This window comes from Gorilla gorilla, chromosome 3, assembly GCF_029281585.2.
Source record: "Gorilla gorilla gorilla isolate KB3781 chromosome 3, NHGRI_mGorGor1-v2.1_pri, whole genome shotgun sequence".
NCBI lineage: Eukaryota > Metazoa > Chordata > Mammalia > Primates > Hominidae > Gorilla > Gorilla gorilla.
In genome coordinates this window covers 211323684-211467862 of record NC_073227.2, presented here as the reverse complement: position 1 = coordinate 211467862, position 144179 = coordinate 211323684, and the positions used below count along the sequence as shown (strand labels likewise).

General features: G+C 41.2%; 3 protein-coding genes, 2 long non-coding RNA genes and 1 pseudogene across 7 annotated transcripts; 2 read left to right on the top strand and 4 right to left on the bottom strand.

Annotated features, from left to right (window-relative positions):
* The first annotated feature begins 6750 nt into the window (after window positions 1-6750).
* LOC129532847 (uncharacterized) lies at window positions 6751-9752 on the top strand. The gene is made up of 3 exons (XR_008678769.2): window positions 6751-6830; window positions 6943-7028; window positions 9542-9752. It is a non-coding gene; the product is annotated as an uncharacterized lncRNA (long non-coding RNA).
* Window positions 9753-17801: 8049 nt separating this feature from the next.
* Window positions 17802-19399, bottom strand: LOC129532820 (double homeobox protein 4-like protein 4). 2 transcript variants are annotated; one of them, XM_063705688.1, is made up of 2 exons: window positions 18923-19399; window positions 17802-17981 (listed from the first exon to the last, which is right to left on the bottom strand). In XM_063705688.1, exons 1-2 carry the CDS (start codon window positions 19397-19399, stop codon window positions 17976-17978), a joined length of 483 nt encoding a protein of 160 aa, XP_063561758.1. In that variant the 3' UTR covers window positions 17802-17975. The 2 variants fall into 2 exon arrangements, with proteins under 2 accessions (XP_063561758.1, XP_055240025.2); XM_055384050.2 differs by lacking the exon at window positions 17802-17981 and having other exon boundaries at window positions 18102-19399.
* A 2527-nt stretch (window positions 19400-21926) lies between these two features.
* Window positions 21927-23991, bottom strand: LOC129532824 (protein FRG2-like-1). 2 transcript variants are annotated; one of them, XM_055384055.2, is made up of 4 exons: window positions 23790-23991; window positions 23452-23529; window positions 23145-23222; window positions 21927-22827 (listed from the first exon to the last, which is right to left on the bottom strand). In XM_055384055.2, the coding sequence occupies exons 1-4, from the start codon at window positions 23965-23967 to the stop codon at window positions 22322-22324; spliced, it is 840 nt and encodes a 279-aa protein (XP_055240030.2). In that variant the 5' UTR covers window positions 23968-23991; the 3' UTR covers window positions 21927-22321. The 2 variants fall into 2 exon arrangements, with proteins under 2 accessions (XP_055240030.2, XP_063561769.1); XM_063705699.1 differs by having other exon boundaries at window positions 23452-23526.
* A 13227-nt stretch (window positions 23992-37218) lies between these two features.
* Window positions 37219-40633, top strand: LOC129523564 (angiogenic factor with G patch and FHA domains 1-like; annotated as a pseudogene).
* Window positions 40634-70678: 30045 nt separating this feature from the next.
* Window positions 70679-131812, bottom strand: LOC134758394 (uncharacterized). The gene is made up of 4 exons (XR_010133582.1): window positions 131678-131812; window positions 73681-73868; window positions 73483-73568; window positions 70679-70970 (listed from the first exon to the last, which is right to left on the bottom strand). It is a non-coding gene; the product is annotated as an uncharacterized lncRNA (long non-coding RNA).
* Window positions 106317-107255, bottom strand: LOC129532822 (olfactory receptor 4F4). The gene has a single exon (XM_055384053.1). The coding sequence runs from the start codon at window positions 107175-107177 to the stop codon at window positions 106317-106319; it is 861 nt and encodes a 286-aa protein (XP_055240028.1). The 5' UTR covers window positions 107178-107255.
* Window positions 131813-144179: the final 12367 nt, after the last annotated feature.

Sequence of the window (144179 nt, the reverse complement as noted above, 5' to 3'; positions counted from 1 at the left end):
ACCCATTAACTTGTCATTTAGCATTAGGTATATCTCCCAATGCTAACCCTCCCCCCTCCCCCCACCCCACAACAGTCCCCAGAGTGTGACGTTCCCCTTCCTGTGTCCATGTGTTCTCATTGTTCAATTCCCACCTATGAGTGAGAACATGCGGTGTTTGGATTTTTGTCCTTGCGATAGTTTACTGAGAATGATGATTTCCAATTTCATTCATGTCCCTACAAAGGACATGAACTCATCCTTTTTTATGGCTGCATAGTATTCCATGCTGTATATGTGCCACATTTTCTTAATCCAGTCTAGCATTGTTGGACATTTGGCTTGGTTCCAAGTCTTTGCTATTGTGAATAGTGCCGCAATAAACATACATGTGCATGTGTCTTTATAGCAGCATGATTTATAGTCCTTTGGGTATATACCCAGTAATGGGATGGCTGGGTCAAATGGTATTTCTAGTTCTAGATCACTGAGGAATCGCCACGCTGACCTCCACAATGGTTGAACTAGTTTACAATCCCACCAACAGTGTAAAAGTGTTCCTATTTCTCCACATCCTCTCCAGCACCTGTTGTTTCCTGACTTTTTAATGATTGCCATTCTAACTGGTGTGAGATGGTATCTCATTGTGGTTTTGATTTGCATTTCTCTGATGGCCAGTGATGGTGAGCATTTTTTCACGTGTTTTTTGGCTGCATAAATGTCTTCTTTTGAGAAGTGTCTGTTCATGTCCTTTGCCCACTTTTTGATGGGGTTGTTTTTTTCTTGTAAATTTGTTTGAATTCATTGTAGATTCTGGATATTAGCCCTTTGTTAGATGAGTAGGTTGTGAAAATTTTCTCCCATTTTGTAGGTTGCCTGTTCACTGTGATGGTAGTTTCTTTTGCTGTGCAGAAGCTCTTAGGTTAATTAGATCCCATTTGTCAATTTTGGCTTTTGTTGCCATTGCTTTTGGTGTTTTAGACATGAAGTCCTTGCCCATGCCTATGTCCTGAATGGTAATGCCTTGGTTTTCTTCTAGGGTTTTTATGCTTTTAGGTCTAATGTTTAAGTCTTTAATCCATCTTGAATTAATTTTTGTATAAGGTGTAAGGAAGGGATCCAGTTTCATCTTTCTACATATGGCTAGCCAGTTTTCCCAGCACCATTTATTAAATAGGGAATCCTTTCCCCATTGCTTGTTTTTCTCAGGTTTGTCAAAGATCAGATAGTTGTAGATATGTGGCATTATTTCTGAGGGCTGTGTTCTGTTCCATTGATCTATATCTCTGTTTTGGTACCAGTACCATGCTGTTTTGATCACTGTAGCCTTGTAGTATAGTTTGAAGTCAGGTAGCGTGATGCCTCCAGCTCTGTTCTTTTGGCTTAGGATTGACTTGGCAATGAGGGCTCTTTTTGGTTCCATATGAACTTTAAAGTAGTTTTTTCCAATTCTGTGAAGAAAGGCATTGGTAGCTTGATGGGGATGGCATTGAATCTATAAATTACCTTGGGCAGTATGGCCATTTTCACGATATTGATTCTTCCTACCCATGAGCATGGAATGTTCTTCCATTTCTTTGTATCCTCTTTTATTTCATTGAGCAGTGGTTTGTAGTTCTCCTTGAAGAGGTCCTTCATGTCCCTTGTAAGTTGGATTCCTAGGTATTTGATTCTCTTTGAAGCAATTGTGAATGGGAGTTCACTCATGATTTGGCTCTCTGTTTGTCTGTTATTGGTGTATAAGAATGCTTGTGATTTTTGTACATTGATTTTGTATCCTGAGACTTTGCTGAAGTTGCTTATCAGCTTAAGGAGATTTTGGGCTGAGACAATGGGGTTTTCTAGATATACAATCATGTCATCTGCAAACAGGAACAATTTGACTTCCTCTCTTCCTAATTGAATACCCTTTATTTCCTTCTCCTGCCTGATTGCCCTGGCCAGAACTTCCAACACTATGTTGAACAGGAGTGGTGAGAGAGGGCATCCCTGTCTTGTGCCAGTTTTCAAAAGGAATGCTTCCAGTTTTTGCCCATTCAGTATGATATTGGCTGTGGGTTTGTCATAGATAGCTCTTATTATTTTGAGATATGTCCCATCAATACCTAATTTATTGAGAGTTTTTAGCATGAAGGTTGTTGAATTTTGTCAAAGGCCTTTTCTGCATCTATTGAGATAATCATGTGGTTTTTGTCTTTGGTTCTGTTTATATGCTGGATTACATTTATTGATTTGCGTATATTGAACCAGCCTTGCATCCCAGGGATGAAGCCCACTTGATCATGGTGGATAAGCTTTTTGATGTGCTGCTGGATTCAGTTTGCCAGTATTTTATTGAGGATTTTTGCATCAATGTTCATCAAGGATATTTGTCTAAAATTCTCTTTTTTGGTTGTGTCTCTGCCCGGCTTTGGTATCAGGATGATGCTGACCTCATAAAATGAGTTAGGGAGGATTCCCTCTTTTTCTATTGATTGGAATAGTTTCAGAAGGAATGGTACCAGTTCCTCCTTGTACCTCTGGTAGAATTCAGTTGTGAATCCATCTGGTGCTGGACTCTTTTTGGTTGGTAAGCTATTGATTATTGCCACAATTTCAGAGCCTGTTATTGGTCTATTCAGAGATTCAACTTCTTCCTGGTTTAGTCTTGGGAGGGTGTATGTGTCGAGGAATTTATCCATTTCTTCTAGATTTTCTAGTTTATTTGTGTAGAGGTGTTTGTAGTATTCTCTGATGGTAGTTTGTATTTCTGTGGGAACGGGGGTGATATCCCCTTTATCATTTTTTATTGCGTCTATTTGATTCTTCTCTCTTTTCTTCTTTGTTAGTCTTGCTAGCGGTCTATCAATTTTGTTGATCCTTTCAAAAAACCAGCTCCTGGATTCATTAATTTTTTGAAGGGATTTTTGTGTCTCTATTTCCTTCAGGTCTGCTCTGATGTTAGTTATTTCTTGCCTTCTGCTAGCTTTTGAATGTGTTTGCTCTTGCTTTTCTAGTTCTTTTAATTGTGATGTTAGGGTGTCCATTTTGGATCTTTCCTGCTGTCTCTTGTGGGCATTTAGTGCCATAAATTTCCCTCTACACACTGCTTTGAATGTGTCCCAGAGATTCTGGTATGTTGAAATTATATATGTTTTGAAATATATATTCATTGTAAATTAGCCATGTTAAGCTAACATATGCATTACCTTACATGCTTATCTTTTTTTATGAGAACACTTAAAAATCTACTCTTAGCAATTTTGAAGAATACAAGTACAACCCCTATGGAGAACAGTTTGAAGTCTCCTCAAAAAACTAAAAATAGAGCTACCATGTGGTCCAGCAATCCCATTGATGCATATATACCCTCCAAAAAAGAAATCAGTATATTGAAGAGATATATGCACTCCCATATTTGTTGCAGCACTGTTTACAATAGCGAAGTTATGGAGTCAACCTAAGTGTCCATCAACAGATGAATGAATAAAGAAAATGTGGTACTTATATACAATGGAGTACTATTCAGCCATAAAAAAGAATGAGACCCTGTCATTTGCAACAACATGGATGAAACTGGAGGTCCTTATGTTAAGTGAAATAAGCCAGGCACAAAAAGACAAATACTATGTGTTATCACTTATTTGTCGAATCTAAAAAGCAAACAATTGAACTCATGGAGATAGAGAGTAGAAGGAAGTATACCAGAGGCTGTGAAGGGTAGTGGGGGTTGGGAGAGGTGGGGGATGATTAATGGGTACAAAAAATAGAAAGATTTAATAAGACCTAGTATTTGATAGCACAACAGGGGGATTGCAGTCTAAAATTCAATTATACATTTAAAAATAACTGAAAGAGTATAATTGGATTGTTTATAACACAAGGAATAAATGCTTGAGGGGATGAATATCCAATTTTCCATTATGTACTTATTGTACATTGCATGCCTATACCAAAATATTTCATGTACCCCATAAATGTATATACCTGCTATGTACCCAAAAAAATTAAATTTAAAAACAATACATTGTTATCCACTGTAGTCACCATATTGCACACTAGATCTGTTGAATTCATTCCTCCTGTACAATGCAATTTTGTACCCTTTGACCAACATCTACCCAATCCTCCTGGTAACCCTCATTCTACTCTGTACTTGTATGTGTTCAGCCTTCTTAGACCTCCACATACAAGTGAGATTATGCAGTATTTGGCTTTCTGTGCCTGGATTATTTTACTCAGTATAATGTCCTCCCAGTTCATTCATGTTGTCAACAAATGATACTTTTTTTATTTTTTAAGGTTGTATACTATTCTACTGTGTATGTGTACCACATTTTCTTCATCCACTCATGTGTCGATGGATACTTAAGTTAATTCCACATCTTGGCTGTTGTGAATAATGCTACAATAAATATGGGAGTACAGATAACTCATTGACACACTGATTTGATATCTTTTTAATATATGCCCAGAAATAGCCTTGCTGGATCATATGGTAGTTCTATTTTTAGAGAATCATTTATACTGTCTTTTACAATGGCCGAAATAATTTACATTCTCAACAATTACAAGGTTTTCCTTTTCTCCACATCCTCTCCAACACTTGGTATCTTCTGCCTTTTCTGTAACAGCCATTCTAACGGATGTGAAATAGCATTTTATTGTAGTTTTAATATGCATTTCTCTGATAATCAGTGATAATTAGCATTTTTATATATCTGTTGGCCATTTGTATGTCTTCTTTTGAGAAATGTCTATTTAGATCCTTTGTTAATTTTTCATTAGGGTTACTTGTTTTCTTATTATTGAATTGTTTGAGTTCCTAAGATATTTTGGACATTAGCCTCTTATCAAATGTATAGTTTGCAGATAATTTCTCCCATTTTGTAGGTTATCACTTCACTCTGTTGACTTTCTTTTGCTGTGCAGAAGCTTTTTAGGTTGATGCTATTCCATTTGTGTTTTGTTGCTTTTCTTGCCTGTGCTTTAGAGTCATATCATAAAATATTATTGCCCAGACCAATGTCTTGGAGTTATTCCCCTGTTTTCTTCTAGGAGTTCTATAGCGCTAGGTCTTACATTTAAGTCTAACTTATTTTGAGTTTATATTTTTATATGGTATGAAATAAGGGCCTAATGTCAATCTTGTGGACATTCAGTTTTCTCAACACCATTTTTTGAAGAGACTGTTCTTTCCCCATGTGTGTTCCTGGCACCTTTGTTGAAAGTCAATTGACTATAATATGTAGATTTATTTATGGGCTCTTTATTCTGTGTAATTGGTCTATGTGTCTGCGTTTTTGCCAGTACCATGGTGTTTCAATTGCTATAGCTATGTAGTATAATTTGAAGTCAGGTAATGTGATATCTCCTGCCTTGCTTTTTTTGATCAAGATTATTTTGGCTTTTCAGAGTTTTTTGTGGTTCCATACAGATTTGAGAGTTGTTTTTCTATTTCTGTGGGAAAATGTCACAGGAATTTTGATAGAGATTGCATTCAATATGTACATCACTTTGGATAGTATGGACATTTCAAATATATTACTTTTTCCAATCCATGAACATGAGATATCTTTCCATTTATTTGTGGCTTCTTCAATTGCTTTCATCAATATTTTGTAGTTTTCAGTGTAAAGATCATTCACCTCTCTGTTTAAATTTACATCTAAGTATTTTATTTTTTGTTGCTGTTATAAATAGGATTGTTTTCTTGATTTCTTTTTTTGTATAGTTTGTTGTTGATGTGTAGAAATGCTACTGAATTTTGTATGTTCACATTGTATCCTGCAACTTTACTAAATTCATTTATGAATTCTAAATTTTTTGGCAGAGTTATTGGTGTTTTCTATATATATAAGATCATGTCAACTGCAAACAGAAACAATTTAACTTCTTCCTTTCCAATTTTCATGCCTTTTATTTCTTTCTTTTGCCTAATTGCTCTGGCTAGGACATCCAGTACTATATTGAATAGAAGTTCTGAGAGTGGGCACCCTTGCATGAAGTTTTCCACAACATCTCTTATCTTTTTATTAGCTATATATTAATACGGATGTTTCTTTTTCATCAGGAGTTTGAAAAATATGTCTTTTCTCTATATTGTTCTTAATCAGTCTTCCTAGAAGTATTTCAATTTCAAAAAGTAGCAACAACTGTGGGAGTTCAGTCAGGCTGGTGGGAAAAATTTTAAAGATAGTTATAAGAAATCGACACAAACCTTCATGGAAGGCTGGGGGTGTTGCATAGCTTCAGTAATAGATCTGAATGAAGGCAGCCTAATCCTTCCTTGAGTAAATAGCTTAAAGTAGGTGCAAAGGAACGTAAGGGAGTTTATCTAAATAACTTGTTTACTCATGTGGTCCTGAAGCCAACCTTTGATCATTCACAGGCAGGATGGCTCTCTCTCGGGGGAGGGTGACCAGGTTAATTACCCTCTATTTGTGTTGACTAAAAGCCCCTGTCATTTAATGTTTTTTCAATAAATGCTGGCAGGGCTAGCTAGTCAGGGCTCGTGGCTGCCAGAACTCTTTCTGTGCACGGCCCAGCCCCCTAGCGGCTCTTTCACTGAATAATTGGTGTCTGAGCACATTATTCATCCCTCGTGCAGCTGGGGTCTGCAGGACAGACCCCCACAAACAACAATTTGCAAAAGCAAACTTCCCTGTTTTTTTTTTTCCCAAGATGATAAATTAGAGGCTTTTAGTGTGCCTCGGCCACTTCGAAATAGCAAGAGAGTGCACAAAGGTCAACTCTGTGAGCTCTAAGTCAAGAAGGAAAATGGGAATCCACCAGAATCATGAGGGACATCCTAGATCCCAAGAAGGAGAATGTGGGCAAACAGTCAACATGACAGCAACCAGCTTAAAAAAGTGAGTGAAGTCCTAGCATGTGAGAGAGGCAGAGAGCCTCCCTCTGTAACTGACATTTTCACTGTGAATCTGAGCAACCCCAGCCAAGTTGTTGCATTTTGTTTCTCCCAAGGCCTGGAGTCAACATGGGGAGAGGCTTGGAGATGCTGTGAAGCAAAGACACTGGGAACAGCTGCAGACATTTTCCCAGACCAGGAAGTAAGAGCAAGATGCCATTTTCAATCTGGATGCATGCAAAGTCAGCTTTTTTTTTTTTCTTTTTGTGACCCAGCAGAATGCCTGCACAGGCATTTTAGTCTCAGGCCAAAGATTGGAACAACTGCTTTGGGGCTTGGTAGGGACCTTCACAGCCATATTGTGGAAAACACCTCAGCAGTATGTGCTGGAATTGTGCTTTCCCCCATCGCAGCCTCGGGGCAACAGAAAAGCTGCTACAGCTGTAATTTCTCCTGGGTGATGAAACTTGCAGCCAGGGCCAGCTTGGAGACCTACAACCAGTCTGCAGGTGTCATTGCTGGGTGCCCCAGCCTGTTCCCCTGAGAATGTGATACAGCAGGGCTTTCTCTCCTTCACCCCCAGGCAGAAATTCAGGCATTGGAGCACCTGTCTACCTGGACCAGCATACTGAGCTACCCCACCACTTATAAACATAGGTTGTGGTGCAGTGGGGCCCTCTCCAGTCTATGGCCAGGCAGATTTCCAGGTATGTGGAGTACCCACTTGACTGGACCAGCAGCCTGAGCTTCCCCAACCTTCCTGTGCTGAGATTATAGTGCAGTGGGGCCCTCTCATCTCCACACATAGGCAGACCTCCAAGCAATTAGAGCATCTGCTCCTATGGAGAACTTAAATTTACAAGAAAAAAAAACCCATCAAAAATCGGCCAAAGGACATGAACAGACACTTCTCAAAAGAAGACATGTATGTGGCCAACAAACATATGAAAAAAAGCTCAAATCACTGATCATTAGAGAAATGCAACTCAAAACCACAATGAGATACTATCTCACGCCAGTCTTAATGGTGATTATTAAAAACTCCAGAAACAACAGTTGCTGGTAAGGCTGTGGAGAAATAGGAATGCTTTTACACTGTTTGTGGGAATGTAAATTAGTTCATTCACTGTGGAAGACAGTGTGAAAATTCCTCAAAGATCTAGAACCAGAAATGCCATTTGACCCAGCAATCCCTTTACTGGGTATATGCCCAAAGGAATATAAATCATTCTATTATAAAGATACATGTACAGGGCTGGGTGCAGTGGCTCACACCTGTAATCCCAGCACTTTGGGAGGCCAAGGCGGGTGGATCACCTGAGGACAGGAGTTTGAGACCAGCCTAGCCAACATGGGGAAACTCCATCTCTACTAAAAATACAAAAACTAGCCAGGTATAGTGGTGCACACCTGTAATACCAGCTACTTTGGAGGCTGAGGCAGGAGAATCGCTGGAACCCAGGAGGCAGAGGTTAAAGTGAGCCAAGATCATACCATTGCACTCCATCCTGGGCAACAAGAGCAAAACTCCATCTCAAAAAATATATATACATACATATATATACACAGATATATACATATATACATATATTATATATGTAAATGTATATATATGTGTATATATATACACAGATATATACACATATATATACATATATATAACTACATATATATACACACACACATACATATACATGCACACATGTTTATTGCAGCACTATTTACGATAGAAAATACATGGAATCAACTCAAATGCCCATCAATGATATATTGGATAAAGAAAATGTGATATATATTCACCATGGAATACTATGCAGCCGTTAAAATAAATGAGATCATGTTCTTTGCAGGGACATGGATGAAGCTGGAAGCCACCATCCTCAGCAAACTAACACAGGAACAGAAAACCAAACACCACATGTTCTCAGTCGTAAGAGGGAGTTGAACAATGAGAGCAAACACATGGATACATGGAGGGGAACAACACACACCAGGGCCTCTCAGGGGGACAGGGGGTAGGAGACCATCAGGACAAACACGTGGATACATGGAGGGGAACAACACACACCAGGGCCTCTCAGGGGGACAGGGGTAGGAGACCATCAGGACAAATAGCTAATGCATGCAGGGCCTCATACCTAGGTGATGGGTTGATGGGTGCAGCAAACCACCATGGCACACGTTTACCTAGTATCAAACCTACACTTTCTGCACGTGTATCCCAGAACATAAAATAAAATTTAAAAAATATATACACTGATTCATGATCTCCTTCCTCTCCTTCTGAAACACTCCTTGAAATTTTTTAGCGTTTCCCCCTCTGTCTTCCATGTCTCCTAACTACATGTTTCTTATTTTCCATGTCTTTATTCCTGTGTTCATTTTGGATAGCCCCTTCTGACCTATATTACAGTTTACTAGTTCACTCTTCAACTGCTTCTAACATACTAATATTCTGTTAAAACCACTCATTTGGGTTTAAATTTCAATTATGTTATTTTCTATGGACATTCTATTTGTTTTCTTGTAATCTTCTTGGCCATTCTCCAGAGTTTCCTGTTCCATGATGATATTTTTAATTTTTTTTTCACTTTAAACATACTAAGTATAGTTATTTTATTTTCTGTATCTGATACTTTCAATAACTGCAGTCTTTGCTAGTCTTTTTTCTGTGCTCTTGCTCATAGTTTTTTTTTGTTTGTTTTTCATGATTAGAAAAACAGAGAGAGAAGAAGGAGAGCAAAGGGAGGAGGAGGAGGAGAAAAGAAGAAAGCAGAGAAGAAGGGACAGAGAAAAAAAGGAAGTTGGTTCTAACGTTTCTCTAACAACTGGCTTCAGTGAAACACTCCCACCTTGTGGATTTTTAGGTTATTGAAATTAACCAGTCTTCTGGGTGCAGCACACCAACATGGCACATGTATACCTATGTAACAAACCTGCACTTTGTGCACATGTACCCTAAAACTTAAAGTATAATAAAAAATAAAATAAAAAGCTACACAAATTTAAAAAAAAAGAAATCAACCTAATTCCTAGATTACCACCTCTTGATTCAAATGCTTTAAATCTAGGCTTTTCATCTGAGTCTTTCTTTTTAGTTATTCTGTTTATCTTCAAAACACTCCTGCTTTGAATTATTCAAAATCTACCTCCCTCCCTCTGTTTGACTACCATCAATTTTTTTGCTCATTCCTAATGCATTAATCTATTAGCTGTGAATATCCAAAAACCCTCATTTCACTGAATCTTTGACAGACCCCTTTGCATCCTCTTGTTCTTCTAATTATTTCCTCAGAAACTTTATGTTCTCTTTTCTTTACAAGCATGTCATAGTTTATATATAATGTGTGTATTGTTTTTATATATACCTATATATAGCCTCTTTTTAAAAGCACTGTACACCATGCTTTGAAATATATTCTAAAATCAGGTAGCATGAAAATGGAAACATAACATACTAAAACCTATGGGATGCAACAAAAGCAGTTATAAGAGGGACATTTATAGCCCTACATCAAATAAATAAATGCCTACATCAAAAAAGAAAAAAAAGATCTCAAATAAGCAACCTAATATGCCTAAAGGAGCGAGAAAATTAGAGAACAATACAAGCCCAAAGACAGCAGAAGGGAACAAATAACAAAGATCAGAGCAGAAATAATATAATAGAAACTGAAAATTTCAATAAAAATAAGAATTGTTTTTTGAAAAGATAGACAAAATTAACAAATTCTTACGTAGACTAAGAAAAAAGAAAACAAACTCAGAAGTGAAAGAAGAGACATTACAACTGATACCACAGAAGTTAAAAAATCATAACATACTACTATAAACAATTATTCACCAGCAAATTAGATAACCTAGAAGAAATTGATAAACTCGTACCAAAACTGAATCATGAAGAATTCAAAATTTAGAACAAATCGTGAATAAGGAAATTAAATCACCAATGAAAGGTCTCTCATAAAAGAGAGACCCAGGGTTGAATGGCTTGCTGGCTGAATTCTCACAAACACTTAGATAAACTAACACCAAACTAACACCAATCCTTCTCAAACTCTTCCAAAAGAACGAAGAAGAGGAATACTTCCAAATCCATTTTTCAAAACCAGCATTACCCTGATACCAAACCCAGAGAAGGACACTATAATAAAAATAAATTTCAGACCAATACTCCTGATGAACTTAGATGGAAAAACCCTCAGCCAAATATTAGCAGATATTATTTTTAAAAAAACACAGCAAAAAAATTCACCATGCTTAAGTGGGATTCATCCCTGGGAAGCTTATTAGTCTTATTTGATTCGTGTAATCAGAAAATTTCTGTGTCTAGTGAAGAGAAATGAGAGCAACAGAGACTCATAGCACCTCAACAAATTTCCAGGCTTGAGCCAGTTAACAAATACGAGTCCTTCAAATACAAAAAAGACTGTGAAAGAAAATAGAACAGATCAATGAAACTAAGAATTCGTTCTTTGAAAAGATAAACAAAACTGACAAACCATTAGCTAGACTAGAAAAATGAGAGAATACTCAAAGCAATAAAATCAGAAATGAAGGAGGAAATATCACAACTAATACCACAGAAATACAGAGGATCGTGAGGCCACTATAAACAATCACAAGCCAACAAATTGGATAACCTAGAAAAAGCAGATAAATTTCTAGAAAAATGCAACTTACCTAAAGAAAGTCAAGAAGAAAGATAAAATCTGAACAGAACAATACTGAGTATGGAGAGTATATCAATAATAAAACATCTCCTATCAAAGAACATCCCAGGACCAGAAAACTTCATTGCTGAATTCTAACATTTTAAAAAATAATAATACAATCCTTCTGAAATTCTTCCAAAAACTTGAAGGAGAAAGGGTATTTCCAAACTCATTTTAAAAGATCAGCATTATTGTTTTTTTTTTTAAAGTGATGTTCCCCTTCCTGTGTCCATGTGTTCTCATTGTTCAATTCCCACCTATGAGTGAGAACATGCGGTGTTTGGTTTTTTTGTCCTTGTGATAGTTTGCTGAGAATGATGGTTTCCAGCTTCATCCATGTCCCTACAAAGGACATGAACTCATCATTTTTATGGCTGCATAGTATTCCATGGTGTATATGTGCCACATTTTCTTAATGCAGTCTATCATTGTTGGACATTTGGGTTGGTTCCAAGTCTTTGCTATTGTGAGTAGTGCCACAGTAAACATACGTGTGCATGTGTCTTTATAGCAGCATGATTTATAGTCCTTTGGGTATATACCCAGTAATGGGATGGCTGGGTCAAATGGTATTTCTAGTTCTAGATCCCTGAGGAATCGCCACACTGTCTTCCACAATGGTTGAACTAGTTTACAGTCCCACCAACAGTGTAAAAGTGTTCCTATTTCTCCACATCCTCTCCAGCACCTGTTGTTTCCTGACTTTTTAATGATTGCCATTCTAACTGGTGTGAGATGGTATCTCATTGTGGTTTTGATTTGCATTTCTCTGATGGCCAGTGATGATGAGCATTTTTTCATGTGTCTGTTGGCTGCATAAATGTCTTCTTTTGAGAAGTGTCTGTTCATATCCTTTGGCCACTTTTTGATGGGGTTGTTTGTTTTTTTCTTGTAAACTTGTTTGGGTTTATTGTAGATTCCGGATATTAGCACTGGGGCCTGTTGTGGGGTGGGGGGAGGGGGGAGGGATAGCATTAGGAGATATACCTAATGTTAAATGATGAGTTAATGGGTGCAGCACACCAGCATGGCACATGTATACACATGTAACTAACCTGCACGTTGTGCACATGTACCCTAAAACTTAAAGTTTAATTAAAAAAAACAAAAACAAAAAAATAAAAATAAAAATAAAAAGGCAAACAAGGACACTATAAGAAATGTATGGGCCAACCAATATCCCTGATGAACACAGATACAAAAGTCCTCAAAAAAAAGTGCTAGCAAACAGAATTTAACCACACATTAGGAGAACATTTACCATGATAAAGTGGATTTATCCTCCAGATGGTTCAGCAAACACAAATCAACCACATTAACAGAATGAAGGATAAAAAAATAGCTATCTCTATATATGCAGAAAAAGCATTTGACTAAATTCAAAATCCTCTCATGACAAAACCTCTCAACAAATTCGGCGTAGAAGGCATGTACCTTAACACAAAACAGGACATATACAACAAGCTCACAGCTCACATCATACCCAACAACGAAAAAGTGAAATCTTTTCTGCTAAGATCAAGAATAAGACAAGGATATTTATTCTCACTACTTCTTTTCAACCTATTTCTGGAAGTCCTAGCCAGAGCAATTAAATCAAATAAAGAAATAAAAGATATTCAAATTGAAAAGGAAGAAGTAAAATTGTCTCTGTTTGATGACATATTATATATAGGAAACCCTAAAAACTCCACCAAAAAGCTATTAGACATGATCAATGAATTCAATAAAATTGCAGAATTCAAAATCAATGTACAAAACTCAGTAGTTTCTTTACACTGACAACAAACTATATGACAAAAAGAAAGAAATCAATCTCATTCATGGTAGCATCAAAAAAACCGTATTTTTTTTGTTTAGGAGCACATTTATGATTGTACTTAGGAGTACATTTAACCAAGGAGGTGAAAGATCTGTATTCTGAACACTATAAAACATTGATGAAAAAATTGTAGATGACACAAACACATGGAAAGATATTTTATGTTCATGGGTAGGAAGAATTAATATTCTTAAAATGTCCTTACTGCCCAAAGTGATTTATAGGTTTAATGCAATATTTATCAAAATTTCAATGTCATTCTTCACAGAAATAGAAAAAACAATTTGAAAATGTACGTGGAACCACAAAGGACCCTGAATAACTAAAGGACTCTTGAGCAATAAGAACAAAGCTGAAGGCCTCACAATCTGACTTCAAAACGTATTATAGGAAAAGAACAAAAGAAGGAAGAAGAGGGTAGAGGAGAAGTGCAGCAAGGGTGGAGGGAGGTGCCCGCGCTGGATCGGAGGAGCAGGAGGAGTATGGAGGGAAGACTCCTGGGTGGCATGGAGCTCTTCCACCTCTAGGCACTGCCTAGCCGCGTGTCAGCCAGGGCTGAACCCCCACAGGATAAGGAAGCCTGTGTGTGTACCAACAATCAAAGCTGCATCTGTGACACAACAGGACACTGCTATGGGCAGTCTCAGTGTTGTAACTACTACTATGAACATTGGTGGTTCTGGCTGGCGTGGACCATCACCATCATCCTGAGCTGCTGCTGTGTCTGCCACCACAGCCCAGCCAGCCCTCAAGTCCAGCAGTAGCAACATGAAATCAACCTGACTGCCTATCCAGAAGCCCACAATTACTCAGTGCTACCATTTTGTTTCATCAAACTATTTATTACCTTCTTATGAGGAAGTGGTGAACTAACCTCCACCTGTTTCCCTCCCTGTCTGTCCATTGTGGATGAGCTCTGAGCCCTGTTTTCCTGTGAAGATTCTTTGAATTGTGGCCATTCTATTCACATGAACTCTCACATCTGGAGCACAGATGGCCCTCTCAAGGTAATTTATTGTATGCATTGACTGTTTACCAAACAAATGTCTCAATATGTACTCAGGTATATTCAGCAGCATTGTCGACTGCAGTCCCCTGTGCTTGCCAGAAGATACTGTATTCAAGGTAGAGGTTTCACAGTGATGAGTAATCACTGCAATTTTCCCATTGCTCCATGGACTCTCGGAGGCCGGTGTTCTGTTCCCTGTAAATAGAGATGTACTCTGAACCTTTCTGCTTCCCTCAGCTGTTCCTAGTCCTTGGTATCAGCCCCTGGAGATGTCCACAACCACTTAGGACAAAAGGCAAAAGTGGAATTTCAGACAAAACTTTGATAGGATCTTCAGTGATAAACTTGGACTAGCTGTGGCCCAGGTATCAGCACTCCCAAGAATTGCCAGGAGGAAGCTTTGGCAGACACCGCAGGTATGGCAAGGCCTATCTCCCTCTGCTGAATCCAACAGGGGCAAGCAAGCTGGCATGTGGCTTGAGGTGACCCGAATATGTCAGCACCCCTCAGATGTCTTTCTTTGCACTTTTTTAAAAAATCTCAGAATTTGCTGGCAACATGGCCAAATAGGAACAGCTCCAGTCTGCAGCTCCCAGTGAGATCAATGCAGAATGCAGGTGATTTCTGCATTTCCAACTGAGGTACCTGGTTCATCTCACTGGGACTGGTTGGAGAGTGGGTGCAGCCCACGGAGGGTGAGCCAAAGCAGAATGGGGCGTCGCCTCACCCGGGAAGTGCAAGGGGTTGGGGGAATTCCCTCCCCTAGCCAAGGGAAGCCCCGAGGGACTGTACCATGAGGAACCGTGCACTCAACCCAGAAACTATGCTTTTCTCACGGTCTTCACAATCCACAGACCAGGAGATTCCCTCCAGTGCCTCTGCCACCAAGGCCCTAGGTTTCAAGCACAAAACTAGGCAGTTGTTTGGGCAGACACCGAGCTAGCTGCAGGAGTTTTTTTTTTTTTCATGCCGCAGTGGCAACTGGAATGCCAACAAGACAGAACCATTCTCTCTCCTGGAAAGGGGGCTGAAGCCAGGGAGCCAAGTGGTCTGGCTTGGCGGGTCCCACCCCTACAGAGCCCAGAAGCTAAGATCCACTGGCTTGACATTCTTGCACAGCAGTCTAAGGTTGACCTAGGACACTCGAGCTTGGTGGGGGGAGGGGCTTCCACATTGCCAAGGCTTGAGTAGGCAGTTTTACCCCCACAGTGTAAACAAAGCCACCAGAAAGTTTGAACTGGGTGGAGCCCACCACAACTCAACAAGGCCACAGCAGCCAGACTGCCTCTCTAGATTTCTCCTCTCTGGGCAAGGCATCTCTGAAAAAAGGGCAGCAGCCCCAGTCAGAGACCTATAGATAAAACCCCCATCTCCCTGGAACAGAGCACCTAGGGGAAAGGGTGGCTGTGGGCACAGCTTCAGCAGACTTTGAGCATCCTTGAAAAGCCTGATGGCTCTGAAGAGAGCAGCATATCTCCCAGCACAGCATTCGAGCTCTGATAAGGGTCAGACTGCCTCCTCAAGTGGGTCCCTGACCCCCGTGTATCCTGACTGGGAGACACCTCCCAGTAGGTGCCAATGGGCACCTCATACAGGAGAGCTCTGGCTGGCATCTGGTGGGTGCTCCTCTGGAACAAAACTTCCAGAGGAAGAAACAGGCAGCAATCTTTGCTGTTCTCCAGCCTCCGCTGGTGATACCCAGGCAAACAGGGTCTAGAGTAGACCTAGGGCAAACCCCAACAGACCTGCAGCAGAGGGGCCTGACTGTTAGAAGGAAAACTAACAAACAAAAAGGAACAGCATCAACATCAACAAAAAGGACATCCACTCAGTGACCCCATCAGAAGGTCACCAACATCAGAAACCACAGGTAGATAAATCCACAAAGATGGAGAGAAACCAGAGCAAAAAGGTTGAAAATTCCAAAAACCAGAATGCCTCTTCTTCTCCAAAGGATCACAACTCCTCACCAGCAAGGGAACAAAAGAAAACTGGATGGAGAATGAGTTTGACAAATTGAGAGAAGTAGGTTTCAGAAGGTAGGTAATAACAAACTCCTCCAAGCTAAAGGAGCATGTCCTAACCCAATGTAAGGAAGCTAAGGACCTGGAAAAAAGGCTAGACCAATTGCTAACTGGAATAACCAGTTTAGAGAAGAACATAAATGACCTGATGGAGCTGAAAAACACGCCATGAGAACTTCATGCAGCATGCACAAGGATCGAGCACTGATTCAATCAAGCAGAAGAAAAGATATCAGAGATTGAACATCAACTTAATGAAATAAATAAAGAAGACAAGATTAGAGAAAAAGGAATGAAAAGAAATGAACAAAGCCTCCAAGAAATATGGGACTATGTGAAACGACCAAATCTACGTTTGATTGCTGTACCTGAAAGTGATGGGGAGAATGGAACCAAGTTAGAAAACACTCTTCAGGATATTATCCAGGAGAACTTCCCTAACCTAGCAAGGCAGGCCAATATTCAAATTCGGAAATACGGAGAATATCACAAAGACACTCCTCAAGAAAAGCAACCCCAAGACACACAGTCGTCAGATTGAGCAAGGTTGAAATGAAGGAAAAAATCTTAAGGGCAGCCAGAGAGAAAGGTCAGGTTACCCACAAAGGGAAGCCCATCAGACTAACAGCAGATCTACCAGCAGAAACTCTACAAGGCAGAAGAGAATGGGGGCCAATATTCAACATTCTTAAAGAAAAGAATTTTCCACCCAGGATTTCATATCCAGCCAAACTAAGCTTCATAAGTAAAGGAGAAATAAAATCCTTTACAGAAAAGCAAATGCTGACAGATTTTGTCACCACCAGGCCTGCCTTAAAGGAGCTCCTGAAGGAAGCACTAAACATGGAAAGGAACAACTGGTATCAGCCACTGCAAAAACATACCAAATTGTAAAGACCATTGACACTATGAAGAAACTGCATTAACTAACAGCAAAATAACCAGCTAACATCGTAATGACAGGATCAAATTCACACATAACAATATCAGCCTTAAATGTAAATGGGCTAAAAGCTCCAATTAAAAAACACAGACTGGCAAATTGGCTAAAGAGTCAAGACCCATCAGTGTTCCGTATTCAGGAGACCCATCTCACGTGCAAAGACACAAATAGACTCAAAATAAAGGGATGGAGGAATACTTACCAAGCAAATGGAAGGCAAAAAAAAGCAGGGGTTGCAACCCCAGCTGGCAGCTGGGAGGCTGCAGGGGCCCGGGCGGGCGGGCGACGGTGGCGCGGAGGCGCAGAGGAGGCGAGCCGCCGGAGCGGTGTCAGGCCTGGACGCTGCGCGGGCCCGGTGTTTCGCGGGACGGGGGTCTCCACCCAGCCCAGGGGACGACGCATTTTCCGGGGGTGGGGGGTGGGGGTGGGGAGGGGGCGGTCAGGCGGCGGGGTGGGGTGGTGGAAAGGCATGAGAGCTCTGCCCGGGCTGCCCGCTCCCACAGCCCAGGCGGCTGCCCGCAAACCCGCGCGTGCGCAGTAGGCGGCCCACCTGCTGGTACCTGGGCCGGCTCTGGGATCCCCGGGATGCCCAGGAAAGAATGGCAGTTCTCCGCTGTGTGGAGTCTCTCACCGGGCCTAGACCTAGAAGGCAGGAATCCCAGGCCGGTCAGCCCGGTGGAGGCGGCGGGGCGAAGACACGCCCCTCCGTAGCCAGCCAGGTGTTCCCCGCGAAAGAGAGAGAGGCCACCGCCCTCGCCCCGAACCACCCGACCCCGTCCCAACCCCGCGTCCTAAAGCTCCTCCAGCAGAAGCCGGTATTCTTCCTCGCTGAGGGGTGCTTCCAGCGAGGCGGCCTCTTCCGAGGCCTCCAGCTCCCCCGGGGCCTCCGTTTCTAGGAAAGGTTGCGCCTGCTGCAGAAACTCCGGGCTCGCCAGGAGCTCATCCAGCAGCAGGCCGCAGGGGAGTGCAGACGAGCGCCCCGGCTCCTGGAGCGCCTGGGAGGGCGCCGGGATGCCTTGCATCTGCCCCTGCCGCGCGGAGGCCTCCGGGGGCGCGGGCTGGGGAGGTGGAGCTGCCCCGGCTTGGGGTTCCCACGCCGCCCCGGCGACCTGGGGACCCCGGCCCCAGCCCCACCACGGGCTCCCCTGGGACGTGGGTGGCGCAAGCACACCTTGGCCCTGCGGCCCCGCTTGAGCGGGCCCAGGCTGTCCCACCGCGCAAGGGCCCGGCAGGCCGTCGCGCTGCGGGTCCCGGTCCTCCCGGCTTTTGCCCGGGTGCGGAGGCCACCGAGGAGCCTGAGGGTGGGAGAGCGCCCCTTCCGGAGGAGCCGGGGCGGCGTAGGCAAAATCCCCGCGCGCCGGGGCAGGTTGGGAGATCCCCTCCGCCGGCGCGGCCCGGCTGGGCTGCAGCACGGGGGCGGCCCTCGCCGCCTGGCTCACGGAAGCCCCCTGTGGGAGAGCCCCAGGCGCGCAGGGCACGTGGGGTGCGGGAAGCCCCGTTCCCCACGCGCCGGTGTGGGCGAAGGCGACCCACGAGGGAGCAGGGTGACACCCGCCGGGGGCCGCGTTGCACAGGCCGCCTGCCTGCGCGGGCGCCCTGCCACCCTGTCCCGGGTGCCTGGCCCTTCGATTCTGAAACCAGATCTGAATCCTGGACTCCGGGAGGCCCGTCTCTCTGGCCAGCTCTTCCCGGGCGGCGATGCCTGGAAAGCGATCCTTCTCAAAGGCTCGGAGGAGCAGGGCGGTCTGGGATCCGGTGACGGCGGTCCGCTTTCGCCGGCCTTCTGGCGGGCCGCGTCTCCCGGGCCAGGGCCGAGATTCCCGCCGGTGCTGCCTCAGCTGGCGCGACCTCTCATTCTGAAACCAAATCTGGACCCTGGGCTCCGGAATGCCGATGGCCTGGGCCAGCCGTTCTCTGGTGGCGATGCCCGGGTACGGGTTCCGCTCAAAGCAGGCTCGCAGGGCCTCGCTTTGGCTCGGGGTCCAAACGAGTCTCCGTCGCCGTCCTCGTCCCCGGGCTTCCGCGGGGAGGGTGCTGTCCGAAGGTGTCGGGAGGGCCATCGCGGTGAGCCCCGGCCGGAATGTCACGGACGGACGCGGGCAGAGAGAGGCCGGCGGGCTCCCGTGCACCTCAGCTGGTCTGTGCACTGCGGCAGGTGCAGCCAGGAGGCCCTTAGAAAGACCTACCACCTCCACCGCGTTATGAACATGCATGAGCTCGAGACCGAAGGTCCCAGGGTAGCCCGTCCTCCGAAGCCAAAAACCACAGTGACCAGGGCCTTGTGGGGTGGGTGGGTTTAGGTCCGGATTGGAGGGGAAAGAGGGCCTTCGGGGACTGGCTCTCTGAGGTTCTCCAGTAATTCTATGGAAACTGGAAGCCGCTGTCTTGACTCAGTTTTCAGGCAGAAACCACCGTGAAGCGTGGAGTGTGGAACTGAACTTCCATGAGAGTCTTGAGTTTTCCAGGCCCTCTCCGGGAAGGCGGCAATGCCTGTGGGTGTCGCCGTTGCCGTGATAGTCTCACGCACGCAGGTGTGTGGATCTCGTTCATTTTCATGTAGAAAACGAGAGCGAAACTACAGAGAAAAGAAACGTCGGGTGCATCACGGCCTGACGACGGATTGCTGTTTCCTGCAACAAGGGGATTCTCCACTGTGGCCGGTTTGGAAACTGGAAAGGAGAGCGAAGTTACGATGCTGCTTTTCCACGCTTCGCTGGAGGTTTCTGTGTCCCTGCAGAGCTCGGGAAACAGTCAACATGGTCACGCTTTCGGGGGCGGGAGACACGTGAGCAACAGGCCCCCTTGCAGAGGGCGAAGGAACGTGGGACCCGGAATCATGGTTCACTCGGCCTGAGTGTGACTCCCGTGTGAATGGGAGTATCTGCCTCGCGCTCTGTTGCAGGCTCAACGTGGGGCTATGTCATCTGTGAACCATGTGGATGAAAAACGGACAATCACCCGAGTCTCGGCTCATTGCTCTCTGGGCAATTCTCTCATTCCTTGGGAGGCGGAATTCGTCTGAATTGTTCCGGGATGAAGTGACCCGGGCTGGCGATCCGGAGGGCTGGTGAGCTGGTGAGCGCGCCTCCGGCCGACGTGGCTGTCGGCCGAGCACTCAGCCTGCACTGGGCACCCAACATTTTCCCGGAGTGCGAGGTCCTGCTGGTCCTGGAGACAGAAGACCGCTTTTCTCTCTGCTTTCCTCTCTCTGTCTCTTGCTCCCTTTCTCCCTCTGTCCTTCCCTTCCTCCCTCCTTCCTCCCTACCTCCCTTCCTCCCCTTCCCCACATTCTCCTTTCCAGTGTCCCTCTGTCCATCTGTCCTTTTCTCTCTCCATTCCTCCCTTTCTCTCTCTGTTCCTCTCCCCATCTCTATTTTTCAACATTACATGATCCCATTGTGTGTATCTGTGTGTTAACATTTTTTAGCAATAAAATTCATTTTCATTAAGATATGTACATTGTTACTTAGACACATTATTTATGTATGTGCATTTGTTTAATAGACATAATTTATTTCAGCGTTATTCTACAGCATAGTGTAAGCATAACTCATAAGCAGTGTCAACCCAAAAATTGTGTGACTCGCGTTACTGTGATTCTTTTATACTGCAGTGGTCGAGAATAAAATCTCTGTATCTCCAATTTATATCTGTGTATTACCATTGAATTGGCCCCATTTCCTGTAGTGATAGAACACTATTCCCGGACTATGACAAGAGCTGTGGGCTGTGGGGAGGTCAGGGATAGGATGACACGGAAGTGACAATAAGACATTCTCTTTTTCACATCTTTATTAAATTCAAATTCCATATGAAAGAAATTTAAAATTCCAAACAACATTGTTTATTTCATTACATAAAATGAAAATTATAAAGCAACCAAACAAGTAATTAATACACTTAGATAATGAAATAGTGTATGATCTCAGTACAAAATACAAGTAGAATATATGTCAAATATAACAAAATACACTGTATTGTAGTACGTGATGAAATCTCCATATCCTGCAATATAGTACAATCAATTGAAATGTATGAAATATAATAAAATATAAATTTAGGATGTTTAAAATGAAATGAAACATGAGGCAGGTCAATAAATAAGTACAATCATTTACCATTTAATATATCTTGACTTAAATTTTATGTAGAAATATTAAAAGTAAACAGCTTGCATAGTAATTTTACTATAATTATATCAAACTAAAAATATATAGACATTTTCCCACAGGGAGTGCTATTAATGGTTTGTGGATATTAGTACTCCATGGGTTCAGGCTGGAAGAGTGAGACCTACAACCTTTTCTGGATTAAAAGAGAAGCAATTTCTTGGTAAGGCGGTTCATGCCTGTAATCCCAGCACGTTGGGAGGCCGAGGCTGGCGGATCACCTGAGTTTGAGGCCAACCTGGCCAAAGTGACAAAACTCTGTCTCTACTAACAATACAAGAAAAAAAAAATTAGCCAGGCATAGCAGTACATGCCTGTAGTCCCAGCTACTTGGGAGGCTGAGGCATGAGAATTGTTTGAACCCAGGAAGCAGAGATTGCAGTGAGCTAAGATTGTGCCACTGCACTCCAGCCTGGGTAACATAGCAAGACTACCTCAAAAAACAAAAACAAAAAAGGAGCACATAATTTTATATTTACTTTTCTACAATCTAAAATATGCAAATTCACGATTACATTCTAATGCTTTTCTGATTATATAGAAACGCACGACTGTCATCAGACATCCAAAAGGCATCAAATGTCTAACACGAAATATAAAATTTGACTATAGTCTTAGTGGTCTGCAAAATTCAGGGCTCGCCATTCTGAGTATACCACTCAAGTTTCTTTCCTATGACTTCTTCAGGTTCTGTCATTTATTAACACAATGTGTCTAAAATTGTCACTGCTGGTCATCTGGAAGAATCTGAGAAGACGCAGATCCTTGTTCTCATTCCCAGAGCTGCATCTCTGCTGAATAGGGTCGGGGTGCTCACAGCTTAGCCTCATCTGATCCACTGACAGTCTCAGTTATCTCCTGCCCAGGGAAAGGATGGGCTTCTCTATCCAGGGCTGAATCCCTAGGACCAGGCAATGTGGCTGGGACAAGCCAGCTCTCAGCAGGGAAGACATAAGCTGCCTGGGTGGCCATGGAATACAAGGTCTGCACCTGGGCACACAGAGGCCCCCGGAGCCAAGTGAGCAGTGTCAGCTGCTCACAGGTCAGTGGAGAATGGATCTGCTGTGCCCACACCTGGGTTAGGTCTTGATAAACAGCCTCTGACATAGCTCGCACAGAGGTCACCAAGCTTTTTCGAATTGACGGTGTTTGGACTCCCAGGGCCCGAGACCTATGTTGCTTGCTGCGCCCAGTGCAAGCTCTGGAACGTCCCCTATGGTGGGCATCACAGGTCTCCTGGATTTCACTGTTGTGCACAGCAGTGGAGGATCTTGATTTTTTATTCAACGACAAGCTGCACTCCTTTTCTGGACAGTTCCCTGCAAAGAAAGCATGTGAGAGACTCACCAGAGCAGTCCCCACAGACCCTGATTTCCAGAACCCCCTGTACACCCAGGTGAACCCCACTTGTCTCTCCCACTCCTTCCTGACCATCTCAGCACTGGAATGAAGTGAGGCTGAACCCCTTGTGAGTCCCCAAATATTCTCAGAGTGCTAAGATCTCAAAAATTTACTTGTCAATAAGTAACTCCCTTTCCGCTCAAGCCTCGTATAAAAGTTTCCGGATTATTTGCCTTTTGGGGCAAACCAAAAACAAAAAAACCACCACCAACAACAACAAACACCAAGATTCTACCTGCTGTGTCTTGGCAGCTGTCCTTGGAACTGATTTTTCTTTTCCTGCAGTTTTCCCGATATGAGCTGGACTCTGGTTCTGTGAACACAATGAGAGTTTGAGAAAGTGCCTCCAACTGAACACCCTGAAATTCCTAGTCCATCCTGGACACACAGGAGCTGAGGTTACCACCAAACCCCAGCTCTCTTCTGTTCTCCAGTGTCCAGGATCTGTATGGCCCTGGCTGCCAAGGAGCTCCCAGTTTCCTTGCCAGGGGAGCCTGTGTTGCTTCCCTGTCCCTTCTCACCTTGAAAGAGTCAAATCTTACCTGATCCAGCAGTGCTGTTCCCGGCCTTGAGCTTGGTTTCCTTAGAATTCTCCTTGTTTGGATTGGGCTCCGATCCTGCTGCAAAAGAAAGTATAGATGACTCACCTCTCCCTAGGCAGAGTCCCATAGTCTATCTCTGATGCACTTTTGCGAATCAGTCTTTCATGTGAAGCTCTTCTGCCAGTGTCACGAGTGAACACGTTTCTCAAGTCCCCTGAGGGCACTAAGCCATTTCCCATCCCCAAATCTCAAAATAAAACCCTGCTAAAGACACATAGCTCAGTATCCCTGATTCCAACCCTCCTTCCAGCCTCCGTAGGAGCAGCCCAAGGCCTTACCTTGCCTTTGTGTGTGCTTCTCACTGGAATGGGAGAAGGCGGTCTTGCCTTTTTCTTTGAATGGTTTCTTCTCATCTGAGCCCTTTTCTGAAAAGGAGATCTGTTGGAAAGGGGGCTGGTCAGTGGAGCACTGGATGGAGGAGCAGTGGAGATCGGGGTCTTCATTTCCCTTTCCCATGTTGAAGCTCAAGTGAAAGGTGCGCTCTCTCTCACGTCCAAAGGCAGAGTGTGGGTTAGTCTGTGAGACCTGCCTTTTATACGTCCCTCGGCTGGGCGTGGCTTACTCTTATTGGCTGAAGAGTTTTCTCATTCCTGCTGCTTCTTAGAGCCTCAATCAGAAGTTTCTTGCTGTAGTTCTACTGGGGACCTAGACACAGTTAAAGGGAGACATTTTCAGGATCCTGTCATGGTGTCCAGAAAACAAAGAATCGGGAGCACAGGGACCGGAAAATCGGGGAACCACTTCTTCCTATTTCTGTCCCAGTTCCTACCTGGAAGGATTTATGATCCTGTTCACCTTTCAAGATGCACAATTAAACATGCCTATATTGTCATATGTTATATATTTTGCACAGAAAGAGAATTTATTATACATAGTGTTAACATTGTATGCATAGATATTATAATTTCTTAAATGTTTGGAAACAACACATGTCAAATTATGGTTGATTGTATTAGATTCACACATATATGATGAAATAAACATGCAGAGAAAAAAATAAATACCAAATGAAATGGCCCTTCCTACCTTAAAAATGGGGAAGATAATTAGATCAAATGCAATAAAATTGAATTGATTAGGTTGAGCCAGTGCTAACCTAATTAAGCCCCCGATTCCTGAGGTAGCAAAAAGTCTCGGTGGAAAAACTTTCCCCCATTCTCACCCTTCCTCAGTCATCCTGGGAGCGCCATTGTGTTCTGTGGACTTTATTCAGCCTCCCTAGTAAAAATGGACTTGGCCTCAAACAGGTAACCCAACTGATCACAAGAAAAACAGCCTAGATTCTGAACATCAGCTCCTGTCTTCACACCGTGGACACCACCTGAATCCCGTCAAAGCCCAGATTGTTTCTCAACATCCACCAGCAAGACGTATTCCAGGGCAGCCTCTCAAAACTGCCTCAGTGAGACGGGACAAGGTGTGGTGGAGCTCCAGGTTCAGAATAGCTGCCTCATCCCTTCCTACTGCGGCGGAGTCTGTCTCTGCTGCTCAGAGCCCTCCAACTAGCCTGGTCTATGTCCAAGCAAGTGTCCCCTAAAAGGACCTTCTTGTCTCCCCCTCTGCTGAGGAAAGCATGCAGGAATGAGACCTTCTATGTTAAGGAGTACTCAGCCTCCAGTCCCAAATGACTTGATTGACTGAACTGATTCCTTGAGGAGGAGAAAGACACAGGGAGGAGACTGTGTTGGGTGAGTCTGTGTTTTCCCAGCTGTGCTGCCTGTGCAGATAGTGGAACGAAAAAAGAATTAGTGGTAGACAGACATTGCCTAGTGAAATTGTCTGAATGTAAATGGAACTTATCATAATATGATAACATTATATATTATGATATAAAATTTATTTGACATCTAAATAAATTTTGATATATTATGAAATAATATATAAAATTTGGTCCGGTAATTTTATAAATTTTGTAACAACATTAACATATAAACTCAATAGAAAGCTAGGAAAATTGTCTGCTCTTGTGTAAATGACTGCTTTTTGGATAACTCTGTAAAAGCTGTGAAGAGGGGTCTGCTACTTACGTGATAGTAAGTACTTGATAAGACATCGACTTCCACATCTTTGCTGTTTTTAACCAGTGCCCTCTCAAGATATGAGAATATTTTACTCTAAGAAAGTGTTTTCATAGATATCGTAATAGGAATTTTGTTAATTTTAGTTAATAAATTATTATAACATTTAGTGATTATTAATAATTTATGTCATTGTTAAAATATATTCCTACAGACAACATATTACCCATGTGTTTTGATTTGTCCTTTAATCTCAGGTAAATTTTTTAAATTTTTATTTATTAAATTCTATTTATTTTAGACAAAAGAGACCTTGTAACTGCCATATGATGTATTTTCTTAGAAAGAGAAATTCTCAGGCAAAACTCAGGCCTGGCCGGTCATGGTGGCTTATGCCTGTAATCCCAGCACTTTACGAGGCCAAGGTGGGTGGATCACCTTAGGTCAGGAGTTCAAGGCTAGCCTAGCCAACATAAGGAAACCCCATATGCACTAAAAATACAAAAAAAAAATTAGCTGAATGTGGTGGCTCACGCCTGTAATCCCAGCTAGTTGGGAGGCAGAAGGATTGCTTGAACCCGGGAGGCAGAAGTTTTGGTGAGCCGAGATCACACCACTGCACTCCAGCTGGGAGACAGAGCAAAACTCCGTCTCAAAAAAAGAAAAAACTCAGGCTTATTTTTATCAAAATCTAGATTTTAAATAACATTTCTAGGTGTCCTCTTTCAATAAAAATCCAAACCAAAACAAACAAAAAATTTCTAGGTAATTCATATGAATATTAATAACTGTTAAATTGGGTACTTTTATTTTTAAGAGAGGGATTGTTTATATGGATGTTTGATGTGTCAAACATGTACAGTTAAAATTGTAACCTTTTTTTGACAGAGCCTCACTCTGTCCCTCTGGAAGGAGTGCAGTGGTGCAATCACAGCTCACTGCAGCCTTGACCTCCCAGACTCCAGTGATCCTCCCAAGTCAGCCTCCCAAATAGCTGTGACTACAAGTGTGCACCACTATGCCCAACTAACTTTTAAAAAATTGTTGTAGAGATGAGGTCTCACTCTCTCGCCCCAGTGAGGCCTTGTTACGTTGCCTAGGCTGGTCTCAAACTCCTGAGCTCTGGCTTCCAAAGTGATGAGGTTACGAATGTGAGCCACCATGCCCAGCCAAAATTAGACCTTTCAATGAGTGCACATCTTACCTCAAAAAAAAAAAAGAAAAGAAACTTATTAAAAGATAAATTCTGAGTTAAAAATGGGTTCACATTAATGATTTTTAATTTGGTATTCTATTGTTAAAAGAGGGATTGCTTATATGGGTGTGTTTATGTGTAAAAAGCTAGTTAAGGTCGAACCTTTATTTTTTTTTTGAGACAGAGTCTCACTCTGTCACCCAAGCTGATGTGCAGTGGCACAATCACAACTCACTGTAGCCTCAAACTCGTAGAATCAAGGGATCCTGCTATGTCAACATCCCAAGTAGCTGGAACTACAGGCGTGCACCACCGCACCTGATTAATTAAAAAAAAAATTAATAAAGATGTGGTCTCACTATGCTGCCCAGGCTGCTCTCAAACTCCTGACCTCAAATGATCCTCCTGCCTTGTCATTCCAAAGTGATGGGATTACACAGGCTTAAGCCATTGTGCTCAGCCAAGATTTTACCTTCAATGGGCACACATTTTATGCCACAAAAAATAATAATAAATAACAAAGTCTGTGTGAGAAATGAGTTGAAGTATAGATAACATGAAATTGGCATGTTATTAGTTGCTGTTGAGCCTGGGTAACAGGCCTATTGTACTGTTTCTTTTATTTTGTGTATGTTTTAAATTTTCTGTAATAAAACATGCATAATAATACAAAGTTGATCTACATTGTTAGCTCTTAAGATCTTAGTGACTTTGGGGGAGCAAAAGAGAGAAAGTGGTTGCCAGGACATTAGTGAAGCTGGTTCTATTTCTAGGTTACACACGTGTGTTCACTTTGTAATAATTCATTAAACTTTACATGATTTCTTTGTATACGTCTTTCTGCATGAATGTTATACATACATAAAAATTTAAATATTACCTATTTGCACAAAATTTTAACTTCATATCTCAGAATAATAGCACTGTTTTGTACTGTTTTAAAGTGGGACATGTTTGCTCAGGGCATCATCAGATGGATATTAATATTCCAAAGTATTTACTTATGTTGTAACACTTCGGTGACCTTCTAGGTCTTCCCATGTTTACATCAATTTAGTAAGTAAGATAGTTTTAATTTTTTAGGGTATAGGCCAAGCACGGTGGCTCATGCCTACAGTCTCAGCTCTTTGGGAGGCCAAGGCAGGAGGATCATTTGAGTCCAGTATTTTGAGTTTTTTTTAGGATGCAAATATTATTCAGCAAAGTCCTCTCCCCACGGTGAGGTTCAGCAATGCAAGGGCACCTAGTGCATACTATGCATTTGGTATGAGTAGAACTGGATTGAATCAGGAATAAAATACGTAGCAGAGGTCAGTTCGGCAAGGAAAAGTAGGTAATGCAGGTAAGATCAGAAGAGCACAACCCAGCAGCAAATCTTTCCATTTGTTTCAGGAACCCATTTGCCACTAGTTCACCGGAAGAGGCTGATTTAAACCATTCATTTCAGGAAACCATTTGCCACTAGTTCATCTGAAGAAGCTGATTTAAAGCAGCAGTTTGGGGGCTTGGTTGTACCCCACAGTCACCCAGAGAGATTTAAACAGCACTATGGCTCAGGTCCCACTGCAGGGATTCTGAGTTCATTTATCTATTGCCTTTTGAGTTTAGGTAATTTTAAAAGCCTCCCTGGTGAGTCCCGTGTGCACCCAGGGGGAAAAACCCCTGGTTCGGGATGAGAAATGCATGTGCTGTGCATGCATTCCATGTGTGCAGCGGTGATTTGCCCCATGGCCACTCCTGAGTTTGGGGTCTTAGAAAATACACTTGTCCTGTTAAAAATCAAAAAACAACTTCAAGACACACTCAGCTGTTTGACTAAAATGCAGCAGGAGAAAATACCTTCTAAAAAGATGTGTCTGGATGGCACTTGCTTTCAGAGTAAAAGGTGGTTTCAAGCACAATGTAGCACTTTTTTCCTACAGGCTTTCAAGGCCTTTTACTATCATATCCTTATGAATCACAGGAATAAAAAAATCATAGTTATATAACTGTCAAATATTGTATTAGGAAAAAAATTAAGGGCATGTCTTCCATGCTCAGGTATCCTGATTAAAATCAGTTAAGACCCATCTGCCTGGTGTGGTGGCTCACACCTATAATTCCAGCACTTTGAAAGGCAGAGGCTGGAGGATCACTTGAGCTCAGGAGTTCAAGACCAGCATGCTCAACATAGAAAAACCTCATCTCTGCCAAAAATACAAATATTATCTGGTTGTGGTAGTGTGCACGTGTGGTCCCAGCTACTTGGGAGGCTGAGGTGGGAGAATCGCTGGAGCACAGAATGTCAAAGCTGCAGTGAACCACTGCACCCCAGCCAGAATGACAGGGAAAGAGATCCTGTCTCAGAAATAAAAATAAATAAAGAGACCCATTCTTTCAGACACCCTCATTCTTCTACATAAAACACGGTGCTTTTGACTGAAATGTTTTAAGATGAACTGAAGATTCTCCCATAATTAGGAGCAGTAGATGGAGGTTGCTCCCTTCCTGTTTTTTGAGTTGAAGCAAGGCAGAGGTCTGGAGACTCAAACTGGTAAGTATTCAAACTGGTAAATATATCAATTGCTTTCTTTTCATATGAGGTATTAAGCTATTCTTGCATTGCTATTTTAAAAGCCTGAGACTGGGTAATTTATAAGAAAAGAGTTTGATTGGCTCATGGTTCTGCAGGCTATACAGGAAGCATAGCACCAGCGTCTGCTTCTGGGAAGGCCTGGGGAAGCCTACAATCATGGTGAAAGAGAAGCAGGCATCTCACATGGTAGAAGCAGAAACAAGAAAGATGGGGGAGGGATGGGCCACACTTCTAAACAACCAGATCTCACGAGTACTCACTATCACAAGGACGGCACAGAGCCATGAGGGACTCACCCGGTGATTCAACCATCTCCTCCCCAGGCCCCACCTGCCACATTGGGGATTAAAATTCAATATGAGATTTGGAGGGGACATCTAAACTATATCACATGACCATCAGAAAAACAGATGAAGAATTCATGGTTTCTATTGTCCAGGAACTTTTCATCTAGAGCAAACGGATTAATAGCTGAATTCAGCATCCTGTGGTCGGAAGGGAAATGGATTAATGGCCGAATTCAGCATCCTGTGGTCGGAAGGGAGAAGGGAGCTGCACAGGGGGCCTTGGCTGCGTTTGCTCCATTTCCCTTATGCTGTTCCTTGAGTTCCGATGTCACCACCTGAAGGGCTATTCATGGACAGAAGAATTATTGTTATTGTTGTGATTATTTCTATTTCTTTTATCTTGGTAAAAATAAGTTTTTAGCTTCTCATATAATTGTCCTAAAAAACCCTACGAGTTTTGCTTAAGTTTCTTGTTATCATGTGTTATAAAAATTGACAGGGAAGTGGCTAAAACAGATTAAAATTACACAAGCTCTAAGAGTCAAGTCTCTGTTGGGAAGGCTTAGGAAAGACAGAACTGGAAATACTCCACCAGCATGAACATCAGAAACATGGGGTCCACTTTCTGTTCCAGCCCTGCCCAGATCCACCCTCTTCTAAGGCCTCATCCAGGTCTGGCCTCACCTTAGAATCTTCTCTCACAGAACTCATTAAAGGAGACCAGAGATTCGGGCGGGGGCTCCTGCTGCCTCTCCTGAGCTGGTGCCCACAATTTCCTAAAATGGAAAAGCAGATAAGTGGAAGCAAATAATTCTATATTTGGGGGCTATAATTTCTTTTTCATTGAAGCCAGCGCTTCTAGAGACACCTCACCTAGCAACTTGTTTTCCATTCCTGCAAATTCAGTAGCTGCTCCACAAGGCACAAGAAGGTAAATATAAATATAAAACATCTCTCTGAATAGTTCATCCTTTTTTCTCTATCCCTTCATCTGTCGATATAGCTTTTATTCTGCACATTTTATTTTCCAGGTAAATAATGTTTTAAATGGAAGAAAAAATAGAAATGCTAGGCCCTTCATTTAAGTCCTGAAAATTACAGAAAACTTAGCACCCAACTCCCCAGGGTGCTATGAGGATTAACTCACATCATGTAATGTTTCCTGAACAGTGCTCTGTAACAGACTTCTGAACACATAGTATGTGCTCAGTAAACATTGTATTAACTCATGTGTACATGTTTTCCAAATGCAGACTTACCCAAACATTGATGCCTTCTCTAGGCTTTCTAAACTGCAAAGAGCCAGCAGAAAATGACATGTTTGAAAATGGCGATTGGTGGCTTCCACTTTGAGCCAAAAGTATTTGTGTTGTGGTAACAGTGTTGGGTGTCAGGAGCTCTGTGCTGTGCCTACTTTCTCTAGCTGAGTGCTACTATATTGGATGTAGTGGAAGAAACATCAGCATTAAGAGGAGACTTTTTAAAGAAGCCAATTCATGGACCCCTTCCAAACCTGCAGAATCACATTACTAAGAGAGAGCCTGGAATCGGAAATAATTCATATGCACATTGAAACTTGAGAGGCAGCCGGGTGTGGTGACTTATGCCTGTAATCCCAACACTATGGGAGGCGGAAGTGGGCAGATAACCTGAGGTCAGGAGTTCAAGACCAGCCTGGGCAACATGGCCAAACCATGTCTCTACTAAAACATACAAAAATTAGCCAGGTGTGGTGGCTGGTGCCTGTAATCCTAGCTACTCGGGTGGCTGAGACTGCAGAATCCCTTGAACCTGGGAGGTGGAGGTTGCAGTGGGCCAAGATGGTGCCACTGCACTCCTGCCTGTACAATGAGTGAAAACTCTGTCGAAAGAAAAGAAAGAAAGAAAGACAGACAGACAGACAGACAGACAGACAGAAAGAAAGAAAGAAAGAAAGAAGGAAAGAAAGAAAGACAGACAGACTTGAGAGGCAAGGCTTAGCTAAGTGGCTCTCGGCCCATGCTTCCAGCCATAATCACATGGCCAGCTTAAAGAAATACCATCACTTGTGCCCTCCCCAGAGACTCTGTCTATTGATCTTCGTGGGAGCATCTATGTGGTTGTAATTAGAAAGTCAAATTTTCCCTCTTTGATGATAATATAATATCATATATACAAAAATTCTAAAGACCACCAAAAAACTCAGATTTGATAAATTTAATAATGTTTCAGGATGCAAAAATCAAAGTACAAAAATTGATAGCATTTTTATACATTAATGATGATCAAGCTGAGAACTGAATTAAAAAGTCACTTCCTTTTACAATAGCTACAAAAAAAAGGTAAAATGCTTAGAAATACAGTTGGTCAAAGAGATGAACGATCCCTTCAAGGAAAACTACAAAACACTGATGAAAGAAATTGTACATGACACAAATGAGAAAAACATCCCCATGCTTATGGACTGGAAGAATTATGATCAATAAAATGACTCTACTGCCCAAAACAATCTACATATTAAATGCAATTCCTACCAAAATGCCAATGTTATTTTTTATAAAATTAGAAAAAAAACCCCACTAAAATTCTTATGGAACCACAAAAAGAGCCTGAATAGTCAAAGCAAATCTAAGCAAAGAGAATAAAGCTGGAGATATTACATTATCTGACTTAAAATTATGCTAGAAGGCTGTAGTAACCAAAACAGCATGGTACTGATATAAATCGACACATAGATCAATGGTACAGAATAGAGAACCTAGAAATAAAGCCACATACCTACAAATGACTGATCTTTTACAAAGTCAACAAAAACACACACTGGAGAAATGACATCCTATTCAACAAATTGTGCTGGAAAAATTATATTTCCATATGCAGAAGAATGGAATGGGACCCCTATGTCCCACCATATACAAAAATCAACTCAATATGGATTAAAAGACTAAAATGTAAGACCTGAAACTATAAAAATGCTAGAAGAAACTCTAGGATAAACTCTTCTAGACATTGACTTGGACAAAGAATTTATGACTAAGATCTCAAAAGCAGATGTAACAATAACAAAAATAGACAACAGCAACTCAATTAAACTAAAAAGCTCCTGAAAATGAGCTTTCTAATTAACACAGTGAACAGAAAACCTATGGAATGAGATAAATGTTTACGAGTTTTGCATGTGACAAAGATCTAATATCCAGAATATGCAAGGAACTCAAACAGCTCAACAAAAATAAAACAAGTAACCTCATTAAAAAGCAAGCAAAGAACATGAACATTAAAAAAAAAAGACACTGATGGTCAATGGTCAACAAGCACGTAAAAGATGCTCAGCCTTGTCAATGATCAGAGAAATGCCAATTAAAAACCACAATGAGATACCAACTTACACCATGCAGAATGGCTATTACTAAAAAGCAGAAAAATGCGCTATCGGCAAGGATACAGAGAAAAGAGAACACTTATACATTGTTTGTGGGAAAGTAACTTTCTACAACCTCTGGAAAACAGTATGGAGATTTCAAAATAGACTAAAAATAGAACTTCCATTTGATTCAGCACTCCCACTACTTGGTATCTACCCAAAGGAAAACAATTTGTTACATAAAGAAAATACACATGCTGACATGTTTATCACAGCACTATTCATAATAGCTGATATATGAAATCAATTTAAATTTATCAATCAATAATCGAATAAAGAAAATGTGCTATACAAGTATACCATGGAATGCTACTCAGCCATGAAGAAGAATAAAATCATGTCTTTTGCAACAACATGAATAAAACCGGAGGCCATTACTGTAAGTGAAAAAACTCAGAAACAGAAAATCAAATTCAGTATTTTCTCACTTGTAAGTGGGAACTCAATTAAGCATACACTTGGATATAGAGACTGGAAAAATAGACACTGGAGACTCAGAAAGATGGGAGGTTGGAGAGGGTTTAGGAATGAGAAAATAACTAATTGGGACAATAAACAACATTCAGATGATTGTCACACCAAAAGCCCATACTTCATCACTATGCAACATGCTTCTGTAAGGGAGCTGCATTTGTACTCTCTCACGTATTAATAAAGAGATAAAAAAAAGGCCTGGTGCGGTGGCTCAAGCCATAATCCCAGCACTTTGGGAGGCTGAGGAGGGCGGATCACGTGGTCAGGAGTTCAAGACCAGCCTGGCCAATATAGTAAAACCCCATCTCTACTAAAAATACAAAAATTAGCCAGGCGTGGTGGCACATGCCTGTAGTCCTAGCTACTTGGGAGGCTGAGGCAGGAGAATCACTTGAACCCGGGAAGCGGAGGTTATGGTGAGCCGAGATTGTGTCACTGCACTCCAGCCTGGGGAACAGAGGGAGACTCCGTCTCAAAAAAAAAAAAAGAGAGAGAAAAAAAAAAACTTTGGCTTTTATCAAGAGGACAAACTGAATAGACCTCATAATTTTCATAAATAATTAGATTAGGCAAAAAATTTTAATAAAACTAAATAAAAATAATATTGTATTTTAAGAATGGTATAGAAAGATAATTTGATGAATTAGAGTAGTTAGTACTTAGCACATACAATATGTTAGGCAAGATTCTAAGCCACTTAGACCTTTATGGACAGAATACATAACAGAGTAAAATAAATAACACAAAGATTCATTGGCAATGACAAATTGACATATTTTCAATCATATTAGATGATATTAAAACCATTAACAAATTTACTGTTTTGTTTCATAATAAAAAAGAATGTTTAATAACTTCATTAAAAAGTTGGCTAATTAGGCATATAGATAAATGGGCAGCATTTTGACCAGTACACAGGGGATACACATTTTCAAAGACCAGACAAAATTATTTATTTATTTTTTGGGGGAGAGAACAGTTTTATTATCTGGGGATACAGTGGGGTCCTCTCCCTGGGAGGTGGGGTCTTCCACTGGTTATCCCCGCCAGGGCTCCAGGGGGCGCCATGCGATTCAGCGCTGGGCTCCGCTGGGGGCCGGGCCTTGGAGAAGGCGAACTGTGCAGGGAAGCAGCGGCTGTGGGGCCTCACCGCCCGCTCCGCCGGGCTGCACCCGGCCTCCTGGTGCTCCTCAGGCTCCCGCCGAGTCTGCGTCTCTGGAGGGCAGCGAACCATCCTGCCCAGAACCTTATCCTGACATTCCAGTTTGACGCAGGTCAGCCATTTCTGCTTCCTCCTCTCGGGCTGGACTTTGCACTTGGGTTTCTTCCAGTCCTTCCTCCAGCCAATTCCCTGTCTGCTGGAGCTTAAATTCCAGCCTCACAGATGTTCCAGCTGGGAAGGGCGTGTCCAGGGCGCTGTCCACACTGGTCTCCCGGAAGGCCCGCTGCACGGGCGTGTGCTTGCAGATTCCTCCAGGGCCACCTGCAGGCCCCGGCGCTGGCCCCGTGAGCTCGGCCCCTCCCGCGTCCCCCGCGCCCACCCACGGGGCCAGCGAGATCCGCAGCCGTCTCAGGCTTCCCCTGTCACCCCGGCCCTGCGAAGTGGGTGTGCGCCCCTTAGTTCTCCGAGCCCGCCGGGAGCCACCTCCTCCCCTGCCCCTGGGGGGGGCCACGCCCGCAGAACCCTGGGCAGAGGCGAAGGAACCGGGAAATGTCCCTTTCTCCACACTGACCTTCGGGTCTGCTGGGTCCTCTCCACTCCCTCCCACCCTGCCCGCGCTGTTCCCTGGGGCCCGCAGTTTCAGCAAAGTTCCCTGCTGCGCTGGGAAGCCGTCCTGTTGCCCACTCTCACCCTTCCTCCTTTTCTGGCCCATTGTCTCTCCCCACTGGGTCTCCGACACGACCCTCTCTCCTCCCGGCTGTCCCCGGAGCCCCTCTCCGCTTCCCCAGCTCAGCCCCCTCTCTGACGGCTTCTCCCTCCCACCCCCAAGCGAATCTCCGGGCTCCCACGGGGTGCCCCCGATCCCCGGGGTCTAGGTCAACCGACAAAATTATTTTAAATGGGAAGATTTGAATTCCATTGAATTCATGAAAGCAGGAATCCATCTGGTCATATTTTAAATAATTTTGAAATGATAATAGCAATTATCAATTTAAAGTTTAACCAGAATTCAGAATACCCACCATTTTACCAGAAAAAAAAAAAACCTGTTATAACTAACCAACTAAGTCAGTAAATTCTCAGGATACAATATTAACATATGAACATCAGTGGCATTTTTTTACAGTAACAACAAAATATCTGAAACAGGAATAAAGATAGTTCCATTTACAATATTATCAAATAGAATGAAGTACTTAGGAATGAGTTAACAAAGAATATGAAAGATCTGCATGCTGAAAACTATAAAATGTTGAGGAAAGAAAATGAAGAATACAAAATGGGAAATATGTGTTCATGGATTTTAAAAATTAATATTGTTAAAATATCCATATTACACAAAGTGATCTACAGAGTTAAATTTCTATCAAAATTTTAATGCCATTTTATTAAAATGTAGAACAACAATTTTAAAATTAGTATGGAACCACAAAAGACCTCAAATAGCCAAATACTGAGAAGAACAAAAAGGCTGAAAGCCTCACACTTCCTGATTTCAAACTATATTACAAAGCTGTAGTCATTAATATAGTATAGTACCTACATAAAAACCAATAGAACAGAATAGAGGACCCAGAAATAAACTCACAGATATACAGTCAACCAATCCCACAGAATGGAGAAAGGATAAACACATCAAGGAGTGGTGTAGGAAAAACTAGATATGCACAGACAAAAAGTAAACCTTTCTCTCATGTCATCACAAAATGAATTTGAAATGAAATAAAGACTTAAACATAAGAACTGAAATCATGAATCCTCTAAAAAAAAAAATGGGGAAAAACCTCCTTGACACTGGTCATGGCAATGATGTTTTGGATTTGACACCAAGAACACAGTCAACAAAAGCAAAAATAAACAAGTGGAACTATGTCAAAGTAAAAATTTTCTGCACAATAAAGGAAACAATCAGCAAAATATAAAGGCATTATATGGAATGGGAGAAAATATTTGTAAACCATATGTAGGATAATATGTTACTATCCAAAATATATGTCATACTAATCAATACAAAAAACCCACAGCAGAATTAAAAGCAATTTCTTGATTAATAATTGGGCAAAATATATAAATAGCAATTTTTCCAAAGATATACAAATGGCAAGCAGGTATATAAAAAATGCTCAACATCACTAATTATCACAGTAATTAAAATCAAAATCACAATGAGGTATCACCTTATCGTGGTGTTTGGATACCTATTATCAAAAAGTCAAAAGATAAAAAGTGTTAGGGTGTGGAAAAAGAGAACACTTGTGCACTGTTGCTGAGGATGTCAATTGGTGCAGCTATTATGAAAAACAGTGTGGAGGTTCCTTAAAATTTTTAAACTAGAACTACCATTAATCCCAATTAGGAGTATATAGCCAAAGGACATAAAATCAGGATCATCAAGGGTATCTGCACTCCTCTGATACAGATAAACTGAGAGACATAATTTCAGCTTTAATAAAAATGAAACTCATCCACAACAATATTGATAAATCTTGAAGACATTATGCTAAGCGAAATAAGCTGAATACAGAAAGACAACTACTGCATGATCTCGTTTGTATGTAAAATCTAAAAAAGTAAATAAAAATTTAGAAAAGCCATGGAAACAGTAGAACGCTGGTTCCCATGGGCTAGGAAGTGGGGAAAGTGGGGAGATTTCCATGGAAGGGGCGCACCTTCAGTTACAAGGTGAGTAACTGCTGGGGACCTAATGTACAGAATAGTGACTATAGTTAACAATACTGTGTACTTGAAATTTGCTGCAAGAGTAGATCTCAGGTGCTCTCACCACACACACAGAAACCTATTCACTGTGTGAGGGGATAGATAGGCTAACTAGCTTAACTGAGGTAATTTAAAGACCACTGACATCTCAAAACACTCTATTGTACACCCTAAAAATACACACTTTTCAATTTGTCAATCATAGCTCAACGAATGGAGAAAAAAATAAGAGTAACCAGCAGGTCATATCTAGCCACACGGAAACTCGATTTAAAACACGCTTGGCCACTGTTTGCAGCTCAACTCGGGAACGGCCGGCCGGACCGGAGCGCTTCTGGCCCCTGGACTTCGACGCTCCTCCCGCGCCCCCGTGGCTGGGGAAGGTGCAGTCGTTCCCAGGATTCCAGGCACGCAGATCCGGCAGGGCCATCGCCGTCCCCTTGCTCTTGCCGCAGCCCCGTTAGGCTCCGCGTTTTGGGGCCTCCTGGCCGGGGAGGCTGCCTGTGGCTGCCCGCGCGCCCCCGGGGCTGTGGCTCCACCAGCCCCCGCTTCGGCCCCACGCAGCCCCTCCGAGGCCGCAGCCGTCTGGCGCCCGAACTCGCGGCCTCTGCCCGTACCCGCCGCCAGCGCCTTCGCTGTGGCCGCTCCTCCCCCTCCCCGAGCCCGAGCTGGCCCAGCGGGGAAGGAGGGCGGAGAAGCTGGAACCCGAACGCGGAGCTGCAGGCGGCAGGTGCGGGAACGGGAGAAGCTATGGCCTCGCACAGGACGGCTGCTCAGAGCGACACGAGCAACCGCCAGGAGCTCCGCACGCAGCTGGAAGAACTCAGTAACGTACTCCGCTGTGGGAGAAATGGAGATAATAAAAGTCTGATGTACAAGTACTCGCAGAGAACCATGCTCCTTGGTCAATCTCAGATTATTATCAGATCTACTGTAATGATGTTAGTCTTCCAAATAAAGTGAGTGACTGAACTGTCAGATCAGCCAGATCAGGATATTGAAAGTCCTGCTTTGAATTCTAACGACAAGTTATAAATAGAAAATGACGCTCACCCTGGTACTGATAGGACAGCAAATGTTAAGTGTAGACAAGAGGGTCATCTGCCTCCAATTCACAGGAGCCAGCCTCTGCATTAGCAGCACAAGATACGTGCTTAGAAGGTTCGTCATTAGCTGGAAGTTTGAGAGCTGCAGCAGAAGCGGCTTTATCACAGACTGGATTTAGTGATGATGAAAATACTGGACTGTATTTTCAGCACAGCACTGGTTTCTATTAAGATTCTGAGAATCAAATATATTATGATTTAATTTATTACTACTGTGATGTGGAAAGTGGTCGCTATCGGTTTCATTCTCGAGTAGATTTGCAACCTTATCAGACTTATAGCACAAAACAAAAATGAAAAATTGAGAAAAGAAAGGATTCTTCTACAAAAAAACGATGAGGAAAAGGATTTGAATTCAGAGGATCAAGAATCCTTCAGTTTTGAACATTCAAGCTGCAATGAGAAAGACAATTTCACAAATGTGAAAAAAAAGCCAAAATAGGCATTCATCACAAAAATAATCCCCCAAAATTCACTGTTCCAGTTAGTGGAAATACTATGGAATCTCCTTTTAATGAAAACATCTCAATTCATCGTTAAGGATGAGAAAATCACAGAGACTGATAGTGAACCAGAAGAAGGTGAAATTACAGACTCTCAGACCGAGGGTAGTTATGATGAAGGCATTACCAGTAAACGCAATGCCTCTGAGGAGGAAGATGAGGAAAAATTGTGGACCTCATATATGAGAGTAATTGTCATTAGATCACCTGTGCTACAGACAGGATCATTCTTCATCATTACTGCTGTAAAACCTGCTACAATTGGAAGAGAAAATGACATGGAGCATGCACTTCTAATCCCTGAAGTTGGTGTAAGTTTCATGCAGAAATCTATTTTGATCATGACTTACAAAGTTATGTCCTTTTGGATCAGGAAGTCAAAATGGAACAATTGTTAATGGAAAATGGATTGTTCAGCTGAAAACTAAATGTGACCCTTATGAACCTGAGCATGGAGATAAAGTGAAAGTTGGAGACACTGTGTTATCCTATTACATTCACCCTGGCAGTAATAGCTGTGTTGGATGTGAACCAGGGCAGGTTAGAGCTCACCTTTTCCTTGATAAAAAAGATGAATCATTTGTTGGTCCATCATTAAATAAGAAGGAAACTAGTTGGAAAGAAGAAAAGGATTTTAAAAATACATGAGTAAAATATGGTTTACAGAATACAGACTACAAAGATGATAAGATACTGGAGAATCAAAAATATAAAGATAGAGCTGGAAAACATAGGGAGCAGATTGGAAGTGAAGGAAATTTCCAAAGAGATGATGCTGCTGCATCTGTTCATTCTGAAATTACTGATGGCGACAAAGGTCAGAAGATGTTGAAAAAGATGTGTTGAAAACAGGAGAAGGCCCGGGGAAGGATGGTGGGAGAATAAAAACTCCAATACAGCTTCAGCTTTGGCAAACACATGCAGGATTGGAGACAGACAAACCATCCTCAATTAAAGAGACTCACCTTCTCCAAAACAAGAACAACAACAACAACTGGGACAAAGCACAGGAGAGGTTTGCCAAAAACTTTCCAGAAACTAAACTTCCAAAAGATGACCTAGGAACCATTCCTTGGGTAAAAGGGACTGAGGAGTGAAGGTTAATCACAGAAGAAAACTCAAGCTTTTTTATAAATAGAGTTTGGAAACCCTTATTTTATTGCAGAATGTTTCTCCCCAAAAAAGTCAGTGGCATAAGAAAGCTGTGTCACAGTTTACCCCTTCCTGATTCAGAAATGTGTAATAAAATGTGGTTTGCAGCTTTTAAAAAACACTTTTTAAATTAATTATTAGTGACTGAATTAAGTTATACAGTAAGTGAACTAAAGTTCACAGGGCACAGATAAGTTTATCAAACTTTACTATTTTATCTTGTCATTTACAACATCCATATAAGCAATTAGCCATATAAGCAAAATTCATATAACCACTTAAATGCTCATTTGTCCTTGTCTCCATATATTCATAGTAGCATGCACAGAAAATACAGCAAAAGAAACATCTAAAATCTATAAAAATAAATCTGACAATATACATTCTTTTTTATGTCCTTCAGGACCTAGATAAAAAATGTTGAGACATGAATAGTGATGCATACATTTTCTTATATTTGGAATAGCCTAAATCATATTAAAGAACTAATGAACAGGTGACATGTCACAGAAAATTAGTCTTTTATTGTTTTCTTCGGTGAAGAATCTGCATTTGTTGATATATACTGTACATTCAGCATTTGTATTTGGTTTGTTTCATAGCTAATGAAATGTTTATACATGAAAAAATGAGTACAGTATTGAAATAGTCCATGTGCTGGCATTCATACTTTTTATAAATACCATTGCAGGCAATGAAGTTGTGCCAGAAAAATCTGATTTTGAGTACAAAAGGAATACTTAGCCAGGGCCTCAAGCTCAATATATTTATTGAAAATGTCCTAAATTGCCATAAAACATTATAACATTAAATTACTCATTTCAATAAATTGTGAATTAAACAAAAAATAACGAATGATGTCTTTTATGGATCAGGGAAGTGCTAATGAGACAGAATGGCCATTGAAGCCAAAAGGTCTGAATTCAGGTAGATAATTTTACTCATATTAGTTTTAGGTTAGAGAAAACAATACTTCTGACCATATACTACTTATTGCAGTGGAGTATTTCAAAAATATGTACATAATATATAATTAATTTTCTAATGGTATAAAAGTAATCACACTCTACAAATTATTACAATATGGTCTATTGATGAGAGGGGTGTTTCAAATGAAAAAAACTTGGAATTTCTCATGGTGATAGATGCCATAGAAAACCTATGTAAAATATTTCAGTCATATGCAATTATTGATATTTCTGCTTTTCAGAAAAATAATATACTTTAAACACTTAATGCAGACAATTAAAATCACCAAGAAGTTACAAGAATTCACAGAATGCCTAATATAGTTGAAAGGAAATTAAGAAAAACTCCCAGCACTGGAAGTAAATAAAGGTAATGATCCAGAGAAGTAATCAACCTAAGAGGCCAGGGCTCCACTCAGATGCATCTGATTACAAGAACATCAGGTCCGTGTGGGTTGTTCCCTTCTGACAAGGCAAATGGAATAAACAAAGAGAAACTGCCTGCAGGCATTGGAATGCGGTGTCTCCCATATGTGAGGATTAAATTATAAATTATGTCGCACACAAGGAGATGAGCTACTGGGGTGAAGCATCAGAAGAAATTATATGGCACATAAATCTCAGATATTGAATTTATATTTAAATGTTTAAGTCAATATAATGGAAAAACAAGAAACCAAAATAATGTGGAAAGAAACTACGAGCTTGTCAAGCTATCTTTGGAAAAGAGGCAAATGAAAAGTAAAGTATTGAAAGTGTTGTAAAACAATTTAATGTACAACATACAAATTACGTATTAAAATAGGCTGAGCCAAAAAGAGGACTAGTAAAGTGAAATGCTGATCACAATTAATGTAGTCATATATGCTATAGAAGGCAAATTAATAGAAAATATAAATATATTTATATATGAAGATCAGATTGAGAAGAAATAAAAAGCATTTAATTGTTTTACCAGACTCTAAATAGGAAGGCAACAAAGAATCAGTGACTTGTAAGTTTCAGAAACTGGAAACCAGACATGAAACCTTTAAAAGTTTAGGGTGTAATATATGAAAAAAAGGTAAATTAAGAAATACTTAGAAGAAATAGTGGTTTGGGTTATTTTGAATACTGCTTAATAAACATGAGAGTGCAGTTGTCTTTTTTGACATGCTTATTTTGTTTCCTTTTGATATAAACCCAGCAATGAGATTGTTGCATCATATGGTGGTTCTATTTATAATTTCCCCACATTTCTGTATCCCGAGATCATGGTCATTTTCTTGACTATCTATTCTGGTCTATTCTGCCTCAGTTTCCCCCTAAGTGATCTTAGGGTCATAATCATATTGGAGGTTGAGGGGCTAGGTCACTTTTTCTGGAGCTGTTTCCTGCTGAGTGGGTGTTATTTCTGCCTAGTCTGGGCCCTAAAGTTTCTTCCTGTGTGATCTAACTGGGTGTAAACCATGTAATTCGTGGAACCAGTGGGCAAGATGTTGGCAGCCAAATGTTGAAAGCCTTGCAAAACCATCATGCAAACATGGAGTTGCCGTAAGCAAGAGAGCAAGAAATCAGTTAACATTTTAAACAAAATTGGAACAAAAGTAAAAGCTGAAAGTATAGTAATGGCTGTTACTATTAAAGAGAGTAAGGCAGGTAATAGACATTGCTTTCATGGTCCCATGGAAGTTCATAGAGATTCAATTTTGTCTGCCTGGGTGATGATATTTTTAATATTTTCTTGGACTAAACCGGGCTGATTGATCTCAAAAACAGCATTCCTCTTTTAGATATAAACATGTTCCTCTTTGCCCGGCTGGGAGAAGATCCCAGGCTCTTTGCTTTTGTCGGACTACAGTGGCCATGGAGTCAAGACGTTGTTGAAGTCTACTGAGGCCCTCTGCTGCTTGTTGCGGACCCATTGAGGTTTTCTGAGATAGTTTATACTGGATTCCCAAGGCTCCGCCTTATGGTGACATTTATGCTGCAAAAGTATTTTGCATTAAAATGGTGAAAGCAACAAACGTTTTAAGTATTTTCTATTTTTTGCTAATAAGCAAAATTTTGTGCAGCTAAGTTGGCAGCAGTCATTCGGTCCATTTATGAACGGTACAGTTGAATGGTGGTCAAAGTTAGAGCCTGGAAGCCTTCAGTAAATGCGCTGAAGTTGTCTGAGGGCCATCAGAGTTGTTGCTTATATTGGATTAGATCATTTATTGAGAGTAGAACAAGCACTCTGATGGTCCTCTCTCCATTTGGGACTTTCTGTAAGGGGAGCAATTTCTCTGGCCCTGGATGGTGTGAAGTCCCACTGTAACTGCAGCTGGGCTGGTCTCTATTGTACCTGGCAAAGGCCGATAGAAAGGAGCATAAGGAGGAGGTGAAACAAGCTTAGATTCTACAGAAGACTCTGATAGTGTGGGGATGCTGGGGATTCTAAAGGAGGTGTGGGCCTCTGAGGGCCCCTGTCTGGAGCTGGTGTTGGGCTGTGGGGTCTGGGGTCCCTTCTCCTTAATAAGAGATGATCTTCCAATTGTTCTGAGGGGCTTTCTGGCTTACTAGGCTTTAGCCCACAGGTGCTGCATAGAGCTGGATTTTGTTGTCAGGACAGAACGGCTTGCACATAGGGTACTTCAGACCATTTTCCCTGATTGCTACAGAAAAGATCTAGCTGTAGGATGGAGTTAAAGTTCACAGTCGCATTCTCCAGCCATGTTTTGTCAGCTAATCTGTAGGCAGGCTAAATAGTATTACAAAAGAAGATAAGGTTTTCTTTTTTCTAAGTTCATTTAGCCAAAAGCTGTTCTAATTTTTAGATATACATCCCAGGGGTGTTTCAGTGACAGTAGAGGAAGCGGCTCCCATGGTGCCGAGAGAATCCTGCAATGACAGAACATTTACTGAAGTCCAGGAGGCTGTGGGCGTCCTCATGAGCCAAGTGAAACACCAAGGGGTCCAGCGCATCCCCTCGAAACCCCATTAACTGAAGCTCTAGGAGGTCATAGGCATTTGCCATACACCGTCCTAGCTCCCCCAGCGGTGGACATCTCCAGCCCTACGGAGATGACCCCCACTGCGGGCTCGGGGGCAGATGTCTGGCTGACAAGCCTTGCTCTAATTCACTGGTTTGCCATTTGTGATGCCCAGTTACAACACCTGGAATGCTCAGATGCAAACCCTACGACTGGGCATCTGCTTGACTGTGCATCTTTTGTTCAGCAAAGAAAGCCAGTTGAAGAACAATTTCAAGGAGCTGGGAAATGCATAAAGCCTGAAGGGACAGGGTTCTCTTAATGTGCTGCTCAAAACAAAACAAAAATTTTGTAAACAGAAAACCTGACCAGAAAATAAATTACAATAGCCACTAGGTGGCGATCGAGTATTGCTGAACGGACAGCAAACGATAAGCCGAGTCTAAACTGTGGCCAGAAAGGTGTGAAACTAAGCGGCAAATAGCCCAAATATGAAATATTGAGGGCAACCCATGTGGTTAGCGTATTTATCGATACTACAGAAGCCGCAGAGAAAAGGAGAGCGGACATATATTCTCTCTCTAAAGAATGCAGGTGACTTAAAAACGTTTCCCCCAGAACTTTACTGAAACAGCGCTGGAACAAGCAGCGATAGTTAACCAGGTAGTCTGAAACTGCCATAGTATTCACTGCAAGTAAAGGGAAACTGAAATTAATGAAGCAGACAAACGTCTCCGCAGGTCATGGCACCAGAAATGTTGATGGCTGATGTAATACCTTGGTTCTTATCTTCTTAGTTTAAAAGAATTTAAACAAGAGACACACAGCAAAAGAAGTACAGCATAATTTATTGCAAAAAAAAGAATATTTTGAAAATTAAGTGCAGAATAGACGGTACAGTCTGAGAAAGAGATTCCAGGGCAGCCTGCTCATAAAAGTGAGACAGCATTAATTATTGCTGGAGAAACCCTCTTTATGGGAGTTTTGCATGATTATTTCATAAGGTGGAAAGAAGTGTTACGGTAAGCATGTTCTGACTGGTCTTCTCGGTACACATGTGCAGTAGCTGTACATATTTGTGCATACATTGCATGCCTCACTAACATCTTAAATCTCCACCCAGGAATGTGTATTTTACTATTAAAATGAACAAAGGGTCAGCTTGAGGACAGATAAAATCAAAATGCACATGCTCTGTAGAATTAAAAGTCCCTACTGAAGATAGCGGGTTTCAAATGACCCCAAGTGCTCCACGTCTTAAAAGTTCCTCCCGTAAAGCTGGAACACTATCTGTTCCTGAGGTATCAGGTCCCATTTGTGGCTCTGAGCCACTGGCAAGCCAGGCCTGACTTGAGATGAGACCAGTGATTTCAAGTGTAAAATGCCTAAATAGTCAGTAGCTTCAGGTTGCATTTTGGAGCTTGTCCACTTAAGTGGGTTGATGAAAATGGCTCACAAGACTCACGCCTCAGAAATGGGGTTTTTTCCTTTGCTCTTAGCAGATTTTATGCAACCCAATAATTAACCTTTCTGATGCCTAGACTTTCACATTTGTGAAAAAGGCGCCATTGAAAGTGACCTTTCCAGGAAGCCACAGCCCTTGTCACCCCTGCAGAGCTCTGAAGCTGCTCACAAGCAGGCCAGGTGGAAGATTTCTCTCAAAAACGGTTGAGTGAGTGCTCTGGCTAGAGAAAAAAGAGGGCTGCGGCACAATGGACAGTGTCTTGGACATCAGGAGAGTTCTCACGCAGTTTAGGAAAGAAGGCAGCACCCTGGGCTGCAGAAGACTTACTCCTCTGGAAAGAACCCTGGGTGCAACTGAAAGAGGAACCTGAGAAGGATAGGGCCAAGCGGGTGAGGACAACCCGCCCGATTTGGGAAAAGGTAAGGTATCTTTGTAGGGTAATACCCTCCTCAATGCTCAGCCCAGACCTGCCCTCCAGGTGCACCTCTTTACTCACTCTCCTTGCAAAGAGTTGGCATAGCGTCAGAACTCAGCAGTGCTTTGGACACCGGGAAGTCCACACCGCTCTGCCCCTCCCTCCAGGGCTATGGACCCCGGATCCCGGTACATGCTGGGATTATAGCTCTGAAGCTTACCGACAAACAGGCTGAGAGTAGTTAACGGACTACAGCTCCCAGCATATTAGGTGGGGCGGGTACCACTCTGCCCCTTCTTCCAGGGCTGCGCCTCGCCCTGGAGCCTGGTGCATGCTGGGATTGTAGTCCTGTAGCTCTTTGACCAAAGGGCTGGGAGTGTTTATGAGACTGCATCTCCCAGCAAGACCAGCGAGAGGCGCGGAGCCTCGTCCCTTCCTCCAGTGATTAGCGCACTCTCCCTGAGCCTGGTGCATGCTGGGATTGCAGTGCTGCAGCCCTGTGACCAAAGAGCTTTGTTATAGTTATCTGTGAAGTGTTCAACAAACCACTTTACTTCATTATTACTGGAAGCCAGAAGCTCAGTTGTGTTCACTTTTTGGATTTTATATCAGTGAGATTGTGTAATATGTATACTTTTACATCTACTTTCTTCTATGCAACATCATATTTATGATATTAATTCATGATATTGCAGATAGCTATAGTTTATTTAAAAATTATTTTTTACATTGTGGTAAAGTATACATAAAATTAACCATTTTAGCTATTTTAAGTGTGCAGCTCAGAAAAATTAACTACTTTCACATTGTTTTGCAACTGTCATTACCACTCATAGGGACCTTCTTTCAACTTGCAGAAACAAAACTCTATACCCATTAAATAAGCTCCTTGTTACTCCCCCTCTAGCGTCTAAGAACCACTCTTCTATTTGGGTTTCTAGAATTTAACTACTCTAAGTATCTCATAAGTGGAATGATTCAGTATTTGTCCTTTTATGACTGGCTCATGTCACTTTGCACAATGTCCTTAAGGTTCATGCGTGATGTACCATGTGTCAGAATTTCCTTATTTTACATAGCTGAATAACATTCCACTCTATGTATAAATCACATTTTATCTATTAATCATTGATGGTAATTCAAACAACACTTGAGTAATTCAAACACCTTTTTGGTGATGTGAGTAATGCTGCTATGAACCTAGGTGTATGTGTATTATTTTGTGTCTTTGCTTTCATATCTTTTGCTGCATACCCAGATGTGAAATTGCTGGATCGTATGGTGATTTTATGTGTAAATTTTTTAGTTACTGTGTTGTTATTTTATAGCAGCTGCAGCATTTTACATTTCCACCAACAGTGTACAAGGATTCTAATTGCTCCACGTCCTCACCAACACTTCGGATTTTCTGTTTTTTTTTTTCTTTTGGTAGTAGCTATGCTGATGGGTATTAAGTGATATGTCATTTGGGGTTAGATTTGCATTTCACTAATGATGAGTTTTGTTGAGCGTCTTTTCATGTGCTTATTAGCTACTTTACATATTTTTTAGAGAAATGTCTGCTTAAGTTTTTGCCAATATTTTAAACAAGTAGTTTGTTTTATTGTTGCTGAATTGTTCTTTGCATATTCTGGATAGATTCCTATTCGTCTATTTTTCTTTTGTTTCTTGTGTTGTGGGTGTCCTGTTTAAAAAAAAAAAAAACTGCCAAATCCAGTGTTATGACGTGTTTCCCCTATATTTTATTCTAAGAATTTTGTAGTTTTAGCTCTTACATTTAGGTATTTGATCCAGTTAGTTAATTTTTTCTTACAGTATAAGTGAAGGGCCCAGGTTCATTCTTTTACATGTGGGTACCTAATTTCCCCAGCACCAATTGTTGTGAAGACAGTTCTTGGCTGGGCACGATGGCTCACACCTGTAATCCCAGCACTTTGGGAGGCCGAGGCGGGCGGATCACAAGGTCAGGAGATCAAGACCATCCTGGCTAGCAAGGTGTCCACTGTGCTCCTGATCCAGCGAGGCATCCATTGCCACTCCCGATTGGGCTAAAGGCTTGCCATTGTTCCTGCACAGCTAAGCGCCTGGGTTCATCCTAATCAAGCTGAACACTAGTCACTGGGTTCCACGGTTCTCTTCCATGACCCACAGCTTCTAATAGAGCTATAACACTCACCGCATGGCTCAAGATTCCATTCCTTGGAATCCGTGAGGCCAAGAGCCCCAGGTCAGAGAACAGGAGGCTTGCCACCATCTTGGAAGTGGTCTGCCAAAATTATGGAAGTGGCCCGCCACCATCTTGGGAGCTCTGGGAGCAAAGACCGCCCCATGGTAACAGCACCTTAACTATGTGTCCCCAAGGACCTACAGATCACCGGGCAACAGGGGCTGTGAGGGAGTTGTCTGGATTTCCCAAGGTGGAGGAGGCGAAAGAGGAGATGGATCCCAAGCTCCTGCACCAGCACCAGCGAGAGACAAAGGCCCCACCAAACGCCAGAAGCCACACCCTCCTCTCTTCTCAAACTGTGCGCCTGATTGGGTGGTTCCCACACCAGCACCACTGATTGAATAAAAGGCCAGGACCCACCCACCCGCACCCCACCCCGGCCCCTACCCCACTCACCCTGAGCGTTAGTGCATTTTTGTTTGTTTCTTTGTTTTACTTTAAGTTTTGGGATACATGTGCAGAACATGCAGGTTTGCTACAGAGGTTTACATGTGCCATGGTGGTTTTCTGCACCTATCAACCTGCCATTTAGGTTTTAAGCCCCGCATGCATTAGATATTTGTCCTAATGCTCTCCCTCCCCTTGACCCCAACCCCCTAACAGGCCCCAGTGTGTGATGTTCCCTTCCGGTGTACATGTGTTCTCATTGTTCAACTCCCACATATGAGTGAGAACATATGGTGTTTGGTTTCCTGTTCCCTGTGTTAGTTTGCTGAGGATAATGGTTTCCAGCTTCACTCACGTCCCTGCAAAGGACATGAACTTATTCTTTTTTATGGCTGCATAGTATTCCATGGTGTATATGTGCCACATTTTCTTTTTCCAGTCTATCATTGATGGGCATTTGGGTTGGTTCCAAGTCTTTGCTATTGTAAACAGTGCTGCAATAAACGTAAATGTGCATGTGTCTTTATAGTAGAATGATTTATATTCCTTTGGATATATACCCAGTAATGAGATTGCTGGGTCAAATGGTATTTCTGCTTGTAGATCCTTGAGGAATCACCACACTGTCTTCCACAATGGTTGAACTAATTTACACTCCCTCCAGCAGTGTAAAAACGTTTCTATTTCTCCACAGCCTCACCAGCATCTGTTGTTTCCTGACTTTTTAATAATTGCCATTCCAACTGGCGTGAGATGGTATCTCATTGTGGTTTTGATTTGCCTTTCTCTAATAACTAGTGATGATGAGATTTTTAAAAATATTTTTTGGCCACATAAATGTCTTCTTCTTCTCCTTCTTCTCCTTCTTCTTCTCCTTCTTCTTCTTCTTCTTTGAGACAAAGTCTTGCTCTGTCACCCAGGCTGGAATGCAGTGGCAGGATCTTGGCTCACTGCAACATCTGCTTCCCGGGTTCAAGTGATTCTCCTGCTTCAGCCTCCCGAGAAGCTGGGATTACGGGCACCTGACAATATGCCTGGCTAATTTTTTGTGTTTCCAGTAGAGACGAGATTTCAGCATGTTGGCCAGGCTGGTCTCAAGCTCCTGACCTCATGATCCACCTGCCTCCACGTTCCAAAGTGCTGGGATTACAGGTGTGAGCCACCACACTCAGTCAAATATCTTCTTTTGAGAAGAGTCTGTTCATATCCTCTGCCCACTTTTTGATGGTTTTTTTTTCTTGTGAATTCGTTTGAGTTCCTTGTAGATTCCAGATGTTAGACCTTTGTCAGATGGATAGATGGCAAAAATTTTCTCATTCTGTAGGTTGCCTTTCACTCTGATGATAGCTTCTTTTGCTGTGCAGAAGCTCTTTAATTAGATCTCATTTGTCAATTTTGGCTTTTGTTGCAATTGCTTTTGGTATTTTAGTCATGAAGTCTTTGCTCATACCTATGTCCTGAATGGTATTGCCTAGGTTTTCTTCTAGGGTTTTTATGGTTTGGGGTTTTACATTTAAGACTTTAATCCATCTTGAGATAATGTTTAAGGTGTAAGGAAGGGGTGCAGTTTCTGTTTTCTGCATATGGCTAGCCAGTTTTTTCAGCACCATTTGTTAAATAGAAAATCTTTCCCCATTGCTTGTTTTTGTCAGGTTTGTCAAAGATCAGATGGTTGTAGATGTGTGGTGTTATTTCTGAGGTCTTTGTTCTGTTCCATTGGTCTATATATCTGTTTTGGTACCAGTACCGTGGTGTTTTGGTTACTGTAGCCTTGAAGTATAGTTTGAAGTCTGGTAGCATGATGCCTCCAGCTTTGTTGTTTTTGCTTAGGATTGTCTTGGGTGGACAGGCAAACAGGCTCGAATAGTTGGGGTCACATGCGCAGAGTATCACAGCTAATTAAGAAGTGAGCTGAGACTTGAAATGTGCATGCTCTTTCCCTTACCAGGATCTGTTGAGTCATGCATCTTAGCAGCTATTTAAGGGTAGGAAGTAGAACATCTGGACATCTTTTCAACAACTTATTAGGCATTTTCATAATGCAGGAAAGACCCTCATCCCATCCCTGAGCCCCTCTCTCACCACGCTGCACCTCACTGCTGACCACATCGTGGGGTGGCCATTATCAGGCGGGCCAGAATCAGGCCAGAATAAGGCGGGCAGCGGGGGCTGGGAATAAATAAGCAAGAATGATGTTGCCCATATTTGCTCATCTTAGAAAGGCTCCACAACCATTCTGTGTGAAGTGATTATTCCAGGGTAATTGTGCCCTGACTGTGCTGCATGTCAGTCTGACTTGTCTTTCTGAAAATCACTGGATTACTCTCATTAATGGGGGTATTTCTGTTTCTATTTGAAAATGGCCAACTGTCCTCTGCAGGTGTCCTGATTTTGTCTGCTAGTTTAGACCCTGAAGGTAGCAGTGAGAAAATGTTTTGGCCACATCAGAATACCTATGCTCAGCTGGAGTAGATATAGAAATTTCTTAATAATATCTAACCGTTTTCTCAATAACCACTATATTTAACGGTGATAACTGGAGGGCAGAGAGGGACACAGATGACACAATCTTCGAAGTTTAATTTGGTTATAAGGTTTTTTGTTCTTGTTTTGTTTTGCTTTCTTTTTGGATACAAGGTCTTGCTCTGGTGCCCAGGCTGGAGGGCAGTGGCACAATCATAACTCATAATTTGGTTGTAACTGTTCTTTAAAAAATATTTTTGGCTGAGTTTGGTAGCTCACACCTGTAATGTAAACAATTTGGGAGGCCAAGGTGGGATGATCGCTGGTTCCTATGAGTTCAAGACCAGTTTGGGCAACATAAGTAGGCTCAGTTTCTACAAAAAAAATTTTTTAATTGGCTGGGTGTAGCATTGCATGCCTGTAGTGTAGTCCTCGCTATTTGAGAAGCTGATGTGAAAGGATCACTCGAGCCTAAGAGTTTGAGGCTGCACTGACCCATGATTCAGCCACTGCACCGACAGACAGATGTGTGTGTGTGTGCGTGTGTGTATAAACAATATGGATGTGAAAAAAATTCAAGCCCGGGAGAAAAGTGAAAGCCCATGGTGGGGGATGTGGAGAAAGGTGAGTGCGGCTCCAGCAACTCAGTGAAACTTGGTTTTCCGTCTTGAAGAATTGCCCATACACACTGAAACCATAGCCTAGCACATGCCAGTTATCACATTACACCTGCTGGGATACGACTATGTACCCTTTTTTAAAAAATAAAATCTTTCACCTAAGAGAAGCAGAAGAGAAAAGGAGGGTTTCACATCTAAAGCCTTCATTTTCTTTATGAAACAACAGCCACTTGTCATTTGAGTTGTCCAAAGGCGACTGACAGCACTAATACACTTAATGAATCAACCAGGAGAAATGGGCCTCTCAGGTCAGGAGGAGGCACAATAGTAACTAAACCAATCCATTCTCAGCTTTACATGGTGCCTGTATCTCAAGAAGTGGTGTTAGCCATGTGAACCGTTTTCACTGGACAAGGCCAGAAGAAAGAACATTTAGTACAACACAACCATGAGGCTGCAAATCAAACTGGTAGTGGGAGCATGCACAAGGCTTCAGTGGCTGAGACACTGGTGGCTACCCTTGGGTGTCACTTAAAACTTCAAGGTGAAGGACATTTTTTTTCCAATTGGCTCAGGGAAACTAATAAACATTAGAATTGAAATTTGTTTTTCTTTTCAAAATTTCTAAGACATAGAGGACTCTCTAAACACTCCAAAAGACATTCAGATATACATGCAGCTGAGGACCTGCCTGCTCTGCAGAGGGATGGCTGAGCAGCAGCCACCAGCTGTAATAGCTTTAAACTTCTCCTCTCACAGGGACAGGCCACTCCCACACACACTGCTTACTTCATAGGCTGTGGCCCTCAGATGCACCTGGGGGACTGCTTTCCTCCCAGCTCATTAGCTCTCCAAGACAGTCCATCTCACTCTAAAACCTACACTAGGATGGTGAGTTGTAGACTCTCCTCCATTCTCCCAGCGCAGTGTGACTTCCAGAGAGTGCTCCCCCATCCTCTTACCTCAACTGATGTGAAAAGGGCCAGTGCCTGGGCAGTTAGATGTTCAGGGACCTCACAGGTCCAGCATGCCCAGGGCCTGGCCCCACAGCCTGGCACCTCTCCCCTACCTGGCCTTCATGCCGGCCTTTTCTCTTCTGTCACCAATGTCAAGTGACATTCACCTGTGCCACACTCTTATGAGTGTAAGTGATGGGTGGGTAAACCCCAGCTGAGTGCCTGTGACTCTACCCTCTTACCTTTCACTCAAGTGACATTATAAGCATAATTTTACATTTGATTTAATTTATGCATAATCTTTTCTAATAACATTTCTGACAACAGCCTTCACAACCAAAGGAGACTGGGTTACAGAACACATGGGCAAGGCTGGGGTAGCAGGTTTCACTTTATTCCAATGTGAAATGAAGATGTGATGGTTTAAAACCAAGACAAAGTTGTTTATCAGCTGTGGGGTTGCTACACTTGCTAGCTCATGCTCACTTCCTTTGAAACAAGGAATCTGGAGAGACTATATTCATAAGTAGCTCTTTGCAAACCCCCAGGCAGAAGCCCCCGTCAGACACAGCTCCCTCAGGCTCTCAGGGCGGCAACCTCCTCCTCCATGTTGGGCTCTGACAGCAGGCAAGGGAAGCAGCACAGGCAGCGGGGGACAGGAAGCCACCCGGGGCCATAGGGATCCCCAAACGCCCCAGAGCTATTCTCTGTAGAAAGGGCTGTGTGGCAAGGACCAGGTATGGAGCTGGGTTCCACAGAGAGGTGACAAGCACTTCTGTATCTCTAAATTTCCCCCAGGATCCATGATCCAGCCCTGCTTTCCCCCAGGCCCTTCACCCACCCTGCCCCCACTGTGTGTTAGGCAGCTCGGGTTAAAATGGGAGAAAAATATATTCAGATTGTAGCCTCCAAGTTTTCCCATCTGGGCTGCAGAGAGTAGAGAAGGAAGTCAGGGCCTGTGGCGGTGCCTTTTGCTGTGCCTGAGGGCAGGAAGGCCAGGGCTGGGCACATGGATGTCTCCGGGACCTCCACTGCTGACTCCCTCCCCCTCACCTGAAGCTACAACCAGCCCAGGCTATCACGATTAATAAAACCACTGCAGCTCTCATCCTGTCACAAAACTAATGTGCACCCAACCGCAGCCCTACACAGATCCCTGGCTTCCTATCCCAGAACACAGAAAATCCTCTTATCTTTTTTACTTAAAACCTGGACTTTAAGCCAGATTGGGCCTGGGGATAGTGGCAGCAAAAGCAACAGCCAGATGTATACACTCCAGATGTATACACTCCAGATGTATACACTCCAGATGTATACACTCCAGATGTATACACTGCAGATGTATACACTCCAGATGTATACACTCCAGATGTATACACTCCAGATGTATACACTGCAGATGTATACACTCCAGATGTATACACTCCAGATGTATACACTCCAGATGTATACACTGCAGATGTATACACTCCAGATGTATACACTCCAGATGTATACACTCCAGATGTATACACTCCAGATGTATACACTGCAGATGTATACACTCAAGGGCATGGGCACATTCCACACTTGCTGAAGAATGAGAGGCCTGAGAGACACCTGTTTCCCAGCTGCTAGCTGATGTCCACACACCCCATTCATGTGTCTTCATTTAGGCCTCTGCATCATGTATTTGTTCAGCCAGTGCAAACACATCTTCTGGGGGGCATCATTGATTGCAGCACCAGCCCCACTTGTTTTGGGAGGGAGTCAGGAGGAATCTGGTCAGCTCCTAATCCCCCAGGACAAAGGTGCTGCCCCCTTTTCAGCACTCACATCCAGCAGCACCATCTTAGGATGGTTTTTCAAACACAAGTAGCATGAGGTAGCAAGCATGGTGTGACAGGCTCAGGGCCATAGGCAGCCGGCTGCTGGAGAAGCAGCACAGGGCAGGCACATCTGTGGGTGGCACCCTGACAAGCCAAGGCAGCCACAGCCCCTACCCCCAACAGCCCCAGCCCAGATGGCATTCAGATCTTCCCGGATAGTATTGGGGTTCCCGATGCCCATCACTCCCCTGCTTATTAGCACTGCCTTGTGTTGGTTACTCAGGGACTAAGGAGAGGGGGTGGGGGGGTGTAGATCCAGGGTGGGCACTGCCTCACAGCCAGAGTCCATCTGACTGCAGGCCAGCAAGCAAGCCCAAGCAGCTCAGCTCTAGACACTTAGCCTCACCACCTCTGGCTACACTTTCTACGTATACTTTATGCAAAGGTAGAAAAAGAGGTCAGTATTAGCTGTTGTGACATAAAAGTCTATGCCCCATTAAGACCTTCTTAAAATGCTGTTGCCTTAAGCCCTCTTTCTTCTAATAAAATTTATACAAATACACACATACAAGCTGAAACTACTATAAATGAAATATTAGGATTTTTTAAACCCATAAACAAACACTAAAACAGTCACTGTTTGAATGCAGAGAAAGTGGGAGTCTAAAGCAGCTGACCCCAAAACAGCCTTAGCAAGCCCAAGGCCAGGCCAGGCAGTCTGAACACTACAAGGTCACGTGATGGTCACAGAGGATGACAGCTCCCATGAGTATTCTCAGGCACTGTGTTAGCTTCTCACTCACAGAGTCTCAGAATGCCTCCTCACCAATACCCTGTGAGGGAAGGCCCCACCTCACTACAGCACGAGAGGTTCCTGAGCTCTTCCCAGAAAACGGTTATCAAAGGGTGGAGCTGGGGGAAGCCCAGACAGAACAAGTGAGTCCCCAGGGTCTCCTTAACCTCCCTCAGCTCCTCCACATGGGGCCCTGAGGGAAAGTGAGTGGCCTCCTAACCCCTTTGATAGGGTTCCAGTACTACAGGTCTGGACTTCCTCATTTTCTGGAACCACAGGAGGCCACAATGTAAACACAGGCCCCTTATTTGCCATCCCTCAATGCCAGGCCAGGCCCAGAGCCCTGTGCTGACACAGCCCAGGGGATGCTCGAGGCCCACCTCAGCACAGTCACCAATAGCGTAGTGAGATGAGCAAGGAGGTGCAAGTAGGCACAAATCCCCATGGACATGGCCTCAGGCATGTTCCACAGGCTCAGGGTCTCCCTGATGAGCTCACAGCCCTCCTTCAGGGATCCTGCAGAGCACACCCCCAGGGAGCAGTGCTCAGATGAGCAGGCAGGCCCCAGATTCCCCACCCCAGGATGCTCTGTTCCACTTTGCAGGGCTGCTGGATTGGCCAGTCCCCACTGCTTTCTGGTGGGATGTTTGAGTTGAAGTGAATGTTGAAGGGCATAGAGCTGATGGGGCTGACTGCCTTGCAGATGTTGTAAATCACCTCCTGGCTCCACGGGTCAGCTGTGGAGACACAGCTTGATGGGAGGTAGCCCCACTCCACCATCAGTGGTGCTGGGCTGCCCTGATCTGCACCTTCCAGCTCCTTGCTGAGATGTCTGCATGTTTCTCTAAGGGACTGGGTCACGAGACACCCCTGGCAAGGCCCAGCTGGCAGAATAGGCTGGACACTCTCCCTCAGCCTCCCCAGCAGCCCGGCCTGTGCTGTCACCTGTGCTGATGATCTCACTTCTCTATCTTAATAACAGCACTGATAACTTTTAAGCCCTAGCAAGCTGAAACTGCAAGACAAATGATCTTCTGCCTTAGAAGGGCTATGGCTGGGCAGTGTGTGCCCAGGTGAGAGCCCTGTGGTTGTTAGTGGAAGTAGGGAGCTGGATGGGCCTGGCCCCATAGCCTAGTGAAAACTAGGGCCCTCTCCTTCCAGAGCATCAAAGTCTTAGAGGCTGGAAAAAGGTGCTTGGGTGGGCTTCCAAGAAGCAGAAGGCTAGAAGGCTTTGCAAGGAACCCCGACAGACTTCAAGGTGCCTGAGAGGGCTGGGCTTATTCCAGCTTTCTTTGCTTTCATTCTGTTAGCAAGAAAACCTGCTCACAGATGGCAGGTGGGCCTGAGGCTGCCAGTCACTCACCAGAGGCTATAGGTGCCTCGATTGTGGCTGTTTCTTGAAGCAGCTGCTCAGGCCGGTTATTGCAGAGCAGTTCCCTCATTATCCACAGGTCCTTGTTCCAGCCCCGGCTCTGCAAAGGGACTAGGGAGGGACTAGGCAAGGGCTCAGCCTGTGCCCCACAACCTGCTCTGAGATATCTCTTTTGTTACTTCCTCATGGACAGCCTCAAACTTCCAAATGAACAGACCAGCATGGAGCCTCCAGGAAAGTGCATAGAATTCTGTCTGGTACCCAGAGGGAAGGGGGTTCCAAGTGAGGGCAGGAGCAGGCTTCATGCACCTCTTCAGGAATGTTCTCCTCATAGTCCAGCCTCAAGGTGTGCATCCTCTGTGTGCATGGAGTCCATGGCAGGCTCTGCCTGGGGAGCCGTCCAGCTGCACACCTGCAATGTGGTGGTGACCCTCATGAATGGGTGGTTCTGGGCCCCATGGCTGGCAGCAGAGAGGGAGATGTTCAGCCACCAAGCCCAGAGCCCTGCCACAGGCTTCTGTGAGGCCTCCATCTGCTCTGGGTTCTTGCCCTGAGAGGCTGCCCTGAAGTCAAACAGAAGCAGGTGGGCCTCTCTTCCAGGGCTGCTCTCTCCCCAACTGACAGCTCCCTAGAGGGGGACTCAGACAGCGGGGACAGATTCCTCAGGCAGAAGCACTGGAGTTTAGGCTGGCCAGTTCATTCCATACGCCCACATGACACGACACAAGGCAGAGGCTGTGGGACAAAGGTATTGCCTTTTCTTCTGGCATGAGGAATGGCTTAGGAAGCAGGGGATGGTGGGGCTGGGGTTGAGTGATGGGCTGTGGGCCACAAGGAGTGGGTGGGCACTGAGCAAGTGTCCTGGTTGTCTGTCCATAGACGCAGAATGAGTGGCATCCCAGGAGCCTGTGAGGGGCTGGCAGAGACTTACTGGTTCCAGTAAAAGCCCCATGTGGATGCAGTAATGCTGCCTGCTGGTCCTTGGCTGTAATTACAAACAGGTACATGAGGTCCCCATGCATCTTGAAGTTCTCAGGGAGTGGGTTCCAGCTGCTCGTGGTAGGCACTTTTAGTCACTGAACGTGCTTCAGGCATGTCCAAGCTTCTTGAAGCTCTCAGGGAGTGGGTTCCAGCTGCTCGTGGTAGGCACTTTTAGTCACTGAGCATGCTTCAGGCATGTCCAAGCTTGATTAAGCCAGGCATCTTGCTGTGAGGCCCTCCAGTTCACTAAGGACCCTCTTCCTTGCTCCCCCTGGAAGCTGGACCTTCCAGTTCTGGTTCTGGAGACACGATGGCCCCTCCTGGACCCCTGGGAGAATGTGCTCAGGTGACACACAGTTGATGGGGCCCATTTCCAAGCCATTCTTCCATTTCCCACTGTTTGAGGGACCCGAGGCCGGTGACAAGCACAGAGCCACCCAAGGCCAGCTGTCTGCACCTAAATGTGATGCTTGTCTGGATGTCTCAGGGCCAGAACCCTCCAGGTGAGATGGCCTGGTCCTCACCACCTGGCGTCCGTGCTCCCTTTTCCTCTGTTCAATCCTGGCGCCAATGCCTCCCTCAACTCTCAGGTCACCACTGGAGAAGATGCTCAGGAAGAACAAGCAGCTGCAGTTAACCCTGCTGAAAGTGGCAGATGGGTCCAGGCTCTTGAGCTCGTCTTGGACATGGAACATGTGGATACAGGCTTTGAGCAGTGTGTGTAGCTCTTTCAGGAAGGAAGGGAAAAGGGTGTTACCAGGGTCCTACACCCTGGAACGACCCTTCTCAGACAGTAAATAGTTGGCAGGGTGCGGTCATGTGTGATTTTAGTTTTCAACTTTAGGCTTTCATTTTCAAATTCCACAATAAACACCTAAGGTGGGGTTCTGGTTTCAGCACACACACACACACACACAAACACATACACACACACATTCTCTCTCTCTCTGTATGTCTCTTTCTGTCTCTCTCTCTCTCTCCTTCCTGCTAGTGGGCAAGGATCCTTGTTAACAAGAAACCTTCTGCCAAATGCCTCTGAAGCACAGGCAGGTCTTGGGGAGCCACAAGGCCACTTCCTCTTTGTGCACTAGTGTCTTCGGTAGGCATAGCCTTCAGAGCTTTGGGGCCTCCACAACCTTGCCCTGCTGTCCAGGGGCAGCCCTCATGCAGGGGTGTCCTAAGAACTTTTCAGGACCCACAAGTTCAGCACTGTCTTCCAATGTGTGTTTCACGATATTTTAATGGTGGTTCTTTTGGGAAAAAGGAAAGGTTCTGTGATCAATTATGGAACACATTGAGCTACAGATCTTTTTCACAATTGCTCTTAACAAGCAGGTAGACCCTGAGAACATGAGTAGCTTCCCCGCAGGTAACTTGAGTGCATGAGAACTTTTGCTTTACAACCATGCCAATCTCACCTCAGCAGTTGGCAGTGCTGCACTGGGCAGACTTCCCTACTCAAAGGCTGTGAAGCTTTTCTTTCTTTTTTTTTAAACATTATTTTTCTTTATAGAATTTTGTTGGGCTGATATCAAGCCTGGCTTGGTACTGCCTCATTTTTTTTGGAATCAGAACCCTGTTCTTTAACTCACGGGTTGTGAAGTTAGAAGGTGCTGGTGTGACAGCCTGACAAGCAGAGCGCAGCTCCAATCCCACCTTCATGCGCTCATCTGACGCAGAGCCCTCAGAGAAGTGGGGAAGTGCTTCCTGGCCCTGCTTCTGGCGGCCGTCCCCAAGGCAGTCCACCCAACTTCCAAAACAGCCTTCCCTCACACACAGCCCTGAGCCCTCCTGCCGCCCCTCAATATTGCACATCTCTGAGAAGTGGTCCAGCATGTTGCTGTCCAGGGGCAGTGAGAAGCAGGTGCGGTGACACATGTCTTCACGGACCATGAGCACCGGGTAAATCTCCTGCACAATCTCCTTGGGGGACACCTTCAGGGAGAAAGCCCCAACAACTGATGGCATGCCACATGGCAGAAAGCAAAGACTTACACTTTCCCCAGCCGAAAGTCCTGAGAATCATGCCAAAAATCCTTGGTTTCCCACTTTTTAAAAATTTTAAAATTAAAATCCCAGGTTCCGCGTATACATGCCATGCCCACCTGCACCTGTGTGTGTGTGTGTGTGTGTGTGTGTTTGTGCACGCAGGACAGAGCCTGGCCCATTGACTATTCCTGTAGACCAAGAAAAATCCCTATGCAGAGTAAGGGGAGATGGAAGAAACGAGGGAGAGAAAATGGCAGCCTTGCCTCCTCCCTTGCCCAGTGCTAAGGTCCCCAGGGCAAATGGCTTTTGCCTTCAACTTCACCTTAACAACATACAAAATATATTCATTTTTACTTCCGTCACTTTCTCAACATTACAAATTGTATCTTTATATATGATTTGTATTTTCACAGAGATTTAAGAATTTAATGCACCATTACAGTAGAAAATTGTATATCTGTGTATATATTTACATTGAACAGAGAGCTTTATATTTTCATGTGGTTTTATGATGCTGTCCAGCATCATTTAATTTTTCAACATCATTAACTCTCTTTAGCATTTTTTTTCCTAGGGTTATTCTAGTAGTTAACAACCTCAGCTTTTTTATTTTAATCTTTGAAAGTCTTTATTTTGTTCTAATTTTTGAAATACAGTATTTCCCAGATCAATTATTATTGGTTGCTAGTATTTTTTCTTTCATCGCTTTGAAATCTGGAAAGTTCTTAGCATCCCCGCTTTTTCTCTGAAATAATGTTTATGCCATTTTCTCCCTCTATTCTTTTTAAAAGACTCTATCTCTGAATGTATTGGTCTACTTGATGGTGTCCAGTAAGTCTTATATTTCACCTGTATTTTTCCCATTCTTTAAAATATTAGTTTCCAGGACTCAATATTTGTGAATAATATATGTTCAATTTTCTTTTTTCTGCTCCATTGTTTGCTGTTGTGTATCTGTAGTGAATTTATAAAACTCAGTTATTATATTCTTCAACTCTATGATTTCTGTTGGGTTTTTAAAAATAGTTTTTATCTCTTTGTTGATATTTTGCTCATTCGTTATTTTTAAATTTCACTCAGTTGTCTCTTCCTGTTATAGTTTTGCTCACTGAGAATGCATAAGATGATTATTTTAAGTTCTCCATCAGATATGCAAAAATCTTTATTTGTTAAAATTCAGTTTCTGAATATTTATGTTTTTCTTCCAATGGGGAATATTTTCTGCCTTCTCTGTGTGCCTTGTGATTTTTTTTTTTTAAAGAGATCTAGGGATCTATACAGCACTCATCAAATCTAGCATTTAAAGACTGGCTCAGTAAAGGGGGATACCGACAGCAATAGTCCAAGCTATAGATTCTAGGTGCTTCACAAACACATTCCCAAATATATTTTCTCTGGACTTGGGTGTGTTTCCAAGTCAAAGAGAATTTTTTCTCAATGTATTTTAGATTCTATTGTCTATTTTCTTCCCCAGTTGGCTGTCTGTGGTATTGCAGTTTCTCTAGTGCTGTAGCAAACACTCATCTTTCTTCTCAGCAGACACAAACTGTCATCTATATGACTCCATCATGTCCTTCAGCACTCCACATCAGGAGAGACAGAATCTAGTCATTAGACAATTTATCAAAAAGCCAAATATTTCAACACACATTCTACCGTTTTAATTCTCTCCTGAAGGAGATACTGGGAGTTGGGCATTTTCTGATTAGCCCAGTTACTGTTCTGGGTGAAAAAAGAAACTGCAGTGGACAGTCTGTAAGCCAGACTTCATCAAATTTCTGCAGCAATGAAAAAAAAATTTACAAGAGAAAAACAAAAAACCCTATTAAACGTCACGGACAAGGCCAGAGTTTGAATATACTGCGGTCATCTCTGCTCCAGTGGAAATTGTTTGCGAAAAGCCGACTTTTATTTTCCTTGCTATAACAGAGGAACATTTCCTGTCTTATGCTTATTCTACTCTGCAATCCTCTAAGGCCTTTTCTCTCCCTCCCAGAATCTTAAAGTGCATTCGAACTGACAGGCAAAATCCTCCCAGAATCTTGTGAGAACATAAATGATTTGACTAGTTTGGCATTGCTTTTGGGGATCTGGGAAAATCTGTGCACACTTCTGGAGACCCTTGTCATGCAATTTTTTATAAATCTGTTGTGCCTAAAGTCAGAAGTGTGTGAGGGCAAATGGGGAGACATTGGGATTTGCGCGGCTGCGGCTCTCCCACAGGGGGCTTCCGTGAGCCAGGCGGCGAGGGCCGCCCCCGTGCTGCAGCCCAGCCGGGCCGCGCCGGCGGAGGGGATCTCCCAACCTGCCCCGGCGCGCGGGGATTTTGCCTACGCCGCCCCGGCTCCTCCGGAAGGGGCGCTCTCCCACCCTCAGGCTCCTCGGTGGCCTCCGCACCCGGGCAAAAGCCGGGAGGACCGGGACCCGCAGCGCGACGGCCTGCCGGGCCCTTGCGCGGTGGGACAGCCTGGGCCCGCTCAAGCGGGGCCGCAGGGCCAAGGTGTGCTTGCGCCACCCACGTCCCAGGGGAGCCCGTGGTGGGGCTGGGGCCGGGGTCCCCAGGTCGCCGGGGCGGCGTGGGAACCCCAAGCCGGGGCAGCTCCACCTCCCCAGCCCGCGCCCCCGGAGGCCTCCGGGCGGCAGGGGCAGATGCAAGGCATCCCGGCGCCCTCCCAGGCGCTCCAGGAGCCGGGGCGCTCGTCTGCACTCCCCTGCGGCCTGCTGCTGGATGAGCTCCTGGCGAGCCCGGAGTTTCTGCAGCAGGCGCAACCTTTCCTAGAAACGGAGGCCCCGGGGGAGCTGGAGGCCTCGGAAGAGGCCGCCTCGCTGGAAGCACCCCTCAGCGAGGAAGAATACCGGCTTCTGCTGGAGGAGCTTTAGGACGCGGGGTTGGGACGGGGTCGGGTGGTTCGGGGCGAGGGCGGTGGCCTCTCTCTCTTTCGCGGGGAACACCTGGCTGGCTACGGAGGGGCGTGTCTTCGCCCCGCCGCCTCCACCGGGCTGACCGGCCTGGGATTCCTGCCTTCTAGGTCTAGGCCCGGTGAGAGGCTCCACACAGCGGAGAACTGCCATTCTTTCCTGGGCATCCCGGGGATCCCAGAGCCGGCCCAGGTACCAGCAGGTGGGCCGCCTACTGCGCACGCGCGGGTTTGCGGGCAGCCGCCTGGGCTGTGGGAGCGGGCAGCCCGGGCAGAGCTCTCATGCCTTTCCACCACCCCACCCCGCCGCCTGACCGCCCCCTCCCCACCCCCACCCCCCACCCCCGGAAAATGCGTCGTCCCCTGGGCTGGGTGGAGACCCCCGTCCCGCGAAACACCGGGCCCGCGCAGCGTCCAGGCCTGACACCGCTCCGGCGGCTCGCCTCCTCTGCGCCTCCGCGCCACCGTCGCCCGCCCGCCCGGGCCCCTGCAGCCTCCCAGCTGTCAGCTGGGGTTGCAACCCCTGCTTTTTTTTGCCTTCCATTTGCTTGGTAAGTATTCCTCCATCCCTTTATTTTGAGTCTATTTGTGTCTTTGCACGTGAGATGGGTCTCCTGAATACGGAACACTGATGGGTCTTGACTCTTTAGCCAATTTGCCAGTCTGTGTTTTTTAATTGGAGCTTTTAGCCCATTTACATTTAAGGCTGATATTGTTATGTGTGAATTTGATCCTGTCATTACGATGTTAGCTGGTTATTTTGCTGTTAGTTAATGCAGTTTCTTCATAGTGTCAATGGTCTTTACAATTTGGTATGTTTTTGCAGTGGCTGATACCAGTTGTTCCTTTCCATGTTTAGTGCTTCCTTCAGGAGCTCCTTTAAGGCAGGCCTGGTGGTGACAAAATCTGTCAGCATTTGCTTTTCTGTAAAGGATTTTATTTCTCCTTTACTTATGAAGCTTAGTTTGGCTGGATATGAAATCCTGGGTGGAAAATTCTTTTCTTTAAGAATGTTGAATATTGGCCCCCATTCTCTTCTGCCTTGTAGAGTTTCTGCTGGTAGATCTGCTGTTAGTCTGATGGGCTTCCCTTTGTGGGTAACCTGACCTTTCTCTCTGGCTGCCCTTAAGATTTTTTCCTTCATTTCAACCTTGCTCAATCTGACGACTGTGTGTCTTGGGGTTGCTTTTCTTGAGGAGTGTCTTTGTGATATTCTCCGTATTTCCGAATTTGAATATTGGCCTGCCTTGCTAGGTTAGGGAAGTTCTCCTGGATAATATCCTGAAGAGTGTTTTCTAACTTGGTTCCATTCTCCCCATCACTTTCAGGTACAGCAATCAAACGTAGATTTGGTCGTTTCACATAGTCCCATATTTCTTGGAGGCTTTGTTCATTTCTTTTCATTCCTTTTTCTCTAATCTTGTCTTCTTTATTTATTTCATTAAGTTGATGTTCAATCTCTGATATCTTTTCTTCTGCTTGATTGAATCAGTGCTCGATCCTTGTGCATGCTGCATGAAGTTCTCATGGCGTGTTTTTCAGCTCCATCAGGTCATTTATGTTCTTCTCTAAACTGGTTATTCCAGTTAGCAATTGGTCTAGCCTTTTTTCCAGGTCCTTAGCTTCCTTACATTGGGTTAGGACATGCTCCTTTAGCTTGGAGGAGTTTGTTATTACCTACCTTCTGAAACCTACTTCTCTCAATTTGTCAAACTCATTCTCCATCCAGTTTTCTTTTGTTCCCTTGCTGGTGAGGAGTTGTGATCCTTTGGAGAAGAAGAGGCATTCTGGTTTTTGGAATTTTCAACCTTTTTGCTCTGGTTTCTCTCCATCTTTGTGGATTTATCTACCTGTGGTTTCTGATGTTGGTGACCTTCTGATGGGGTCACTGAGTGGATGTCCTTTTTGTTGATGTTGATGCTGTTCCTTTTTGTTTGTTAGTTTTCCTTCTAACAGTCAGGCCCCTCTGCTGCAGGTCTGTTGGGGTTTGCCCTAGGTCTACTCTAGACCCTGTTTGCCTGGGTATCACCAGCGGAGGCTGGAGAACAGCAAAGATTGCTGCCTGTTTCTTCCTCTGGAAGTTTTGTTCCAGAGGAGCACCCACCAGATGCCAGCCAGAGCTCTCCTGTATGAGGTGCCCATTGGCACCTACTGGGAGGTGTCTCCCAGTCAGGATACACGGGGGTCAGGGACCCACTTGAGGAGGCAGTCTGACCCTTATCAGAGCTCGAATGCTGTGCTGGGAGATATGCTGCTCTCTTCAGAGCCATCAGGCTTTTCAAGGATGCTCAAAGTCTGCTGAAGCTGTGCCCACAGCCACCCTTTCCCCTAGGTGCTCTGTTCCAGGGAGATGGGGGTTTTATCTATAGGTCTCTGACTGGGGCTGCTGCCCTTTTTTCAGAGATGCCTTGCCCAGAGAGGAGAAATCTAGAGAGGCAGTCTGGCTGCTGTGGCCTTGTTGAGTTGTGGTGGGCTCCACCCAGTTCAAACTTTCTGGTGGCTTTGTTTACACTGTGGGGGTAAAACTGCCTACTCAAGCCTTGGCAATGTGGAAGCCCCTCCCCCCACCAAGCTCGAGTGTCCTAGGTCAACCTTAGACTGCTGTGCAAGAATGTCAAGCCAGTGGATCTTAGCTTCTGGGCTCTGTAGGGGTGGGACCCGCCAAGCCAGACCACTTGGCTCCCTGGCTTCAGCCCCCTTTCCAGGAGAGAGAATGGTTCTGTCTTGTTGGCATTCCAGTTGCCACTGCGGCATGAAAAAAAAAAAAACTCCTGCAGCTAGCTCGGTGTCTGCCCAAACAACTGCCTAGTTTTGTGCTTGAAACCTAGGGCCTTGGTGGCAGAGGCACTGGAGGGAATCTCCTGGTCTGTGGATTGTGAAGACCGTGAGAAAAGCATAGTTTCTGGGTTGAGTGCACGGTTCCTCATGGTACAGTCCCTCGGGGCTTCCCTTGGCTAGGGGAGGGAATTCCCCCAACCCCTTGCACTTCCCGGGTGAGGCGACGCCCCATTCTGCTTTGGCTCACCCTCCGTGGGCTGCACCCACTCTCCAACCAGTCCCAGTGAGATGAACCAGGTACCTCAGTTGGAAATGCAGAAATCACCTGCATTCTGCATTGATCTCACTGGGAGCTGCAGACTGGAGCTGTTCCTATTTGGCCATGTTGCCAGCAAATTCTGAGATTTTTTTAAAAAGTGCAAAGAAAGACATCTGAGGGGTGCTGACATATTCGGGTCACCTCAAGCCACATGCCAGCTTGCTTGCCCCTGTTGGATTCAGCAGAGGGAGATAGGCCTTGCCATACCTGCGGTGTCTGCCAAAGCTTCCTCCTGGCAATTCTTGGGAGTGCTGATACCTGGGCCACAGCTAGTCCAAGTTTATCACTGAAGATCCTATCAAAGTTTTGTCTGAAATTCCACTTTTGCCTTTTGTCCTAAGTGGTTGTGGACATCTCCAGGGGCTGATACCAAGGACTAGGAACAGCTGAGGGAAGCAGAAAGGTTCAGAGTACATCTCTATTTACAGGGAACAGAACACCGGCCTCCGAGAGTCCATGGAGCAATGGGAAAATTGCAGTGATTACTCATCACTGTGAAACCTCTACTTTGAATACAGTATCTTCTGGCAAGCACAGGGGACTGCAGTCGACAATGCTGCTGAATATACCTGAGTACATATTGAGACATTTGTTTGGTAAACAGTCAATGCATACAATAAATTACCTTGAGAGGGCCATCTGTGCTCCAGATGTGAGAGTTCATGTGAATAGAATGGCCACAATTCAAAGAATCTTCACAGGAAAACAGGGCTCAGAGCTCATCCACAATGGACAGACAGGGAGGGAAACAGGTGGAGGTTAGTTCACCACTTCCTCATAAGAAGGTAATAAATAGTTTGGTGAAATAAAATGGTAGCACTGAGTAATTGCGGGCTTCTGGATAGGCAGTCAGGTTGATTTCATGTTGCTACTGCTGGACTTGAGGGCTGGCTGGGCTGTGGTGGCAGACACAGCAGCAGCTCAGGATGATGGTGATGGTCCACGCCAGCCAGAACCACCAATGTTCATAGTAGTAGTTACAACACTGAGACTGCCCATAGCAGTGTCCTGTTGTGTCACAGATGCAGCTTTGATTGTTGGTACACACACAGGCTTCCTTATCCTGTGGGGGTTCAGCCCTGGCTGACACGCGGCTAGGCAGTGCCTAGAGGTGGAAGAGCTCCATGCCACCCAGGAGTCTTCCCTCCATACTCCTCCTGCTCCTCCGATCCAGCGCGGGCACCTCCCTCCACCCTTGCTGCACTTCTCCTCTACCCTCTTCTTCCTTCTTTTGTTCTTTTCCTATAATACGTTTTGAAGTCAGATTGTGAGGCCTTCAGCTTTGTTCTTATTGCTCAAGAGTCCTTTAGTTATTCAGGGTCCTTTGTGGTTCCACGTACATTTTCAAATTGTTTTTTCTATTTCTGTGAAGAATGACATTGAAATTTTGATAAATATTGCATTAAACCTATAAATCACTTTGGGCAGTAAGGACATTTTAAGAATATTAATTCTTCCTACCCATGAACATAAAATATCTTTCCATGTGTTTGTGTCATCTACAATTTTTTCATCAATGTTTTATAGTGTTCAGAATACAGATCTTTCACCTCCTTGGTTAAATGTACTCCTAAGTACAATCATAAATGTGCTCCTAAACAAAAAAATACGGTTTTTTTGATGCTACCATGAATGAGATTGATTTCTTTCTTTTTGTCATATAGTTTGTTGTCAGTGTAAAGAAACTACTGAGTTTTGTACATTGATTTTGAATTCTGCAATTTTATTGAATTCATTGATCATGTCTAATAGCTTTTTGGTGGAGTTTTTAGGGTTTCCTATATATAATATGTCATCAAAGAGAGACAATTTTACTTCTTCCTTTTCAATTTGAATATCTTTTATTTCTTTATTTGATTTAATTGCTCTGGCTAGGACTTCCAGAAATAGGTTGAAAAGAAGTAGTGAGAATAAATATCCTTGTCTTATTCTTGATCTTAGCAGAAAAGATTTCACTTTTTCGTTGTTGGGTATGATGTGAGCTGTGAGCTTGTTGTATATGTCCTGTTTTGTGTTAAGGTACATGCCTTCTACGCCGAATTTGTTGAGAGGTTTTGTCATGAGAGGATTTTGAATTTAGTCAAATGCTTTTTCTGCATATATAGAGATAGCTATTTTTTTATCCTTCATTCTGTTAATGTGGTTGATTTGTGTTTGCTGAACCATCTGGAGGATAAATCCACTTTATCATGGTAAATGTTCTCCTAATGTGTGGTTAAATTCTGTTTGCTAGCACTTTTTTTTGAGGACTTTTGTATCTGTGTTCATCAGGGATATTGGTTGGCCCATACATTTCTTATAGTGTCCTTGTTTGCCTTTTTATTTTTATTTTTATTTTTTTGTTTTTGTTTTTTTTAATTAAACTTTAAGTTTTAGGGTACATGTGCACAACGTGCAGGTTAGTTACATGTGTATACATGTGCCATGCTGGTGTGCTGCACCCATTAACTCATCATTTAACATTAGGTATATCTCCTAATGCTATCCCTCCCCCCTCCCCCCACCCCACAACAGGCCCCAGTGCTAATATCCGGAATCTACAATGAACCCAAACAAGTTTACAAGAAAAAAACAAACAACCCCATCAAAAAGTGGCCAAAGGATATGAACAGACACTTCTCAAAAGAAGACATTTATGCAGCCAACAGACACATGAAAAAATGCTCATCATCACTGGCCATCAGAGAAATGCAAATCAAAACCACAATGAGATACCATCTCACACCAGTTAGAATGGCAATCATTAAAAAGTCAGGAAACAACAGGTGCTGGAGAGGATGTGGAGAAATAGGAACACTTTTACACTGTTGGTGGGACTGTAAACTAGTTCAACCATTGTGGAAGACAGTGTGGCGATTCCTCAGGGATCTAGAACTACAAATACCATTTGACCCAGCCATCCCATTACTGGGTATATACCCAAAGGACTATAAATCATGCTGCTATAAAGACACATGCACACGTATGTTTACTGTGGCACTACTCACAATAGCAAAGACTTGGAACCAACCCAAATGTCCAACAATGATAGACTGGATTAAGAAAATGTGGCACATATACACCATGGAATACTATGCAGCCATAAAAATGATGAGTTCATGTCCTTTGTAGGGACATGGATGAAGCTGGAAACCATCATTCTCAGCAAACTATCACAAGGACAAAAAACCAAGCACCGCATGTTCTCACTCATGGGTGGGAATTGAACAATGAGAACACTTGGACACAGGAAGGGGAACATCACTTTAAAAAAAAAACAATAATGCCGATCTTTTAAAATGAGTTTGGAAATACTCTTTCTCCTTCAAGTTTTTGGAAGAATTTCAGAAGGATTGTATTATTATTTTTTAAAATGTTAGAATTCAGCAATGAAGTTTTCTGGTCCTGGGATGTTCTTTGATAGGAGATGTTTTATTATTGATATACTCTCCATACTCAGTATTGTTCTGTTCAGATTTTATCTTTCTTCTTGACTTTCTCTAGGTAAGTTGCATTTTTCTAGAAATTTATCTGCTTTTTCTAGGTTATCCAATTTGTTGGCTTGTAATTGTTTATAGTGGCCTCATGATCCTCTGTATTTCTGTGGTATTAGTTGCGATATTTCCTCCTTCATTTCTGATTTTATTGCTTTGAGTATTCTCTCATTTTTCTAGTCTAGCTAATGGTTTGTCAGTTTTGTTTATCTTTTCAAAGAACGAATTCTTAGTTTCATTGATCTGTTCTATTTTCTTTCACAGTCTTTTTTGTATTTGAAGGACTCGTATTTATTAACTGGCTCAAGCCTGGAAATTTGTTGAGGTGCTATGAGTCTCCATTGCTCTCATTTCTCTTCACTAGACACAGAAATTTTCTGATTACACGAATCAAATAAGACTAATAAGCTTCCCAGGGATGAATCCCACTTAAGCATGGTGAATTTTTTTGCTGTGTTTTTTTAAAAATAATATTTGCTAATATTTGGCTGAGGGTTTTTCCATCTAAGTTCATCAGGAGTATTGGTCTGAAATTTATTTTTATTATAGTGTCCTTCTCTGGGTTTGGTATCAGGGTAATGCTGGTTTTGAAAAATGGATTTGGAAGTATTCCTCTTCTTCATTCTTTTCGAAGAGTTTGAGAAGGATTGATGTTAGTTTGGTGTTAGTTTATCTAAGTGTTTGTGAGAATTCAGCCAGCAAGCCATTCAACCCTGGGTCTCTCTTTTATGAGAGACCTTTCATTGGTGATTTAATTTCCTTATTCACGATTTGTTCTAAATTTTGAATTCTTCATGATTCAGTTTTGGCACGAGTTTATCAATTTCTTCTAGGTTATCTAATTTGCTGGTGAATAATTGTTTATAGTAGTATGTTATGATTTTTTAACTTCTGTGGTATCAGTTGTAATGTCTCTTCTTTCACTTCTGAGTTTGTTTTCTTTTTTCTTAGTCTATGTAAGAATTTGTTAATTTTGTCTATCTTTTCAAAAAACAATTCTTATTTTTATTGAAATTTTCAGTTTCTATTATATTATTTCTGCTCTGATCTTTGTTATTTGTTTCCTTCTGCTGTCTTTGGGCTTGTATTGTTCTCTAATTTTCTCGCTCCTTTAGGCATATTAGGTTGCTTATTTGAGATCTTTTTTTTTCTTTTTTGATGTAGGCATTTATTTATTTGATGTAGGGCTATAAATGTCCCTCTTATAACTGCTTTTGTTGCATCCCATAGGTTTTAGTATGTTATGTTTCCATTTTCATGCTACCTGATTTTAGAATATATTTCAAAGCATGGTGTACAGTGCTTTTAAAAAGAGGCTATATATAGGTATATATAAAAACAATACACACATTATATATAAACTATGACATGCTTGTAAAGAAAAGAGAACATAAAGTTTCTGAGGAAATAATTAGAAGAACAAGAGGATGCAAAGGGGTCTGTCAAAGATTCAGTGAAATGAGGGTTTTTGGATATTCACAGCTAATAGATTAATGCATTAGGAATGAGCAAAAAAATTGATGGTAGTCAAACAGAGGGAGGGAGGTAGATTTTGAATAATTCAAAGCAGGAGTGTTTTGAAGATAAACAGAATAACTAAAAAGAAAGACTCAGATGAAAAGCCTAGATTTAAAGCATTTGAATCAAGAGGTGGTAATCTAGGAATTAGGTTGATTTCTTTTTTTTTAAATTTGTGTAGCTTTTTATTTTATTTTTTTATTATACTTTAAGTTTTAGGGTACATGTGCACAAAGTGCAGGTTTGTTACATAGGTATACATGTGCCATGTTGGTGTGCTGCACCCAGAAGACTGGTTAATTTCAATAACCTAAAAATCCACAAGGTGGGAGTGTTTCACTGAAGCCAGTTGTTAGAGAAACGTTAGAACCAACTTCCTTTTTTTCTCTGTCCCTTCTTCTCTGCTTTCTTCTTTTCTCCTCCTCCTCCTCCCTTTGCTCTCCTTCTTCTCTCTCTGTTTTTCTAATCATGAAAAACAAACAAAAAAAAACTATGAGCAAGAGCACAGAAAAAAGACTAGCAAAGACTGCAGTTATTGAAAGTATCAGATACAGAAAATAAAATAACTATACTTAGTATGTTTAAAGTGAAAAAAAAATTAAAAATATCATCATGGAACAGGAAACTCTGGAGAATGGCCAAGAAGATTACAAGAAAACAAATAGAATGTCCATAGAAAATAACATAATTGAAATTTAAACCCAAATGAGTGGTTTTAACAGAATATTAGTATGTTAGAAGCAGTTGAAGAGTGAACTAGTAAACTGTAATATAGGTCAGAAGGGGCTATCCAAAATGAACACAGGAATAAAGACATGGAAAATAAGAAACATGTAGTTAGGAGACATGGAAGACAGAGGGGGAAACGCTAAAAAATTTCAAGGAGTGTTTCAGAAGGAGAGGAAGGAGATCATGAATCAGTGTATATATTTTTTAAATTTTATTTTATGTTCTGGGATACACGTGCAGAAAGTGTAGGTTTGATACTAGGTAAACGTGTGCCATGGTGGTTTGCTGCACCCATCAACCCATCACCTAGGTATGAGGCCCTGCATGCATTAGCTATTTGTCCTGATGGTCTCCTACCCCTGTCCCCCTGAGAGGCCCTGGTGTGTGTTGTTCCCCTCCATGTATCCACGTGTTTGTCCTGATGGTCTCCTACCCCCTGTCCCCCTGAGAGGCCCTGGTGTGTGTTGTTCCCCTCCATGTATCCATGTGTTTGCTCTCATTGTTCAACTCCCTCTTACGACTGAGAACATGTGGTGTTTGGTTTTCTGTTCCTGTGTTAGTTTGCTGAGGATGGTGGCTTCCAGCTTCATCCATGTCCCTGCAAAGAACATGATCTCATTTATTTTAACGGCTGCATAGTATTCCATGGTGAATATATATCACATTTTCTTTATCCAATATATCATTGATGGGCATTTGAGTTGATTCCATGTATTTTCTATCGTAAATAGTGCTGCAATAAACATGTGTGCATGTATATGTATGTGTGTGTGTATATATATGTAGTTATATATATGTATATATATGTGTATATATCTGTGTATATATATACACATATATATACATTTACATATATAATATATGTATATATGTATATATCTGTGTATATATATGTATGTATATATATTTTTTGAGATGGAGTTTTGCTCTTGTTGCCCAGGATGGAGTGCAATGGTATGATCTTGGCTCACTTTAACCTCTGCCTCCTGGGTTCCAGCGATTCTCCTGCCTCAGCCTCCAAAGTAGCTGGTATTACAGGTGTGCACCACTATACCTGGCTAGTTTTTGTATTTTCAGTAGAGATGGAGTTTCCCCATGTTGGCTAGGCTGGTCTCAAACTCCTGTCCTCAGGTGATCCACCCGCCTTGGCCTCCCAAAGTGCTGGGATTACAGGTGTGAGCCACTGCACCCAGCCCTGTACATGTATCTTTATAATAGAATGATTTATATTCCTTTGGGCATATACCCAGTAAAGGGATTGCTGGGTCAAATGGCATTTCTGGTTCTAGATCTTTGAGGAATTTTCACACTGTCTTCCACAGTGAATGAACTAATTTACATTCCCACAAACAGTGTAAAAGCATTCCTATTTCTCCACAGCCTTACCAGCAACTGTTGTTTCTGGAGTTTTTAATAATCACCATTAAGACTGGCGTGAGATAGTATCTCATTGTGGTTTTGAGTTGCATTTCTCTAATGATCAGTGATTTGAGCTTTTTTTCATATGTTTGTTGGCCACATACATGTCTTCTTTTGAGAAGTGTCTGTTCATGTCCTTTGGCCGATTTTTGATGGGTTTTTTTTTCTTGTAAATTTAAGTTCTCCATAGGAGCAGATGCTCTAATTGCTTGGAGGTCTGCCTATGTGTGGAGATGAGAGGGCCCCACTGCACTATAATCTCAGCACAGGAAGGTTGGGGAAGCTCAGGCTGCTGGTCCAGTCAAGTGGGTACTCCACATACCTGGAAATCTGCCTGGCCATAGACTGGAGAGGGCCCCACTGCACCACAACCTATGTTTATAAGTGGTGGGGTAGCTCAGTATGCTGGTCCAGGTAGACAGGTGCTCCAATGCCTGAATTTCTGCCTGGGGGTGAAGCAGAGAAAGCCCTGCTGTATCACATTCTCAGGGGAACAGGCTGGGGCACCCAGCAATGACACCTGCAGACTGGTTGTAGGTCTCCAAGCTGGCCCTGGCTGCAAGTTTCATCACCCAGGAGAAATTACAGCTGTAGCAGCTTTTCTGTTGCCCCGAGGCTGCGATGGGGGAAAGCACAATTCCAGCACATACTGCTGAGGTGTTTTCCACAATATGGCTGTGAAGGTCCCTACCAAGCCCCAAAGCAGTTGTTCCAATCTTTGGCCTGAGACTAAAATGCCTGTGCAGGCATTCTGCTGGGTCACAAAAAGAAAAAAAAAAAGCTGACTTTGCATGCATCCAGATTGAAAATGGCATCTTGCTCTTACTTCCTGGTCTGGGAAAATGTCTGCAGCTGTTCCCAGTGTCTTTGCTTCACAGCATCTCCAAGCCTCTCCCCATGTTGACTCCAGGCCTTGGGAGAAACAAAATGCAACAACTTGGCTGGGGTTGCTCAGATTCACAGTGAAAATGTCAGTTACAGAGGGAGGCTCTCTGCCTCTCTCACATGCTAGGACTTCACTCACTTTTTTAAGCTGGTTGCTGTCATGTTGACTGTTTGCCCACATTCTCCTTCTTGGGATCTAGGATGTCCCTCATGATTCTGGTGGATTCCCGTTTTCCTTCTTGACTTAGAGCTCACAGAGTTGACCTTTGTGCACTCTCTTGCTATTTCGAAGTGGCCGAGGCACACTAAAAGCCTCTAATTTATCATCTTGGGAAAAAAAAAAACAGGGAAGTTTGCTTTTGCAAATTGTTGTTTGTGGGGGTCTGTCCTGCAGACCCCAGCTGCACGAGGGATGAATAATGTGCTCAGACACCAATTATTCAGTGAAAGAGCCGCTAGGGGGCTGGGCCGTGCACAGAAAGAGTTCTGGCAGCCACGAGCCCTGACTAGCTAGCCCTGCCAGCATTTATTGAAAAAACATTAAATGACAGGGGCTTTTAGTCAACACAAATAGAGGGTAATTAACCTGGTCACCCTCCCCCGAGAGAGAGCCATCCTGCCTGTGAATGATCAAAGGTTGGCTTCAGGACCACATGAGTAAACAAGTTATTTAGATAAACTCCCTTACGTTCCTTTGCACCTACTTTAAGCTATTTACTCAAGGAAGGATTAGGCTGCCTTCATTCAGATCTATTACTGAAGCTATGCAACACCCCCAGCCTTCCATGAAGGTTTGTGTCGATTTCTTATAACTATCTTTAAAATTTTTCCCACCAGCCTGACTGAACTCCCACAGTTGTTGCTACTTTTTGAAATTGAAATACTTCTAGGAAGACTGATTAAGAACAATATAGAGAAAAGACATATTTTTCAAACTCCTGATGAAAAAGAAACATCCGTATTAATATATAGCTAATAAAAAGATAAGAGATGTTGTGGAAAACTTCATGCAAGGGTGCCCACTCTCAGAACTTCTATTCAATATAGTACTGGATGTCCTAGCCAGAGCAATTAGGCAAAAGAAAGAAATAAAAGGCATGAAAATTGGAAAGGAAGAAGTTAAATTGTTTCTGTTTGCAGTTGACATGATCTTATATATATAGAAAACACCAATAACTCTGCCAAAAAATTTAGAATTCATAAATGAATTTAGTAAAGTTGCAGGATACAATGTGAACATACAAAATTCAGTAGCATTTCTACACATCAACAACAAACTATACAAAAAAAGAAATCAAGAAAACAATCCTATTTATAACAGCAACAAAAAATAAAATACTTAGATGTAAATTTAAACAGAGAGGTGAATGATCTTTACACTGAAAACTACAAAATATTGATGAAAGCAATTGAAGAAGCCACAAATAAATGGAAAGATATCTCATGTTCATGGATTGGAAAAAGTAATATATTTGAAATGTCCATACTATCCAAAGTGATGTACATATTGAATGCAATCTCTATCAAAATTCCTGTGACATTTTCCCACAGAAATAGAAAAACAACTCTCAAATCTGTATGGAACCACAAAAAACTCTGAAAAGCCAAAATAATCTTGATCAAAAAAAGCAAGGCAGGAGATATCACATTACCTGACTTCAAATTATACTACATAGCTATAGCAATTGAAACACCATGGTACTGGCAAAAACGCAGACACATAGACCAATTACACAGAATAAAGAGCCCATAAATAAATCTACATATTATAGTCAATTGACTTTCAACAAAGGTGCCAGGAACACACATGGGGAAAGAACAGTCTCTTCAAAAAATGGTGTTGAGAAAACTGAATGTCCACAAGATTGACATTAGGCCCTTATTTCATACCATATAAAAATATAAACTCAAAATAAGTTAGACTTAAATGTAAGACCTAGCGCTATAGAACTCCTAGAAGAAAACAGGGGAATAACTCCAAGACATTGGTCTGGGCAATAATATTTTATGATATGACTCTAAAGCACAGGCAAGAAAAGCAACAAAACACAAATGGAATAGCATCAACCTAAAAAGCTTCTGCACAGCAAAAGAAAGTCAACAGAGTGAAGTGATAACCTACAAAATGGGAGAAATTATCTGCAAACTATACATTTGATAAGAGGCTAATGTCCAAAATATCTTAGGAACTCAAACAATTCAATAATAAGAAAACAAGTAACCCTAATGAAAAATTAACAAAGGATCTAAATAGACATTTCTCAAAAGAAGACATACAAATGGCCAACAGATATATAAAAATGCTAATTATCACTGATTATCAGAGAAATGCATATTAAAACTACAATAAAATGCTATTTCACATCCGTTAGAATGGCTGTTACAGAAAAGGCAGAAGATACCAAGTGTTGGAGAGGATGTGGAGAAAAGGAAAACCTTGTAATTGTTGAGAATGTAAATTATTTCGGCCATTGTAAAAGACAGTATAAATGATTCTCTAAAAATAGAACTACCATATGATCCAGCAAGGCTATTTCTGGGCATATATTAAAAAGATATCAAATCAGTGTGTCAATGAGTTATCTGTACTCCCATATTTATTGTAGCATTATTCACAACAGCCAAGATGTGGAATTAACTTAAGTATCCATCGACACATGAGTGGATGAAGAAAATGTGGTACACATACACAGTAGAATAGTATACAACCTTAAAAAATAAAAAAAGTATCATTTGTTGACAACATGAATGAACTGGGAGGACATTATACTGAGTAAAATAATCCAGGCACAGAAAGCCAAATACTGCATAATCTCACTTGTATGTGGAGGTCTAAGAAGGCTGAACACATACAAGTACAGAGTAGAATGAGGGTTACCAGGAGGATTGGGTAGATGTTGGTCAAAGGGTACAAAATTGCATTGTACAGGAGGAATGAATTCAACAGATCTAGTGTGCAATATGGTGACTACAGTGGATAACAATGTATTGTTTTTAAATTTAATTTTTTTGGGTACATAGCAGGTATATACATTTATGGGGTACATGAAATATTTTGGTATAGGCATGCAATGTACAATAAGTACATAATGGAAAATTGGATATTCATCCCCTCAAGCATTTATTCCTTGTGTTATAAACAATCCAATTATACTCTTTCAGTTATTTTTAAATGTATAATTGAATTTTAGACTGCAATCCCCCTGTTGTGCTATCAAATACTAGGTCTTATTAAATCTTTCTATTTTTTGTACCCATTAATCATCCCCCACCTCTCCCAACCCCCACTACCCTTCACAGCCTCTGGTATACTTCCTTCTACTCTCTATCTCCATGAGTTCAATTGTTTGCTTTTTAGATTCGACAAATAAGTGATAACACATAGTATTTGTCTTTTTGTGCCTGGCTTATTTCACTTAACATAAGGACCTCCAGTTTCATCCATGTTGTTGCAAATGACAGGGTCTCATTCTTTTTTATGGCTGAATAGTACTCCATTGTATATAAGTACCACATTTTCTTTATTCATTCATCTGTTGATGGACACTTAGGTTGACTCCATAACTTCGCTATTGTAAACAGTGCTGCAACAAATATGGGAGTGCATATATCTCTTCAATATACTGATTTCTTTTTTGGAGGGTATATATGCATCAATGGGATTGCTGGACCACATGGTAGCTCTATTTTTAGTTTTTTGAGGAGACTTCAAACTGTTCTCCATAGGGGTTGTACTTGTATTCTTCAAAATTGCTAAGAGTAGATTTTTAAGTGTTCTCATAAAAAAAGATAAGCATGTAAGGTAATGCATATGTTAGCTTAACATGGCTAATTTACAATGAATATATATTTCAAAACATATATAATTTCAACATACCAGAATCTCTGGGACACATTCAAAGCAGTGTGTAGAGGGAAATTTATGGCACTAAATGCCCACAAGAGACAGCAGGAAAGATCCAAAATGGACACCCTAACATCACAATTAAAAGAACTAGAAAAGCAAGAGCAAACACATTCAAAAGCTAGCAGAAGGCAAGAAATAACTAACATCAGAGCAGACCTGAAGGAAATAGAGACACAAAAATCCCTTCAAAAAATTAATGAATCCAGGAGCTGGTTTTTTGAAAGGATCAACAAAATTGATAGACCGCTAGCAAGACTAACAAAGAAGAAAAGAGAGAAGAATCAAATAGACGCAATAAAAAATGATAAAGGGGATATCACCCCCGTTCCCACAGAAATACAAACTACCATCAGAGAATACTACAAACACCTCTACACAAATAAACTAGAAAATCTAGAAGAAATGGATAAATTCCTCGACACATACACCCTCCCAAGACTAAACCAGGAAGAAGTTGAATCTCTGAATAGACCAATAACAGGCTCTGAAATTGTGGCAATAATCAATAGCTTACCAACCAAAAAGAGTCCAGCACCAGATGGATTCACAACTGAATTCTACCAGAGGTACAAGGAGGAACTGGTACCATTCCTTCTGAAACTATTCCAATCAATAGAAAAAGAGGGAATCCTCCCTAACTCATTTTATGAGGTCAGCATCATCCTGATACCAAAGCCGGGCAGAGACACAACCAAAAAAGAGAATTTTAGACAAATATCCTTGATGAACATTGATGCAAAAATCCTCAATAAAATACTGGCAAACTGAATCCAGCAGCACATCAAAAAGCTTATCCACCATGATCAAGTGGGCTTCATCCCTGGGATGCAAGGCTGGTTCAATATACGCAAATCAATAAATGTAATCCAGCATTTAAACAGAACCAAAGACAAAAACCACATGATTATCTCAATAGATGCAGAAAAGGCCTTTGACAAAATTCAACAACCTTCATGCTAAAAACTCTCAATAAATTAGGTATTGATGGGACATATCTCAAAATAATAAGAGCTATCTATGACAAACCCACAGCCAATATCATACTGAATGGGCAAAAACTGGAAGCATTCCTTTTGAAAACTGGCACAAGACAGGGATGCCCTCTCTCACCACTCCTGTTCAACATAGTGTTGGAAGTTCTGGCCAGGGCAATCAGGCAGGAGAAGGAAATAAAGGGTATTCAATTAGGAAGAGAGGAAGTCAAATTGTTCCTGTTTGCAGATGACATGATTGTATATCTAGAAAACCCCATTGTCTCAGCCCAAAATCTCCTTAAGCTGATAAGCAACTTCAGCAAAGTCTCAGGATACAAAATCAATGTACAAAAATCACAAGCATTCTTATACACCAATAACAGACAAACAGAGAGCCAAATCATGAGTGAACTCCCATTCACAATTGCTTCAAAGAGAATCAAATACCTAGGAATCCAACTTACAAGGGACATGAAGGACCTCTTCAAGGAGAACTACAAACCACTGCTCAATGAAATAAAAGAGGATACAAAGAAATGGAAGAACATTCCATGCTCATGGGTAGGAAGAATCAATATCGTGAAAATGGCCATACTGCCCAAGGTAATTTATAGATTCAATGCCATCCCCATCAAGCTACCAATGCCTTTCTTCACAGAATTGGAAAAAACTACTTTAAAGTTCATATGGAACCAAAAAGAGCCCTCATTGCCAAGTCAATCCTAAGCCAAAAGAACAGAGCTGGAGGCATCACGCTACCTGACTTCAAACTATACTACAAGGCTACAGTGATCAAAACAGCATGGTACTGGTACCAAAACAGAGATATAGATCAATGGAACAGAACACAGCCCTCAGAAATAATGCCACATATCTACAACTATCTGATCTTTGACAAACCTGAGAAAAACAAGCAATGGGGAAAGGATTCCCTATTTAATAAATGGTGCTGGGAAAACTGGCTAGCCATATGTAGAAAGATGAAACTGGATCCCTTCCTTACACCTTATACAAAAATTAATTCAAGATGGATTAAAGACTTAAACATTAGACCTAAAAGCATAAAAACCCTAGAAGAAAACCAAGGCATTACCATTCAGGACATAGGCATGGGCAAGGACTTCATGTCTAAAACACCAAAAGCAATGGCAACAAAAGCCAAAATTGACAAATGGGATCTAATTAACCTAAGAGCTTCTGCACAGCAAAAGAAACTACCATCACAGTGAACAGGCAACCTACAAAATGGGAGAAAATTTTCACAACCTACTCATCTAACAAAGGGCTAATATCCAGAATCTACAATGAATTCAAACAAATTTACAAGAAAAAAACAACCCCATCAAAAAGTGGGCAAAGGACATGAACAGACACTTCTCAAAAGAAGACATTTATGCAGCCAAAAAACACGTGAAAAAATGCTCACCATCACTGGCCATCAGAGAAATGCAAATCAAAACCACAATGAGATACCATCTCACACCAGTTAGAATGGCAATCATTAAAAAGTCAGGAAACAACAGGTGCTGGAGAGGATGTGGAGAAATAGGAACACTTTTACACTGTTGGTGGGATTGTAAACTAGTTCAACCATTGTGGAGGTCAGCGTGGCGATTCCTCAGTGATCTAGAACTAGAAATACCATTTGACCCAGCCATCCCATTACTGGGTATATACCCAAAGGACTATAAATCATGCTGCTATAAAGACACATGCACATGTATGTTTATTGCGGCACTATTCACAATAGCAAAGACTTGGAACCAAGCCAAATGTCCAACAATGCTAGACTGGATTAAGAAAATGTGGCACATATACAGCATGGAATACTATGCAGCCATAAAAAAGGATGAGTTCATGTCCTTTGTAGGGACATGAATGAAATTGGAAATCATCATTCTCAGTAAACTATCGCAAGGACAAAAATCCAAACACCGCATGTTCTCACTCATAGGTGGGAATTGAACAATGAGAACACATGGACACAGGAAGGGGAACGTCACACTCTGGGGACTGTTGTGGGGTGGGGGGAGGGGGGAGGGTTAGCATTGGGAGATATACCTAATGCTAAATGACAAGTTAATGGGTGCAGCACACCAGCATGGCACATGTACACATATGTAACTAACCTGCACATTGTGCATATGTACCCTAAAACTTAAAATATTATAATAATAAAATAAAAACATATATAATTTTATTTATCTGATAAAATAAATATAAAATATGAAACTATATTAATAAATTTGACAGTCATAAGAAATGGTCAAGTTCCTATGAAAAACACCTATTTTTATGAAATGATCAGAAAAAAACTAGAAAAACTGAGTAGTTTTTTTTCATTGTAGAAATTTTATTTATACAATTTTTTTTCACTGTAGAAAGAACTCCAGGGCCAGGTGGGTGCAATAATGATTTCTACCAAATATTTAATAAAGAAATAATGCCAATGTTACATGAATATTTTTAGAGAATTGGGAAGACATAACACTTTCCAACTTGTTTATGTGGTGGTACATCCTTGATAATAAAACCATACAAGGATATTAAAATAAATGAAATTATAGACTAATATACTACATAATAATTCTAAACAAAAATGTTTGCAAATATAATCCAAGAATATACTCCAAAGAAAAATACATCGTGACTAAGTGCAGTAATTTCAAGGACATATGGTTTAAAATTAGAAAACCAAAAAATGAAATTAACCACATTAACTGAATAAAAGAAAAAAATATGGTTATTTCAATAGCTGCGGGAAGAGCACTTGTTCACATTTGAAACTGTTTGTAATAATAACTCAACAAACTAGGATTAGAAGAGAACTGATGTAAATATCTTAATATATACACAAAAACTACTCTCAACATTATAAATAATCATGACATATTAAACAGTTTCATTCCAACATGAGGAACAAGGTACACATGTCCAGCTCAACACTTTATTCATCATTAAAATAATACTGTGCAGTAAAATTAACAAGGAAAAATTTTAAAAGATCACAAAAGAAAACTACAAATCCTTATCCCTGATCAACACAGATGTAAAAATACTCTACAAAATTTTAGCAAACTGAAGCCAACAGTGCATCAAAAAGATAATTCATCATGATCAAGTGGGCTTTATTCCAGGGGTGCTTGAATGGTTCAAAATAGACAAATCAATAGACATGATTCGCCACATAAACGGAACTGAGAACAAAAACCCTATGATCATCTCATTAGATGCAGAATAAGCATTTGATAAAATCCAACATCTGTTTATGATAAAAACCCTCAACAATATAGGTATAGATGGAGTATACCTCAAAAAATGAGTCATCTATGACAAAGCCACAGCCAACGTCATCCTGGATGGGCAAAAGTTGGAAGTGTTGCTTCTAGAAACTGGAGAAAAGCAAGGATGTTCACTTTCATCATCCTTATTCAACACAGTACTGGAAGTGCTAGCCAGAGCTATCAGAAAGGAGAAAGAAATAAAAGGTATACAAATTAGAAAAGAAGTCAAATGATCTCTGCTCACTGATGACATGACTGTAGGCCTAGAAAACCCTAAAGTCTTCAGAAGACTCCTAGACTTGATAAGCGACTTTGGTAAAGTCTTGGGATAAACAAGCCACAAAAATCAGTTGTATTTCTATACACCAAAAACATTCAAGCTGTTTGAATGTTTGTTGAGATTAATTTGTTGAGAACCAAATTAAGAACTCAACTGAATTTACAATAGCCATGAAAAATACCTAGGAATGCATAAGTATATAAATGAAAGATCTCTACAAGGAGAACTACAAAATACTAATGAAAGAAATTATAGATGACATAAACAAATGGAAAAACATCCCATGCTCATGGATTAGAAAAATCAATAGCTAAAATGACCATATCACCCATACAATCTATAGAGTTAATGCAATCCCCATCAAATTACCAACGTTATTTTTCACAAAATTAAAAAAATCCTAAAGTTCATATGGAGCCAAAAAAATATCCCAAATAGCCAAAGCACTTCTAAGCAAAAAACAAAGCAAAACAAAACAAAGCCCCCAGAACAAAAGACAAATATCGTTCCTACAAATGAAGACCAATGGTAATGCTTATCTGTTCATGGTAGAAGTGTAAATTGGTAGGATTGTTAAAAAAATAGTGTAGCATTTCATGGTAATGTTGAATAACTCAATAATTTTACTTTTAAGTATATACCCCAGAGGATATCTTGCACATATGAACCAGGAGATTTACAAAAGAATGTTCATAGCAGCATTGTTTGTAATGGTTAAAAACTGGAAAAATTTCAAGTGTTCATCAACAATAGATCTGAGGAATGAAGTCCGACATATTCATGTAGCAGAATATCATATAGCAATACGAATGGATAAATTACAGCAACATTCAACAAGGCTGTATTATGCAAACTTATTATTGAATCAAGGTGAAAGTACCTTCTGATAAAGGTGAAAGAACTTCTACAAAATAATTTCATTTGTATAAGTTTCAAAGAACCAAACTAAATAATGCATCATTTGAGAACCATTAAAGTCTATTAAAAAACACATACAATGCAATGGAAGGATAGTGGTCATATCCAGCAGGAAATAAAGGAGAACACAATTGGCAAGGAGCACCCAATGGGCGTCTAAGGCACTAGGAAAGTTCTATTCTGTTCCCAATCCTCCAAGACATCTAGTTTTTTTATTTTCTATTTTTCTGAGACATGGTGGCCCAGGCTGGAGTACAATGGTGTGATCTTGGCTCACTGCAAGCTGTGTCCTGGGCTTAAGTGATCCTCCCACCTCGGCCTCCCAAAGTACTGGGATTACAGGTGTGAGCCACCATGGCCGGCAAATGTTCTATTTCATATCCTGTATGGTGGACACATAGATGTTCACTTTTTTATTATTCCTTGAACACTAAGTATATGTTTTGTTATATTCTCTGTGGAATACCTCCTTATTTCTCAGTCAATTCAGGATACCTCCTTACCCCCATCCCCTTTTTACTTTTCGTCATGTCATATAGTTTCTGAGATACAGAAAAGCTTACATATTATCCTGTCATCAGAGCGGCATGGAGGCATTTGGTAGAATAAATATTATTTGTTGATTATTCATCCTTTCCTTTCACTTTACAGAGTCAATCAAACACCAGGTCATGTTAATTTTACTGTAACACACATTTCTTGAATTTGCCTCCTTATCTCTATTTCCACTATTCAATTCAGACCTTGATCATCACTCATCTGCATTGTAGTTGCATTTTTCTAATTATTCTGTTTCTAGTCTTGTTCTAAAATCTTTTTTCCTCCCGCAATGCAGCTAGAGTGGTCAATTTAAAGCATCATCTATCTCAAATACAAAAAACCAAACACCGCATGTTTTCACTCACAGGTGGGACTTGAACAAGGAGAACATGGACACAGGAAGGGGAATATCACACACCGGGGACTGTTGTGGGGTGGGGGGAGGGGGGAGGGATAGCGTTAGGAGATATACCTAATGTAAATGACGAGTTAATGGGTGCAGCACACCAACATGGCACATGTATACATATGTAACAAACCTGCACGTTGTGCACATGTACCCTAGAACTTAAAGTATAATAAAAATAAATATTAAAAAAATGAAGCATCACCTTTATTAAAACATTTAATGGTCCTACTATTCCTTATGCTATAAATTTCTTATAATGTAATAAATATTTTTCCGTAATTGTGACTCTCTTCTATAGCTCTTGTTACTCCCGATATTCTTCTAATTATCAGGCAGTAGCACAAAGCTGCTCACACCTCTTTACACATCTCTTTATTTTAGGCCTTCTTGTATTTGCTCATGCTGTTCCTTTTTGTTTGAAAAACTTACACATTTCTTCATTTGGTTAATCCTTGCACACTTTCAAGACTCATTTGAGGCCTCATTGACTTTGGAAACCTTCCCTGTAATCTTGTATTATTAATTTATCTTCGTTTTCACTTATTAGCTCTTATTAGATTACTGTCCTTACATGTATAACTCTCCCACTAGATAGTAAGCTTTTGGACGGCAGAGATGATGTCTCATTCATCTTTGCATCTTTAGCACCCAGCCTGGTTTCTGGTTTCCTATAGTCACTCAGTGTTGAGCTAAACCATATTTTTGGGGCAATGACTTGACAATGCAGTATCATGATGGAACTATCACAGATGGACAGAATGAGTCTCTTGATTCCTACATTTATTTTTCTATTGATATAGCTGATTTAAAAAGAAACCTCTGTTAATTATATAATCATGTAATTACCCTGACATAACATCAAACTCCATAAATTACTTTCCATCTCTGCCTCTCTCTCTTTCTATATATATATAACATATACATGTTACAAAAATGCACAGGGAATAAATATGAGCAAAATGGTAAGAAGTGCAGGTTCTAGGTCAGATTTCCTGCATTTACTTGCAGGCTACACCAACTTTAGAGAAAAGATTTAGTGAAAAATAAAAATGAATCATTAATACACCACTTGGCACCGATAAATTATTCGGTAAACATTAACATATTTGCATTTATGTTTAACCATGGGTTTAAGTGATTATCCAGAAATCTCCCTCTCTTTGACTATGTTTGAATATTAGATACTTCTTAATTTATGTTTGCTCTGAATGTTTTTTTCACTCGTTGTATACTCATGGACCATTTTATGTGTTTCAGGAATTGATATTTTATTTAAAAACTGTTACTATAGAAAATTAACTTTTGGATAGTCCTGTTGAGACTAAAACTATCATTTGTAAGATCATTACTCCGATCATTGGTGTTAACACTTTGCATTAATTAAAATTTTTTATGGACATATAATAAGTATTTCTCCCACCTAGATTTTTGTGGCTATCATTTTATTCATTCCATTGCTTTTTTCTCCCAGTTTGCTATGAGGAAGTTGATAAGTAGGTAGGCAAAACGGTAGATCGTTTTGGCAGCTTCAGTGTATTTAAGTGCCTGTGATGAGGCTGTGGTTTATTTTTCTAATGTAGAATTCATAATGTAGAATAAATTTGAAAAACATAAATTTTTTTTCCTGCACATTGTGCACATGTACCCTAGAACTTAAAGTATGATAAAAATATACATATATAAAAAATTAAAAACATAAATTTATTTGCACAGCTTTTTCTTTCTGCTATTTTTATTCAATGATTATTTGCTTCCCTTGTTATTTAAGAGCTGACTTTTGGCTTCATGGCCAAAAATAAAATTCTTAGTAGGAGGAAGTAAATGTGATTTACTGATGAAGATGCCACCCCCAAGTGACCCATTAACCACTTTCCCTACGTTACCCTGGGACAACCAAAGTGATTCCAGGAGACAATTCCCGTGACAAGTGATTTCTGGCTGGCAGTGCCAGGTCTCTGAAGTTCCACTTGGCCACTGCCCAAGAACAATTAGTGCCGTTAGTTAACTACCTTTACTATGACAGCATTTTGTGTAACTCTTTGCACAGGGGAGTTTTATGCAACAGACAGAAACTTTCTGAGTTGTTCTGATTGCCTTGAAGATGCCCTGTTTTAGAGGAGAAAAATTTTCCCTGTTTACTGTGTTTCAGTGTTAAAAATATGAATGCATTGTCAGGATTAGCTCTGGCAATGGTAGTTAAATGCAGATATCCAGACAAAGGAGGTTATAGATTGGAGACTTTGTGCTACTTGATAATGAAGCCTTGGTTTTGCTTTTATTTATTTTTAAGTTGAAAAACAACACACACACACACACACACACACAATACAAAACATGGCACAAAACAAACTTATAGTTTGATTTTTGTAAACATCCCTGTAATCATCACATAAGTCAAGATATAGGACTTTGCCAGCCCTGAAGTCCTGCATGTGACTCTCCTCAATTGCAGCCACCTTTCTCCTGAAAAGTAATGATAAACATGACTGTTACAATAGAGACGTCCTTGCATTTTCACGGCTGTATCCTTCGTGTATGCATTCCAAGACACTATGATTTAGTCTTGCCCATTTTTTTTCATTTGTCATATTTTTAAAATCTCTTCTAACATACAGGTTTCTTTTCAAAGTTTTCTTTCCCATACAATATATTTGTTGAAAAATTTGGGATTTTTGTCACTTGATGTCCACACTGTGAATTTTGCGGGTTAGACTCTCAGTGAAGATCGACATTTTCACTATCCTTTGCGTTTTATCCAAATGACAGTTGAATCCAGAGGTTTGAGTAGGACACGTGCTTGATTCTATTTTTGGTAAGATTGTAGGTGATGCTGTGTTCATTCACCAGGAGGTTTAATTATGACTTTTATCTTAGCACCTACTACTACTTTCTACTAACACCTGTTAATACAAAGAAAGTTAATATTTTCTACTAGCACCTGTTAATCCTCAATATGTATAGATAGGATATGTATAGACACACGTGTGTCTATGCATATAGTATATGCACATATTATATATTTTTTTAAGAGAAGGAAAGAGCATATGAAAGAGCACATTGCATATTTATGTTGATAATATTGATTCTAATGTAACTCAGTGGGCTGCTTCTTTCCTTGTCTTATTCCATATCTGTATCTCTGTCCTTTCACAGTGAGAATCTGGGGTTCTAGCAATACAAATATATTAATATTTACTCATTGGCTTAATCTTACAATGCATATACATTTGTTTCAGAATTGTTATATTTATACTAATATAAAAAGAAAAAAGCCTATCATGAAGATTTAATAATTTTTTGCAGATATTTTATTTTTTCAAGCAATGGTATGTAGTCAAAGTATGTTCAAAAGTCAATTTGAAATAAGAGAACAGTCAAAAATTCATCAGATTAATTATTATTTTCCTCTTAAGTTTGATTATGTCATTCATTCGTTTGAAATATATTTGGATTCACTTGTTTCTCATTGCATTCGGTTTTAGAGTCTTGTAATAACTTATCTTTGCTTGCTTAATATCACACTTTGAGAGTGTAAAAGATTAACTTAATTAAAAATGTACAATTATTCACAAAAGCATTCACAGAGCAATGTCCCATTCTCCCATATTTCTTTCACCAAATTCCCCTCTAATTCTTCATAGATAATACATGTTTTCAGATTCTGGTACATTTTGGCTACATTTGTTTGTTTCATGCTTGTATTTTTGGTGTATTATCTAAGAACGCATTGCCAATCCACAGCAATGTTTTATTTCCATGTTTTCTTCTAAGCATGTATGGTTTTCACTCTTATATTTACATTATTGATCCAATCTAGATTTTGTATATAATGTGAGGTAGGGGTCCAGCTTCATTTTTTTTGCATATGAATATTCAGTATTCCCAGCACTTTTTGTTGAAAAAGCTATTATTCCCCACTGAATAATGTTGGCTCCCTTGTAAAAAAAGTCAGCTGAATAGAGATGTTTTGCTTAGTCTATGTAAAAGTATATTAATTTTATTGATATTTTAAAAGAACCAACTTTTAGTTTTGTTGATCTCTATAATTTTTTAATTCTCAATTTCATTTATCTCTGCTCTAATCTTTATTTCCTTCCTTCTGCTAGCTCTGGATTTTGTTTGCTCTTCCTTTTATGGTTTATTGAGTAAAGTTTGGTTATTGATTTGACATGTTTCTTTTTTAAAATGTAGGTGTTACAACTCTGAGCACTGCTTTTGATATATCACACCCATCTTGTTATATCTTTGTTTTCAATCATCTCTAAACATTTTCTAATTTCCCTCATGATTTGTTCTTTGATTCATTGGTTGGTGAATACTGTGTTGTTTAATTTCCAAATATTTGTAAATTTTCTAGTTTTTCTTTTGTTATTGATATCTTATTTCATTCCATTGTGGTCAGTGAAGATACTTTGCATGATTTCAATCTTTTTAAGTTTATTGAGCTTATCTTATGGCCTAACATATCATCTATGCTGGAGAATGTTCCATGTTTACTTGAGAAGAATGTGTATTCTGCAGTTTTTGAGAGAAGTGTTACCTATAGTTATTGCTTATAGTTTTATTCAAATCCTCTAATTCCTCCCTTGATATTTGCTCTAGATGCTTTATCCTTTATTTAAAGTTGGATTTTAAAATGCCCAACAATTTTCGTGGAATTGTCTGTCCCTTTAATTCTCTCAATGGTTACATTATATATTTTGGAGCCGTGTTAGTTGGTGTACATATATTTATAATTGTTATATCTTCTTGTTTAATTTTGAAATCAATATATACTGTTCTTTGTATTTTGTAACAGTTTTTGACTTAAAGTCTATTTTGTCTGATATAAGTATATTTGCCTCAGATCTCCTTTGGTTATTACTTACATGGAATATTTTCTCCCATCCTTTCATTTCAACTCGTTGTGTATTTTGATCTAAAGTGAGTATCTTGTGGACAATACAGTTGGATCATTTTTAAAAAATCCATTCTGTCAATCTCTTTCTTTGGATTGGAGAGTTTAATTCATTTGTATTTAATGTCATTACTGATAAAGAGGGGCTTACTCCTACCATTTTGCTTTTGTTTTCTGTATGTCTTATACCTCCTTTGTTCCTAATTTCCTCAATTATCACCTTCTTTTGTGTTAAGTTGCTATTTTGTAGCATATCACTGTGTTTACCCTCTGCGTTCCTTTTCTGTATTTTCAAAAGATATTAACTTAGTGGTTACCATGGGGATTTACAATTAACATTCTTAATTTGGAACAATTTAGCATAAATTGAAACAACTTCAATAGTATACAAAATCTGTATTATTATTTAGTTTCCTATGAATTTCTTTATGTTGTTAATTTCACAAACCACATCTTTATACATCATGCTCCATTAACATAGATTTATAGTCATTATTTTACGCATTTGTTTTAAAACTTATATAGAATATTAAAAAAGACTTACAAAAAATGTGATAATTGCTTTTATATTTACCTATGTAGTTACCTTTACTGGAGTTATTTCTTTATGTGGTTTTGAGTTACTTTCTAGTGTTTTTTAGTTTGTATCTGAAGGAGTCTTTTTTTTTAAAGTGTATCTTGAAGTACAGCCTACCAAACACGAACTTTTAAAGCTCGCTTGCTTGCTTGCTTTTCTTTTTCTTCCTTTCCTTTCCTTTTCTTTTCTTTCTTTTCTTTTCTTTTTTTCTTTCTTTCTTTCTTTCTTTCTTTCTTTCTTTCTTTCTTTCTTTCTTTCTTTTTCTCTCTCTCTCCCTCTCTTCTTTTTTTTTTTTAATCTGGGAATGTGTAATTTATCCTTAATACTTGAAGGGGCATATTCCAGGTTATAGAATTTTTGGTTGACAGTGTTTTTTTCTTTCAGAACTTTAAAATGTCATCCTAAGCTCTTCTGGCATCCATGGTTTATAATGAGCTCTCTGCTGTCAAACTTACTGAGGATCCTTTGTAAATGATGTGTTGCCTTTCTCCTAAGCTCTTCTGGCATCCATGGCTTATAATGTGCTATCTGCTGTCAGATTTATTGAGGATCCTTTGTAAATGATGCATTGCCTTTCTCTTGCTGCTTTCAAACATTTACTTTGCCTTTTGACAATTTGAAACATAGTGTGTCTTGGTGTGAATATCTTTGTATATTTCCTTGATGAAGTTCACTGAGCTTTTTGAATGTGTATATTTGTCTTTAGTGAAATTTGGGGAGCTTTCAAACACATTTCTTCAAATAGTCTTCCTGCCCCTCACTCCCCACCAGGATTCTGTATGCAGGCATTCTTGATGTTGTTACACAGGTCTTTAGGCTCTATTCTTTTTTGTTGTCATTCTTTCGTTTTCCTGCTCTTCAGAATGAATCATTTCATTTGATCTATCAAGTTCACTGATTCTTTTTTCCACCTGCTCAAATCTTCCATTGGAACCCCAAGTAAAAAGTAACTTTTTACTTAGTTATTGTACTTTTCAGCCTCAGAATTTTTTTGTACTTTTTAAAAAATTCACATTTCCTATTTATTCATATGTCATTCTCTTGGGTTTCTTTAGCTCTTTAAGTTTATTTAAGACAGTTATATAAAGTTTTTGTCTAATATTTCCAATATCTGTGCTTACTCAGGGAGAGTCTCATTTATTTCTTCTGTAAATGGGCCATACTTTTGTGTTTATTTGCATGCTTCTTAATTTTTGTTGAAAACTGGACATTTTGGATAGTACAATGTGTTTATTCTGGAAACCAAATTTTCCCCCTCTTCAAGGTTATTTTTGTTACCCACTGTGGGATGTAGTTTTTATTTGCTTAGTAACTTTTGTAAACTGGTTTTTTAATATCTGCATTCTTTTTTATGTTTGCTGTTTGAAGGCTCAGTTCCTTTAGCTTGTGTTCATTTAGCATTTAGTGATTTAAAAATGATTTCCTTGACTGCAAGGAGCCAAAAAAGAAAAAAAATATGAAAAACCTCTCCCAGACTTTGCTTACTGACTCTGTATTGGGGCTCCCTCAACACTTAGCCAAGCCATATATAATTCTGCCTTGGCCTTCATTTTTTTTTGCCGTGAGCCTAGGAATTACTAAAGGTGAATTATTAGTGTCTTCTCAGGCCTTTTCTGAGCATGTGTCCCACCTTGGCCATGCTCATGGATTTCCAAAGTTTTCATTACATGTAAACACTTTTGAATATTCGAATTTCCCAAAGGGACTTTCTCTCATGCTTTTTCCTCAAGCTTTCAGTACAGTATATCTTGCCTCAATTGTAATATTTTGCCTCAAATGGCTGAGGGTTGTTAATTTGCCTTTGGATGATCTGATTTCTAAAGGTTTGGTGGAATTCTCTGTGAAGACATCTAAACCTAGTGTTTGTGTGTGTGTTATAATTCCATGACAACTGTATTTCTCTATGGAAATTGCTCACATAAGTGCTGTACTTCTGTTTTTTTTTTTGAAGTCAATTGTGGTGAATTGTATTTTTCTGGAAAATTACCCATTCCCTCTAGCTTTCAATGTTTTTCATAGATGTGAACAACATTGTTTTTAATGATTTTTTATTTGTTGATTATCAATAGTTATTTCTCTCACCATTCCTTATTCATTTTTGTGCTTTCTCTTTTTTTTATTCATGATTAAAAGATCTAATTTTTTGTCAACTTTGTTGATTTGTTTAAAGAACAAGATTTTTGGTTTACTGATTGGATCTGTTTTTGGCTTCTTATTTTATTAATTTTCACTTTTTTCTACTTTGGGTTCTTTCTTGTACTTTCTGCTTACTCTTTTAGATACTTTTTACATTTTTCAGCTGATAATTTAATTCCTACACTTTTATTAATAAATGTGTTAAGGCTATAGTTTTTCCTCTGATCACTGCTTTAACTATATCCCATATACAGATGCTCCTTGATGTATGATGACGTTATGTCTCAACAAACCCCCGTAAACTGAAAATATCATAAGTTAAAAATGCATTTAGCACACCGAAAATTATAGGTTAGCTTAGCTTACTTTGAACATGCTCAGAACATTTAGATTAGACTTCAGTGGGTCAAAATAATCTAACAAAATGTCTAAATAAAGTATTGAATAACTGATATTTATTAAATATGGTACTGAAAATAAGAAACAGAATGGTTGTATGGGTACTCATCATTAATGTACGTAGCTGAAATTACACAGGGCCTGAAGAATTTTTGAAGCATTGAGCTAAAGTTAATTGCTGAATGATGGGACTAATACTTTGACACAGTCAGTGTCTGTCTCTTCCGATGATGAGGGTTGAGAATAGCTGGTAGAAAGTATTGATGCCTGTTGATGGTAGGCAGGCATTATGTTCTTCAGGAAGATATCAAGATGGATTATCTACCTTTATTATCATTTGGCTGACTGGAAGCTGCAGCTCACCGCTGTTGCACAAGATTGTGAGAGAGCATTGTGCCACATATTGGTAGTCCAGGAAAATATCAAAATTCAAAATTCAGAGTAGGGTTTCTTTCTTTTTTTTGAGATGGAGTCTCACCCTGTTGCCAGGCTAGAGGCAGTGGTGCTATCTTGGCTCACTGCAACACCTCCGACTCCCTGGTTCAAGTGATTCTCCTGCCTCAGCCTCCCAAATAGCTGGGATTACAGGCACGCACCACAATGCCCAGCTAATTTTTATATTTTTAGGAGAGACGGGGTTTCACCATGTTGGCCAGGATGGTCTTGATCTCTCGACCTCATGATCTGCCTTCCTCGGCCTCCCAAAGTGCTAGGATTACAGGCGTGACCCACTGTGCCCATCCTGGAGCATGGTTTCTAATGAATGGCTATCACTTTCACACCACCATAAAGTTGAAAAATGGTTGAACCATTGTAACTTGGAAACAGTTTGTATTCTGGTATGCACTGTTTTATTATCACTATTCGGAATATTTATGTCTTGTTTTTATATTTCCACTGTCATCCTTGTGTTGCTTAAGAGCAAGTTGAAAAATTTCCAGATGCAAGGGCCCTGTACACCGCATGTTCTCACTCATAGGTGGGAATTGAACAATGAGAACACATGGACACAGGAAGGGGAACATCACACACTAGGGCCTGTTGTGGGGTGGCAGGAGGGGGGAGGGATAGCATTAGGAGATATACCTGATGTTAAATGACGAGTTAATGGGTGCGGCACACCAACATGGCACATGTGTACATATGTAACTAACCTGCACATTGTGCACATGTACCCTAAAACTTAAAGTATAATAAAAAAATAAATAAATAAATAAACAAAAACAAAAACAAAACTAAGAAAACCTGAAGAAAGTATGGACATAAGTTTAAAAAAAAAAAGAAAGAAAGAAAGGGCCCTGTGTTTCTCAATCCCTTTTCTTGTAACTTCTAGTGTTATTGCCTTATAAAAAAAAGTACTTTTTATAATATTTCTACTTTCTGACACTAGTGTTTTTAAAGGAACTATTATATGATGAAATTTTGTGAATGTTTCACGTGCACTTGAGAAGAAGAGATATTCTCTATTATCAGGCTAGTGTTAGAAAACATCCATAAAATCTCTCTTATTGGTCTATTGTTTAGGTAATCTATATCTTAGAATCTTTGTCAATGATTTCCCCACTTTTAAACACTTTTTCAACTACTTTCACTTGTACCTCTTGTATATAGTTGTAATTTTGGGTTTTTATAAAATGTCATTGCTTTTAATATGTGAGTTAAGCCCATTCATGTATATTGATGAGACTGATATGTTTGTCTGTACTCTGTCACATTATTTTATTGTTTCTGTTTATACTATGCTATATTTACTGTACTTCTTTTTCCGCTTGACCCATCTTTTTTCTTAAATTTTTCTTTTGTTATTTAGGAAGACCCTTTTTTTTAATTGTGGGTAACATATATTTACAAATTCTCTAGTGCCTCAATAGCTCCCTTTCTTATGTAACCTCTTACTATATTGTTTGCCAGTTTTAAATGGCATCCTTGAGTCTTCCTATTTCCTACACAACAATTAATGATCTTATTCTACTTTCCCTTTTCTCCTCTCTTTCCATTTTGTTTAGGTTGTATTATTTCTTTCTCAGAACATACAGGATTTACATTCTTTTATTTCAACAATATTCTTACCTTTATTTCAATCTTAGATATGCAATTAAATACATAGATTGCTCACTATGAGTCTTTTCATGAAAAAGTTTTTCCAGTTATGTCCTTGGTGAAGTTTATCTCCTAGTTGATTCTTCTGGAAGGGATTTGTGATTACAATATTCCCTGATTTCTTGCATGTCTAAATTTTTTTCCAATAGCATTAATACTTTAAGATCTGCTTCACTGGATATAAACTTCACTCTATTCCTTGTGTATTAATTGCATAATTATGCATTAGTCACGCTAAGTTATTGCTGAAAGGGCTCAGGGGAATCAAATTATTTATTCTCATAAAATAGTTTCATTACAGATGAAGGATACAGTACAGTGGCAGCAGGAGAATAATTTGAATTAAAAAGGGTTCAGCCATATCAGATACAGTTCTTTGTACTCCCACAGCTGGATCACACAGAATGCACTTTGTGTTTCAAACCACCATTGGTATGTGTGTAACATGTCTTGGATTCAGCAAGTTCAAGGCTGGCTTGTGGTGGGTTTCACTTATAATGAGTTGTCACATAGACACATTCCAGTTTTAACTATTGAATCACTTCTCTCCCTACACACCTGGCTCCATCCTAACCAAGTTATAAATCTAATTGTTTTTGCCAAGTAATGCTAATAGGGTGGTAGATTCTTCCCCTGAAATAATTCACAGAACCATGGTTACAGAACATCATTTATCTTATTTATTATTTCAATAGGTTTTTGAGGAACAGGTGGTGTTTGGTTACATGAAGAAGTTCTTTAGTGGTGACTTCTGAGACTTTGGTGCATTCACCTGAGCAGTGTACACTACACAATGTGTAGTCTTTTATCCCTCACCCCCTCCCACCCTTTCCCCTAGTCCCCAAAGTTCATTGTATCATTCTTATGCCTTTGCATCCTTATAGCTTAGCTCTCACTTATGAGTGAGAACATATGTGGTTTGGTTTTCTATTCCTGAGTTACTTCACTTAAAACAATGGTCTCCAATTCCATTCAGATTGCTGCAAAAGCCATTATTTCACTCCTTTTTATGGCTGAGTAGTATTCCGTGGTGTGCATGTGTGTGTGTGTCTATATATATATAGACACACACACATATACACACACGTATATATGTATATATACACATATATATATACGTATATATGTGTATATATACATATATATATATACGTATATATGTGTATATATACATATATATATACGTATATATATATATAACATTTTGTTTATCCATTTGTTGATTGATGGGCATTTGGGCTGTTTCCATATTTTTGCAATTGCGAATTGTGCTGCTTTAAACATGCGTGTGCAAGTATGTTTTTCATGTCTTCTTTTTCTCTGGGTAGATACCCAGTAGTGGGATTGCTGCATCATGTGGTAGTTCTACTTTTAGTTTTTAAATGAATCTTCACCCCTCTTTTCCATAGTGATTATATGAGTTTACATTCTCACCAACAGTGTAAACGTGTTCCCTTTTCACCACATCCAAATCAACACCTTTTTTGATTTTTTGATTATGGTCATTGTTGAAGGAGTAAGGTGGTATTGCATTGTGGTTTTGATTTGCATTTTGCTGATCATTAGTGATGTTGAGCATCTTTTCATATGTTTGTTGGCCATCTGTATATCTTCTTTTGAGAATTACCTATTCATGTCCTTCGCCCACTTTTTGATAGGATTGTTTGTTTATTTTCTTGCTGATTTGTTCCAATTCTTTGTAGATTCTGGATATTAGTCCTCTGTTGGATGCATGGTTTGTGAAGATTTCCTCCCACTCTGTGGGTTGTCTGTTTACTCTGCTGATTATTTATTTTGCTGTGCAGAAGCTTTTCAGTTTAATTAAGTCCCATCTATTTATCTTTGTTTTGTTGTGTTTGCTTTTGGGTTCTTGATTGTGAAGTCTTTGCCTAAGCCAATGTCTAGAAGGGTTTTTCCAATGTTATCTTCTAGAATTTTTATGGTTTCAGGTCTTAGATTTAAGTCTGTGAACCATCTTGAGTTGATTTTTTTATAAGGTGAGAGATGAGGATCCAGTTGCATTCTTCTACATGTGGCTTGCCAATTATACCAGCACCATTTGTTGAATAGGGTGTCCTTTCCCCACTTTATGTTTTTGCTTGCTTTGTCAAAAATAAGTTGGCTGTAAGTATTTGGCTTTATTTCTGGGTTCTCTATTCTATTCCATTGGTCTATATGCCTATTTTTATACCAGTACCATGCTGTTTTGGTGACTATGGCCTTATAGTATAGTTTGAAGTCAAGTAATGTGATGCCTCTAGATTTGTTCTTTTTGCTAAGTCTTGCTTTGGCTATGTGGGCTCTTTTATGGTTCCATGTGAATTTTAGCATTGTTTTTTCTAGTTCTGTGAAGAATGATGGTGGTATTTTGATTGGAATTGCATTGAATTTGTAGGTTGCTTTTGGCAGTATGGTTGTTTTCACACTGTTGACTCTATCATCCATGGTGAACAGCAGGGGGTGTGGGTAGGACCCATGGGAGACAGACTGGTTTTTTCTTTGTGGTCGACTGAAGCTTGTTGGAGGTGTGGATAGAGCACTGGGGTCTTTGCTCCTTTGTTAGTTCAAGGGTAGCAGGAGTAGTACCACCGTAGAGGCAGTGGCAGAGGGGCTTTTGGTTGACCCTGGGGGGCTCCATCTCCAGGTGGAGCTGCTATTACTGGGAATGTTCAGCCTGGGGGATGGGGCAGCTGTACTGCTGGTGTGAGGTTAGGGCTCTGCTTGTTGGGGATCAGGGGGTTTAGGGCTCACTGGGAGGAGAGACTGGTCTCCTCTCCATATGGGAACTGTGGCATGCTGTAAGTTCAGGTGCAGCCTTCAGGCGCTTTGTTTCTTTCCGAGCCTGAGGACAGCATGGATAGAACTGCTGCTGTGACAGGGGCAGAGAGGCTGCCGTTTGCCTCTGGGAGCCTCTCCCTGGGGAAAGTCTGGGCCACTGCCAGTAGGTAAGCTCAGCTGTGGGTGGGGCAACTGATCTGTAGTTATGAGCTGGGGGCTGTGCCTGGTGGAGTGGGTGGTGGGGGTTCCCAGGGGAGGGGGGTGGACTCCTCTCTGTATGGTGGCTGTGGTGTGCTGAAGGTGCCACTGTAGTGACTAGACTCTTAGTTCCTTCTGCAGCCCAAGGGCTGTTATGGTGGTACCACTGCAATTGCAGTGGTTGTGAATTGACTCTGGTATTTCCTCCTTGGAGAAATGCTGGGCTACTTCTTATTGAAGTGGTCAGGTGAGGGGCAGGGTAGTTGTACAGGAGTCCCAGGCCAGGCGGCCCTGCTTGGTAAGGAGAAGTGAGGATGGAAAACTGCATGAAGAAAAATGCAGCCACTCTTCCGTGAGGCAGGTGCTCTGTGCTGGGGGTTCAGACCAACCCCTGGTCCCTGTGGACTCTCCAGGGTGAGGGCTGCGAGATTGGTTTTCTTATTAGATGATCTGTTTAATGCTGAAGGTGGGGTGTTGAAGTCCTTCACTATTATTATATTTGAGTCTACCTCTCTGTTTTGATCTAGTAGTATTTGCTTTATGAATCTGGCTGCACCAGTGTTGGCTGCATATATATTTAAAATTGTTATGTCCTCTTTCTGGATTGATTCCTTTATCGTTGTATAATAAGCATTTTTGTCTTTTTTCTAAAGCTAGTTTTGACTTAAAGTCTGTTTTGTCTGACATAAGTATAGCTACTTCTACTCATTTTGGTTTCTGTTCATGGAATACCTTTTTCCATCTCTTTTCTTTTAGTTAATATGTGTTTTTACAGGTAAAGTGCATTTGTTCAGGGAAGCAGATAGTCAGGTCATAGTTAAAATTCATTCAGTCAGTCTACATCTTTCAGGTGGAGAATTTAGAAGAAATATATTTTTTTAAAAATTAGTTTTTTATTTTTGTTTTTTTTTTTTGTAGAGATAGGGTCTCACTGTGTTGACCAGGCTGCACTTGAACCTCTGACCTCAAGCAATCCTTCTGCCTTGGCCTCCCAAAGTGCTGGAATTATAGTCATGAGCCACCACACCCAGCCCCTAAGTGGACATTTAATCCATGTACATTCAAGGTTATTATTGTCTATATTTGATATAATCAAATACTTAGTCATTTTAAAATTATTTTAATAGTTTCAAATATATTTGTTAAATTTGCTCTATTTGAATCAGGATCTAAAGAAGTTTCAAAGTTGCATTGGCTAATATATCTTTTTAGTTTTTAAAAATATATATGAATTCCTTTCTCCTGCTTTTTCGCTCTGTGTATTTGCTGAATAATCCAGGATATTCATCCTGTTGAATATTCCATACCTTGTGATTATCTTATTAAATCCTACGGTGTTCTTGCATGTTTCTCTCTTCGACATATTTCCTGTATATTGTCATAATATAGAGAATCTTTACCAATTAGGCTCATTTCTAGTTGGTTCTATGTGCTCCATATTATACTTTATGTGTATTCACTTCATGTGATATAAAAATTGATCAGTAGGTTCAGGTATTTTCAGCTGATTCATTCCATATATGTTTTCTTCTGAAACAGTTACTTGTCATTTTAGCTTCTGTTGGTTGTTATCTTAGGCCCATTAATTCATTGGGTTCCAAATGAATTTGACTGTATGTTAGTGTCCCATGAAACAATTCTTTTCTCCGATGTTTTATAACTTAATTAAAATGCCAGATCTTGATTTTTGGCAGTTGTAATTTTTTTCTGTTATTTTAATTACATTTTTAAATTACGTAAAACAGCTACATGATTTCAAAGTCAAAAATATAAAATAAGATGTATTCAGAATAACTTTTATCCCTGTGCCTTGCCCTGTTTCCTCCTCCTGCCATAAGAAAATTATATATGTATTATGTTTTTGCCATTTTAAGTATGCTTATTTAAATATTTATAAAATATATACTTATATATGCATGTAAATCCAATGTATTTATCCCTGTTTTAACAAAAATAACATTCTGGTGTCACTTTTTTGTTTCTTTTCAGTTAAGGTATACCTTGTAGATTACTTTAGAGTAGTATTTGGAGATATTTCTCACTCATTTTATGGTTGCTTCATACTGTATTGCGTACAAGTTTTGCAAGTAGTACTTACTACTTGTCATTTGGTTATTTTCCTTTTTTTTTTTTTTTTTTTTGAGATGGAATCTTGCTCTGTCATCCTGGCTGGAGTGCAGAGGCACGTTCTGGGCTCACTGAAACCTCTGCCTCCCAGGTTCAAGCGATCCTCCCGCCTCAGCCTCTCAAGTAGCTGGAATTACAAGTGTGCACCACCACGCCCGGCTAATTTTTGTATTTTTGGTAGAGGTGGGGTTTCGCCATGTTAGCCACGCTGGTCTTGAATTCCTGGCCTCAAGTGATCTGCCCACCTCAGCCTCCCAAAATGCTGGGATTACAGGCATGAGCCACCACGCCCGGCCTACTTTCCATTCTTTATTATGAAAAACAATGCTTCAATGAATAGACTTGTGTGCATCAATTATTTTGTATTTTTGCCAGTATATCTTTAGGATAGAAGTAGGATTGCTAGACCAAAAGTCAGTACCATGTAAATTTTTTAAGATATTGCCAAGAGTTGTACCATTTTGTATTCTCACCAACAATGCATAAGAGTGCCTCTCTCGGTGTTTTAGACATGAAGTCCTTGCCCATGCCTATGTCCTGAATGGTAATGCCTAGGTTTTCTTCTAGGGTTTTTATGGTTTTAGGTCTAACGTTTAAGTCTTTAATCCATCTTGAATTGATTTTTGTATAAGGTGTAAGGAAGGGATCCAGTTTCAGCTTTCTACATATGGCTAGCCAGTTTTCCCAGCACCATTTATTAAATAGGGAATCCTTTCCCCATTGCTTGTTTTTCTCAGGTTTGTCAAAGATCAGATAGTTGTAGATATGCGGCGTTATTTCTGAGGGCTCTGTTCTGTTCCATTGATCTATATCTCTGTTTTGGTACCAGTACCATGCTGTTTTGGTTACTGTAGCCTTGTAGTATAGTTTGAAGTCAGGTAGCATGATGCCTCCAGCTTTGTTCTTTTGGCTTAGGATTGACTTGGCGATGCAGGCTCTTTTTTGGTTCCATATGAACTTTAAAGTAGTTTTTTCCAATTCTGTGAAGAAAGGCATTGGTAGCTTGATGGGGATGGCATTGAATCTGTAAATTACCTTGGGCAGTATGGCCATTTTCACGATATTGATTCTTCCTACCCATGAGCATGGAATGTTCTTCCATTTCTTTGTATCCTCTTTTATTTCCTTGAGCAGTGATTTGTAGTTCTCCTTGAAGAGGTCCTTCACATCCCTTGTAAGTTGGATTCCTAGGTATTTGATTCTCTTTGAAGCAATTGTGAATGGGAGTTCACTCATGATTTGGCTCTCTGTTTGTCTGTTATTGGTGTATAAGAATGCTTGTGATTTTTGTACATCGATTTTGTATCCTGAGACTTTGCCGAAGTTGCTTATCAGCTTAAGAAGATTTGGGGCTGAGACAATGGGGTTTTCTAGATATACAATCATGTCGTCTGCAAACAGGGACAATTTGACTTCCTCTTTTCCTAATTGAATACCCTTTATTTCCTTCTCCTGCCTAATTGCCCTGGCCAGAACTTCCAACACTATGTTGAATAGGAGTGGTGAGAGAGGGCATCCCTGTCTTGTGCCAGTTTTCAAAGGGAATGCTTCCAGTTTTTGCCCATTCAGTATGATATTGGCTGTGGGTTTGTCATAGATAGCTCTTATTATTTTGAAATACGTCCCATCAATACCTAATTTATTGAGAGTTTTTAGCATGAAGGGTTGTTGAATTTTGTCAAAGGCTTTTTCTGCATCTATTGAGATAATGATGTGGTTTTTGTCTTTGGCTCTGTTTATATGCTGGATTACATTTATTGATTTGTGTATATTGAACCAGCCTCGCATCCCAGGGATGAAGCCTACTTGATCTTGGTGGATAAGCTTTTTGATGTGCTGCTGGATTCATTTTGCCAGTATTTTATTGAGGATTTTTGCATCAATGTTCATCAAGGATATTGGTCTAAAATTCTCTTTTTTTGTTGTGTCTCTGCCTGGCTTTGGTATCAGAATGATGCTGGCCTCATAAAATGAGTTAGGGAGGATTCCCTCTTTTTCTATTGATTGGAATAGTTTCAGAAGGAATGGTACCAGTTCCTCCTTGTACCTCTGGTAGAATTCGGCTGTGAATCCATCTGGTCCTGGACTCTTTTTGGTTGGTAAGCTATTGATTATTGCCACAATTTCAGAGCCTGTTATTGGTCTATTCAGAGATTCAACTTCTTCCTGGTTTAGTCTTGGGAGAGTGTATGTGTCCAGGAATTTATCCATTTCTTCTAGATTTTCTAGTTTATTTGTGTAGAGGTGTTTGTAGTATTCTCTGATGGTAGTTTGTATTTCTGTGGGATCGGTGGGACAAAAGCAATGGCAACAAAAGCTAAAATTGACAAATGGGATCTAATTAAACTAAAGAGCTTCTGCACAGCAAAAGAAACTACCATCAGAGTGAACAGGCAACCTACAAAATGGGGGAAAATTTTCGCAACCTACTCATCTGACAAAGGGCTAATATCCAGAATCTACAATGAACTAAAACAAATTTACAAGAAAAAAACAAACAACCCCATCAAAAAGTGGGTGAAGGACATGAACAGACACTTCTCAAAAGAAGACATTTATGCAGCCAAAAACCACATGAAAAAATGCTCATCATCACTGACCATCAGAGAAATGCAAATCAAAACCACAATGAGATACCATCTCACACCAGTTAGAATGGCAATCATTAAAAAGTCAGGAAACAACAGGTGCTGGAGAGGATGTGGAGAAATAGGAACACTTTTACACTGTTGGTGGGATTGTAAACTACTTCAACCATTGTGGAAGTCAGTGTGGTGATTCCTCAGGGATCTAGAACTGGAAATACCATTTGACCCAGCCATCCCATTACTGGGTATATACCCAAAGGACTATAAATCATGCTGCTATAAAGACACATGCACACGTATGTTTACTGTGGCACTACTCACAATAGCAAAGACTTGGAACCAACCCAAATGTCCAACAATGATAGACTGGATTAAGAAAATGTGGCACATATACACCATGGAATACTATGCAGCCATAAAAAATGATGAGTTCATGTCCTTTGTAGGGACATGGATGAAATTGGAAATCATCATTCTCAGTAAACTATCGCAAGAACAAAAAACCAAACACTGCATATTCTCACTCATAGGTGGGAAGTGAACAATGAGATCACATGGACACAGGAAGGGGAATATCACACTCTGGGGACTGTTGTGGGGTGGGGGGAGGGGGGAGGGATAGCATCGGGAGATATAGCTAATGCTAGATGACGAGTTAGTGGGTTCAGCGCACCAGCATGGCACATGTATACATATGTAACTAACCTGCACAAGGTGCACATGTACCCTAAAACTTAAAGTATAATTAAAAAAAAAAAGAGTGCCTCTCTCTACAGCTTCATCAACAGGTTGGATTATCAAATATTGAGGTCAGATATTTGATATTTTATAGGTTAGAACTGATATTTAAGTATCATTTTACTTTGCATGCATCTTAATCTGAGAGACTTGAACTTTTTTTCATATATTTAAAGATAGTTTAACAGGTGCTGGTGAGGCTACAGAGAATGGGGAACACTTCTACACTGCTGGTCGGAATGCAACTTAGTCCAGCCACTGTGGAGAACAGTCTGGGGATTTCTCAAAGAACTAAGAGTTAAACTATCACTCGATCCAGCAATTCCATGACCGCATATATGCCCAAAGGAAAATACGTTGTTTTACCAAAAAGAAACATGAACTTGTATGGGTTGTCCCAGTGCTATTCACAATAGCAAAGACATGGAATCCACCTGGGTGCCCAACAACTTTGGACTAGATAAAGTAAATGTGGTACAAATCCACCACAAAATATATGCAGCTAATAAGAAGAAAGTCACATCCTCTGCAGCAGCACGAATGCAGATGGAGGCCATTATCCTAAGTGAATTAACACTGAAACAGAAAACCAAATACCACATGTTCTCACCTACAAGGGGGAGCTAAACATCGAGTACACGTGGACATAAAGATGAGAAAAACAGACACCACAGAGTAGCAGAGGGAGGATGGAGGAAGAGGGGAAAGAGTTGAAAAACTACATATTAGGTATTATTCTTGCTACCTAGGAGGTGGAATCATTTGTACTCCAAACCTTAGTATCATGCAATATACCTTTGTCTCAAACCTGCACATGTACCCTCTGAACCTATAATGAAATTAGAAAGAAAACCCCAAATATGGTCATTGTAGTCCAGAAGCTAAGATGCGGTATAACTGAATGGTTTATCAATTAGGAATGGATGTAAAAGTAACAATCTCTGTTCTTGATTTTAAGACCAGGTCTATGTGCCACATTTTATCTAGTCTAACGTTGATGGGCATTTGGGTTGGTTCCAAGTCTTTCCTATTGTGAATAGCGCTGCAATAAACATACCTGTGCATGTGTCTTTATAGTAGAATGACTTACAGTCGTTTGGGTATATACCCAGTAATGGGATTGCTGGGTCAAATGGTATTTCTAGTTTTAGATCCTTGAGGAAACACCACACTGTCTTCCACAATGGTTGAACTAATGTACGCTCCCACCAACAGTGTAAAAGCATTCCTATTTCTCCACATCCTCTCCAGCATCTATTGTTTCCTGACTTTTTAATGATTGCCATTCTAACTGGTGTGAGATGGCATCTCATTGTGGTTTTGATTTGCATTTCTTGCAGCCATAAAAAAGAATGAGTTCATGTCCTTTGCAGGGACATGGATGAAGCTGGAAACCATCATTCTTAGCAAACTAACACAAGAACAGAAAACCAAACACCACATGTTCTCACTCATAGGTGGGAGTTGGCCAATGAGAACACATGGACACAGGGAAGGGAACATCACACACCAGGGCCTGTCGGGGGGTGGGAGGCAAGGAGAGGGATAACGTTAGGAGAAATACCTAACGTAGATGATGAGTTGATGGGTGCAGCAAACAACCATGGCACGTGTATACCTGTGTAACAAACCTGTACATTCTGCACATGTATCCCAGAACTTAAAGTATTAAAAAAGACCAGGCCTAATTCAGATAATATGTATGTATGTATGTATGTATGTATATGTGTGTGTGTATATATATACACATATACACACATATATGTATATATGTAAAAGAGTAACATATTTTACTGCATAGATTCCAAACTTTTCTGCCTGCCTCTTTCCCAGGGGAGGGACGCCTACAACTTCTGGTCAAATTTCAGGAGAAATTCTGAATATATTGGTTTCTCCCATGGCGTTGTACACATTAATGCACTTAGCAGTTAAATGAATTGTGAATAAATTAGGGGTAAATTTTACAAATAAATGAAAAATAAAAGTTTTTTGCCTACAACTGTAAAAAAAAAAAGACTGATTCTCCTTATGTATGAACTGTAAGTTTAACTGTTTTGCCCATTTTCCTATTAATATTTTGGGTTTTGTTTTAGAAGTTCCCTATGTGTTAGAAGTACTAGTCTATTATGTGAGTTATAAGTAGTTTCTTCTCACTTATCTTTTAAATTTTCTGATAGTTTTATTATGCATTAAAATTAATTTGATAGTCAATGTTATCCATCTTTACCATATTCATAGATTATAAAAACATTAACTTGTTTTCTTTGAATGTTTGCATAGTTTTTTTGAAAAAAGAGTTATGTCTTGAATTCACGTAGAGATTGTCCTGGCATTTGGTGTAGCAAATAAATTAAATATATCTTTTCCCATATTGCTATCCAATTATCCCACCATCACATTAGTAGGCCTTTCCCCCTGCACTGATTTGAGATACTGTCATTATTATTTACTACTTTTATTATGTGTTTTTAATCTGCTTATAAATTTTCTATTCTACTTTTCCTAGGATAAACACAATTTTGACCCTCTTATCATCTGACTCTCCTTATCTATTAATTCAAGTCACATTTTGACAAACTAGATTCCTTTTTTCTTAGAATATTTAGTGTTCAATTTTATTCTGGCTCAGTGATTCTCCCTGGAAAGAGAAGATATTTGTCAGAATCATTTGTTAAGGTTTTTTTTTTTCAATGTATATTTTCCTTCTATCTTAAATTTTCATCATGCCTTTCTAGGGTGGTAAGGTGGAAGTGTATGAGTACAAGCTTGCACACAGATATACACACTTCCACTCACAAGTACAGTATCCCAAATGAGCATCTGTTAAGATTGGGATGTGTCATATTTCACAAGAATGTTGGGAAAAAATAAAGTTGGAAACTTTTGGCTTTGTTAATATATAGGACTTTAATAGTATCTAATGTTTATTCATGCTTAATATGTCTCAAAGTGGGCTATTTGATTTATATCTATTTTGTCATTTTCCTTCATAATAACCATGCATAATAGGTATAATCTCCTGTTTATAAATGTAGAAACTAAAGCTCATGAAAGCTACGTAATGTGTCCAAAATCATGATTAATAAGAGTCAAAAGAGTTGAACCCAGCTCTTTGTTTTTTACTTTAAAGCCTGTGCTTTTAAACGTTAACCATGGAAAATGACACAGATGGATCCAAGTAATATACTTTGTGCCAACATGATGAGAGCCTGGATCCCTCTAAATTCTTTCTACTGCTTATGAGCAGTTATACCACAGATGTCAAGGACCTAGAAGGCACATTTCACATTGGGAAACTTACTCTTCCACTCACTCCTGATAATGCCCTCATGGATTCTGGGTTGTTATAGTGGTGGGAGGTGAAGTATAAACTCTTACAATGGGAGGCATTTGTTTTTCAACCTCTTAAAAGTTGACATGTATCTCCTTACCACTAAGCATATATTTTTTTAAATTAAGATGTGACAGTTCTTTTTTTATGCTTTTCACAAAATGGGCCAAATAAAATATTTTTTTAATTTGTAAGCTAGGCTATATTTTTTCTCCTTTCTTCTACTAAGGATCACACAGGAAGGAACAGGTGTACACAAATATATTTGTGCCTTTCTTTGTTCTAAGAATTAGCAAAAGAATATTTTGAAAGCATAATAACTTTGTATCTGTATTCCAAAATATAACACACAAGTTGTTGAAAGCTAAATTGAGGCAATGTCTGTGAAAGTTCCTAGACAATTACTAAATTATATGGGAATGGAGGGCACAATTTTCATCAGCTTTACTAAATAACTTACCAACTTCACTATATTTTGTGTCATTATCTGAGATTAATCTCACCGTTATATAGGATCTAAAACTTTACACTAGAATGTGCATCCCACTTTCTCAGCCGTCTTATTGCCATCTTCATGTCTTTGTTCCTCAGTGTTTATATAATTGGGTTCAAGAGAGGGGTGATCACAGAATAAAATACAGCAAGGAATTTATCTAATGACTTGATGGGGAATGGCCAGGCATAAATAAAGACACATGGTCCAAAGAACAAAAGAACTACTGTAATGTGAGCAGTCAAAGTGGACAGAGCTTTGGATGACTTATCTAAAGGGTGATGCTGGATGGTCATTAGGATGATAGTGTATGAGATGATTAGAAGAACAAAAGAACACACAGTGAGCACACCACTGTTAGCAATGACCATAATATCTAGCCTGTAGGTATCTGTACAGGCAAGTTTGATTACCCTAGGAAGGTCACAATAAAAACTATCGACCTCATTGGGACCACAGAAGGGTAAGTGCACAGCGAAGGCCAACTGGCTCACCGAATGGAGAAAGCCAATTCCCCATGCAACAGCCATAATGCCGACACATGCATTGCCACACATAATTGTAGTATAGTGTAGGGGTTTGCATATTGCTATATATCTGTCAAAGCCCATGGCTATGAGGATCACCATCTCACTCCCACCAAAGAAGTGAAGGAGAAATATCTGAACAAGGCAGCCCTTGAAAGAGATGACTTTGCGCTGGCTGAAAAAGTCAGTAATCATCTTGGGGGCTGTGACTGAAGACAGAGACAGATCAATGAGTGAGAGGTTGGCTAGCAGGAAGTACATGGGAGAGTGAAGGTGGGAGTCAGATACCACTGTTATGACAATAATAAGGTTTCCAAACACAATTCCTCCATAGAATACAAAAAACAACATAAATAGGAAGGTCTGGAGTTCCTGAGAATCAGAGAGACCCAGAAAAATGAATTCAGTCACCATAGAGTTATTTGTTTCACTCATTGATTCATTCCAGGAAATAGCCTCTGCAGTTACCTTGAAGAAGAGAAGGAGAAGGAAGTCAGAATTATTATATTCAAATTCAAAGCCTCATTTTATATCATTCTGCTCACTCTTACAGTGACTTTCTATAATCTATTACTTAAAGACATTCAGAATTCAACAACCAAAGATCATAATTTTATCTCGCACTACTTCCCTGGCTATGCCTTATAATTCAGTTATCTCGGCTTCTCAGTGTCTCCATTAATGTTAGGTTTATTCCTAATATAAAATACCGTTATTTATGCTTGTCTCTCTGCCAGATTAAGTCTATGCCATAACTCTATGTTTATCTCCTTTTTCTTTGAACTACAAAACAGTTTGTAGCACACATGTTATTTGGTGATATTAAAGTTCTTAAGAGAAAAAAAATAGGCCAAAATGAAATGAAAGATAAAAAATAGAAAAAAAAGAAAAATAATATCACAAATATAGTACTTAAAAATTAACAGAGGATAAAAGAATAGGGAATTCAAAAGTGAAGTGAGAAAAAGTGAGGAAAATGCAATAAAGTTTAAATGAGAGAAAGTGTGAAGGACTTTCATAGGAGATAAAACTGGTAAGAGATTTTGGAATGCTTTCTAAAGCATTTCTGTTTTATTATAGAGACAAGAACTACTGAAAAATTTTGAATGATTGTTTAATTTAGCTCTGGACTCAATGTGAATTGGAAGGGAGGGAGCTTGGAAATGAAGCCAAGTAATTATTTTAAGCCTAACAATAGGTAATAACTGCAGGTTGTGGTTGTGTGAGCAGGAAAGGGGTGAATGAAGACCTGTAAGATCCCATCGAGCAACGTATTAAAGTAGTTAAGATATGAGCTTGTGTGCTAGGAGGCCTGTGTTCAAATCCTGGGTTATCTACTATGTATCTGAATGACCTTAGACAAGTCACCTAAGTGATTTCAGTCTTACGGCCACATCTGGAAAATATAGGTGATAATAGCACAACTTTATAGAAGTTCTGTGAGGACTGGATACGACCAGGTATATAAATTTTCTAGCAAATAGTAATGGTCAATATATAATAGCCATTATTAAGGTACTGATAACAAAATATTTTTTGGCAAGATGTGGAAAATAAAAAAAGTTATTCCAATGTCTTTAAGTAATTGGGAACATTGTGATGGCTTTAACTCTGATAATAATTATAACAAGCACTAGTATAACAATACTTTACATAGAGATCCCTTTTAGGAGCAGAAATAAATACAGAAAAAGGTAAAGGATAATGATGACTGTCTAGACACAAGGAGGTATTGTTGGGGCATCTTTGTAAGTTGCTATCTGCCAGGTGAGAGACTGAACACTGACTTCTGGGCGTGAGTTGAGAGCCATTTCAATTGTGTATGGAGGAGAGAAAATAAGTACTGTTTCAAGAAGTTTTGCAGTGAAGAGAAGTAACAAAAGGTGTCCTGAAAGTGAGGCATAGCCGTATTAACAATCTTTGGATTAGGTATAAGAGTTAATGGGCAAGTAAGATGTAAAAGAGAGAAGCGGAAATTGATCACTAACATTCCACGGGAGACATGAAGGTATAGAGTTTACACTTGCCATCTTTTTTGGAGGAATACTGTTATTTGTTTTTTGCTGTTTTTTAAATAACAGTAATTCATAGTGCTTGGAAATTCCACTTTTCTCTTTACTACTCTGAATCCCATTTCTTAGTCCTACACACTCAAGCAGCACGTTACTGTTTTTAAAGTCCTATAAAAATTCAGTGATTCTAAATATTTTTAAGAATAAAGAGAAATCTAATAGTGGAATAAATCATGAACACTCACTTCAGTTCTCTTCTGCTTAGCAGGGTAATAAATATAATCATACTAATCATTGACAGTACAAACGATAGGATTTTTATTGTGAGATAATTTCTGTCCTGACTGGTTGGTTGGACTGTTTCTTTTGAATCAAAGTGTGCAATTTAGAATATACCTTAAATATGCATTGACATAAAATTAATTCATTTCATTGATAGGCAAGGACAATCTTGAAGTTATATCTTCACATGAAATATGCCAAGGATGAGGTTGACCCGAGGGTTCTCATCTGTAGCAAAAGACTTTCTATCATGGTTGTTAGTAAGAATTCAGGAATGCTATTCTTTAGCAAAAGGAATTTCTTGCTAACGTAGTTAAGACATCTCTTTCCTGAATTTGTGCTGCTGAGGGGATCCTTCACCACCATAATTCTTTCAAAGCTCATTTCTGACTTTTCAAAAATTATTGAAAAAAATTTAGAAGAATTGTATTTATTCTAAGTTGAACATTAAGTTTAGGCTTATTAAAGGAGTTCTTCAGAATCTTACACACTCATTGTAGCAACCATGAAGAGCCAGCCACTGTTGACAGGTAAAATCTTTCATGCCATAGATTATTCTTGGAATTCAACCATTAGAATTATATATAATATATATATTTATATAATATATAATATATATATTTATATAATATATAAATATATTTATATAATATATATTGTGCATATTTTATATAATAATATATATTATTATATATTATATATATAATATATTATATTTATATAATAAAATATATATTATATTTATATAATATATATTATATTTATATAATATATATTATATTTATATAATATATATTATATTATATAATAAAATATATATTATATTTATATAATATATATTATATTTATATAATAAAATATATATTATATTTATATAATATATATTATATATTATATAATAAAATATATATTATATTTATATTATATATTATATATAATATAAATATAATATATATTATATAATATATAATATGTAATATACATAAATATATATTGTATATATTATATATATATATATATATATATAAAAATACCTTATGTCCTTATAGTAAGTCTCAGTGAGATGGGAGTAGGCATTTGGGTTCTGGCAGAAATTCACAGTGTGATCATGGGAATATCATTTAAAAATCTCTGGGCCTTAGCTTTCCTGTTTTTAAAATGAGTTTATTCTTTCAAAAGCTCTAAAAATCCTCACAACTCTAGCAGTATGATTTGTACCTTTATGTGAAAGAAATGCTCCAAACCAAGTTTCACTGGTATTATAAAAAGGAGGGAAGGAGGTGGGTAAGAAAACACCGGACCTGGGGAAAGATGGGGAAAAGGACTATTAAATGGGGAGAAAAGAACAAATTAGCCCAGAAGAGTGAGGAGGAGGACTCGACAATTGTTGCCAGCATAATACTTATAACAAGGGTTATTCTTGCTAACATTATTCATATTAATTCCTCGAAGTATTTAAGTTAACCATACAGAATCCTTTCATTTTTCCAGAAGGTAAACACAAAATGGAATTATGCAGAATAGATTCCTACTAATAGAACCATCTCATTGTCAATAAAATGCTACAATTTCATTCATTCTTCTAATATATTTGTTTTCTCTTTGTTTCCACCTACCTTCTTCATAACTGGAAGAGACTACAGCAATTTTCACAGAATGAGGAGTACAAATTTCCCTTTATTTGCACTCCCTTGAAGCATAAAAACTGTAAGAGAATAATATGTAGTGAATTGTCCTTTTTAGTAAACCACTTGGTTAATTAAAAGCCCTTTATGAATGGACTAGATGTACCTGAAGAGATCTGGGAATAGCCAGTCTGAGCTTTGTGTACTGAGACTAACTTTTATAGTCTCACAAGTTTTCCCTTGGCCATTAGAGAAAACACACAGAATTTTCCTGAGTGAGAGGACATTGCCACAATTTTTTGGCCTATTTGAATATTTTTGCTATCTCACTGAGTCTAAAGGTGCTTTTTAAAGAATCACAGCAAAACAAATATAATAAAGTTACAAAATTAAAATCCAGATAGGTTAACAAGAGAGTAAGTAATAATGCTTTGATTTTATAAAAAGAGGAATGCTTAGAACTTTTATAATCAACTTGCGGAGAAAATATAGAAAAATTGCTTTGACTAATAAAAAACCTCACTTCTTGTAACTTATTTTATTTTGCATCTTTAATTACCATGCAGTAGTTAAAAGTGAGCTGAGTGAGTCACTACAATTTATGTTTCTTAAAATAGTCATAGAAATACATCCAAGTGATGTCTCAGTTGTGTTCCTTGACCACCAAACTTACCAGGTTTTACCTGAAAGATGTCAATCGTCTTCTTTGTCCTAAGCACCTTAAGTTAAGCACGGGCACATTAAATGTGCTTTTAAGATCTCAATGGAGTCTCTTCTCCAGGAAATAAATCTCTTCCTATACTTTTAGGTTGTAAATGCTTTTTAAGAGTGACTCGAGAAATGCTTTGAAGAAGATTTCAAGGGCAATAGGATTGTGTTGTTAAAAAAGTGTAACATAGACAAATTTTGCATAATACAGAGTATTGGAGTCTATTTTTTTTGGTTATACTTTAAGTTCTAGGGTACATGTGCACAATGTGCAGGTTTGTTACATATGTATACATGTGCCATGTGGGTGTGCTGCACCCATTAACTCGTCATTTAACATTAGGTATATCTCCTAATGCTATCCCTCCCCCTTCCCCCCACCCCACAACAGGCCCCGGTGTGTGATGTTCCCCTTCCTGTGTCCATGTGTTCTCATTGTTCAATTCCCACCTATAAGTGAGAACATTGTACAAAACATATTGACAATCAGCCTGAAAATAATACTTCAGGGTTGTAACAAGCTGTTGACCTTACCATTTATCTAACTTAAAGTACAATTAAAATAAAAATTGTTTCTTCCTTGATTTTGGCATTTACTAATTTATATAAACTCATATTTTATCCATTGGATCCACATAATTTCCATAAGAAAATTAATTTCCAGTGATGCTTATTATCAGCATAAAAATACTGATAAATAAACCTAGGTCATATATATGTGTATGTGCTTATATACAGATATAAAATAACTACATCAAAATTAGAGATAGTCATTGCTGTTAATTAGATACACACATTAGATAGAAATATATACTTTTTATGATTAACAAAAAATGTTGCAACTTTATCTGAAATACAATTCTTAGATTTAATGCATCCTTTTTGCAGATTTTTCAGTTTTTTCAGGCAATACTAAAAATGTGCGCCTTCCATAGTGATCATGGTGATCACAGGAGTCTTGATGGTCCATGGCATTTATCCTGTGCTCTCATCAACCAAATCTGTTATGTCGTCTCCATAGAATTTAAAATATGTTGATTCAGCCTTCTCATTGCAAACTTCATATCTTTGTTCCTTAAAGTGTAGATGGCAGGATTTAAGACAGGGGTGACAACAAAGTTCATGATGGCAAAAAATTTATCCAATGACTTAGTAGGGAAAGGCCACACGTAGAGAAACATGCATGGAGCAAAAAACAAAACCACTACGGTGATGTGAGCTGACGAAGTGAAGAATGCTTTGGATAAATCATTTGAGGAATGTCGTCGGACAGTGACCAGAATAAAAATGTACGATACAATTAAGAAAAAGAAGGTGCCCATAGATATGAATCCACTGTTGGCAGTGACCACAAATTCTAGCCCGTAAGTGTCCATGCATGCAAGTTTAATAACCCGAGGAAAATCACAATAAAAGCTCCCCACATTATTAGGGCCACAGAAGGGTAAATTTATGACAAAAACAAACTGAGACATAGCATGAATCACCCCAATGACCCAAGCTGCTGCTACCAAAAACATGCACATTTTGGGATTCATAATAGTTGGATAGTGGAGAGGCTTGCAGATCGCAGTGTACCTATCATATGCCATGACTATCAGCAGCACCATTTCAACTCCTCCCGTAACATGGATAAAGAACATTTGTATCATACAATTATGGAAGGAAATAACTTTACCATCAGTAAAAAGATCATAGATCAACCTAGGAACTGTGGTAGATGAAAGGCTCAAGTCAATGAGCGATAGGTTGGCCAGCAGAATATACATGGGGGAGTGTAAGTGAGGATCAAAGATCACTGTGAACACAATGAAGAGGTTTCCCAGGATAATTCTCACATAGAATAAAGAGAAGAAGAGAAAAAGGAAAAACTGCACTTCCAAGGATTGTGCAAGTCCAAGTAATACAAATTCTGTTACCAGAGAGTCATTTACTTGGTCCATTGAATCAGATAGAAGGGAAGACTCTGAAGCCACCTGAAAGAAAGGAAGGAATCAACTTAGTGTGACTGAAAATAATGCGTTAAGTGTTAATGATTTAAAATGTATTATTAACAAATCTTTTATTTGATAGTAGATTATTTAAAAACTAGTGGGAACCCAGGGTATAAAAGGTTAATGTAATATGGACAAAGCTGTGCTCAGAGGCAGTCTATTGTTTTAAATGTTCTCAATTGATCAAATACATGAATTTATTAGCATCTTAAGAAACTGGAAAAGAATGCATAAAAACTCAAAAAATTCAAGCCAAAAAAGGTAAAAAACAAAAATAAGGAAATATGAAATCCCAGAAAATGGCAAGATTGTATACCAATATATACAAATAAATGGTTTAAAAAATACAGAATCTTTAAAAATGCAATCAATAATAACATTAAATAAAAATTAGAATACAAATGCATAATTACGGTTAAGGCATCTCTGAAAGCTGTTTCCTACATGTGCCTATAATGATCTACCCCAAACTAACACGTGAATCATACTTGAATTTGAAATGCTGTAGAGACAAAAGGTTGATATCTTCATAGTATAAGAAAGAATTTAAACAGTTTCACAAAATCTCCAAGACCTAATAAATGAACAAATGAAATGAAGAATTAAAATGTAAGCTATACATGTATTTGTATATACCGATATGTGTATGTGTGTGTATGTGTGTCTTAGAAATCAAAGAAATATGATAAAATGTAATACTATTATTTTTCTGTTAAATTAGGAAAAAGTTTTACAGGCCGGGCATGGTGGTTCACGCCTGTTATCTCAGCACTTTGGGAGGCCGAGGAGGGTGGATCACGAGGTCAAGAGATCGAGACCACCCTGTCCAACATGGGGAAACTCCGTCTCTACTAAAAATAACAAAAATTAGCTGGGCATGGTGGTGCATGCCTGTAGTCCCAGCTACTCGGGAGGCTGAGGCAGGAGAATAGCTTGACCCCGGGAGGCGGAGGTTGCAGTGAGCCGAGATTGCACCACTGCACTTCAGCCTGGTGACAGAGGGAGACTCTGTCTCAAAAAAAAAGAAAAAAAAGTTTTACAATTATTATTACCCAAACTGGCTAAGGACCAGAGAAATTGGCACTTTTATACGCTGCTGGAGGGAATATAGACTGATTCAAACCTTAAAGAAAATATTTTGAAATCATGTATCAAGAATTTTAAGTCCATGCCTTTTGGTGCAATAATACTCTTGGAATTCTATTTTTACAGAAGTTTTCAGCATAAAAATATTCATCATACTTTGTTGACAGTGATAAAATCTTGAAACGATTTAAATACCAAACATTAGGTTTAAGTATAGTGTATGTACATGATGGACTGTAATAACAGTTATTAAAATAAATATCAATAGAAGCATTTATAATAACAATGGAAAGACTTTTCTTAAAAATACTGAGAGTAATAATGGTAAACAAATTGCATAGTACAACATGTTAATTAACAGTAGTTGCTTTTGATTTTTCAAAGAGCTTTACAAAGCTCTAAAGCTCTCTTTCTAGATTTTGAAATATCTTTTTGTATACATATTATATATTTTTTTTGACAAAACATCAAATGGCATAGAAAGTTGAAGGAATAAATGGTTTATTAAGAATTTTGAAAACTAGGATTGACTCATAAGAGACTAAACCAACTAAAGAAATGAAGAACTCTACTACTTCCCTCATTTAATCAATCATTTTTATAATGACTAGAATTTTTTCATAGATGGGATTCTCAAGGAGGTATAGTTAAGTAAGTGAAGGGTCTTGATTAAACGTCTTGAACTTTGCATAATGCTACCATGAAATGGAAACCTTTTGAGACATTCCATCCAGGCAGTTGACAAAGCATCTTGCCTGCCTCACTTTGACCAGAGCTGGCCATACTGAACGAATTCTGGTAATCATTAAATAATTATAAGAAAAATTAATGCTCAGGTGCTCTCATCAAGTTCAGAGTGAGTGAGGTTAGTAATGATGAAGTGGGAAATATTAAGAGATACACAATAAATGGTCAAAGAAATGCAATATAGTATAATGGGATAAGAAGAGATAATATTTTGGGAAGAATACAGCAGATGGAGACAAATAGATTTGATTTCTATCTCCACAATATGCATGCATTTTTTTAAACTCTCAGTCAATTTGTGCATGGCTTTCTACCTTCTCTCGTCTAGATATTCTCCTAAATGCTCTTTCCAGCATTTTCTGAATGAAATACATATGGATGGTCCCTGGCTTGTGATAGTTTGACTTATAATTGTTTGACTTTACAATGGTGAGAAAGTGACATGCATTCAGAAGAAACTGTACTTGAGTATAGTAGTCAGTATATTACGTGAGCTATTCAATATTTTATTATAAAATAGGCTTTGTATTAGGTGATCTTATATAAGCTAATGAAAGTGTTCTGAGCACATTTAAGGTAGGCTAGGCTAAACTATGATGTGAGGTACATTAGGAATATTAAATGCATTTTTGACTTATGATGGATTTATCAGGACATAACCCTATTATAAGTCGGAGAGCATCTGTACATTTTTAACTATGTTTTACTATTTTCACTTCATTCATAGTGCTATCCCTGGACTTCTTACCCATATTTGGATCACCCAGATCATAGGGGCTTAAGAACAAAGAATTTTGGGAGAGGAATTGAACCCGGGAAACATTATAGAGTAAATACGATTATCCCTGGGAGGTTTCATGGAAATGTCCTTTACGCTGCTGAGCAGAAGGTGTTTGGTGACTTACTAAGCTCAACACCAATTCATAAATATTTATTTATAAAGAAATGAAGTTGAAGCTGAAGAATCATGTTTACTGCTTAGGATCAAGTGTTTTATCCTGTTAAAACTAAGATACAATATATAAACCAAGCACTCTAGGACTCTCATCATGAAAGTGATATTTCATCTTATAAGAGCAATTCCAAAACAAAAGCAATTAATGTCTGAATTACTTTGTCATATTTGGAGATTCCTATTAATACTGAAATTCATATTGCTACTGAAATGGTGTTTGTCTTGGAGTGTGAGTGATAATTAATTTTCTTAAAGAGGAAAATCCCAAACTACATGAACCTATTAGTCTAAAGACTGAAAAATTCTCTTTATAACATGAACATTTGCCATTTTAAAATAAAACAATCACAATCCAAAATATGAAACTATGGGCGTTCAATATCAGTGTGAAGGAGTCAGAGTCCATAGAATGTTTAAAGAGAGTAAAAAGGAAAGGGAAGAACAAAGATGAATTGGAAAGAATTTGGAGAATAAAAGAAGGGTCAGGGGAAGGAATAAGAAAGAATCCTAAAGAAAAAACAGGATAAAATGATGATCAAAAGAAGCATTGGTGGAACATGGTACATCTTTACTTAGGTTACCTTCAGGCTTAAAGCAATATGTATTGATGCATTATGAACACCTGAGAGAGTAGATTTTACTTGGGTTTTCATACACTGTTTATGTATATTGTCACTGCAAACGTGGAAAGTAAAAGAAAAGCTGTAGGAAATAGTCACTGATGTGGAGAAAAGAGTTTAAGCTTGTGAGTGAATAGGTGTGATAATGAGGTATGGTGGGATTGAATGTATAGTTGGATATCACTGGTAGTGGTTCAGCTAACCGACAGGTGAGTTCTCTTCTAAAAGAATTAGGGAATAAGTCATCAAAATATGCTTTAGCCTCCAGGCAGTATTTTACTTATTCTAATATTTGTAGCTTTTCGTAAATGTAAAATTAAAGTCCATGAGTGCAGGGAAACTTTTTGCATTGTTCAGTGCATAATTACTTGCCTAAAACAGTGCCTGTCTGATAGAAAAAGCTCAAGAAATACTTGATGAATGAGCTTTCTAAAAACAGCATAATAAATTGTTAATATGAGAAATAAAATATTAGCCCCCACAAAAAGAGAGAAATTGCATTTTAAAGTACTCCTTCGCAAGCTTGTACTTGTTGATGAAAACTCAGTTGCATAAAAAGGGAGTATTTAAATAAGTGAAGAAAGTCCTACCCATTCTGTTACAAACATTTGGAATTATTACATTTTATTGTTGAAGAAATCGTGATGACCCAGAGGAGCTTGTCTGGAGGAAAAGACCATGCGTTTGATTTCTCTGCCTTCTTAGGAAACACTGATGACTTTGGAAAGCTTCTAGGAGTTCTTCAGAAGCCAAGTTTCCATAAAGTTTGTCATCTTTCCTATTGGAGATTTAAAATTTGTCAGTCATTTAGGGTCTGGGACACATATCTTCAAACAGGAAATGCAGACTTATATTAAACAAAAAGGATGTTCAGAATTATAGTTTTGTATAGAAGTGGGAAAGAACTTTGAGATTCTACAGGTAGAATGAGAAACAACACAGTGTGGTTAAATGGCTAACAATACATTCAAGAAGTCAGAATCAGAAGGCAGACCTCCTGAATTCCAGTTTAATGATCTTTCTCAATAGTGGTCTATGCTTTCTTAGTAGAAACAGTCTTTAAAAAAATCTAGAAGCATATATGTTTGACAGGATCACTCTAACCTATCGGAAGAACCCTCTTATTCCTTGAGTTCTTATTTTGTTTAAAATAAAATTAGCATTCACTTCCTAAAATATTATTTCTTCTTTTTCACTGGGCATTGCTCTTCCCAATTCCCTTTCTTATTTCTTCAAACAACCTGGAGCAGTTCCATTTTAGAATTCATAGCCATCAGCTCCTCTGTACCCTCCCCTGGGATGAGGCCAAATCTTTCTGAATCTGAGATAGTCTCTCAGCCTATGCATTGGCTGGAGTGTTCCAATGTGGAGGAAGGTAATACCAAAAGAGAGAGAATCACACCAGACTGTGGGAGGTAAAGACTTGAGATTCCCTTCCTCTGGTTTAAAACTAAATCTGGTTTTCAAATAGGATGGGAATAGCTGAGATCAGACATCTCCTTTTCACAGTGGAAAATGAAGTTTATAATGAATTGGAGAGCATGAAAGTTAGAAAACTACACATCTTTAAAGAACTTCATACTAGGGACAAACTGAAATTATAGGGGTTTATATGTGGGATTAGTTTTATAAGACATAATTTAATGATTAAAATTTGAAAATAAGAGATAGTGTGGAAGAAAAAGATAAAATATTTCAGAAAGCAGAAGATTTTGGGCACAAATGTTTTACAGAAGAGAAGAAATTGAAAGGGAGTTCAGAAGGATAGAGAGAAGCAACCACGACAGGGAAAGTTTTGTAATTAAAAGCATCTCTCTTACCTGTCTTTTCAGTCATAGGATGTGCATTTTTAGGAGAAGGAGAAATTCAGATAGCTTAATCTTCATTTATGTAATACCCCAAAGACAAAGCTATATATAAGATTTTTCATATTGGAAAGGAAGCTAATTAGCTGCACAGGAGAGGGGCTCACTGATGCTGCTGAGACAGACAATACCCAGCCCATTATTAGTTTCTCTTGGGGACTAGGTCTCTGAGTCACACAATTTCCCCTTGACAAAGGTATCAAAAGAATTGCCTGCTGATGAAACAGGGAGAAGGAAGGAAGGATTTGAGGTACTACATTGGCTAGTAAAAAAGAATCCCCATTTAGCATGGGTAATCTTAGTGTGTGAATTGTTTGGAATGACTGAGATGAGGGAGTGAAAATATATTCAGGGTGGACAGACATACCTTCACTTATGGCACCATGAATGAAATTTGAAGAAATACATATAAAACATCTGATCTTTAAATACAATGCCTGTAATTGATAACAGGTGAATAAATGGATCCTTCTCCTGTTATCAATTATAACAAATGTTTACCTCTGGATGCCAACCTGTGCTCCCAAACTTTAGTGTGTTGGGGCTGAAGGTTTCTTTGAAAGTTTTTGACCTTTATCCTTCCTGAATTGACTGGCTACAATTAAAATTTGTATTTTTTTGGATCAGTTTTTTCAGAGGTATTGGAAAAACATATACAAATATAAAAGAAAAAAATAGAGTCATTCTGAGTTTCTGTAACAAGAGTGTGTTTCCATGAGGGTGAGGTAATCATTCACAAAACGACCTGTATTGCGCCATTGAGACAAGCCTAGTGGATACCCCTGGAGAAGCTTGGCTTTATTATTGATGTAAGACACAGAAAAACCTAATCTCCAGGTTATCATGGTGGCCTGAAAGTGCAAAGGCTCCAACTTGGTTTACAGTGGCATTTGTTTAGAGCTGTGTTTCATTTTCTCTTGTTCAGAAATGAGGAAAATGATTTTTTCTAGAACAGCAGCAGAATAAGAAATGTTGGTTGATCCCAAATTAATTTTTGAAAAATAGTAACATTCCAAAAATACGTAAGCAAGATAAAAAGTGCAGAATAATGTGGGCAGAAATATTTTTTAAAATTAGGATACACAGTCAGTTACATGGATTATTGTCTACCTAAGATGAGATAAAACAGTTTAGGTGCTTAGGGAAACCACAACTACAGTGACATGAGAGGAAAATCTGTTCTATTGCCCCCACAGAGGTCTCTTCTGCAACACAATGAGCAGTACATAAGTCATTCTGATGTGCCAATGTGCTCCTGTCCTGTGTGCCATTGTTCTAAGTGGGAAACTGGGGTAGCAGGCCGAACAGCGTATTGAAATGAATGAGGGAGAATCTAGGCAGAAATAAGTTGCAGGGAGTTGGCCAGCCAGATACAGAACATGTTGTGATTTGAAGGCTGTTTCCTGAGGCATGAATCATGGGTTTTCTTGGCAGCAAAAGGCTTTTGGGCTAGCAGAGAAGCTGGAGTTGTTAATGAAGAGTTCATGAGACCTAGTAGTACAAGAGAGGACTGAGAGTGATAATTTACAGGCTTCTTCACCTGAGATTGGCTCAAGATTGGAATTGGCTTAAGCTGCAAAAGGAATTCATTAGTGGATTTCACCCCAGAGACTTGAGGTGATGCAGGCAGAGGAAATTAATTGAGAATAGAAAAGGAGATTAAAAAGGAAGTTCTTTAGTCGTATGACCTGTGATTGAACGTAAGAAGAAAGCTGAAGCATCATTCAATACATTAGTCATGTTGCAATAGTTTTACTCTTTGCTATATTTATGATGTGATAGAGGTGAACATGACAAAGTCCTGCTCATGTTGAACTTAAAATGCAATGAGGAAGACATCACTGAATGAGAAATTTTGAGGGCTGTTAGTCTTACAAAAGAGGTAATAGGTAGTGCTAGAGGAATATACAATGGAAGGAACTCTTCTGGACTCAGGTTCTGGGAGGCCTCCCTGGTAAAATGATGAAACTGAAAGCTGAGATGTTAAGATGCAAAACATGAAGGACAAATATTGTATACAAAATGATTAGCTAGTGGAAAGCCCCAGAGTTGATAGAATTTGAAGTTTCCAGGCAAGTGAAAGAAAACCAAATTGGATCTGGAGTTGCAGGGAAAGAATATGTTATTCTCTGAGACTGAAGAAAAGGAAGGAAACCAGGTCTTGGATGGCCTACTATACCATGATAACATACCAGTTTAAGGGCAAGGAAGCATGTGAAGTGTCTTTAGCAAAAGAATTACATGCTTAGATTAAATTTTTTATTCTTTTACTGAAGTGTAGATAATAGGATTTTAAGTGGGAAGATCACATAGGTGACAATGTTCTCTTCCAAAAATGACATAGGTAGGCTTAGACAGGAATAGTGGTGTTACAGATGAAAATAAAGGCACATATGTAAGGCTTTTTGGAAGGTAGAATAAGACTTGATGATTTATTGATTTTGGGGTACTATGGAGAAAGAAATCTATTATTTTCCCCAGATTTTGGGTTGTGTAACTAGGTAACTAGTTGGTACAAATTATTGTGACTGAGAACACTGAAAGAAGAGTAGGTTTGAAAAGAGGAAGACTAGTTTAGTTGCAGACTTGTTGAGTGGAAGATCTTGTGTGGCATCCAGGAAAGTAGGAGGTTAGATCTGTGGATCAGGAACTCAAGAAATAGTACCAGGGTCAGGTGCAATGGCTTGTCCCTGTATTCTCAGCTACTTGGGAGGCTGAAGCAGGCAGATTGCTTGAGGTCAGGAGTTTGAGACCAGCCTCAGCAACATAGTGAGACCCTGCCCCTTAAAAAAGAAAGAAAGAATGAAAGAAAGAAAAGGAGGAAGAAAGAAAGAAAGAAAGAAAGAAAGAAAGAAAGAAAGAAAGAAAGAAAGAAAGAAAGAAAAATACAAGGTTTGAGAGCCCCTAGTGTTTAGATGGTAATTAAAGCTGTGGGAATGGGTGATACGTAGGGATAGAATCTAAGTGAAAACAGGCCAAAGATCAGATTATGGGCAATAGGTTGATTGGTGGTTAAGCAGATGAGGAACACTCAGCAAATGACAGAGGGAAGGACTTGCCCAAGAGGTAGGAGAAAAAGCCAGGAAGCTGTGGTGTTCCAGAAGCCCGGTAGAGTATTTGAAGATGGGGGAGATTAGCAGCAATTAAGAGAAGAAATTCCCATTCATATGAGTGATAAAGCAATTAAGTAGAATAACTTAGGAAGGTTCTTGGAGAATCACAGGACAAAATAGCATAGGTACCGGTTTCTCTTAATTGAGCTATTATAATTTACAAAGCAGTAGAAACAAATACATGAAAAAAGTATGTGTAACTTCAATAGAGTTTTTATTTCAAATGCAGAAATCTTCAATGAAATTGAATATGCCTCACCATTTCTAGCTTTATTCTTATCCCAAAATATCAACCACAGATGCATAAGCTCCAGGGAATCTTTTGCCTGACTAGAAAACCTTATTTAAGAAACCAGTACCTCTAAACACATACCCTTGGGCGATTAGTCTCCTGTGAAACAACTGTTATTTCTACACATCTTTTTAGAATAAACTTGGATGATTGACTTTTGGAATGTTCTCATTTTTAGAATAATAGAGATGCAGGAAAAAGTGAAAATGCTCTGTCTGTATCTATTTAAAGTATTGACAGCATTAAAGAAATTTATTCTCTTCCTGCAATCACTCAAATCTGAGCACAAAACTGAACTAGCATCGTAAACTGACAAAGCTCAAGGTAAAGTCAAATCTCAGTTCAGGGCTTTGCACAGGTATTACATAGTTGTTTTTGTTTCTTATTCTAATTTAAACAGAAATTAAAATGGAAATTTTAAAAATATACTTTATTAATTTATAATTTACCTAAGTTCACATTTTATTTATTCCATCTATATGCTTACTATGAGATAAATTTATTATGTTTTGAAGCTGAAAGTAATTACAATTAGCATGTCTCAGAAAATGTCATTCAGGAAATAGTATTTGAATGTCAAGTTTACTCCTGCAAATCAGCTTGGTTTTGTATTCTTATCTCTCTTCTCAATGGAAGTATATGAAATTAATCTCTTCTCTGTGGTGGCAAGTTAAAGATACCTCTGACTTAATCAATTTCTACATGGCACCTTTGCTAAACTATCTCCCAAAATAGTAGTTCTTATCACAATAATGCTGGTAGCCATGTGACTTTCAGTGTTCTTGGTGAGACTGAATCATCTTGCACTCTGGATATGCACCATTTATTATGACATCCTGCTAGAACCTGCAATCCATTTTCCCAGTCTTTCCATGGAGACGTTCGTGTCTTTGTTTCTTAATGTGTAGATCCTAGACAGTGGTGATAGCAAAAGGAACAATGAACAAATATTAATCATGTGTTGTTTTAGGCAAAGGCTACACATAGAGAAATATACATGGCATAAAAAAAAAAATCCCTACTGTGATGTGATCTAACATGACACAAATGCTTTAGATAAGTCTCCTGAAGAAGGATTCTAGACGGTTACCAAAATGAAAATATAGGATATTATTAATAAGAAACAGGTAGCTATGGATATAAGCCCACTGTTAGCAGTGACTACAACCTCTAGTTTGTAAGTGTCTACACAAGCAAGTTTCATGACATAAGGAAAATCACAGTGAAAACTATCTACTCTATTAGGGCCACAAAAAGGCAAGTTTATGGCAAAAACAAACTGAGATACAGCATGGATTATCCTGACTATCCAGGATGCCTCCAACAAAGGAAACACACATTTTGGGGTTCATTGTGGTCAGGTAATGGGGAGGCTTACAGATTGGCAGTGTACCTGCTCTATGCCATGGTTATGAGCAGCACCATCTCAATTTTTACGCATGACACAAATGAAAAATATCTGTATCATGCATCTTGGAAAAGAAATGATGCTGCAGTTAGTGAAAAAGTCAGAACTGTAGAAGACCCAGATCAAGAAGATAAATGTTGGCCAGTAGGCAGTACCTGGGGAATTTAAATGAGAGTCAATAATTACTGTGAACACAATGAAGAGATTTTCCAGGATAATTCCCATGTAGAACACAGAGAAGAACCAAAAAAGAAAAAGATGCATCTCCCAAGAGCTTGAAAGTCCAATCAATACAAATTTAGATACCGCAGAATTATTTACTCTATCCATTGGCCATTGACTCAGTCAGTAGAGAAGAAGCTTTAGTATTCTGAAGGAAGAAAGTGAGGAAGAATTGAGAAATACAAATGCTACACGTTGAAGTGTTGTTTGACCATAAATGATTTTGTGGGAAATATGTGGCAAGTGCTGAAATATGAAGATAGAAAACACACAAAGAGAGAAAATGAAAGAAAGATAAATGAATTGGGGAAATGCGGTGATCGTAAGTTATTTATTAATTTATTAATAAATCATGTGATCATAAGTTATTTATTAATAACAATTAGATCATAAGTTATTAATAACAATTAGACAAGAACAGCAAAGAAAAAAGTCATGTGTGAATATGGCAGGTGGAGTGAAGGATTAGAGGCGCAAAGAATATAATTTCCGTAACAGAGTACTTCTTTACCATGCGTATCGTGCGGTAATTATGGCTGCTTCAGGCTTATTCACCCATGTTCAACACAACATCGTCCACGTAAGAAATAGTCACCCGTATTTGAAATGTTAATACCCTTAATTGTATTTATCTGCATATACCCTTAGAGGAGGTACTCTCTGATCGATGTTTTTTTTGTTTTTTAGATGGAGTCTCGCTGGGTCCCCCAGGCTGGAGTGCGGTGGCGCGATCTCGGCTCACTGCAAGCTCCGCCTCCCGGGTTCGCGCCCTTCTCCTGCCTCGGCCTCCCCAGCAGCTGGGACCGCAGGCGCCCGCCACCGTGCCCGGCTAATTTTTTGTATTTTCAGTAGAGACGGGGTTTCACCGTGTTGGCCAGGATGGTCTCGATCTCCTGACCTCGTGATCCGCCCGCCTCGGCCGCCCAAAGTGCTGGGATGACAGGCGCGAGCCACCGCGCCCGGCCTCTGATCCATCTTTTACTTCACACAATCTCAGGCATTAATCACACACTTAAGAGTGACTGGCCAATGAGGGAAAGAGCAATTAATCTCAGAGGTACAGTAGCATAAAATGCAAAGACTTACTCTTCTGCTGGTTTTCCAATACGTGTGATTCCAGCCAATCACTTGTTGACTTGTTGGAGGATTAAGACTCACTTTAAGTAAAGTGAAACTCAACCCCCACAAAAAAGAGTATCTGAAACTCAGAGAGAGGGCTTTTCCATGCTTTGTTAGGAATCAGAGTTGGTGCTTTTGAGAGTTCTGCTCTAGGATTAATACCTTTGACAATTTGAATATGAAGTTGGGAAATAATGGTGTCTTTACTAAAACAAAATATTGAATCATGATACACTAAAAGCACGTAAAAACTACAGGCCCACAGAGCCACAGAGATAAAGGTCACGATAGCTGGTCATCAAATATTTGAACTTTGTCCCATTAAGATGTTTTTAAAGGTCAGTAAAATTGATACCAACTACACTTTAGAGAGAACATCTGTTATTATCACTACTTGTAAGTAGAAAGTTTGAAGATATCTATCCATAACATATTTGGATCCATTCATTATGTGATCTAAAGTGAAAAATTAGAAGTACATTTAAGAGTGACATATGAGAAAATCATTAAATAATGCAGAAAGGGGTAATTAAGATTCATACCAAAATGAACGTAGCCATTATAGATGATACAGATTTAGGTTTGTTGACAAGTCCAGTAAATTGTTAATGACAAAAGTTGGTTACAAAAGGATATGTCTTATGTAGTAGACTCTTTACTTGAATACACTGTAAAATATGTAAGTATATACATCAGCATCTCCAGAGAACCACTTTGGATAATGGCATTTTAGGTAACCTTAATATTAAAAAGGTTGACCATCTATATTTTGTTATTTTCTATATTGTTATTTTTCTTTTATGAGAAGGAAATGAAAGGAAAGCAATAGGAGAGAAAGAAGAGCAAGGAAAGGAAAGGAAAAAGAAAAAGAATACTGTGAGATTTATGGAGGGAGTGAAATTTTCTCTCTCTCCCTCTTACACACACACACACACACACACACACACCAGTTAGAGACAGATGTTTTGTGGCATTAGTTTCATAATTTTATTATCCTTTGTTAAATCACCATTCTCAATTAGTGAGTGACAGTTATTGGGTGCATTATGAAAAAATGCCCGGGTTTTCCATGCCAAATTTTAACCAGAATTCTACATGCTAATTTGTTTAGAAAAAAATGAATGAATTTTGAGTTAGGGAATATAAATGATAACTGGATGGCATTTTACAGAATCCTTGGGTGTCCCAGTTATTTAGAACAGTGAGTCATACACTGAAAACAATAGGAAAACACTCTTATAAGCCATACCTTCATTTTGCCAATTAAATTTTATTATTAAATAATTTTTCCTATGTTTTCTAAAAGAGATAAGACTGAATGAAACAATCATCCAAAAGAGAAAAGCTAGAATTGTGTAGTGGCATCAGGCTTACTAGTAACTCTAAATACTACTATGTCCTGGCGATTAACCTGTTTATAGAGGATTCTATCTTTTGTTCAAGACTTATCAGGAGTTGGTTCTAACATTCAGTTAGTTTGCCCTGAAATACTGAATTCATGCTCAGAGCAGTGAGAAAAGAGTGTATTCAAATAAGTTGAAAGAGAAAACATTTAGTGTTTTGTTTGTTTTGCTTTTTTAGAAAACATTAAAGAATCAGGAATCCTCCTAAGGGAGAGTACCTTAAGAGTTGGTTGCTATCCTTGCTGGATATCTTGGCTTTAACACTAATAAGTGGGTAACCTTTTCAAACAGATAATGTAGAAAATCAGATAGAATGTGTGTCTCCTGACTTCAGTGATTGAAGATTCTCTCTGCCCTAAGGAACTAAGGGAAATCGTAACTTTTCTGAGACCAAAAACACAGACAATAATACTTAAAATTAATCTCACCAGTGCCTTGTTAACTGATGCATCATATGCATGGATTTTTCTTTTTTTTCTTTTTTTTTTTTTTGACTTTTATTTTAGGTTCGGGGGTACATGTGAAGGTCTGTTACATAGGTAAACTCATGTCCTGGGGGTTCGTTGTACAGATTATTTCATCCCCCAGGTAGCGCCCAGTAGTCAATAGTTATCTTTTCTGCTCCTCTCCCTCTTCCCATCGTCCTCAAGTAGACCCCAATGCCTGTTGTTTCCTTCTTTGTGTTTATAAGTTCTCATCATTTATCTCACACTCATAAGTGAGAACATGTGGTATTTGGATTTCTGTTCCTGCGTTAGTTTGCTAAGGATAATAGCCTCCAGCTCCATCCATGTTCCTGTCAAAGACATGATCTTGTTCTTTTTTATGGCTGCATAGTAATCCACGGTGTATCTGTACCACACTTTCTTTATCCAGTCTGTTACTGATGGGCATTTAAGTTGATTCCATGTCTCTGCTATTGTGAGCAGTGCTGCAATGAACATTCTCATGCATGCGTCTTTATGGTAGAACGATTTATATTCTTCTGGGTATATACCCACTAATGGAATTGCTGGGTTGAATGATAGTTCTGTTTTTGGCTTTTTGAGGAATCGCCATCCCATACTGCTTTCCACAATGGTTGAAATAATTTACAGTCCCACCAACAGTGTATAAGTGTTCCCTTTTCTCTGCAACCTCACCAGTATCTGTTATTTTTGACTTTTTAATAATAGCCATTCTGCCTGGTGTGAGATGATATCTCAACATGGTTTTGATTTGCATTTCTCTAATGCTCAGTATATTGAGCTTTTTTTTCATATGCTTGTTAACCATATGTGTATCTTCTTTTGAGAGTGTCTATTCATGTTCTTTGCCCACTTTTTAATGGGGTTGTTTTTGTCTTGTAAATTTAAGTTCCTTATAGCTGCCAGATATTAGATTTTTGTCAGACTTATAGTTTGCAAATATTTTCTCCCATTCTGTAGGTTGTCTGTTTACTTTGTTGTTAGCTTCTTTTGCTGTGCAGAAGCTATTGTTTTATTAGATTCCACTTCTCAATTTTTGCTTTTGTTGTGATTGGTTTTCGTGTCTTTCTTATGAAATCTTTGCCCATTCCTATGTCCAGGATGGTGTTGCCTAAGTTTTAGCTCTATTCATAACTACCTTAGTTCATTGTGATAGAGGCCCTTTTCAGAACTGATAGACGCAATTTCATTAAACCATTTTCATTCTGATAATTACCCCTTTAATTCTTGGCCCAGGCATTGACTAACATTATCAAATGCTTTATCAAATATGGCATACAGAGGGAATGGCCCCAGCATTCTCTATATGAGGACAGAAAATCACTTCCCCCCACTTTCCATTAGGAAAATGGATGCACACGATGTGAACATGTTTGGTCTCCGCAGTGGGAAATGTGACATATCATATGACATAAGGAAGGTGACAAGAGATAACAGATCCTTATAATACTAATTCTCCAAAGAGAGATAGTACAAATGTCAATCCGTTTAGAAATCTCTCCTTTAATGGGCGTAATATAATTTAGTGATTAAGATTGTAAGAATAATGCTGTGAGGATTGAAATAATTGGAGATAGGAGGAAAACAGAAAAGTGGAAGAGATAGAAGGTGGAAGGGAAATGTAAGAAGAAAGAGATTGCCTTGACATTGCTAAACATTGGGAGCATTTTTCTGACCTACCTGTTCTGTTCCAGGGTGTGCAGTAGTAACACTGGGAAACTGATAATTTTGATTTCTGCTTTCTAGTATAATCAGCTCCAAGACAAACGTATATATACATTTTCTTCCCAATGATTAACGGAGTTAATTAGTACCACTAGATGTTAGTGACCCATTGATGCTTCTTAGATCCTTGTAACCAGGCCTCCATTGATTTCTCTTGGGAACCAGGTCTATGAGTCATATTAATTTTCTCAAGAGAAAAAATATCAGAAGTTACTTGGTGATGGAAAGTAAGGAAAAAAAGAAAAATGCAGGAAATATGTTCCGTCTAGGACAGGAAAGTGATACCATGAGCTTACTTAGATTAACTGAGTTGAGGGAAACTAAGATGTCATCCACAATTGTTGAAGATGCCCTCATTCATGGTGTGGGGGGCAGTGAGCTCAATGTGTGTCAAGATATTCTTTTAGAAACAAGGAAGAGAGCTTTAATGCAATGATGATATTCGTATAACTATTCTTGATTCCTTCCCATTCAACACTTTTTTTTTTACTTCATTGGATAGGGATGACTGAAACCAACACTTTTATCATCTGTTAACTATTCCAAAATTTATCATTCAACACTGAAAATGTGTTGTATAAATGAATGAATGTATGTCTTCGTGTAACCATTCTTTCCTTAAAACATACTGAGTTCTGACTAAATGTAAGGGACATGGAGCCATGCTTAACTGTTGAGCAAAATAAAAGGGCTCAAAAGTGTTTCTCTAGATCTGGAGGTGGCAAATTTGACTCATGGGACAAATCTTTTGTAAATAAAGTTTCACTGGAACCCGGTCACACTCGTTTGTTTCTGTATTGTCTGTTGACAGTTTTTATGCTACAATAAAAGAGTTGAGTAGTTATGACAGACACTCTAGGGCCTGTAGAGTCTATGATATTTACTTTTGGCCTTTTACGGAAGAAGTTTACTGACCTTATCCTAGATCAAGGAAGTTTGGCAGAGGAAGAGGGTATGGTAGAAGCACCATCCATATCTATCTTCATCATCTTCATATATAGTTGGGAGTAAAGATGCAGATGAAAGTTGAGAAGGTAAGGTTCTTGAAGTCCTGTAAACCCTGCCTCCAGACACATTGTCTGGAATCAGGATGTCTACATGATTGCAGGGCTAATGTAAACTGAATTTGTGAGGACTTTGGTTAAAAGAATTGTTAAGAATTTCAAGGCAGAAACAGAGCATTAAAAAAAGTGTAGGATCCTTTTAAGTGTGGGATCTTGTTCAACTGCACAGGACACACACTTGTGAAGCTGGGGTTGTCTGCAATAATGCTAAGAATCTTAAAGTGTTGAATTAGAAGTTAATACAACTGGGCAAACCGCTCAGGTCCCCTTCCACACTGTGGAAGCTTTGTTCTTTCACTCTTCACAATAAATCTTGCTGCTGCTCAAAAAAAGAAATAGTTAATACAACTTTGAGCACTCAGTACATAAAGTTTCCTTTCCAGTTGCCGAAGGAATTTATAATGGCCCGTACCCTGTATATTAACACATGAATGAGAGAAATGAGTGCATGAATATTTTGAACAGCGTGACTTAAGTGAGGTACGAACCTCAAAAAGAGGTTTTTTAAAAATTTTAAATTTTAACTGCTATATTTCTTTTTGATAACAAGTTATATATCTTTATGGTGTGTAATGTGATGTTTTGATACATATGTATATTTATCGTGAAACAGTGACCACAATCAAGCTAATTAACATAATTCATCATCTGACATAATTATCTTAGTCATTGCTTTGCAGAGTATGAGTGTCTGTTTCCTCACAGGCTCATCCATGATATATTATTATTTATGAAAACACAATAGCAATGCTATATTTTAAAATTTACATTTCTTTGATAAAAAGTGAGTTTGAATATTCTTCATATGTTTATTTTTTATTTGGATTTCTTGTTTTGTCCATAGTCTTTATATGCTTATTTTAAATTTGGTTTAAATTATATTTAACAACCATTTTCCCACATTTGTTTTTACTTTAATGAATTAATTCTTCTGTATAATTTTTTTACACAGGGAAGCAGAGGTCGCAGTGAGCCGAGATCATGCCATTGTGACAGGAGAGAAACTCTGTCTCAAAAAAAAGTTATATGTTTACAACAGGTGCATTCCTCCTCTTGCTTTCTGAAGACGCCCTGCTATGTAGCTGAGTAGTCGCTAATAAACTATCTTAACTTCACTATACTCTGTGACTTGCCAAAAGGTCTTTCCCATGTGAAATCCAAAAACCTGTTCTTGGGGTCTAGGACAAGACCCATTTTATAATGACAAAACTATACAAATTCTAGAGGAAAACATGGAAAGAAAGCTATGTGACCTTGGGTTTGGCCATGAGTTTTAATACGACACTATCAGAGGCATTTGAACCCCTCCTCTATATGAACTCCAGGGTGGTTTATGTTCCACTGGCTAAGAGAAAGTTTTCTTCAAAAATGTGACATGATTTGAGGTCAAACATTAATATCAAGTAAACTCAAAAGATTGAGAAGCTAGCATTAGTTCTGGGAAAACCAGAAGTGTGCCTTTTTTGGAAATAATCATTGGTAGCACAAACTTAAGAATCTCCAAAGGAAATAAAAATGAGTTATTAACTTACAGTTTTCACCAATTAAGATATAAATGAAGCTAATGAAATCCGGAAATACAATTTCACTGTTTTTAATGTTCATTAAAAAAAAATCCTTATCAAATAGCCCCAGTAAGTCACCAATTAAGTCTTTACTACTTAAAAGCAAAATCCACCTATGTCCTGAACACTATCCACTTTACAAGCCTCATTATATGTACTGGAGACAAAATTCAGAAATAAATAAATATATATGTACATATATACAAATATATTTCAAATTAAAAAATACTTTTAGAGAGTGGTATGTATTACATTTAGAAATTAATAACGAAGTGAAGTACGGGATGTCATCCACAGCTGTCCCAAAGGTACCGAATTTATAAATCATCTCAGGTGCGGAGCAGGACAGGTTGAAAATAAGAATGACATGAACCCGCGCGGAACAGCTGCCGGCGCGGTGTCCAGGGCAGCACCCCGCCCAGTCCCGCCCCTCCAGCCCTGGGCCCGACCCCTACTACGCCTCTGCCTCGACGCGAACGCGGAGCCCGAGCGCGCGTCACGCCGTGTGGGGCCGAAGAGGCTGCCAACCAGAGGCGGAGTGCGGGCTCGCGAGGGTCCCCACCCCACTCTCGCTCTCGCCAGCACCTACCGACTCGCGTCCCCGCCGCGCGCCGACTCGGGAGCAGCACCGCCCCCGGCACAGGAGCCTCACGCGCCTCTTACCTCACAGGAAGTTGGGTGGAAGCAGCGCGGACCCACGGCGGCGCACCGAACGCACTCCAACGGAACCCGATGCAGACACGCGCTTTCAACCGGCGAAGACACCGGCAGGGCCAGAAACGCGCGCAGCTGGCGCGGGAGGTCAGTAAGCTCCCCGCCCCGGCCCTCCGGCCCCCCGGCCCGGGACCCCGCCCAGTCCCGGCCCCTCCAGCCCTGGGCCCGACCCCTACTACGCCTCTGCCTCGACGCGAACGCGGAGCCCGAGCGCGCGTCACGCCGTGTGGGGCCGAAGAGGCTGCCACCCAGAGGCGGAGTGCGGGCTCGCGAGGGTCCCCACCCCACTCTCGCTCTCGCCAGCACCTACCGACTCGCGTCCCCGCCGCGCGCCGACTTGGGAGCAGCACCGCCCCCTGGCACAGGAGCCTCACGCGCCTCTTACCTCACAGGAAGTTGGGTGGAAGCAGCGCGGACCCACGGCGGCGCACCGAACGCACTCCAACGGAACCCGACGCAGACACGCGCTTTCAACCGGCGAAGACACCGGCAGAGCCAGAAACGCGCGCAGCTGGCGCGGGAGGTCAGTAAGCTCCCCGCCCCGGCCCCAGCCCGGCCCCCCGGCCCGGGACCCCCGGCCAGAAACGCGCGTAGCTGGCGCGGGAGGTCAGTAAGCTCCCCGCCCCGGCCCCCCCCGCCGGCCCCCCGGCCCGGCACCCTGGCCCCGGCCCCGGCCCCCCGGCCAGAAACGCGCGCAGCGGGCGCGGGAGGTCAGTAAGCTCCCCGCCCCGGCCCCGGCCTGGTCCCCCGGCCCCCCGGCCAGAAACGCACGCAGCGGGCGCGGGAGGTCAGTAAGCTCCCCGCCCCGGCCCCGGCCCGGTCCCCCGGCCCCCCGGCCAGAAACGCGCGCAGCGGGCGCGGGAGGTCAGTAAGCTCCCCGCCCCGGCCCCGGCCCGGCCCCCCGGCCAGAAACGCGCGCAGCGGGCGCGGGAGGTCAGTAAGCTCCCCGCCCCGGCCCCGGCCCGGTCCCCCGGCCCCCCGGCCAGAAACGCGCGCAGCGGGCGCGGGAGGTCAGTAAGCTCCCCGCCCCGGCCCCGGCCCGGTCCCCCGGCCCCCCGGCCAGAAACGCGCGCAGCGGGCGCGGGAGGTCAGTAAGCTCCCCGCCCCGGCCCCGGCCCCGGCCCGGCCCCCCGGCCAGAAACGCGCGCAGCGGGCGCGGGAGGTCAGTAAGCTCCCCGCCCCGGCCCCGGCCCGGTCCCCCGGCCCCCCGGCCAGAAACGCGCGCAGCGGGCGCGGGAGGTCAGTAAGCTCCCCGCCCCGGACCCGGCCCGGTCCCCCGGCCCCCCGGCCAGAAACGCGCGCAGCGGGCGCGGGAGGTCAGTAAGCTCCCCGCCCCGGCCCCGGCCCGGTCCCCCGGCCCCTCGGCCAGAAACGCGCGCAGCGGGCGCGGGAGGTCAGTAAGCTCCCCGCCCCGGCCCCCCGGCCCCCCGGCCAGAAACGCGTGCAGCGGGCGCGGGAGGTCAGTAAGCTCCCCGCCCCGGTCCCCCGGCCCCTCGGCCAGAAACGCGCGCAGCGGGCGCGGGAAGTCAGTAAGCTCCCCGCCCCGGCCCCCCGGCCCCCCGGCCAGAAACGCGCGCAGCGGGCGCGGGAGGTCAGTAAGCTCCCAGCCCCGGCCCCGGCCCGGTCCCCCGGCCCCCCGGCCAGAAACGCGCGCAGCGGGCGCGGGAGGTCAGTAAGCTCCCCGCCCCGGCCCCGGCCCCGGCCCGGCCCCCCGGCCAGAAACGCGCGCAGCGGGCGCGGGAGGTCAGTAAGCTCCCCGCCCCGGCCCGGCCCCGGCCTCCCGGGCCGGCCCCCTGGCCCCGGCCCCCCGGCCCCCCGGCCCCTCGGCTCGGCCCGCCTTTTTCTCTGCCTCACCTCCCTGCACGTACGGGCCGCGCCCCTCGCGCGACGTGTTTCGTTGACCGGGAAACGGGTTCTCCGGAGCCAAGGTCCGCTCGGGTGAGTGCCCTCCGCTTTTTGTGGCCAAACCCAGCCACGCAGTCCCCTTCCTGCGGCATCCTCCACACCCGGGGCCTGCTGGTCTCCGCGGATGTCACAGGCTCGGCAACCGCTCTCCTGTCGGCGGGGAGTCCCGCGACGCCCGGAAATGCTCCGGAGCCTGTCGCTCAGCTGCCAGATCTGCGTCTGTGTCCGGTTCCGTCACTGAGGTCGCCCCTGTCCGACCCTTCCACCCTAGTTCTCTTCACCGTCCGCCCATCCTGTCGCGCGCCGCGTCAGGTCCCCATTCGGCATGTGGCTTGTCTTCATCGTCCCCACCCTCGCCCCCTTGGCCCCTCAGGGCAGCCCTGGGATTTGGCAGACGCCAGTCCTCCCTGAGATGCTTCCCCATCCTTCCCTCCGCCAGGCCCTACGTCTCCGCAAACCCCACGCTTCGGGGTGACCGCCTCAGACAGGACCCTGAGTCCGAGACTGGGGTAGGGGACCTGCCCGATCCTGTAACAACCCTCGTGCTTCTGCACAGTCGCCTCCCACTAGCGGTGAGTGTTGGGTGTTTACCTTCCCGGTGTCCCACTGAGAAGTGGGCTCTTCCTTGGCGGGGGCGTCTTCATTGCCTCGCTGTGGATGTCGAGGTGGGGCAGGAGAGTGAGGAGAAAACGGAGAGGAGGGAGGTAGAGCCAACGAGCGAGAAAAGGGGAGGGAAGTTTAGATGGGAAGTGGATGGGTCTGAGGAATTTGAACAAACACTGACAGTGAAGGAGAGTGACCTGAGCAAGTAGTAGTGGGGTAAATGGAAATAGACAAAATGGGAATCAGCAGAGATATGGAGGACAGAATACAATGAGGAGGCCTTGGCCGTCAGTAGCAGAGAGGGCAACAGAAGCCTAATTCCCAAATTCCTTAGATGGTTTTCTGATTTCCAAATTAGTTTCCCTTTTGAATTTATTGTGTCAGGTTCAGCTTATGAGGCCTCAATACTTTTCAGTCTTAATTGTATATTGAAAATACTTTTTGTTTACTAAATACTTTTTACATTAATTCAGTGTGCACTTCGTAAGGATATTGATGATGTGAGTTAGTTTAGTATTCAACAGCTTTCTCTATTCCTTTATATGATCTCTGTATTTAATGGCTGTGGCATAAAGTTTCCAACTAAGTATAAGTATCAGGTTTTCTTTGTGCTGTTTTCTGCAAATATTGAAGGATGACCTGGATTGTCTTACAACTTTGTTCCAACAGATTACATGTGTTCATAATGAATAAATTGCTCAAGGATATTTCCAAAGCTCACCTTTTATGTTTTTCAGTTCCAATAATTACATCTTTTTAAGGTTTATATTTTTTGATGACTTAATGTGATGTTCTGGAGAAGACAAATGCTTTTAATCAATATGATTGAAACCGTGAAAGACAAATCGCTGTTACTTAAGAGTGTGACATGTGATCTGAAATCTTTAGGGGGCAGGGATGTTAAGGGAAAACTGCCGCTATCGTATCAAGGTCATGCCATTCCTGTGAAGCTGGTGCTGGTTACTCTACTGGCTTCTGTTCACCTTTCCACCGGCCCCAAGACACACACATACTGACACAAGGCAGTGGATAGGGAAAGAGCAAGACTTTATAAAGTAAGCACAGAACAAAGGTATCTTTCTAATGAGGAGGAGGTGTTGGTTCTGGGAAGGAAGCTTGGGATTTGGGTATTCAGGATCCAGAAGTGAGAGAGCCTGGGAAGTTCAGGAACCAGAGAAAGAAAAAGACTTGCCCATTCTCACCCATGACCCTGTGCTCAGCAGGTACTAGAAGAGACTTCAGGCTCCGTGACTAAAAGGCGTCAGACCAGTTGATATACCCACAGCTGCCATGTAAGTATGTGTGTGGACTTCACTAGGGAAGAACGGTGTTATGAAAGAAGGGGCAGAAAAACTCACCTGTTGGTCTCCATGTAGACGTTTATTGTCCTGAATTCCTGGAGGTTCAGTGAAAAGCAGAAGATTGTCTTTTACACATGTTGAGTTATGCCCCCATATATGTGGTTGTGGTAAAGAAAGAGGATGTGTTGATGAGAGGTCCTGAAATGCATTTTCCTAATACTCAGCAGGGGCTTCTCAAGAAGGATCTTCCCTAAGAAAGAAGCTCAGAGAACAAAAATGGAAAAGGATTAGGTATGGCACTTTCACTGGAAAAAGTCATGTTATTCATTGATTGTTTTGTCATCTCCCTCCTTAAGTGTTGTTTTTAGGATGTGGTAATCTCTGACCCTGCCTAACACATTTCCCAACTCACCCATAGCCTCCCCTTAACGTCCTCCCATCTTCACACTATCACACTGTGACCCAGTGAATTCGAACTTGTGAAGTTCCATTCGGGGGATCATATGGGAAGGGCTTCACACTCAGACATAGATTATAGATGGGAAGTGGGCCACATGGTGTCAGTGAGGCAAGTATGGATCGTTTAGGGACAATGCACTGTCAGATCTTTGTTGACCATGATTAGAGAAACTGTGCATATTAGTAGTGAATTAATGTCAGGAATACCTGACAAATCCTGGAAAAGAAGACTGATGAGAGGAAATGTGTTCTGCCCAACTGTATAATGCATTTGAAGCTTAAAACAATGAATCAGTATTGATCTGGTCACAAAATATTAATGATTTGAATTAAAAAGAAAAGTTTAGAAAATGATAGCTTTGACAAATTAAGGTAGCATTTCATCCACACGATGGAGTGTGTTTTATTCAGTAATTGATTTAAAAATGGAATCAACCTAAGTGTCTAACAGGAGGGAGTTTTATAAATTGTTCACAGAGCATCTGTTCCAAGGAGACCTTGATGTTCATAGATTTGTAAAGAATGCTGCTTACTAGCACACTGACTCCTCTGCAAATGTCTGAGGGTTCGTCCACTTGGGGCAAGTTGGGGGTTTGATCGCAGAGTAAATAAATGGTGCATTTTATAATGTAATATATTCTAGCAAGATGCAGCCCATAAACTGTATAGATACTCTTATGTACCACGTAAAGTTCATCTACTACTTCAACCAGAACTTGATACTGTATGTATGTTTTTTTTTTAGATTTGGATAAAATGACAACTCATTGTTATTTCCAGTTCACAAAGTAATTGTGAGGCTGAATAAATTTTATTATTTTATAGACATATATGTAAAATGAATTTTTCTATGAAACTCATTTTTGATGTATATTAGATACTATTTTATATTCTGTAGTTTAATTATATGTACGCACACACAAACACACACTTCGGTGTCTTATTATGTTTCTGCAGTGAAACCAAAATCCTTCCTTCATGCCCTTTGATTTTATGTTTTCCTCAGGAAGGCAGGAGCTATGGTATATGATAAAATATTATGTTTTATTCAGTCCACTTATGAAATTGTTTAATATTGTTATAAATATTTATATAACTTATTTTAAATTTCCAAATAACATAGGTCACATGAAATTTGACAACTTTTTTTCTTCTCACAACTATTTTGACTGTATACTCACCAAAAATCAAAATTTAGACAAAATTGACTTTTAGACTAATTCTCATTTTTTACATGTAAAAGACGACATGGGACTTTTAAGTCTAGGTTGCCCTGAGTCTACAGTCACTGAGGTTTTATGTCACTATGTCCTCCATTCAAATAATATGATTTTCGGGCTTTATTCATGTCATTTTTATATCCTCATTAAGATTTAAAATTTATTTACATGGGTCTACAAATTTATTTCAAATCGTAGTCATAATATTTGGCTGTTGTAAATAGACACTGATATTGTGTGTTTGCTTTTTTTAAGGACTAATGTTGCTGGACAGGCAGGTATTAGAGACAGGGTGGATCTGCTGGCCAGGCAGGTAGTGTAGACAGGGTGGATCTGGTGGGGAGGCAGGTACTGTAGACAGGGTGGATGTGCTGGGGAGGCAGGTAGTGTAGATAGCGTGGATCTACTGGCCAGGCAGGTAGTGTAGACAGGCTGGATCTGCTGGGGAGGCAGGTACTGTAGACAGGGTGGATCTGCTGGGCAGGCAGGTAGTGTAGACAGGGTGGACCTGCTGGACAAGCAGGCAGTGTAGACAGGGTGGATCTGCCGGCCAGGCAGGTAGTGTAGATACCGTGGATCTACTGGCCAGGCCGGTATTGTAGACAGGGTGGATCTGCTGGGCAGGCAGGTAGTGTAGACAGGATGGATCTGCTGGACAGGCAGGTAGTGTAGATAGCGTGGATCTGCTGGACAGGCAGGTATTAGAGACAGGGTGGATCTGCTGGACAGGCAGGCAGCGTAGATAGGGTGGACATGCTGGACAGGCAGCTAGTGTAGACAGGGTGGATCTGCTGGACAAGCAGGTAGTGTAGACAGGGCGGATCTTCTGGGCAGGCAGGTAGTGTAGACAGGGTGGATCTGTGGGCCAGGCAGGTAGTACAGACAGGGTGGATCTGCTGCCCAGGCAGGTAGTATAGACAGGGTGGATCTGCTGGCCAGGGAGGTAGTGTAGATAGCGTGGATCTACTGGCAAGGCAGGTAGTGTAGACAGGGTGGATCTCCTGGCCAGGCAGGTAGTGTAGACAGGGTGGATCTGCTGGGAAGGCAGGTACTGTAGACAGGGTGGATATGCTGGACAGGCAGGTAGTACAGACAGGGTAGATCTGCTGGACAGGCAGGTAGTGTAGATAGCGTGGATCTACTGGCCAGGTAGGTAGTGTAGACAGGGTGGATCTGCTGGGCAGGCAGGTACTGTAGACAGGGTGGATATGCTGGATAGGCAGGTAGTACAGACAGGGTGGACCTGCTGGACAAGCAGGTAGTGTAGACAGGGTGGATCTGCTGTCCACGCTGGTAGTGTAGATAGCGTGGATCTACTGGCCAGGCAGGTAGTGTAGACACGGTGGATCTGCTGGGCAGGCAAGTAGTGTAGACAGAGTGGACCTCCTGAACAAGAACGTAGTGTAGACAGGGTGGATCTGCTGGCCAGGCAGGAAGTGTAGATAGCGTGGATCTACGGGCCAGGCAGGTAGTGTAGACAGGGTGGATCTGCTGGGGAGTCAGGTACTGTAGACAGGGTGGATCTGCTGGATAGGAGGTAGTGTAGACAGGGTGGACCTGCTGGACAAGCAGGTAGTGTAGACAGGGTGGATCTGCTGGCGAGGCAGGTAGTGTAGATTGCGTGGATCTGCTGGACAGGCAGGTAGTGTAGACAGGGTGGATCTGCTGGCCAGGCAGGTAGTATAGACAGGGTGGATCTGCTGGCCAGGGAGGTAGTATAGACAGGGTGGATCTATTGGACCGGCAGGTAGTATAGACAGGGTGGATCTGCTGGCCAGGCAGGTAGTGTAGACAGGGTGGATCTGCTGGGGAGGCAGGTAGTGTAGACAGGATGGATCTGCTGGGAGGCAGGTACTGTAGACAGGTAGGATCTGCGGGGCAGGCAAGTAGTGTAGACAGGGTGGACTTGCTGGAAAAGCAGGTAGTGTAGACAGGGTGGATCTGCTGGCCAGGCAGGTAGTATAGACAGGTTGAATCACCTGGCCAGGGAGGTAGTATACACAGGGTGGATCTGCCGGAGAGGCAGGTAGTATAGACAGGGTGTATCTGCTGGCCAGGCAGGTAGTGTAGATAGCGTGGAGCTAATGGCCAGGCAGGTAGTATAGACAGGGTGGATCTGCTGGGAAGGCAGGTAGTGTATACAGGGTGGACCTGCTGGAGAAGCAGGTAGTGATGACAGGGTGGATCTCCTGGCCAGGCAGGTAGTGTAGATAGCGTGGATCTACTGGACAGGCAGGTTGTGTAGACAGGGTGGATCTGCTATCCAGGCAGGTAGTGTGGACAAGGTGGATCTGCTGTGGAGGCAGTTAGTGTAGACAGGGCGGATCTGCTGGTCAGGCAGGTAGTGTAGATAGGCTGGATCTACTGGCCAGGGAGGTAGTATAGACAGGGTGGATCTGCTGGGCAGGCAGGTAGTGTAGACAGGGTAGATCTGCTGGATAGGCAGGTAGTATAGACAGTGTGGATCTGCTCGAAAGGCAGGTAGTATAGACAGGGGATCTGCTGGACAGGCAGGAAGTATAGATAGCATAGATGTAATGGGCAGGCAGGTAGTGTAGACATGGTGGATCTGCAGGGCAGGCAGGTAGTGTAGATAGGCTGGATCTACTGGCCAGGGAGGTAGTATAGACAGGGTGGATCTGCTGGGCAGGCAGGTAGTGTAGACAGGGTAGATCTGCTGGATAGGCAGGTAGTATTGACAGGGTGGATCTGCTGGACAGGCAGGGAGTGTAGATAGCATGGATGTAATGGCCAGGCAGGTAGTGTAGACAGGGTAGATCTGCAGGCCAGGCAGGTAGTTTAGACAGGGGGGATCTACTGGACAGGCAGGTAGTGTAGACAGGGCGGATCTGCTGGGCAGGCAGGTAGTGTAGACAGGGGCGACCTGCTAGGCAGGCAGGTAGTGTAGACAGGTTGGTATGCTGGACAGGCAGGTAGTATAGACACGGTGGATCTGCTGGCCAGGCACGTAGTATAGACAGGGTGGATCAGCTGGCCAGGGAGGTAGTGTAGACAGGGTGGATCTGCTGGACAGGCAGATAGTATAGACAGGGTGTATCTGCTGGCCAGGCATGTAGTGCAGATAGCGTGGACATAATGGGCAGGCAGGTAGTGTAGACAGGGTGGATCTGCTGGTCAGGCAGGTAGTGTAGATAGCGTTGATCTACTGGACAGGCAGGTAGTGTAGACAGGGTGGATCTGCTGGGCAGAAAGGTAATGTAGACAGGGTGGATCTGTTGGCCAGGCAGGTAGTGTAGACAGGTCGGATCTGCTGGCCAGGCAGGTAGTATAGTCAGGGCGGATATGCTGGCCAGGGTGGTGGTATAGACAGGGCGGATATGCTGGAGAGGCAGGTAGTGTATACAGGGTGGATCTGCTGTCCAGGCACATAGTGTAGATAGCGTGGATCTACTGGCCTGGCAGGTAGTATAGACAGGTTGTATCTGCTGGGCAGGCAGGTAGTGTAGGCAGGGTAGATCTGCTGGCTAGGCAGGTAGTATAGACAGGGTGGATCTGCTGGAGGGGCAGGTAGTGTAGACAGGGTGGATCTGCTGGACGGGCAGGTAGTGTAGATAGGGCGGACCTGCTGGACGGGCAGCTAGTGTAGACAGGGTGGACCTGTTGGACAGGAAAGTAGTGTAGACAGGGTGGACCTGCTGGCCAGGCCGGTAGTGTAGATATCGTGGATGTATTGGCCAGGCAGTTAGTGTAGACAGGGCGGATCTGCTGGTCAGGTAGGTAGTGTAGACAGGGCGAATCTGCTGGCCAGGCATGTAGTGTAGATAAGGTGGATCTAGTGGCCAGGCATGTCGTGTAGACAGGGCGAATCTGCTGGACAGGCAGGTAGTATAGACACGGTGGATGTGCTGGAGAGGCAGGTAGTATACACAGGGCGGATCTGCTGGAGAGGCAGGAAGTGTACACAGAGTTGATGTGCTGGACAGGCAGGTCGTGTAGATACGGTGCAAGTGCTGGACAGGCTGGTAGTTTAGACAGGGTGGACCTGCTGGGAAGCAGGTAGTGTAGACAGGGTGGATCTGCTGGCAAGGCATGTAGTTGTAGATAGCTTGGATCTTCTGGCCAGGTAGTATAGACAGGGTCGATCTGCTGGACAGGCTGGTAGTATAGAGAGGGTGGATCTGCTGGACAGGTAGGTAGTGGAGATAGCGTGGATCTACTGGCCAGGCAGGTAGTGTAGACGGGGTGGATCTGCTGGCAGGCACGTAGTGTAGACAGGGTGGACCTGCTGGACAAACAGGTAGTGTAGAGAGGGTGGATCTGCTGGCCAGGGAGGTAGTGTAGATAGCTTGGATCTAATGACCAGGCAGGTAGTGTAGACAGGGTGGATCTGCTGGGTAAGCCGGTGGTGTAGACAGGGTGGACCTGCTTGATAGGTAGGTAGTATAGACAGGGTGGATCTGCTGGCCAGGCAGGTAGTGTGGATAGCGTGGATCTATTGGCCAGGCAGGTAGTGTAGACAGGGCGGATCTGCTGGTCAGGTAGGTAGTGCAGACAGGGCGAATCTGCTGGCCAGGCATGTAGTGTAGACAGGGTGGATCTACTGGCCAGGCAGGTAGTGTAGACAGGGCTGAACTGCTGGAGAGGCAAGTAGTATAGACAGGGCGTGTCTGCTGGTCAGGCAAGTAGTGGAGATATCGTGGAACTACTGACCAGGCAGGTAGTATAGACAGGGTGGATCTGCTCGGAAGGCAGGTAGTGTATACAGGGTGGACCTGCTGGAGAAGCAGATTGTGATGACAGGGTGCATCTCCTGGCCAGGCAGGTATTGTAGATAGCGTGGATCTACTGGACAGGCAGGTTGTGTAGACAGCGTGGATCTGCTGGGCAGGGTAGTAGTGTCGACAGGGTGGACCTGCTGGATAGGGAGGTAGTATAGAGAGGGTGGATCTGCTCAACAGGCAGGTAGTATAGACATGGTGGATCTGCTGGATAGGCAGGTAGTTTAGATAGGGTGCACCTGCTGTACTGGCAGGTAGTGTAGACAGGGTGGACCTGCTGGACAAGCAGGTAGTGTAGACAGGGTGGATCTGCTGGACAGGCAGGTAGTGGAGATAGCGTGGATCTACTGGCCCGGCAGGTAGTGTAGACAGGGTCGATCTGCTGGACAGGCAGGTAGTATAGACAAGGTGGATCTGCTGGACAGGCAGGTAGTGGAGATAGCGTGGATCTACTGCCCAGGCAGGTCATGTAGACAGGTTGGATCTGCTGACAGGCATGTAGTATAGACAGGGTGGACCTGCTGGACAAGCAGGTGGTGTAGACAGCGTGGATCTGCTGTCCAGGCAGGCGGTGTAGATAGCGTGGATCTACTGTCCAGGCAGGTAGTGTAGACAGCGTGGATCGGCTGCGCTAGCACGTAGTGTAGACAGGGTTTACGTGCTGGATAGGCAGGTAGTATAGACAGGGTGGATCTGCTCAATAGGCAGGTAGAATAGACACGGTGGATCTGCTGGGCAGGCAGGTAGTGTAGATAGGGTGCACCTGCTGGACAGGAAGGTAGTGTAGACAGGGTGGACCTGCTGGACAAGCAGGTAGTGTAGACAGGGTGGATCTGCTTTCCAGGCAGGCAGTGTAGATACCGTGGATCTACTGTCCAGGCAGGTAGTGTAGACAGCGTGGATCTGCTTGGCAAGCAGGTAGTGTAGACAGGGTGGACTTGCTGGATAGGCAGGTAGTATAGACAGGGTGGATCTGCTGGAAAGGAAGTTGGTATAGACAGGGTGTATGTGCTGGACAGGCAGGGAGTGTAGATAGCGTGGATCTACTGGCCAGGCAGGTAGTGTAGACAGGGTGGATATGCTGGGCAGGCAGGTAGTGTAGGCAGGTTGGACCTGCTGGACAAGCAAGTAGTGTAGACAGGGTGTAGCTGCTGGCCAGGTAGGTAGTGTAGATAGCGTGGATCTATTGGCCTGGCAGGTAGTATAGACAGGGTGGATCTGCTGGACAAACAGGTAGCGTAGATAGGGTGGACATGCTGGACAGGCAGCTAGTGTAGACAGGGTGGATCTGCTGGAGAAGCAGGTAGTGTAGACAGGGTGGATCTTCTGGGCAGGCAGGTAGTGTAGACAGGGTGGATCTGCTGGCCAGGCAGGTTGTACAGACAGGGTGGATGTGCTGGCCAGGCAGTTAGTATAGATAGGGCAGATCTGCTGGACAGGAAGGTAGTGTAGACACAGAGGAACTGCAGGACAGGCAAGTAGTATAGACAGGGCAGGTCTCCTGAACAGGCAGGTAGTGGAGATAGCGTGGAACTACTGGCCAGGTAGGTAGTGTAGACAGGGTGGATCTGCTGGGTAGGCAGGTAGTGTAGACTGGGTGGACCTGCTGGACAAGCAGGTAGTGTAGACAGGGTGGATCTGCTGGCCAGGCAGGCAGTGTAGATAGCATGGATCTACTGTCTGGGCAGGTAGTGTAGACAGGGTGGATCTGCTGGCTACGCAGGTAGTGTAGATTGCGTGGATGGGCTGGACAGGCAGGTAGTGTAGACAGGGCAGATCTGCTGGCCAGGCAGGTAGTGTAGACAGGGTGGACCTGCTGGGGAGGCAGGTAGTGTAGACAGGGTGGATCTGCTGACCAGGCAGGTAGTGTAGAAAGGGTGGATCTGCTGGCCAGGCAGCTAGTGTAGACAGGGTGGATCTGCTGGCCAGGCAGGTAGTATAGACAGGGTGGATCTGCTGGACAGGCACGTAGTGTATAGAGGGTGGACCTGCTGGACAAGCAGGTAGTGTAGACAGGGTGGATCTGCTGGGCAGGCAGGTAGTGTAGATAGGGTAGATCTGCTGGACAGGCAGTTAGTATAGACAGGACGGATCTGCTGGACAGGCAGGTAGTGTGGACATGGCGGATGTGCTGGCCAGGCAAGTAGTACAGAAAGGGCGGATCTGCTGGGCAGGCAGGTAGTGTAGACAGGGCGGATCTGCTGGACAGGCAGGTAGTGTAGAC

Coding starts and splice junctions, on each gene's coding strand:
- LOC129532822 (XM_055384053.1), bottom strand. CDS start 107,177: ATGAGTGAAACAAATAACTCTATGGTGACTGAATTCATTTTTCTGGGT.
- LOC129532820 (XM_055384050.2), bottom strand. CDS start 19,399: ATGGCCCTCCCGACACCTTCGGACAGCACCCTCCCCGCGGAAGCCCGG.
- LOC129532824 (XM_055384055.2), bottom strand. CDS start 23,967: ATGGGAAAGGGAAATGAAGACCCCGATCTCCACTGCTCCTCCATCCAG. Junction 23,530..23,789: donor GAAGCACACACAAAGGCAAG/GTAAGGCCTTGG, acceptor TTTCTTTTGCAG/CAGGATCGGAGCCCAATCCA. Junction 22,828..23,144: donor CAGCTGCCAAGACACAGCAG/GTAGAATCTTGG, acceptor CTTTCTTTGCAG/GGAACTGTCCAGAAAAGGAG.